Source organism: Ictidomys tridecemlineatus, chromosome 8 (assembly GCF_052094955.1).
Source record: "Ictidomys tridecemlineatus isolate mIctTri1 chromosome 8, mIctTri1.hap1, whole genome shotgun sequence".
NCBI classification, from domain to species: domain Eukaryota; kingdom Metazoa; phylum Chordata; class Mammalia; order Rodentia; family Sciuridae; genus Ictidomys; species Ictidomys tridecemlineatus.
Window position 1 is genome coordinate 77,009,047 of NC_135484.1, and position 144,179 is coordinate 77,153,225.

Consider the following 144,179-nt stretch of genomic DNA (forward strand, 5'->3'; position numbering starts at 1 on the left):
ATCCTCTGTGTTATTCTGGTTTTCTTTAGTTCTTGAAATTTCTAGTAACCTATAAGGCACAATTTTGTGTTGGTCTTAAAGAAGAATAATGAGACCTAATGGTGAGATAGGAGAGTGGCCCAACTTAGAGGACCTTCCTCTTGAAATCTGTCTACAAATGTGTAGCATCTGCTCTTGGCACTAGTGTGCAGAGTGAATGGTACAGATATTGGGGACTGGGCTTTGTACCTTCACCTCACTTAAAAATAATAAAAAGATGGATGTCTGTCACATCCAAAAGAGTATCTAGATTTCTTATTTAACATTCCATGGATCTTTGTAGATGCAATTAAGAGGAAAAAGGACATGCATCTTATGAGACCAAGTATGGGTACTCTACAGTACCAATGATTTCTTGTATTACCATCCTCCTTATCCTCATGGGAATTTTTATACTTTGAATACTAAACAGAACATGATTGATAGGGATAAACATGAATAGATATTTATATCTTTAAGTTCCAGAATCCAGGTCTGTAGAAGTATTATAACTCTCTATTTTTTTTAAAAGGCAGACTGATTCCTGTGTATTAGGGTAAGAGGAAGCACGGGTATTATGAGCTCCATCAAAAAAGAGAGAGGAACCTACTTGGATGTCATGCCTCTTCGAAGAGAGACCTCAGTCGGAGAGAATTTGGAGTGTTACTGACTACATGGGCACTCAGATCATGCACTAGGAGTCTACTTGAAGTGTCTGGGGAGTAGTGGAGAGGGTATGAGTGCTACTAGGCAATCTTCTGAAGGAAGATCTATGTAAGTGTTGAGTAGAGACTGGACCAGAAGATTCTACAATCTCATGTGGTATCAATGGCAGAACAGCAGAGCATCAGCTCTGACAGATGGATTACATGAGGCCAAGCCATGGTGCAAGAGCTATTCCTGCAGACTATAAAATCAATGCTCAAGGTTCTGAAATGCAGAAGAAGTTTCCAAATGACATATAAAAGACTCATTCCCTAATGGGATGATTATAAATGAATAGGTAGATAAATACATGTTTATGTATATATACATATATACATACACACACATATATGTTTATCTTTATATTTGATATATAAAGATATTTATAAGTATTAAATACTTGTACTATATAAAAGATAAATATGAAATATTTATCTATTATATATATGATATATACTTTTTTTTTCCAAATAAAGACTTCATTTTCATTTAAAAACCAAAGACTAAAAACAGTCTCTATATTCAAAGCTTTAGTTGTAATCATTGTTGGTTTGAATATTAGGGAGGAAAGATTATGGAACCACAGGATCTTAATCTCACCTTTCATTTCCACCCTCAAATTCCCATATAGAACGTTCTACACAGCTTTGAGGTGTATTATATTGCTCAAAGAAAGAGAAAAATGAAAAGATATGTTAATAAATACTTGAGAATTATATGTTTATAAACATGTTTATATTAAAAAATAATATTTTAAATAGGATACAATCATGACCCTCATCCAAATGTAACATGGACATATGCCAAAAATTTTATGTAGTTCATTAATTAATTAATAAGGGCAGTAGTAAGATGCTAGAACTGATTCATAGGAGAATTATTCAAAATCTCTCTCTCCTCTTCTTTTTTATTATCTTAATCTTCCAACTTCCACCATGGGAGACATAGCAAAAAGCTCCTTTAGCAAGAAGCAGATGCTTTAATTCTGGGCTTCTCAGTCTCCAGAACTGTAAGGAATACATCTTTATTGCTTATAAATTATCTAGTCTCAGGTATTCTGTTTTAGCAACACAAAATAGATTAAGCTAATCAGCAAAAAATTAATTTATAAATAAATGCAAAACTTGCTTATTATATGAATGAAGGTAGGTAAATCAGTCATACTTCCATGTGATGAAATTAGTTTGCATGCCTGTGTGCCTGTGAACAGGAGTTACCTGAATTGCTATCACTTACCGACAATTTAATAGTTCAATAACAATGAGAGCCCCAGTGACCAAATAGAATCAGCTAAACCATATAGCTTTTCGTTGAAATCATGCAGTCATTTCTTTGATCCATTCCAATCTTCCACAATTCTTATCTATGTTGACCATCATGGAAATAACAGATCAATTTCAGATGCTCCACAAAATCCTATTCAGTCCTCAATTCTATCACAAAAAACTTTATTTAGAAGTTTTTCCTGATCCCCTCAACTGACTGCATTCTCTCTCATATGTAGTTCCACAATTCCATGGTCTAATCTTCTATGACAATATTTCTCTTTATCATTGGTGATACTTAAGAATCTATCTTATTTCCTATACTAGATTTTAAGTTGTTATGTTGTGGTTATTGTTTTGATCCTCTACAGTGGGGATCAGGGTGCCTATGTATGCAATATACTCAATAGATACATTTTATTGAATTCTATGTAATTCTTGGGTCCATTCAGCTAGTGCTGATTAGCTTTGCTTACCGGTAAAGATAACAGTTTCCTACAAAGTAAGATCTGAGGAACTGATGTTTATATAGTATTTTATTCTATGGCAATCATATAAATTAAAGAACTCTAGGCAATGTTTTTGTTAGATCCAATCTATAACCAAATCTATCCCTCTTAAATTACTGTCTCTGGAAACATTTCCACCACTGGATTTGCTAGTCAATTTAGTGAATTAAAGTTTTATCTCTGAAAGGGTATTTCAGTGCCTTATTAACCACTAGCTACATTAATATCAGTATGGAACAATTTCCCAGTTTGATAGATCCCAAAAGAATGGTAGAAAAGGAAGTAGGCTTTTTTCCCCTTTCTTCTTTTAAACAGGATGAAGAACTAGAACACTTGGAGTTCAGGATGTGCTGTCTATAGTTAATAAAAATGAATGAAGTCCCTCAAGGTTATTCTTATGAGATGACTATTTCTGATATTTTTCTAGTAAAATTAGAAACCTAGAAAAATATTCATTGTAAAGCACTAATAAAAGTTTTAAAAACTTTTTTTTAAAAAAAGGATACCTCTTATTTTTTGAAATGCAGTTCAGATCATGGCAATTAGCCAAAAGTTATGGGTTGGTATTACATTGACATCTTCTTTATGTCATTGGGTATATAAATAGAGGAAATTTAAAATAATGCCATCATAATTAGAAATGATTGCATTGGGACCTAGAAACAGTTGGTATCCTTGCATGAAAGACAATTGGTGTCAATTATTTATGAAGTAAATGGGTCTGAAATTTCAGATTAAATTATCCACAGTTTTGATTCAATTAGCTTTTGATTCAATGCCTATGTCTTAATGACAAAGTTATTCCAGGAAAAGTTGAGTTCTGGAAAAGTTTTACCTAGCTAAGATTCCCCTGAAGGGAGGATGTGAGTCACACTGTACTTACACTGGCAAATAAAACCACAGTGCATGTCTGCTCCCTGTGGATTTTAATTTGCAGCAACAATAAACTGAAAGTAATGGGCCTTAGGTTAAATGGTTGAATATGAGGTTCAAGTCAGAACTAAGAGGTCTTGCTTTGAAAAAAGATAAGGCAAATGTCACAGACCATGTGGTGTGAGAAGCCTATAGAAATGCCCTCCACCCCTTCACATCTAAATAGCCTGATTTTGTCCACCCCCTCCCATCCCTGTTGCTTTCATGTTTTAAAAAATATTCAATTGGTTCTTTCAACTCAGGTTGTGCCTTGTACCCTCAGCTGTAGGGGAAAAGAGCAGAAAATATGATCAGGGCAAAATTTTAAGTTGTTAAAGCATGAGTTTCCTGTTGGTGCCTCCTGTTAGGGGGTAGACTTATATCTCCAAATACAGCATTCGAACTGTTTTTCCTCCTTTGTATATTCATTAATTTCTTCTTCCTTTGTTTTTATTTTTTCTTATTCATGTACATTAATATATTCATCCCTAAACAAAAACCTTTGGAGAACCTATGGTATTTCTTAATGCACATGCTATTGTCATTTTAAAAATCTCCTTTATTGTTTTACTAGCTATAATAATTGGCATTTTGGGTATGATAATTCTTTGAAATGAATCTCTGTGGCAGAATGTACATATATTTCATTTTATTTATTTTATGTGGTGTTGAGGATCAAACTCAGGGCCTCGAATGTGCTAGGCGAGCGCTCTACCGCTGAGCCACAAACCCAGCCCTATATTTGTATTTCAAAGTATTATCATCTCTGGGCCTCACACACAAAGCAGTCCTCAGTCCTTGAGCACACCAACACCCTGCCCTAATTTCATTCCCAGACATTGTCAAAGAAGAACTCTTCAATCTACAATCTCCCTTTTTGAACATTGCAGGATAACCTTGGGTAAGGTCCACTGCTGGGGGATAGCAGGATGAATAAGAAAATATTCTGGACCTCAAAAAGTTGTTACATCCCAGGGGAAACATATAAGTAAATATAATGCAGGTTAATACATATTATGAAAAAAAGAAAAGCAAATCAGTGACTCTGGAATTTTCATGATGGCTTCTCCGAGGAAAACATGTTTGAGCTAAGTCTTTTAAAAACATGTATAAGTTCAATGAAGGTTTTCATAATCAGAAGAGGTCCAAAGGACATACCAGACTTCAGAGATATTGTTCAGAAGTTGCAAGCAAATTCATCAAGAATGGTGCATGGAACTGGAGTGAGGAAGATGATTATTGATAAGACAGAATTTGTGGATGGGAAATCAATAAAGAAGGGTGTCACAGACCAGGCTGATATGCCTGGAATTTATTCTTAGAAATATGGGGGGATGGGGTGACACAATCAGATCTTTCAGGAAGATGACTCCAGCGAGAATTCTGTTATTGATTGGAAGAAATAAGACAAGAAGCAGGGAACACCATTTTGACGATATTGAAATAATTCGGAAGATAAATTAAAAACACTTCAATATATTTCAATGGGTACTTCAATCAATACAGTAAGGACTACCAATACTCTCTAGCCAAATCCACCAGGAGCATGCCTTTAGTTGAATAAGTTGATATTCTTACTAATGGCAATAAGGAAGAATGTTCATCATAAAGGAACAGGGTGTTTTAATAAGAAGGTGTTAGAAGGAACCTATTTATAGGATCTGAACTTCAGGTGGGTAATTTTGGAGCGAGTCTAAGGAAACAGGGTTTTACTATTATCAAAAAGTGAGGACAAAGGGCTGGGGTTGTGGTTCAGTGGTAGAGTGCTTGACTTTCACGCATGAAACCCTGGGTTTGATCCTCAGCACCACATAAAAATAAATAAATAAAAATAAAAATATTTTAAAAAGTGAGGGCAATTTTGCATTTGAATATCTCAATACGTCTCATCTAATCTACAGGGAAGGCAAGCTAGAAAGAAGATTTTTCCCCCTTAGGGGGGTCTCACTGAGTTGCTAAGCGCCTTGCCTTTGCTGAGGCTGGCTTATGAACTTGCCACCCTCCTGTCTCAGCCTTCCAAGCTGTTGGGATTACAGGCGTGCACTACCTAGCTCAGTCAGTGATTGTTTTTTCTTTTAATATATTTTTTTAAATTGTAGATGGACACAATACCTTTATTTTATTTGTTTTTATTTTTATGTGGTGCCGGAAATTGAACCCAGTGCCTCACGCATGCTAGGCAAGTGCTCCACCACTGAGCCATAACCCCAGCTGGTCCCCTAGTCAGAGATTGATAAAGAAGTAGCAGTCACTCATATTAGCTGGGGACGGAGATGGTCAATATTTGGGTATTGCCCAGTGATCTTATTCCTGACTCCCATTACCAGTGATTTACATTGTAGGCAGACTTCAAGTGATTGGCCGTGAGGGGAGAAAGATGAAGCTATAGTCAAAAGGCTTTGATTTAGGTGAGGTTTGTTTGTTTTTCAATTTCATGCAGAGAGATATTTTATCAAGATAATAAACTGGGGGAAAGCACTGCATAGAGAGTTTAAAGTGAGGGAGGAAAATATGTAATTCTGAAGACATTGGAGATTATGAATTTTGATTGGTGAATTTCACAATTTGATTTTTTTCTATTAACACCTATCAGCTAAGATCCATGTAAGTAGAGGATATGTATTAGTTATTTCTGGTATCTATTTCCCTCTTTCAAGTAACTGCTAATTTCTATTTGCATATCCATGTAATTATAGGGAAATTAATTCTCTTTTTCTATTCTAATGGGGAACATATGGATAAGTTTAAGCTTATTTTATTCTATTTCCCTGACTAGAAGGATGACTTTTCACAGTAGGCACAAGACAAAAAAGACTTTTATTGTGAATACTGGGACATATTTTTGCTTTTCCCTGCTGGATATGAATGCAGAAGGACTTGGTAACAGGCATCTTGAGATCATCAGAGCCTGTCCTGAGAATGAGACCAAACCTGAGAAAAAAAGGCAGAGTGAAAAGACAAAAAGTAAGTTGGTCTCATTCCCATCATTTTACCTGCAAGATCAAACTTTATTTGAATCCTGTTTTACCCTGGGACTTTTCAGTCTGACTACTCTACTATCTGAGCAAGTCTAAGATACTCTCACTGTTGTCTGTAACTTTCACTCACCTAACTAACATAAGAAATGAAGAAGGCTGACTTTCTGATTGATCCAAAGATATGGTTGAAGTGGGCATGTGCAACAAGAAAGATGGCTGAATTAAGATTGTTGGAAAATGTATGGCCAAAATGATGGTGATAGACTCAATAGGCAAAAAAGTACCTTGCCTACTTCCTCTAAAAATTTCCTTTCCTCTATCTTTTCTTGCTAGGGTCAAAGTCTGTACTTTCTATGTTATCATCTAATTTAATTAGATTCAAACAAAAATTAACACTTATCAGAATACTGTGCTAAATTTTGTGAGAATACAAGTCAAGACTCCTGTTTATAATATAATAGTCAGGCCACATAATTGGGGAATTAGCATGTGCTCACACACACATGCACACCACTCACCCATTTGCTTATTAAACACTTTAAGACAAGACAAGGCAAAATATGAGGAAAAGCTCAAGTGACTTTTACGATAGCAAGTGCAACGGGATTTGAGAAGTAGAAGGCAATCTGTTATTCAGCTAATGTGGGGTGATTAGAGGAAGTTCCCCAGGGCTCACTCATCTCTCAGCTAATGTGTTAGTATTAGAGAGGGCAGTGGGCCTACTCTGCCTGATTGAGGTGAGGAATTTTTTACTAGTTCCTGTGTCATTCACCAAGTCATTTAACCTCTTTGAACTTTTATCTTTTTCATTTAACAATATTTTAAAAATTAAAATGATTTAATTGACACATAATAATCATACATACTTACGGGATATAATGCCTTCATTTGATATATTTGTACAATGCATAATAATCAAATCAGGGGAATTAGTATTTCTGTCTCATTAAACAGTTAACCATTTCTCTGTGTTGAGAATCTTTTCCACAAAACTCCAGAACTTATTCTTCCTAATTGCACTTTGGTATCTATTAATGTCACTGTATTCCCCTCCTGCTTTCCATCCCTAGCCTCTAGAGACCTATATCCTAACGTCAACTTCCAAGAAATCAAGTATTTTAGCTTGCACATATGAGTGAGAACATGCAGTATTTATCTTTCTGTGCCTGCTTTATATCATTTTACATAATGTTCTTAAGTTTCTCCATGATGCCACAAGGTCCTTTTTTTATGATTGAATAGCATACCATTGTGCATATATACCACATTTCTTTTTAATTAATGGGCACTTTGCTTGATTCCACATCATGGCTATTGTGAATAGTGCTACAATAAACATGGAAGTTAATGTATCTCTTTCATATGTATTGATTTCATTTCCTTTAGGTATATGTCCAGTATTGGAGTGGTTGGATTATATAGTAGTTATATCTGTGGGTTTTTGTTTTTTTGAGGACCCTCCACACTGTTTTCCACAATGGTTATACTAAATTTATATTCCACTCCATATCAGAGTTCACCTTTCTCTACTCCTTGCCAGCATTTGTTAATTTTTGTCTGTTTTTTTTTAGACTGCCTGTATCTGTATGTGTATGTCTTAGTGTCTTCTGTTCTGTTTTATTGGTCTATGTGTTTTTATTTATGTGAAGTACCAAAAACCTTTTTTATAAAATTATAGCTCTGAAGCATAATTTGAAGTCAAGTATTGTGATGCCTCCAACATTGTTATTTTGGCTTAGAGTTGCTTTGAATGTTCTGGGTCTTTATTCTTCCAAATTAATTTTAGGACTCATTTTCTATTTCTGTGAAGAATATCATTGGTATTCTGACAGACATTTCATCAAATTTGTATATTGCTTTTGGTAATATGGCCATTTTTACTAATATTAATCTTCCTATCCATGAACATAGAAAGCCTTTTCCATCTTCTAATGACTTTTTCAATTTCTTTCTTCAGTCTTCTACACTTTTCAATATAGAAGTCTTTTTCCTTTTGGGGGAGATTTTTTTCCCCCAGATATTTTATTTTACTTTTTGAGGCTATAATGAATGGGATTTTCCCCCTGGTTTCTTTCTCAGCAGATGTATTATTGGTGTTTAGGAAAGCTACTGATTTATACATGTTGGTTTTGCAACTTGTTACTTTGCTGATTTTTTAAATTAGCTCTGTCTTCTGGTGGAGTTTTGTGGATCTTTTAAGTAAAGGTTTATATAATCTGGGAACAAGTGATATTTTAATTTCTTCCTTTACTATTTTTATTCCTTTCATTTTCTTCTCTTGCCTAATTACTCTAGCTAGAATTTCTAGTACTATATTAAATAGAAGAACAAGAGTAGAACTACTTTACCTGTTCTGGATTTTGAAGGGAATGCTTTCAGTTTTTTATCATTCACTATGATGATGGTTTTGGGCTTGTCATATATATAATTTATAGTGTTGAGACAAGTTCCTTCTATCTCTGGTTTCTTTGGTGTTTTTATGATGATTGAGTGCTGAATTTTGTTGAAGGCTTTCTCTGCAGTCTATTGAAATCATTATGTGATTTTTGTAGTTAATCTATTTATGTGATGAATGACATTTATTTCTGATTGTTTTAAAAAGTTGGTATATATCTTGCTGAGAGAGAGAGAGAGAGAGAGAGAGAGAGAGAGAGAGAGATATGTTAAAATATCCTATTGTGATTATGGTATTGTCTATTTATCCTTTTAGTTCAGTCAATTTTTGATTCATGTATTTTGAAGTTTAATTATCAGGCACATACATATTTATGATTAGGCATACCCACATTATTTCATCCTGAAGAATTGACACTTTTATCATGACACAATATACCTCTTTATCTCTGATGATACTTTGTCTTAAAGTCTTTTCGTTTTTGCTATTATAGTAACTAGTTCAGCTTTATAATGCTAATGATATATCTTTTAAAATATATTTACATTTTTTGGGTACTACAGATTGAATCCAGGAGTGCTTTACCACTGAGCTACTTGCCAGCCCTTTTTTTATTTTTTATTTTAAGACAGGGTTTCACTAAGTTACTGAGGCTGGCCTTGAACTTGCAATCCTCCTGCCTCAGCCTCCCAAGTTGCTGGAATCATCGGCATGCTCCACTGTGCTGGGCAATCTGTTTATTTTCTATATATTTTTATTGATTGATTGATTGATTGATTGATTGTGTACCAGGAATTGAACTCAGGGCACTCAACCACTAAGCCACATCCCCAGCCCTATTCTGTATTTTTTTAGAGACAGAGTCTCACTGAGTTGCTTAGTGCCTTGCTTTTTACTAAGGCTAGTTTTGAACTCTGGATTCTCCTGCCTCAGCCTCTGGAGCCGCTGTGATTGCAGGTGTGTGCCACCATGCCAAGCTCTCTATATTTAAAGTGAGTCTCTTTAGACAACATATACTTGGGTCTTTTATTCAAATTATCATTCATTATACCTAGGAGTATTCGAATTTCAGCACAAAAAGCACAAAAGTAGACCATGAAAAGATACTTGTTTATACTATGAGAGCTGAAAAAAAAAAAAAGGCAGAACATCACTCTGTTTACTTTGTGCTGGGAATGTGTTGGGCAGGGTTGCTTTGGGCAATTCAGATTTTTTGCTCTTTCGCACATGACCCTGAGTCATGGTGAAAGACCGTATTGATTTTTGGGTCACAAATATGTTTTAACAAGTAGAATTTGCAAATATGGAATTTGTGACTAGAGAACCTCCTGTAGTTCTTCAAATGTTTCCATTTCTCATGTTATTCCCTCTTTCCTGAAATTTCAAGTCTCTATTTGGGAACATTCCCTTCAGGCTAAAGAACTTTCTTCAGATCATTTCTTACCTGGCAGTTTTCATTGTAACTAATTTCTTTAGTTTTTGTTTCTGTGAAAATATCTTCATCATGGCTTCATTACTGAGGGATGTTTTCTCAGTTGAAGACAAGGTGACAATAAGTCCTCATAGTTCACAATGTACCTGTGATGGTTCAAGTTATTAATCCTTTTGTGTAACACTTCATTTTTGTTTCAATGCTTTCAGTTTCTATTTTTGGTTTTCAGCAATTTGGGTAAGATTTGTGTAGGCATAATTAACTTTGTATTTTTCCAAGCTAAGGTTTACTGAGCTTCTTTAGGTCTTTCAGGATTTGGGCTTTGCTTGGTGATTCTTGTTTTTTTTTTTTTTTTTTTTTGCTCATCTGTGTTTTTTTTATATTTAGAAAAAAAATAGTTTATAGAGAAGGTTGTGTCTATTGCCATGTTCTCCTTGAGGGCAGGAAAAAGATCTGCTGCTGCTTTCTGAATATGTGTCTTCCTTCAGGAATATGAATATGGGATGGAACATACAGACAAAAGGAAGAGCTAGTACCTATTGTTCTTGATATAAGTGTTTCCTGATTATTTCAAGTTTTACCAGTCACATGGGCGCTTGTCCTATTTGTTAAACTCAAGAGCCTATATTCTAAATAGAGACAGAAACCACTGGTGCTATTGTGGGATGAGGAATGAGGAAGCTTAATTGTCTTACCTGCTCCTGCTGTGATCCCTTATAGTTTGGACTCTTTCTTTCTACCTCTGGATGTAAAAGATTCTTTGTGCTTTACTATTTATTTATTTTTTGGTAACACCCTTTTCTTCTGTTGTTTGGGGCTTTTACTCCTTTCTTGATATCTAGCCTCTTATTTTTCAAGGACTCCTCATAGGTTTTGGATGATAAGTGCCTTATCTTCTTGTTTACCAATGCATTTATGGGATTAACTATTTAAAGTATTTCTTTTCTGCCAGTTCTTCAGATTTGTGCCATGAAGAAGACTCCAGTGTATATCGAACATTTTTCTTCTCTTTTCTCCTCCTCCTCCTTCCTCTCTCTTTCTTCCAACTGGTATTATATTGTATTCGATTACTTAGCTAAGTAGACAGAGTAGACAAGCAACACTACATAAGATGGTGTGGCAAAAGAACACTACACATTGTCAGTCAGTAAAGAGGAGAGTTTTGGGAATTCAAAGTGATTTGATTATAATAGAATGAAGCATACTTAGTTGATAGGACTGATTTCTCACAAACTTTTACTTGTTTCATGCAGGCTCCGAATTTGCCTTGAATTTCTCCAGTATTAGCCTTGAATTTCTTAAATTTCTTAGTGAACTATGCTTTTAAGAACATGCAGTTCTAAAATTATATTCAAACACTGCCACCTTGTGGGTCATCCCTGGTGTCTCCCCATCACACGGTTCAAACACTTGGAAATGGTCCATTCAGAAAATTTTGGGTTATGTTAAACAAATGTTAAGAGTTTTACATGTATTCTATCATTTAAACTTTTAAAGAACTTAATCAAAGAAGTAATATTAATCCCCTTTCAGAGTTGAGCACATTAGGCCTAAAATAGTTATGTAACTTGCCAGAGTGAGTTATAATAGGAGTAAAAGTTTGTAATCAGGCAATTTGTCTCCAGAGTCTTTGTTTTTACTGGACCCATATAAAAAACTAATAATTTTTTTAAAAGTGTGGCACATAAGTTATAGAAGTAGAATAATGTAAAGGGAATGTTGTTAGGAAAAGCCATTACAGAAGGCTCACAGATTTGTGAGGAGGTGGCCTTTTTGGAGGGAGGATTTGAAGGATAGTCACTATATAGGAAGAATGTAGCTGAAACCATATCCTCCAGTTCCAAGAATACAAAAATAGCCTATTGCTTAATTTCTATCTTTAGCGTTCTGTAGTTTTCATTGCAGATGTCTTTCACCTCTTTCGTTAGGTTGATTCTCAAGTATTTTATTTTATTTTATTTTTTGAGGCTATTGTAAATGGGGTAGTTTTCCTCATTTCCCTTTCAGATGATTTGTCACTGATATACAGAAATGCCTTTGATATATGGGTGTTGATTTTGTATCCTGCTACTTTGATGAATTCATTTTCTAGTTCTAGAAGTTTTCTGGTAGAATTTTTTGGGTCTTCTAGGTATAGAATCATGTTGTTGGCAAATAGTGCTAATTTGAGTTCTTCTTTTCTTATCCATATTCCTTTCATTTCTTTCCTTTAATTGCTCTGGGCAGTGTTTCAAGAACTAAGTTAAATAGAAGTGGTGAAAGAGGGCATCCCTGCCTTGTTCCAGTTTTTAGAGGGAATGCTTTCAATTTCTCTCCATTTAGAATGATATTGGCCTGGGGCTTAGCATAGATAACTTTTATAATGTTGAGATATGTTCCTGTTGTCCCTAGTTTTTCTAGTGTTTTGAACATGAAGCGGTGCTCTATTTCATTGAATGCTTTTTCTGTACCTATTGAGATGATCATATAGTTCTTATCTTTAAGTTTATTGATGTGATGAATTACATTTATTGATTTCTGTATGTCGAACTAAACTTGCATCCCTAGGATGAACCCCACTTATGGAAAGATCTCCCTTGTTCTTGGATAGGCAGAATTAATATTGTCAAAATAACCATACTACCAAAAGCACTATACAGATTTAATGCAATTCCAATCAAAATCTCAATGACATTTCTCATAGAAATAGAAAAAGCAGTCATGAAATTCATTTGGAAAAATAAGAGACCTAGAATAGCTACAGCAATCCTTAGCAAGAAGAGTGAAACAGGTGGCATTACTATGCCAGATCTTAAACTATACTCCAGAGCAATAGCAACAAAAACAGCATGGCATTGGCACCAAAAGACTGGTAGACCAATAATAAAGAATAGAGTACATAAAAACTTACCCACATAATTACACAGAAACTAACCCACATAATTGCAATTATCTTATATTAGACAAAGGTGCCAAAAACACACATTGGAGAAAAGACAGCCTCTTCAACAAATGGTGCTGGGAAAACTGGAAATCCATACGCAACAAAATGAAATTAAACTTCTATCTCTCACCACGCACAAAACTCAACTCAAAATGTATCAAGAACCTAGGAATTAAACCGGAGACACTGCACCTATTAGAAGAAAAAGTAGGCCCAAATCTGCATTCTGTTGGATTAGGCCCCTACTTCCTTAATAAGATGCCTATAACACAAGAATTAAAATCAAGAATCAGTAAATGGATGGATTAAAAATAAAAACTTCTCAGAAAAAGAAACAATCAGTGAGGCGAATAGAGAGCCTACATCTTGGGAGCAATTTTTTACCATTCACACATCAGAGAGAGCTTTAATCTCTAGGGCATATAAAGGACTCAATAAGCTAAATACAAAAAAACCCCACAAATAGCCCAATCAATAAATGGGCCAAGAAACTGAACAGACACCTCTCTGACATGAAATACAATCAATCAACAAATATATAAAAAAATGTTCAACATCTCTAGCAATTAGAAATGCAAATCAAAACTACTCTAAGATTTCATCTCTTCCAGTCAGAATGACAGCTATTATGAAGACAAACAACAATAAGTGTTGGTGAAGATATGGGGGAAAAGGCACACTCATACATTGCTGGTGGGACTGCAAATTGGTGCAGCCATCATGGAAAACAGTATAGGGGATTCCTTGGAAAGTTGGGAATGGAACAACCGTTTGACCCAGCTTCCCACTCCTTGGTCTATACACAAAGGACTTAAAAACAGTATACTACAGGGACATAGCCACACCAATGTCTGTAGCAGCACAATTCACAATAGCTAAATTGTGGAACCAATCTAGATGTCCTTCAGTAGATGAATGGATAAAAAAAAATGTGGTATATAAACATAGTGGAATATTAGTCAGCAATAAAAAGAATAAAATCATGGCATTTGCAGGTAAATGGATGGAGTTAGAGAATATAATGCTAAGTAAAGTTAGTCAATTCCCTAAAACCAAGTGCTGAATGTTTTCTCTGATATAAGGAGGCTGATTCATAGTGGGGTTGGGAGGGTGATCAGGGAGGATTAGATGAACTCTAGATAGGGCAAAGGGGTGAAAGGGGAAGGCAGAGGGCATGGGGGTAAAAAAGATGGTGGAATGAGATGGATATCATTACCCTAAATACATGTATAAAAACATAAATTGTGTGAACATACTTTACAACCAGAGGTATGAAAAATTGTGCTCTATATGTGTAATGTGAATTGTAATGCATTCTGCTGTCATATATAACAAATTAGAATAAAAAATGTTTAACAAAAAAATAGAATAGCCTATTGTTAAAACTATCTTTGTCTGTCTGCGTGCCATACCCTGTCTTCTTTGGGGGAATTACTCCTTATTCTGTTTTATTCATATGAATTCAGAGATTGTTATTCATGATATACTTGACTCTTCATTTAATCCAAGCCAATAGGAATACACTAGGCTTTTGGAATTTTTGTGCTTGAGTCAGATGCCTCAATGCTACTTTCTCTGATGGCCAAAGCTAAGATGTCCTTCAGGAAGTCATAGCCAGCAAGTATTCTCTTGTGAAAGACCATCTGAAGAAGAAATTAAACAATAAGCTCTCAGGCATTTCTAAGAGGTCAGTTATACTGCTGACCCCATTCTTGTAGAAGCTAATCAGGTTTGGGTTTCTATCTATTGGGGCAGCTGTGTAATTCCTTACCCATGCAACTTGAAAGACAGCCCAATCATATAATGAGGAAGTAGCATTTTTGATTATGAAGAGTAGTGTTTGAAAAAATATGGCATCTATGGAGTTTATTGTAGATGCTGTGTGATTTAATTTTCTGTTCCACTCCCAATGCCTAGATTATTCTTATAATTGTCTTCTCTCAATCACCACAATCTTACAAAGCCATCTCTAATTTTATTTCTTCTGTTAAGTCTAATCTATAAATTCTAGTCAATTATTTTTCCAAACTTTGACTTTTCAATCAGCCAAGTAACATTTATTGCAGTGAAAATTACAAAACAGAAAATGACAGAAATTAAAAATTACCCATTCTTACACTACACAGAATTAATCATGGTTGTGGTTATATTTTAACCCATTCAATCCCTTATGTGTAAACACATTAAAAAAAAACAAAATGACCAATTTTTATTTCTTCTAACCACATTTTTTATTCAGCTGTATTTCATTTGTAGTTTCCTTATTATTTCAATACTCTGCACTGCAAATAACAATACCTTTGAAAAGTATTGAAAAGCTACCTTATTTTACAGGGAAAATAGGAGCAATTCCACATTTCTTGGCCTCAGATGTTCTTTATTTCCTCATTTACCTAGTTATCTCCTGATCATTCTTCTGATGTTAATTCATGTGATATTTCTTTGGAACGTCAGATAAAATCTATCATGGTATATTCTTTGGCATACTTGTAAAAGTTGCAATTTATTTTTATGTTTAGGATTATCTGAGTCTATTTGATCATTATTGGATCCTCAGTGCTTATAAGTGTCTGAAACTTCGCAATTTTTAAGTGAAGAATGCTTGGAATCATTAAGCTGCTAAGAAAATATTTATAAAAGTAGCAATGTTTAGGAAGTGTTATTGTGTGCTAGGCACTCTGCTAAGTGCTATATATTTCTATAATTGCATTTTTACTATCTCAAAATGCATCAATGTTCTCACTCTGCAAATGAGGAAATTGAGATTTCAGAAAAATCAATTAACTTGCTCAGATACAAATAAGAGACAGATAAACGTTTTGAACTCAGATCAGTGCTTTTATTTACATCTTTAGCTTTGTTCGCCACTACTGGCTTCTTTATTCGTGAGTATGAAGTCAGCATATACAGCTTACTTTCAAAATCACTGTTTTTACATTACAGATTGGTTTTTGTTATATGCCAAAGTAGTAAGTAGGGGAGCAAAGAAACGACAGACTTTGTACTTGGAGAAGCAGGAGAGCTGGATCCCAATTAGTCTCCCTTCCTTCTTTACTAACTAGCTTGTGTAGGTTTGGGCTAGTAACTTGGCCTCCCACAAAGGTTACAAAGTAGGAAGTAAGAAGACATCTAGTCCAACTGCTTTTAATAGATGAGATTAAGAGGCTTATACAATACACAACGTGGCAGAGGTTCAGCTAACTGCTGACTTCTATTGTTTGTTTTGAGTCATACTACCCCTCCTTGAACAAATATTTACTGAGTGCCTACTGTATTAGGCACTAGGCAGAAGTATTTTTACCATTCGATATTGATTATTGGCTGTCTTTCCTAATACTTCTAAGCAACTTTAAAAACGGCCCTTAGATTCAGAGTTATATGGGGAAAAACTTCCTGTAAGCCTGGCGTTAGGCACAGGGTGGCATGACCCAAGTCAGCAGCTGGTCGTGCTAGTGGCGATCTAGGAAGGGAGTGACGCCTTCTGACTCTGGGATAATCCGGGTGTACCAGAGGGTCAGCGTGGTTAGGCTGTCTTCGGGAGACGACGCCTTTGGTTTTCCAGTGACCCACCCACACTGCTAATGTTACAAGAGGAAACTCCACTTTGCGTGCGATCAGATGCCCAAGGCACGCGGCCGTATCTTCGCTACCCCGGGTTTGTCTTCCGTATTGAGCTGCCGGGAAAGCGACGTTTCTATATGAGCAACAGCTGACCTCGAGAGGAACACTTCCTCAACGTTGCTGGCCTAGAATCCACCCCGACGGACTTTCGCCACTCTCAGCCAGCCCGCAACCCCAAGGCCGGCAGGGTCAAGCAACTCCGGGATGCCAGGCAAAGGCCACAGTTGGGTGCTGCCACGCTAGGCCTTCTGGGCAGGCACCAGCCAATGGCCGTAAGGCATACATGAGCCCCAGCCAATCAACACCCATCTTGTTCCCGGGTCCCGCCCGCTCCGGCTCTTTCTCCCAGCCCTCCTCCCGGTGCCCGTAGTCGCGGCTGTAGCTGCAGCCGCCTCCAGAGCCGACCGGGGTCTGGGGACCGGCACCTCCTGGCGCCGTTCAGTTTCTCCTACTGCCTTCACTGAGGATGAGTTCCTGTGTTGCTGTGCGTCCACCCCACGGACACCACCGGCGCAGTTTCATCTAGCGACTGGTGAGGGAGGGCTCCGCGCGGCCCGACGCTGTTCAGCGGGCTGAGGTGACGGCGTCCCGCCAGTCACCCGGCCGTGGGAGAGCTCTCGCCTCTCCGAGGGTGCGGGTGACCGCGGACGCTGGTGGCGCGAGTCGACCACGGGGAGGGGACTCCGCGCCCCAGAGGCCGCTGAGGTTCTTGTGAACTAGCCGCGGGCCGACCCAGTGGCCCTCTGCCGTCGCCTCTCCACCGCCCCCCTCAGCTAATGAATGGCCTGTTCAGGCCACTTGCTACGTTGCATTTCTGCCTGACACGCCCTCCAACATTGTTGCATTCCCAGTGTCACTTCTCTTTAAACCATTCCTGGTGGCGCTCTTGGCCCCTTTACCCCCTTCGTGGAGTTCCAAAGTTTGAGTCCACTCTGGGGACTGTCGGAGAGCAGGTCGTGAAGTTAGGTGGGAATTGACAACTATGTTAAAAAAGGAACAGCGGCTTGTTTGAGAAGTGCGGAAGTCAGTGCTCTTATTAGCTTTCAGGTTCTAGAAGCGGTGTTGTTCTGATAGAAAATAGAGAACGCCCGTCACAGGCCATCCTTGTCGCTTGTTTTCCAACATAGTTCTAGAACTTAAGTTATGTTATCCCGACGCTGTGTTTTTCAGGAAGCCGAGGTTGAGTAGCACCTTCTTTCGTATGCTTCGAAGTGGGGCATTTGAAATTGAAAATTCATCAGAAGTAATGAAAGGATGTTACTTTTATGAGTGGGTAGTGTTTCTCTGCTTATATTGTGCAAGCATTGGCTTTGGTTTTTTTTTTTATCATTTCCCTTTTTTACTATTTTGGATTCCTTGATTTTTGTTTTAAAATCTGGAGTAAGGTAGGTGAGGACAGAAAGAATGTTTTCTAAAAATAAAAAAAAAATCATAAAACAGATTCAAAAAAACCTAGTCAACATATAGTTCAAAAAAAGATGAAAAATGGCTGTGTTCTATTAAAAAATTGACAAACATTAGAGACTTTCAGTATGCTAAGTTCTGTGTAAGGCACTTACTACATTTTTAACTTAAAATGCTTCTGGACTATAAATTCAGCACTCTACATGTGAATGTATCTTTAAACTAAAGAAACTCAGTTTACTTGATTAACTATTATAAATGATACAAAACTAATTTGCCATCATCAAGAGGGGAATAATTCTTTGCCACATTTAGAGATGTGCTTGCCCCCTAATATTTGGGCGATTTCTGTATTGCAAAACTAGATAATGCACTGATGAAGTATTGAACTGAAGTTTCTAGATCTTGTACCCAGAGAATATTTGAGAAAACTGTAGAATAAAATAAAATTTTAAAAATCTAAATTGCTAATTTGCTAAATTGGGTCTGTATTTTAAAAGCTAATTTTAGGGTCAACAGAAAATGTTTTAAATTCTTTGATTATGAGTCAGTAATCAGCAGCTTATAACATTTATATGTATACAAATTTATTGGGAGAATATTTTGGTTTTAAAGAGCACTTTAAAGCAGTAAGCCTGCTTATTGAACGTATTTTGTGAGAAATAAGTATAGCATTTCTCCCCTCCTTTCCCTTAAGATAAGCTTAAAATCTTTATGTACATATGGATTTGTCATTAAACAGATATGCATTTGAATTCCAACTCCCTAATTATTGGTAGTATGATTTTAGTTTATTCAACATCTCTGATACATAATTTCTACACTTAGCAGACAGTTTATTATTATCATTTCACAAATGAAGAAATTGAGGGTTAGGGAGCTTAACATACTTGCCCAGAGTTTTGCATGTAGCAACCCAATACATACAACCCAAAATTGGGATAGTTTTTTCGTACTGCACTATACTACTTTTTATTGAAGAATTTTCTTTCACTGCATTTTGATAGAGCAGCTTGATAGGGTGAAATAGGCAGTATGTAGAGTGTTCGTTTTCTTTCGGTGTGATTTTTGGATAGGCTGCTTATTTCCTCCTTGTAAAATGAAGGTAGTTATATTTATAGGGGCAATGATGAGGCTGAAATGAGGATCATTTAATATAAATAAAGCTGTGAACGTGTTCATATGAAAGCTCGAAGTATTATGTTTGTAATAAACCTTATAAAGATTTGGGTGAAAAGCATTCCAATCAAAAAGAACTTTCATATAGTTACGGCATTTTGTCATCTTGCTTACCAGATGCGTGATTTGTCACATTTAGTTTTTAAAACCAAGTTAGAAGTTAAATAGTTGTTTTCTCCTTACAAATGAACTGAAGTTTCAAGAAATTAAGTTATGTGCCCATGGTTTCTTATCTAGTTAGTGTTGAACCTAGTTGCTAGCTTAGGTATTCTGAATTTGATATGCTGTATGATCCCCAGATCTAACTGAAATTTCTTGAGGTCCTGAGGCTATTTTTAACACATGAGATATGAGTATTGGTTCATTTTGGTCTTGGATATGTTAGGGAATAGCATGATCTGACTAATGTTTTAGGAAGTTAACTGAGCTGTTAAACAAGGATAAGAAACTTTGTGAGCCATTGTTCAGGGCTCACTTTCAACTGGCTAAAACCTTTGTGGTAGACCAGTATTCAAGGTTCAACAATTGCCTCCTAACTCAATTTTCCTTCAACACTTGATCATGTGATAATAAATTTTTACCTTTAATGTTATTTGTTCTTTGCTTAGGTTTGTTTTATTTTTCTGATTTCCAAAGTATTTGCCTGTAACTCCTCCTCTTAGTTGGCCTATCATCCAAGCCAGAAACCTGGGTGTTATCACCACACCTTGTCAACTCAAGATTCTATTTATATCTTTGAATTGCCTGCTTTCTTTATCCCCATGGAAAAACACATGAAGCTGTTCAAAATCTGACCCATCCTTGTATATATTAGGACTCAGTCTTTTCTGACTTTTGAATTATTTGGAGTTTTTAGAATGGACTAAGATGATTCTAGTCTTTTATGTGTACCATTCTGCTTTGAGAAATAATCCCTCCTAAAGTTTATCAGGCAAACACATACTCATCTTTTAAGATTTATTTATATACCTATAGGAAATCTTTTCTGTGTTCCTCTTCTCCATTCTTCATTCATATGTCACTTATTTTATTTGACCACAGGTTTATAATATGTTTTTTACTTGTTTAAATAGAAAGGGTCTCCTCTATCAAACTATGACCCATTGATTGTAGGAATTGTGTAATAGATAATGAATTTTGTTCACTCAATAGTAAAATAGCTATATACTCATCTAAATATTATCCCTTAAACTTTTTTTATATAAAATATGTATGCCTTGCTTATTTTTTTATTTCTAATGTTACCTGTGGAAACACTGGATAAAGTAGTGGATTGTAACAGAAATAGATTGTCATTAAACAGATATGCATTGAATTCCAACTCCATAATTATTGATAGTATGATTTGGGTTACTTATTCACCATCTCTATACATAATTTCTAGCATGTATTAGGTATTTAATAAGTATTTATCTGCTTCCTTACTCTTCAAAAAGCATTTTTTTATAACACATAGATAAGATTTACAACAGGTATTAGGAATATGGGCCTGGAATTCTGGAGAAATGTGTGAGCAGAAGAAATTCAGAGATTAGAAGCATGCTGGGTAGAATTAAAAAGAGAACTAAGGATTAAACATTGAGAGAAGCTGAGGTTTTGAAGGTCAGGGTAGAGGACAGTATCCTAGGAAGAAGTGGGTGGGAGAGATTCCATGCTTATTTGTTTGGCTCACTTCCTCCCCTTTTAGGATCCTTTTCTAGACTCCTGAAGAGAATGACCAATGTGATTCTGCAACCTGTACACTCAGAAAAATAAGAAATTATACCTCATTTGATTCAAATGTATGATATGTCAAGATCATTGTACTGTCATGTGTAACTAATAAAAATAAATAAATTTTAAAAAAGACTTAAAAGCAGAGAAAGCAAATAAGATGAAAACTGAAACTATCTAAAAGTATTTGGCTATTTGGAGGTTATTAGTAACTTTTTATGAGGTATGATTTCATTGGGGAATTTTGCAGGTAGCAGTGATATTGAAACTCAAACATGAATTTTTACCTTTTTGTTACTGAAGTATTTATAATAGTGAAAGTCACCATTTGTTGAAGACATGTTTAGTGCCAGGCATTATGATAGGCAGTTTACTTATTTTTCAGATGGAGAATAAAGAATTGGGAGAGATTATGTAATTTTTAGTGTTACATAACTGGTAACAGCCCACTTTCTTATATTTAAATTCAAATATGTGAGACTCTAGGACACCCTAACCTCTGATTATTTTTGTTTTTATATTCATAGTATTGTCTATATACTTCTCTCTACATAAGGATATATAGATATGATAGCGTGGTATGATTATTTTAATATTCCTTTTTTCCCTTTTTAAATGTTGAAAGTATAAAAAGTAACAAATGAGAGAACAGTCTTCTGTTCTATCCTAATTCTTTTGGGGTTTGAGGGATTCATCAATCAATATATCCTTTCAGGTGTTATGTGTACACTGAAAGTATAAAGATGGTGGGGTTTTAGAGCCTCAAAAGAGTGAAATTAACTACATATGACTTTTGCCATATGTCATTCTTTTCTGTTTTAACATGCTAAACTACTTGAGGCTTTGGTTCCTTTTTCTTTGTGTCATTTTTGGTCCAATCAACATTTAAGGGGGGGATGATTTTTATAAGGACTATATTGAGTTTAAAAACATAGAAAAAGACCTGGAATTAGAGTTCAGTACTTTCATTTCCAGATGAGGAATCAGAATAGTTAAGAACAGAACACTAGTTAAATATCAGACTTCTGACTCTTCATGTGATTTGAAGTGAGAGTGGAAAACATAGATTTGGAATGTTTCATATTTGTATCTGATGCATAGAAATTTCCCCTTTACATATATAAATTCATGTATGTATCTCTGAGTAGTCTTATATATCTTTTTTCCTGCTCCCAAAGACTATATATTAAGGATTTTCTCCTAGTTGTCTTTGAACTTTTTTATGTAGTTTTTAAACTATTGAATTTATTCATTTTTGTTTTATGACTTTGGACTTCATATCATACTTAGGCCTTTGTACTTTGCAGTTATAAAAAATACAGTCTCATGTTTTCACCTAGTGCTTTTATGATTCATTTTTTTTCTCTTTATGGCATCTAGAATTTATATTGGCATAAGGCAAAAAGTGTCTTAAATATTTTTTTTCCCAGATAGCTATCTCATTGTCCTAATATTCTTATTTATCTTCTGTAGTGTAGGACCTTTAAAGAAGAGAAAATAATGTTATCAATGTGCATAATGCCTGCCACTTGGTAAAAACTGAATAACTGATAGTACTGGTTGTTGTTGTGATGTGGTGATGATGATAATGATGCAACTTTGGAGGTAAAGGTTTTGGAGGAGATTACCATAAAGGTGGTAGATTTAAATGTGTTTATAGATTCTGGGGAACATAACTTGTAAGAACATAAAAATATTGGAGAGAAAGAATTAAGGTTCTTGAAGGCGAGATCAACTCCAGATACAGACATAGAGGTTAACCTTAACTATGAGAGTGGAAAAAAAGGAGGTAAGTATATAGATATGAAAAGTCTTTTTTAAAAATATAAATTAAGGGAATTTAAATGTGGAGGTAGTTGTAAAGTACTTCAAGAGAATGACCAAGAGATTCTGTATTTTTACCTTTCCTTTTTCCTTCTCTTATAGGTCACCCTCGCAATTATGGATATTTAAAAGGATCAGACAGTGTGGAGGGGGAGTTCCCCTCCTCACTCCCCCTTGGTGCTTGACTCTAGGAATAATTTATAAACTGGAATTTTTTTTTAAATGAAGAACTTGTATTTGATATGAACTTTATAGTTATTTATAACTTTTTCTGATTTAAGTGCCAAAAAGATTATACAAAGATACATATAGTTTTATACTGTTGCCACGAGGATTTAAACTATAATCCTAAAGGGGTCATTTATTTTCTTTTTTCTTGGAAATCATCTTCGTGTCCTGGCTTTTTCATTTTTAATAATTAGTCTTCAGTGACTATTCTGAAGGAGTAAACAGTGTAAAAACAATTAGGATGAATTCTTCCATTCCTGACTGCACGTCAAAATGTCAGTCTCTGAAGCATGCTTTGGATGTCCTTTCTGTTGTAACAAAGGGGAGTGAAAAGCAGATTAAGGCTTTTCTCTCCAGTCATTGTTACAATGCAACAACTATCAAAGATGCCTTTGGCAGGAATGCTCTCCACCTTGTTTCTTCCTGTGGAAAGAAAGGAGTATTAGATTGGCTTATTGAGAAAGGAGTGGATCCACTGGTAAAAGACAAAGAGTCTGGCTGGACAGCATTGCACAGAAGCATTTTTTATGGACATATTGATTGTGTTTGGTCTCTCTTGAAGGTAAGTGCCATTTGTTTATTTAAAACCATTATTAGTCAAGGTATATGTTTTTTCATGCATCCCACTTTCTAAGAAATATTTTTCATTTGTTTTTACCACTTGTTTATCTCTGATACAATTCCTCTCTGAAATTAAAATCCCATATATCTTTTTTAAAAATTTACACTTCTTACAGATATTAAAATTTTATGGATTATTTTACATAAAATTTTAAACATCAAAATTTATGAGATATAAGGAATTATTGGCCAATTTGTGTATTTCAAGTATTGTTTTGAAGTAATTCCCACTTTGTGATTTAGTCAATACTCTTGTTGTTAAAAGAAAAACTATAGAAAAAACAAATTTAATAGTGTTTATTTGAGCAAAAAAATGAATCAAAATGAATCAGACAGCACTTAGAACTAGAGAAATCTAGAGTGCTCTGATGCAGTAGCATTGCCAGTGAGTTTTATAGGCTAATGCAGAAGATAGAGAAACTACATTTTTTTAAAAAATATTTATTTTTTATTTTTTGGTGGACACAACATCTTTGTTTTATTTTTATTGGTGCTGAGGATTGAACCCAGCGCCCTGCACATGCCAGGCGAGCACGCTACCGCTTGAGCCACATCCCCAGCCCTTTACATTTTATTGGTCATAATGGAAAGACTCTGATTAGAAGTTAGTTGGTAGTTTCTGATTGATAATGTATCCAGTTTCATTTTACTGTTTTTATTGACTTTGACTTGCTTACATCGGAACTTATATTAGAGCTACCCCAGTCCAATGGCATCCCAAGTAAATTATTTTTAATGATATCTTCTGGTATCTAAAAAAATATGGTTTACTCTTAAGTAATTAAGGGCATTGGTTGTGAACATCACTTAGGGACTGTGTTTTTGAGTAATATGTTCATTTCTTGTTTAACTGAGATAAAATGTTTATATTTCTTAAAAATATGGATAGTTAAAATCATTTTAATTTTATGAAATTTCCCAGTTTTGTAGATGAAGTCTAGGTTTGTTGTGTAAATTAACAAATAATAAAGTATTTTGAGGCACACCCCAATGTTATTTCCCTGACCAAAACTCACAATTAGAAGTCATGAATTACAAATTTAACAATTTTGTTTTATGTAGACATTTTGTCATGTTTTCACAGGCCCTAGAAAAGAATAGCTCCTGTCCTTAAGCAACTTGTAGTCAGATTAGGAAACTTTAGTCTCTTCATCTCATTTTGAGTTTTAAAAATTATTTACATGGTAGCTTTTATGTGGTAATATTTTCTGGTCAAAATGTTTTTAATATATATTAATAGTAAAGTATTCCTTCTTTGGAGCTAAATTGGCTAGGCCTACTACTTAACTGAATCTCATTAGCTAATTTCCTGAACCTTGGACCTCAGTTTTATTTATAAAAAAGAGAATAAGTAATAGTAAATAGTAATAGTACCTTCCTTGTTTTTTCCCTAGGGAGCATCAGTAAAGAAAAACTTAATTCTTAAGTTTATTGATAATATAGTAAATTCCTCTTATATCTAAAATCTTTGACTGTTGGCTTAATTATCTTATTATAATCTCTTTTTACAGGAAAAACTAGGTTAGTAAGAGTTAAAAAGCATAAACAGCTTTGTTCTTTTTCTTACCTGTAAAACCTTGACTTTTTTCCTATTCTTTGCTGCAATATTGGATAGCTTTCCTTGGATTTTCTATTATCCAAGGGTTTGCCATTCATGTGTCAGGATTTGAAGCTTTAGTTTGAAATGGTTGTGGACTGGCCAAAAAATTGTGCCTTCCCTGCTTGCCCTTAGTTTTACTCTCTTATATTATCATTAAAGCCTTACCAAGCTGTGATAAATATCCAACTGTAGGTGAATTCCACTGATAAAACATTTTCACAAAAGCTCCTTTAAGCCATTTAGTATTCTCATATTGGAAGCTATCTGCATTTTTTTTTTTTTCAGCACATCTTTCTTTCTTTTGGCCTCGCAACACTCCTGTAATTGCAAGTAATAGTGCTTCATCCAAGGGGCCTTCATGTCTGTTCCACTTCTGATGCCAACTATATAGCACTTCAGCTGTTGTGAATTGGCAGGAAGAAATTATACACACATAGGCATTTCAAGTGAATTTGCGTTTGATAAAACTTCATAGCTACAAAATTTTTAAGTTAAGTGCCAAAATAAATTGTATAAATATAGACCCATACTGTAAGTTCCTGATTGCCAAAGATACAAAGCCTTATCAGAAACTTGTTGCGTATAAAAAACTACAGTAGGGATAGCATATCTTATGCAGCTTTTCTTTGGCTCCCTCATTCTATTATGAGATGCATGCTGGCAAAGACTTAATGCTTACAGTGTTCTGCTTTATTTGTTGTCTGTTGTCATTTACCATTGTTTTCCCCCACCCCCACCCCAAGCCTTGGTGTTTTTCTTACTATTCTGAAAGAACTTGCTATGATTTTTTTCCCCCATTGGTAAATTGGAGTCATTAGAATTGCAAGGTTTTATGGAAACAAATGCTTTACAATATGAAAATATATGGAGCAAATTATTTTGAATATCTGATAACATTCTAGACAATAATCTAGGCACTAGGGATATTGCAGTAAATAAGCCAGAGTCCTTTCTTGGAGTTTTCATAGTAATAGGAGGAATAGACCACAATCAAGCAATTAAATGAACAAATAAGAAAGTATAATAAATGCTGGTATATTAGAGTTCTTTTTGCATGCAATGGGAGCTAACTCTGGTAACATAAGCAAAAAGATTTAAAAGGATACTAGAAGGACATAGGATACTTCTCAGAATAGAGGTTCAGGTCATGAACCAAAACACCCAATTAACTGTTAAATTATAAATAAATCAAGACTTCTCAAACTAAAATAGAATAATTATAAACTAATTAGAGTAATTAATCTGAAATTTTGTCCTCTCCACCTCCAGGTATAAATTAAATAGCAGAACCTGTTCCTAGTTTGTGATATTAAAGCCATGTCATTGGAATATCAGAGACTGCTTACTTTTCTGTTTCTGTAGTAGGAGGGCATCTAGCCAGTTTTCCAAAAGTACTATCAAAGTATTGAAGATTAGCTTTGAAAGAAGCAGAGGAGAATACCATCCCCATTTTACCATCTAGAAATTACATATTCTCAGACTATTTCTTTCAGTTTTGACTTTCTTGGCAGTATATGGACAGGCATAGCCAGAGAGCTATATTAAACTCATTCAACTTGGCTTGTAATCAGTTAAAAAGATCAGTGCATTAGATACTCTTGAGGAACTACTTCATGTCATTATTGGCTTTAATTCCACCACAGCTTTAGTGACCAGTTTTGAATAGGTTTCTAGCAGCTTTGGGTGGGTATAATCTTCATCTTGTTTCTGATACTACTGCATACCTCTTATTTTATGTCCCAGAGTTTGGCACACATATATGACTAACAGAAAGTATGAGAGTTATAAGTTTTTGTAGAACAATTCTTGGGTAATGGACAATGGAGCCCAGTGGTAAATATTCCCTTCTTTTATCCCTTGATTGGATAACTGATTATTTTGACATTGTCTAAGACTTCCAAACATCTTGACAGAGATCTCCTTAGTAGCAACTTGATAACACATTCTTGTACTGATCTTTTCTCCTTTCTTGATTTTTTTCTCACTGGTTTATCAGTACTGCTTTCTAGAACTTCTCAAGGAAATTACCAGCATTCGGATTGTGCAAGTCTTTATCGTATGTTCTGCTTTGGGGTAATACAGTTGAAACAAACAGTTTTCTGTTATTTCCTGACAATCGCCTATAGTAGTGTTACCAGTGTTTTGTAGTAAAATAGTTGTGTTTAAAGTCCATGTGCTGCTTGTGAGTATTGTCATGAAATGCTCAGGCTTATAACTATTATAAACTCAGATGTTACTTATTAAATGAATTGGCCACCATTTTGGGCATATATAAAAAAATGATTTTTAAGTGGAAAAGACTACACCTAGGCTCTTCTACCTTTAGAGTTTAAAATAAACATTTTAGAAAGTATCAGCGTTCACTAAGGAGCTAAAAACAAAAGTCTCTAGTCCTTTGTGCAGTTGGGGCTGCTTAGGATGTTGCATCTGTCTTTAGTTTTAATAGGGTTCAGTTGGTATATGTAAAATTCAGGGCAAGTTTATAAAACTGGCCAAAAAAAACAAAAACAAAAACAAAAAACCTTCCAGGGATCTAAGTTATTAACTTCTCACTTGTCAGAGTCATAATTTGTAACACTTTGCCTCAGAATCTACCCTTCTTACCCTTATGAAGGTCAACCTTAAGTCTTCTCACAAGGACTTATCTTTTTTTAACAATTGTGGGCAATGTACAATTTTAAATTTATTAAGATATTAGACAGTCACTTCTGCATGGTTCATTTTAGCTTATGACTATCCAGATAAACTGTGTAAACAGGCAGTGGTGACATGTACCATGTAAAATAGATAAGTCTGAATATTGTTGAAAATCCTATAAAACTGTCAGCAAATAAGTTATTCTTGGCAAGGAATACATTTTCTATTTAAAACATTGAAATGAAGTGACAATAATCTGAATTTAATTGCTCTCTATCTTGTTTCCCACCCCAATTAAAAGGTGCTGACTGGGCTTGGGTGTGCTGTTAAGTGATACACAAAGTATTCTGTTTAAGAATTATAGATCACTTTATTTCTCCTTAAGAAAACATACACACATTTTGAATATATATAAAATTTGTAATCTATATGTGATTTACAAAAGACTGCAATTAATGCTCTAAAAATTTAAGACACAAAATATTGTACAAATGGATATAGAAGGATATAGTCTCTTATGTCAGTAATAGTTATAATTGAGTTCTAGGCAAAAAGAAATGAGACATGGATGATCACATTATAAACACTAAATTCAAAGGTAAGTATTGTGCTGCTACAGCCTTGGAATCTTTGCAGTCCTTACCTGTAAAAGAAATGGAATATGACTCTTTTACACTTTGACATGTTTGTGTAAACATGTATACTCATACAGATACAGTCACAGCAGTACGGCGTGACTGTATCTGTATGAGTATCTAGGCAATCAGACCTGCCTTACTGTTAGTCTTTTCTATTACAATTACAAAATATCTGATATAACTCAATTTACAAAGAGGAAAGGTTGTTTGACTCACATTTTTGGAGATTTTATACCATGACTGATATAGCACAATATATAATGGCAGGGAGAATGTGGTGGATCCTGAGGTAGCACGGTGTATAATTGTCAGGGAGCATGTGATAGAGCAGACTGCTCGCCTCATAGTTATCAGAAAGCACAAGAGGAAGAAACCCATATCCTATAATCCCCTTTGAGGTCATGCCCCCAATGACCCAAGGCTTCCCACCAGTCTCCAGTTAGAGGATCCAGCACCTCCCAGTAATGCCACAGGATGAGGACCATGCCTTTGGGCCTTTAGTGAACATTACAGATCCAAATTTTAGCATTTACCTTATAAAACTGTCATATCTAGTTCATCTTAATTAAAGTGTTACTTATTTTATTTCTTCACATTTTCTGGTGAAGAAAAATTGGTGATTTTTCTCTTCTGTGTAAGAAATGTGTATGAATATGAGATTATTACTAAATGTTTAATTTTATTTTTTCATTGTATTAATGGGATTGATTATCTTTTTGATTCTTTAGAATAGAAAATTATAAGCAAACAGATAAAATGTGTTTGTTTCTTTTTATAGCATGGTGTTAGTCTGTATATTCAAGATAAAGAAGGCTTGTCAGCTTTGGATCTTCTAATGAAGGATAGACCAACTCATGTAGTATTCAAGAATACTGGTAAGAAAATTATGTAAATATATTCCATTAAGGTACAGCTTAGAAAATTTCCTATTATCATAATGGGAAAGATTTATTTGTGTGTGGATATCTGCAGAGAACTATTGCTTAGGTATATGTTAGATTTTATATATTATATTTTTTGTTTTATTTTCAGAACACTTTGTTTTATTGTGAATTTTCAATTTTAATTTATACTTATGCCTATGAGAATAAAAATGCAACCTAAAATGTTAAGGCATTTAGAATTGTAGCTATTATAAAGTAATTAATGTACACCTGGAAAACAATATCAACTTGAGGAGAGGTAAAATGAATGCTCTGTGGGATTTAGAAATAAGAATTAATAAAAAAGGAGAAGAGATTTAAATGGTATATTCTGTAGTTTTCATCTAAGCTAAGTAAGGATGCACTCTTCATTGAAAACTACATTTTAGGTAATAGTTATAATTCCATCAGGGACTTCATCAGGCTTCTAAAATGAAAGTGAGGATTTATGTCATAAACTTGTGTCATAAACTTAGCTATTAAGCTTTATCCCGCTTCACTGGGATCTTATCCTAGTCACAAGTGCAATCTTACCCCTATTAAGAGCAAACTATTCAAAGTTAAAGTTTCAGTAGATATGTCAATATCACATTTGCTTCATTTAGAGCCTTTATATGCAAGATTAATAACATCTTGCACTTAAAATAATATGTTATTTTCATGGAAACTAAGTAGATATGATAGGTGATGGTTTGCTCATTTGCATTTAAACTTCAGCTGCTAAGAAAACAAGAAAAAGGCATTTGATTACTTATACTGAGACAGATTTGTACTGCAATTTGGGTTTTTTGATTTCTGCAGTTTTCTAGAATTATATAATATATTAGAAGATTCATAATTTTAAAATATTGGTTGTTATATTCTTGTCAGAACTCATGTTTTAGATAAATTGATTAGTACAGTATGTATTTTAAAATAAAAAGTATAAAAACTAATTTTCATTTTAGATCCTACAGATGTCTACACTTGGGGTGATAATACAAATTTTACTCTGGGTCATGGAAGCCAGAATAGCAAATATCATCCAGAGTTGGTGGATCTGTTTTCTAGGAGTGGTATTTACATCAAGCAGGTATTTTGAAATACAATTTGTATACTTTTGGAGATTAAAAATAACTTGTTTTGTATTTAATAATTTGCCTATGGGTTTGTTGATTTTGTTGAAGGTATAGTAACAATTTAATGAAGAAAGTCTATCCATGGAACTTTACTAATTATGTTTTTAATTTTGTTAGCATTAATCTTACTTAAACTGTGAAAAATGATTCCCAAGTATGAGGTGTTTGTGCAAGGAGTGTTAGAAATTAGAAGCTGCTAATGAGTTTAATTTTAAGAAAGTAGAACTTCTATTGATTTTCTAGTGTTCACATTTAACAAAAATTTGAATTTTTCAAGTTACTTTTTAAGTGACTTTGTTGACGTTTAGTGTTATTTTTGATAACAGATAAGTTTCTATATGAGTAATGGTACAAGTTTAGTTGATATAATTGTAAAGTTTTGTTTTTGGTCTTATGTCCTTCTGCTGGATGATACATTCTACTTTCATAGATTCTGCTACTGTTAGCATACTCTCTTTCTCTATAACATTGTACATGTATTTGTGTGTGTGTATGTATAATTTATACCTTTAGCCTCAGCCTTTTTCTTGGGCTTCATTTTAATTGTACTTTGGGCAGCAATTTAAGGTGTTTAAATTTAATGTCTGAAATCTTATTTTGGCCATCCTTAAAACTTTCTCTATTTAATTTGCTTTAATATTTATTTTTTAGCTGTAGATGGACACAATATCTTTGTTTTATTTTTTTATATGGTGCTAAGGATTGAACCCAGTGCCTCATGCATGCAAGGCAAGCACTCTACCTATCACTGCACTACAACCCCAGCCCCTCTACTTAATTTTTAATGGTGTAAATTTCAGTTTTTAAATTCTACAGATTTTATCTCAGAACATATCTATACAGTTCATCTCTGTCTTATGCACTGGTTGTGTCAGCTTTGTTATTTTAACAAACTACCTGAGATGATCAACTTAAAAAGAGAAAAAATTTATTTTGATTCATAATTATAGAGGTTCCAGTTTATGGCCACTTGGCCCTGTTGTGTTTGGGCCTATGATGAGGTAGCATAGCATGGTGGGGACTGTGTGGTGGAGAAAGCAGCTTACCTCACAGTGGCTGGGAAGCAAAGAGAAAAGAGAGAAAGCTAAAGAGAGGACCTATAGTCCCCTTTGAAGACATGCCCTCAGTGACCTAAAACCTCCCACTATGCCCTAGCTGTTAAAGGTTTCTGCTACCTTCCAGTAGCACCTAGCTGAGGACCAATTCTTTAAATACATGAACTGAGCTGCCAGGCTTTTTCTAAGCTCATTCTTGGATAGTGACAACAATGTCCCGACTTGACTCTTTAACTTCATTCATTTTCATCTTCTGTTAATATCTTTTTTAGAATTATTATCTTTAAGAAACAGAGCTAATTATGTTTTTATCTGCTAATTCATCTTTGAATAAAATCTAAACTCTGTGGCTTGGAATGTAAGGCCTTTTAAAATCTTTTTTTAAATTCTAATTTGTTATATATGACAGTAGCCTTGTTTAATTTTCCTAAACTATCATGTTAGCTCATTCCCACAACTTTCTAGTTGTTTTTTATGCATTTTGATATTCTTAAAATGACTTGTCTCAAATTAGGAGCTTGTTTTTTTATTAATATGTTACTGACACATTTGAACTTTTACCTGATGTTCATGTCTCATACAAATATTTAATTCATGGTTTGAGATTGAACTCTGTTTTTAAAACTACTTTGAGCTGGGTGCAATGGCACAGGCCTATAATCCCAGTTAAGGCAGAAGGATTACAAATTTGAGGCTAGCCTCAATAATTTAGTGAGGCTCTCAGCAACTTAGTGACACTGTCTCAAAATAAAAAATATAAAGGGATGTGGCTCAGTGATAAGCACCCCATGTTCAATCCCCAGTACCCCATCCCCTAAAAAAAATTGTGTGTGTGTATGTGTGTGTATGTGTATGTGTGTGTGTGTGTGTGGGGGGGGGGAGAGAGAGAGAGAGAGAGGGAGAGAGAGAGAGAGAGAGAGAGAGAGAGAGAGAGAGAGAGAGAGAGAGGGAGGGAGGGAGGGAGGGAGAGAGGGAGGAACTACATTTTCTTTTTAGTACTAGGGATTGAACCCAGAGTTGCTTTACCACTAAGCCATATTCCAGCCCTTTTTTAAATTTTATTTTTTATTTTGAGACAAGATCTTCCTAAGTTGCTTGCTAAGTTTTTGCAGCTGGCTTCAAACTTGTGATCCTCCTATCTCAGCCTCCTGAGACCCTGGGACTACATATCTGTACCTCTACTTTAGTCGAACTGCTGTGACTGTTATTTGCCTGATTTGCCTAGGAAAGATTTGGTTTTTGATTGTTTTCCTAGTGTAATTTGTTAATATCATTCCCTTTCATTCTTAAAAATATTTGGATGACAAATTATATGAATTATATCTTTAGGGCTCTGTAGAACACTATAGAGTTTACAGTTTACAGTTACAGCAGGAGTTTCTACCTTAATGCAGAAATATATATGTATATATATATGTGTGTATATATATATATATATATACACACACACACTATAAATGTATATGTATGTATATATAATATGTTTGTATTTTAGAAATTAAAGTGAAAAGCCATGCTTAGTAGTTTTCTTTAAAAATTACGATGTTTTAAAGTTGGAGGACTTAAATTTTCTGGTATCAATGGTGGTTTAATAGAAGTCAGAAGTTGTATAATGGCCTTCTAGTATAAATTTAAATAAAATATTTTATTTTCTTGACTCAAAATGATCTTTCCTCTACAAATTTTAACTTAAAAAAAATACAGGTTTGTATTTTAGACTCTTTTTTAAAGATATTTGTGGTACAGCTAGATGAGATAATGACCTGTATATCACCTTTAATTGACAGGCATGTTATGTTTATGTAACTCTGTGAATGGCCTAAGGATATGAAAATACAGTTCAGCTTATAATTTTCTTATTTTCCAAAGGACTTTGACTTTCTGGAAAATTATGTTGAACTTTCTTTATTTCTTACTCATTTTTTTAATATCTGAAGAAGTATAAATACAAATATTTTTAAAAAGAGTAATAAAAGATATTTAAAGTAACATATTAAGGTAGAATGAATACAATAAAAATAGAATTAGAAAAACATAGCCTGGAAGTTAGGTATGGAATTATACACACATTTGCTCTTGGTTTCCTATTATTGCTTTCTGATGATATATAGTTCAGTCATTTCAGTGTCCTTGACTTCTGGAATATGTGAATGAGTAAGTGTGTTTTAGGAACAGGAAGGATATTGGGAATCAGGCAGATAAGGAAAAAGAAGGTGGGAAAGAGAGAAAAACTTAAAAGTAAATATAAATTATTTTAAGCCACAAAATATTAAAGATACATTAGATAATATTAGAAATACGAAAAGGATGTACTTAGCCCATTGTTATTTAAAAAATACTCTTTAGACATTTCTACTACTTTTATTAATAATGTATATGATTATTTGTTAATCTTTATGCTTTGTATTGCACTCTGTTCATTTCTTGCTATTTGGTATTTCATGAAATTAGAAAACAAAGAGCCATTATGTTTTGTAATCGAAGACTTAAAAGTTAACATTTTTCTTCTGTAGATAATTCATAACTGAATTGTCTTCTTTGTTCTTTTTTCAGTGTCAGATAATTTAAAGTAAAGCATATTTTTTATTTATTATAGAAAATTTTAAGTGGAATTCATGACTCCCCCATATCCATCATCCAGCTTAAACAATAGCAATATTCTATGTGTTTTGTAAAATAGAGGATATTTTATTCATAGAAGATTAATAATGTTCTTTTGTTTTTCCTTAGGTGGTGCTTTGTAAATTTCATTCAGTGTTTCTGTCTCAGAAAGGGCAGGTTTATACCTGTGGTCATGGTCCTGGAGGGCGTTTAGGCCATGGAGATGAACAGACTTGCTTGGTAATTGAAATGTCATTATACAGTTCAGGTAGCTTCAGTAAAACTTTGACAAATTGGAAGTTTCAGTTAACTCAATTTCCCCGCCCCCCCAACCGCACTGGGAAAATAATATACCAATTGATAATAAGTTCTAAATAAATCAGTATTATCATCTTACATAAAATGAAAATAATAATTCCTGTATTCATGGAGCTATTGTGAAACTTAAAAAAATACTAATGGATGAAAAAATAATAATGATTAGAAGCAATAAATTATCTCCTCCCAAACAGAAGTTATCATTAATCTTTCTCTCCTTCTTAAAGCATCCTTTGATAGATAATAAATATACTAATAGTCCTCTTAAAAAAATTCCTAAAAATAACTGAGTGAGCTAATTTTTTGATAGGTAGTAAGTTTCTTCCAATTAGCACCAAGTTTCAGTAGCAAAAAATAAAATTTTGTGATTATAAAATGAAAACTTTTCAACTGTCAGTATTTCATTAGAAATATAAAATAAATAAAACCTGTTCTGTTCCAGATAGTGTTTTACATTAGTCTGCCTTCATAGTTCAACCCTGATAATAATCATAAAGCTTATTTAGATACTCTTCTGATTCAATATTTGCTATATTTCCTTTGATACTTTTGTTTTATATCTAAATACTTAAGTTAAACATTGTATACTAGGAACTAACTGATTAAAAATTTGATTAAGATCAAATAGCTAGTGAGTGGCAGAAGATTTGAACCCAGTGCAGATAACTCTGAAGGAGCATGATACTGTATGGTTGGTTACTCACTGAAGGGAAGCATTGATTCTTTTATTTTGTTTTTTTCTTTATATAATTCCATTGATTACTTCCCTTTATTCATACGAAACAAATCTGTACTTTGTATTTGGTAAGAACTTAGAAATAATTTATTGAATTGAATTATTTTTTTGAAATTTCTTGTTCAGCTTATGTATTTTACTCATAAACAAATGACCATATAATTTTAAATTAAACTGCCCGTTGCTGAAATTTAAAGTTTACTTATGTTAGATACAGTCATGTCAGTTATAACATTTTGGATAAAGTATCATCAGATTCTTTTGTATTTTCATATAAATGATTTAAATAATAAAATTTATTTTATAGGTTCCCAGGCTTGTGGAAGGACTGAGTGGTCATAATTGTTCCCAAGTGGCAGCTGCTAATGATCACACTGTTGTATTAACTGAAGATGGATGTGTTTATACATTTGGTCTAAATATTTTTCATCAATTAGGAATTGTTCCTCCACCTTCCAGTTGTAATGTACCCAGACAGGTAAACTTCTCTTTTTTAAACAATAAGGTGACATTTGCTTTTTTGTTACAAAACCTACATGGACATTAAGGTGTAATGTATTGACAGAGCAACTTTTTTTTTTTTTTAAATTTTACTTATTTAACTTCATCTTCAGTGTTATATGTGTATCCTGTTAAGGAGAAATTGAGTAAGTGCTGGTATGTGTATGTTTGTGCATGTGTGTGTGTGTATATATTCTCCCATCAAAAAGAAATTAAGCATTATGCAAACCTGCATTTGTTTGGAGCAAGAAAGAAAGCACTAGGAAAATCAAGCACTTGATAGATTAGCTACCAAACTATAGATTCAATCTTTAAGTATTCATAAGCAGAGGATGAACTAGATTTTGGGCTTATTTGTTCGTTTTTGTTCCTTGTGAGGTTTTTTTTTTTTTTTGGTGTGTGTGTTAGTATTGGGAATTGAACCCAGCCTCTCACATATTAGGCATGTGCTCTGCCCAGTGAGCTACACCCTCATCCCTAGATTCTTTAGGTTTGAAACTTCAAACCATTTTAGGTCTTCTTTAAGAAGAGGAAATTTATCAGTACAACTTGGGCTTGTGCAAGTGAGGCACTAAATAACCTAATTTACCAGCTATATTAAATCTGATCACATATGTGACAACTGGTAAGTTGATGTTATGAAACGTGGGTCCATAACCCACCATGTTTTGTTCCACTTTTCCAATTCTGTCTGAACAACCATTGCCAGAAGATGCCCTTTCCTCACTTTTAGCAACCTGGCATATAGAATTGGGACTAGTGCTCTAAATTAATATTAGAATCATCACCTATAACAAGTGTGTTTTCAGCTCATACAATTTTGTATTTTAATGTTAAAATTCTTCAGCAATTTTCTTGATTTAAAATTCTTACTACACATACATGTTTTATTAAGTATTTGAATCCAACACCTTCCTATTCTGGATGACTAGTGAATTAATAAGAACTATTTCAAAATATTTGGGAGTAGTCTTCAATTTTTCTCTAACTGGGATCTGTGGATATTTAATCATTTCATAGACTTCTCTAGGAATGGCAAATAAATTTTACTCCCATTTTTTGTATTGTATATGACTTGGAGCTGTGAGTTGATGCACATGTGGAGTATTCTCAACTGGGAGCAGTTTTGATTCCTGAGGCTGTTTGGCAGTGTCTGGAGACTTTTAGTTATTAGAACAAGAGTGTGGCTGGGTGGTGGTGCATGCCTGTAATCCCAGCAGTTGGGGAGACTGAGGCAGGAGGATCAAGAGTTCAAAGCCAGCCCCAGCAAAAGCAAGGTCCTATGCAACTCAGTGAGATCTTGTCTCTTAAAAAAAAAGGGAGGGGGCTTGGTTGACCACTTGAGTGCTCCAGAGTTTAATCCCTGGTCCCCCCACCAAAAAACAAAAAGGATTGTATGTAGATCAACTATACACACTAGTGAGTGGAGTCTGGGGATGCTTCTAACCATCTTATAGTACACTAGATGATTCCTCTTAACAAGGAATCATCTGGCCCAAAACATCAGTAGTGCCACTGTTGAAAAAGACTCTGTAAATGTCAAATTAAAAAGTACCATTCTTTTTGCTAATGCTTATTTGCACATTGCTTATTAGAAAAAAATAAATAGGCAAAAGTTTAATGATTTGGTTTTTATACCATGTCAATTTTTTGTGTTAAATCTGCTTAGTGAAAGTACTGCATGAGAATATCTTGTGTTCTGAGAAGGGTTTGGGTCTCAGTACAAGTGTTAAGATCTATTAGCAGTAATTGCCATTAGCATTTGTGAGGGTGATAGCAGCAAGTATGCCATGTATATTTGCTACCCTGGTCTACTGGGTCTTTGAAAAAATTGTAGTAGATCATAGATATATATAATGCAGTCTCATTTGTCTTTTTTGAACAGATGCAGGCAAAATATCTTAAGGGAAGGACTATCATTGGTGTAGCAGCAGGCAGATTTCATACAGTGCTGTGGACTAGAGAAGCTGTTTATACCATGGGACTAAATGGTGGACAACTGGGTAAGAAATATTTCTTGACAATTACTAAAAAATCAGTGGGGGCTTAAAACAGATAATTTATGATTTGTTTATTTCTATAATTTTTTTAGGATGTTTACTAGATCCCAATGGAGAAAAGTATGTAACTGTTCCTCGTCAAGTCTCTGCCCTTCATCATAAGGATATCACTCTGTCTTTGGTTGCTGCAAGTGATGGAGCCACAGTCTGTGTTACTACCAGGGGAGATATTTACCTACTTGCAGACTATCAGTGCAAAAAGATGGCATCTAAGTATGTGTAGATGAAACAGATCTTTAAGTTTCATATTAACTGTTCCAGCAAGTATGGAATGTCCACTTTATATTGTGCTCTGTAAATGTTAAGTGAAAAATTGAGAGGAAAGTCAGGAAGTTTTGCCTTTGATGATCTTTGTATTTTGACAAGGATCCAGTGACTATATGTAAAATATAAGTTATATTTAACATGTTTAAATATGACTTATAATTTTTTTCTTTTTTAATGCATCTGGTGCACAGAACTAGATTAATTATAATTCTTGGCTTGTGCTACTATTATCATTGGTTTATCTGTAGCCTTTTATATCTTATTAATTTATATATTTTTAAAAAATAATGTGTACCATAAATCTTTTATTCATGCTCAGTGTTTTATCTAATTGATATATATTTTATTATTTGTATTTGTAACTTGTTATGTTTTAGTAACATGCAGTAAACTAACAGTCGGTTAAAAAACAAAAAGTTAAAATAGAGAATCACAATGTGTTTAGCAAGGATACTTTTTCCAGTTGGAGTTTTCTTTAGTTTATAAACCACACTCCTAATGTTTTACCTGTGATTTTTTTTTTTTCATTTTGAATGATGGAAGGAACAACTGCTTAAAAATAACTGTGAAGTTATATAAATGCAGAATCCTGTACTTACATATTTCAGTCTCTTGTAGTTGATTAATGCATATCTGATTTGGTAGCATTGTGCTGCTGCTTGTATTCATTGTGTCATTCCAAAGTATACAACTCTTATGGAAAATATTTTTCAGACTAATATTTTATTAATTTAGATAATATTTTATTATATTGTACAATTATAGAAATAAATACAAGTACAGAATTAATTTTTGCACAAATGCAACAGATTCGTGGGAAAATATAGTTCAACTAATGGAAGCAGTTGTGGGCAAGAATTCTAGAGAACAGCCATCTAACTTTTAAGGCAATTAGGGACTTAAATTTAAATGCAACAAAATATACTTTGTTCATGTAAAGAGGTGGTAACTTAAACAGATACCATACTTGAAATTAACTCATGATCAGAAAATGCCAAGCATCAATTTGTCATAATTTATCTTCTCTGTATAATAATTAGAAAGTTACTTTTGACATTAATTGTAGGTCATAGTTCATTAATAGAAACATGAAAATATGAACAAATGTGTTTCTTTAAATTGACTAGGTTGTTTTATTCCTGCCATGAGGTGATATTAGTTAGTATTTTTAGTTAACATTTATAAAATTGCCCTTGTACCATTAAATAACATACATATATCCGAGTTTTCACTAGGACAGTTCCTTTGTTGTAGATTATTAGGACATAGTAATTTTGAAATAATTTTTTAATGCAGGTAAACTATTTGAAAGGGAAAATAGTCATTGGGGTAGCAGAAGGTAGTTTTCACAATGATGCTGTGCACATCAGATATACAGATATAGTGAAGTGTGTGACAAATGTATAAATTTTTAATTAGCAATAGTGATGAGTTCCTATTTTAAGATTGACCATATTTAAAATTAATCATGTCTCATTTTGAACTTTTTTGTTTTTTGCAGAGCTGGGGATTAAATTTAGAGCCTTGAACATGCTAGACAAGTACTGTACCACTGAACCATATCCCCAAACACTAATTTTGAATTTTACATATTTTTCTATTCAAATGGTTATACATATAGGAGATTGTAGCCTTACTTAAACTCTAAATGAATGTATGCATTAGCAAGTGGGGTTTAGGTATTGAATGTGTATGTGAGTAGAGGCTTTGAGAGGGAAGAACTTGCCTTACGAAAGTCAACCACCAACTTAAAGAAAGGGGAGACTGGTGATTCCAGAGACCAGAACATTTTACTTCATCTTTCATAATAATTGCCTATTTATTATTATCTGATTAGTTATATCTTTAAAGTTAATCATGTTTACTTTAGAGAATATATTAATTGAGGAATTTTTTTCTTTTCCATCCAGACAACTAAACTTGAAAAAGGTTCTTGTGTCTGGGGGTTGTATGGAATATAAGGTTGATCCTGAACATTTGAAAGAAAATGGGGGTCAAAAAATCTGCATTCTTGCAATGGATGGAGCTGGAAGGGTGAGTGTATTTATGTAAAAGCTCATTTGACAGGCATAGGAGATCTAACAGTGTGAGAATGTTTTACCATTTCTGTGATGATTTCTGTTGACTTTCTTACTTATTTTTGACATCTGATACTATTTAATATAAGCTAGTATTTCAGAGGAAGTATGACAACATTTAATCTAATGTTCACAGTATTGCAGTGTCAAACTATAAATTAAAATTCCATTTATTGTTCTTAAAATGAACATAAAGAATTTTGATGAATTATTAGGTATGCACACTGAGTATTGATAAATGGTGTCGGATTGCATAGCTAAGGGATAGTCATGTCACTACTCTTAAAAAGTAAAGACTCAGCAGCCAGTATTGCAAATTTGGTGCATAATTTGAAAATTTTCCTTCAGATTTAGTGTTATACAAATGTTCACATTATATAAATGCACAGATTATAACTATTCACATTATGTATGTAAAAGCTAGTATATTTTCAGATCATTTTATGTAAAGAATCTCACCCCTTAGTTTTAATTTTACTTCCCTGTACAAATATAGCTGTACATTTATCTAATAAGATGGTTAATTTGAAATATATTTTCAATTTGTATGTTTAAATGTATACTTAAATATGCATTGATATTTGTATACCATATATAATATTTTAAATTTATAATAAAACTTAGAAGTGTCTATATTAAAAATTACATTTAAAAAGAAATGCATTGGTAACACTGAAAAAATTATAGACTTTGGCCAAAAAATTCATAGTTTTCTGTCTTTTGCTTATGAAGTAAAAAATAGGAATGTTTTCTGTCTAAAAAGCGCTGTAAAATTAGACATTTTGGAAATTGAAGAATTAATCATAAATCTCTACGTCTGGTTCATTATTGGTATAAATTACTGTCATTGATAATTCTATAGATTTTTCATGAGAGTAACATGTATGATCTTGGTGGTTACTGTTTGTGCTTTAGTTTTTAAAATTTGATGATGAGGGAATTAGTTTCAAAAATCAGCAGTTTTAATTTTTCAAATGAAAGCATACATGGAATGCCAGTATAGAAACAGATACAAGAGTTGCTTCCCTGCATAAAGCTGGATTAGGAAACCTATTAAACTACCTTTTCTTGTTCTCTCTGTCTCTTAGCGATTGTCCCAGATCCACTTCTCAGGACCACTGGGTTTTGCCAGGACCATTTGAAATCATTGAACTCTTTGATGATTTTTCTCTCTCTCAAGATTATGTTTGAAAGTTACTTGTCTGAGTTAAGCACACATCTATTTGTTTTTTTTTTTTTTTGAGAGTTTACTTTGGATTTTCATAGAGTGATTTTCAATCTTGCAAATAGATAGCTATAGTAAACCTAAAATTCAGGTTTTAAGATTTTGTTTTTCTATAGCATTGTAGCAAATCTATTTGTCCCCAATAAGTAATACTGAAAATCATTTCTTTTTTTTTTTTTTTGTTGGTTCTGAGGATTGAACCCAGAGCCTTGTACATGTGAGGCAAGTACTCTACCAATTGAGCTATATCCTCAGCCCCAAATTATTTCTTATTAAGAGGAGTGTCTTTGAAGTAATTTTTAATGCTTCATGTTTGCTTAATGTATTTTCCTGAAAGTTCTTTCAAATCAGCTTGATTTTTATAGTATTTATTCTGTAGAAAAATGAGCATTAAAACATACTATTTAGAGCTTTTATTTTGACAATATTGTTCCTTGACTTCAGATTTTACTTGTTCAGCTGCTGTGTTGCTTTATATCCTATTGTATTTGGTTTTATTTTAGGTATTTTGCTGGAGATCAGTCAATAGTTCTCTGAAGCAGTGTCGATGGGCCTATCCACGCCAGGTCTTCATTTCTGATATTGCTTTAAATAGAAATGAAATTCTGTTTGTCACACAGGATGGGGAAGGATTTAGAGGGAAATGGTTTGAAGAAAAAAGAAAGAGTTCTGAAAAGAAAGGTTAGTTCACATATGTGGACAGCACATTAAAGTCCCTTTCAGTTAACTTAACAATATTATTAGGTTTTACCTTTAGTCATTTATGCAATATCTTTGTGATTTGTTTCTTAATGCTTGTCTCCTATTGGACTGTAAGTTCAGTGATGACAAGGGGGCACATTCCACTGTACCTTTAGCATTTGTCCTATTTCCTGGAACATTGTAGTTCCTCATTAAGTCATCTGTTGAATGAATAATTTAGTTGTTAAATGCTAAAAATATATGTAATAAACATTTTAATTTTGGATAATTTATTATTTTTTGTATTTTATTTATTTATAGATTATTCAAATCTGGTAACATTTAAAGTATATTTACTGTGTGCTAGAGACAGGGAGAAATTTTTTTGTAGTTGTTATCAGGGATTGTACCCAGTGGACTTAAACACTGAGCCACATCCCCAGCCCTTTTTGTATTTCATTTTGAGACAAGGCCTCACTAAGTTGCTTAGGGCCTCGCTAAGTTGCTGAGACTGACTTTGAACTTGCAATGCTCCTGGCTTCAGCCTCCTGAGCAACTGGGATTACAGGTGTGTGGTACTGCTCCTGGCCAGAGAATTTTTCATAATGTGAAAATATGAATCCCTGTTCTCAGGGACTCCTAAGTTTGTGTATACATGGTTATATATAAATAGGCATGTAAGTTTCTTAAGAACCTAGAAATTGGTGGTGGGGGAACAAGTGTTTGAGAAAGACTAGTAGAGCTTCCCTAAGATAGAAATAGAGGGAATTTGAGAGAGTAACTAGAACACAGGTTTCACTTGTAAATACTGAAAATTCTTAGAATTGTGTCTTAGGCAATGTTTAGTAATTGAATTCATGGTCTCATGATCCCATGTCTGGTTTTAGTTTTAGTAAATGGTTATTTTCACCCCATATTCTCTCTCTGGCACATCTAATGAGTTACTGAGTTTTGTTTCTTCTATCTCAAATGCTTTTGAAATCTTTTTACTTTTCTGTACATCAGACAACTCAGTCTATATCATTTATTCATTTTTTGGAATGTAAAGTAATACAGATTCTTTATTCTTTGTGTACTTTAAAAATTCTTCACATTTTAGCTAGAGTCATTTCTTTATATGCAGATTTTATGACTCTGTGGAAGCACTATATAATTTGCTTTCATAGTTCTGATTTGACCTGTAATGGTACATTCTTGTTTAATATCTTTCTAGATTGTGTACTTACTGAGGGTAGGGATGTTTCTTTCTTGATCACTGAAGTATCCCTACAGGTCAACACATGATCACTGTACAGTATAGTCATTTAGGTATTTGCTGAATAAATGCAAGAAAAAGAAAAAAGAAAGGGAATAAGTAGGCAGATTATGAAGATAGTAAGTTTATATAGTTTAAATGTAGTTTGAAGAGTTTTAAAAACTAAAATATTACATTAGTCTTTTAGAAAGAATTTTGGTTACAATATGTTTTTTCTCAAAGAAATGAAATCATGACCAATTAAGAATTCAATCACTAAAAATTCTCTGTAATACAACAAATATTTGATGTAAAATGTTGTGTTGAAGAGGGTATGTAATGCTTCAAAATAATAAATATAAAAGATATTCCATATTTTTTCCAATTGTTTTTCTATTCCTTTTACTCCTAAATCATTTTAATAATTCCTGTAAAGCTTTGATTAATTGTAGCATATTATTTTTTTTGGCAGATGTTTTATCAAACCTACATAATCCCTCATCAGATGGGTCTTATGCTTCTGATACAAATAGTGTGTATGAAAGAATTCGACTTGAGAAACTTTCTTTTGCTCATAGAGCTGTTAGTGTCAGCACAGACCCAAGTGGATGCAACTTTGCAATCCTGCAGTCAGATCCTAAAACAAGGTATACTTGTAATTATTAAATTTCATTTTTAGAAGGAATATTGACTGGGTTTTCTGTTGTTTTCAGTAGTTCCTAGTACACATTTGAGTGCTGTTGCCAAGTCCTGTAGAGACCTTAAGACAAACATGTTACCAGGATAATCCAAAGGTGGAATTTGTTCATACTAGATAGGAATGATTAGTGTTCTCTTTAGTTTGTAACCTAATGCCTATTGAAAATATTGAAGATATATATACATGCACATGTATAATTTGTTTTTAGTACTTTATGCTGTGTTCTTGAATTCTCAAATTCTGAGAAATGTATTATAAATATTTCTTAGCAGTTTGTGAAAATCTCTGACCCTTGCATATGATGGGAATTGACAAAAAGAAGAGGTGGAGTAGAATCATCTATAGCATAGAATCCCACTGCAAATTTCCTACATCACTTTAGTAGACATATAGGTTAAGATAAGCACCAAGGGTGTTGTTGAACAAAGAAGTAGTCTTGGCAGTAGGGTGACCATCCATTCTGGTTTGCTCAGGTCTGTCCTAGTTTTAGCAGTGAAAGTCTCATCCCCTAGGAAACCCTTCAGTCAAATCAGGAAGGTTAAAGGGTAAATTGGGAATGTGTGATTACATTGATGTAGTTCTGAAAGAACCAGTATTACAAATTGTTTGTGTATCTTAATATTTATTTTGACTTGAGTGTGTAACATTTTTTGATTTGGGACTTGAAGTGTTCACTCAGTCCTTGGTTTGTGTTTCTTCACTTGTAAAATAAGATATTTGAAAGAGGAAAAATTGAGAAAATACTCTTTACTCATTTTTGAATGTTTTTAGTTATGTTCAGTATTTAAAAACTTTATGTGAAACATCCATTTGAATTTACATTGTTTAGCATTTCATTGTAGCAATAGGGAATATTGCTTTCAAAGGAAAACTTAATTCTTGTTGTTTCAATATGAGAGAAAAATACAAATAGAAAAAGGAACAGAAAGAATTAAGGTTGATACAATTTCTGAGTCTTTGTGATATTTTTATATTTGAGGACTACCAAATTTAAAATTTTCTAAGTTTAATAAATAACATGTCATTTGATTTTCAAAGGAATCAACCAGGGATGCTTTTTTCTCCCAATTTTCTTTAAAGTAAAAATTATTTTTGTTCTACTTCTAGCCTTTATGAAATTCCAGCTGTGTGTTCATCATCCTTTTCTGAAGAATTTGGCAAACTGTTGAGGGAAGCAGATGAAATGGACAACATTCACGATGTAACATTTCAAGTTGGGAACAGAATCTTTCCTGCACATAAATATATTTTGGCAGTGCGTTCTGACTTTTTTCAGAAATTGTTTCTTTCAGATGGTACCACTTCAGAATTTTCAGATATTTACCAGAAAGATGAAGATTCTGCAGGATGCCCTCTCTTTGTGATAGAGAAAGTTCATCCTGAGTTGTTTGAGTACCTTTTACAATTTATATATACAGAAACTTGTGACTTTTTAACTCATGGCTTCAAACCAAGAATACCCTTAAACAGAAAACCAGAAGAATATCAGGGTACTCTGAATTCTCATATGAATAAAATGAATTGCCATGAAGATGATAATCAGAAGACAGCATTTGAAGTTTACAAAAGTAATCAAGCTCATAGAATTAGTGAAAGGCAGAAGAGCAAACCTAAATCTAAAAAAGGAAAAAGTGCCGGGGAAGATGATCCTGTAAGAATGTTGCAAAATGTTGCAAAGAAATTTGGCCTCAGCAATCTGAGTAGTAGGTATGACTCCTTAATATCTGTCTTGGACCTGAATTCTCCTGTTTAAATATTTGTACCTTTTCTTTTTTGTTTTCTTATCCCCACTGCTCCCACTCCTTTTTTGGGAGAGGTTCATTGATGTGTTCTGTTTTCTGGTAGAGACATCTCTGTGGGACTCCCTGGTTTGGACATTAAAGGGTAGGAAGGCTATTAGAGGATTTCTGCCCATTGTGGTACGGCTCTCTAATAGGGATCTACAGTGACAAGCAATGTGGTGTGCTAGAAAGATCTTGGGAATTAGAAAGACTCATGAAATTATGCTCCTTAGTCTACTATTACTGGATTGCTGGCTGGGGCATATTTAATAGTTTGCTTGTATGTAGTATATTGTATATAGTAGGGATATTGTATATTGTATAATATTCACCTCATGTTTTTGGCAAAGTTTTGTTGTATAGCATATGTAAAGTGCCTGAAACAGTATGTGTCACATTATAAATCAGATTCTTTGTTATTCTCTATTTTAAGACCTTTTTGTTACTTGCAAAAGAATAACATTAATTGAGGATTGTGAGAAGGGGAGGAGTGTATATAATATTTCTATTTAATAATGCTGAAGGATTTCGTGTTATATCTTTGATTTGCTATTTTCAATAAATATATTTAATATATTTTTAATTCTAATTAAAATCAAAGAAAAATTAATTATTCTTAAATATTATAATGGGGTTTGTTGAGATACTTTTCTAAATGATGATATGATTATGTTCAGATATGGACTAAATTGTTTGATTTTTGTATGTTTGTGTATTAATCTTGGTAGTGGAGTGTATCCACTTGTTGATTTTTTTATTTTCTTGATAGGTTAGATGAAGTCAGATTTGAAAATGAAAAAATTAATGTTATTGCTAAGAAAACTGGTAATAAACTGAAACTGAATCAGAAAAAATGGTAAGTTAGATAATGAAGATAAACTTTCATGTCTGGATTTTGGTGTACAAATGTAGAAATCAAAGATCTTAGGTAGATATCCTCTTACCTTTTCTAGTGTTCATTTTTGGAAATTTTAGAGAGCTATTAAGTTAATGGATAAAACATTAACTGCTCAATAAGACATTGAAGGAGTTCACTCTTTCTGATGTGAATTTAAAAATTTTTTTTCTTGCTTGAATTTTCTTATTGTTAATAGTATTTGATGTAGTCCTAAAAACCAAATTGTATATTTCCATCATTATGATGACTGTTTCCTTTAGTATACTTTTTTCTATGAATAAATATGCTACTCTAAGTATATTTATTATCAAAAGTTTCATTTTAAGTATTTGTAGGTGAAAAGTTTTGGAGAAAAAGAAACTGTGTAGGTGTCCAGACTCTGCTTGGCACAAAATAGGTACAAGTAATTGAATTAAAGAACTTTAAACATGGAGTTGCTTTAACTCTTGTTAATACTTTACATGGAAATAAAAAAGTAAAACCAGGAGAAAATCTTTTTTGAATATTTATTTGTGCTCAGTTTTCTTTTCAAATGTTATCTTTTTATTAAGACTTAATTGTTTTCCCTGAGGTGGAGGGAGATGAAGTACGTTATTTATATGTATATCCACAAGATGTTTATTCTCTGCCACCTTTATCTAAAACAAAATATAAAGTTAAGCCAAATCCTTTGATATATTTTATTTGCTTAATAATGTAAAGAAATCACTCTTGCTTCAATAAACATTTTTCTTTTTTCTTTTGGTACCAGGATTTGAACTTTGGGGCACTCAACTACTGAGCCACATCCCCAGCCCTATTTTGTATTTTATTAGAGACAGAGTCTCACTGAGTTGTTTTGTGCCTTTCTTTTTGCTGAGGCTGGCTTTAACTCGAAATTCTCCTATCTCCGCCTCCCGAGCTGCTGGGATTATAGGTGTGTGCCACACCCAGCTTCAATAAACATTTTTATTTTTATTTTGCAGTTCATTTCTGTGTGATGTGACCATGAAATCAGTAGATGGAAAGGAATTTCCTTGTCATAAATGTGTTCTTTGTGCTAGACTTGGTAGGTATATTTTTTGTTAACTGCTGATTTATTTGTTTTAGTCTTGTTTCACTATTCTTATTAACATCAAACTTTTTCCCTTTCAGAATATTTTCATAGTATGCTGAGCAGCTCGTGGATTGAGGTAAGACTTAAATAGAAAGCACCTAGGCAAATAACTAAAATTCTTTACACTTAGAAGTTAGAATTGATGATAAAAGGCTTTTGAAATCAAAATAGTCTTATTTTTATCTAGAAATGTGTTAGGAATGCTAGTGTGTTCCTTGTTTTCTGAAATTTTCTTTGTTCATTTTTTGTTATTTTAATATTGAATGTAATTTTAGCTTTGTGTTTTATAGATTTATTTTTTGCTTTTAATGTGATTTCTTATCCAGAGTTTTTTATATCAAATAACTCAAGTTAGAATATAGTCGTACTTTATTTTAAACTGCACAATAATGTTTAAAATTAATTGTTTTCCTTTATTTTATCTTAATTTACCTAGGCTTCCAGTTGTGCAGCTCTGGAAATGCCAATACATTCTGACATACTGAAGATTATTTTGGACTACCTCTATACTGATGAAGCTGTGGTGATAAAAGGTACTTTTAGAAAATTTTAGATTGTGTATAATAAAATAATGATAAAATAAACATGAGACTTAATTTTGACACTACTTTAAATAAGCTGTCATTAGAGGCTTAATTTAAAATAAGCAGTAAGATGATTACTAACAGTGAAAGAACAGAAAGAGTTTTCAATATCCCTTGAACTCTTTGAAACTTGTCTGTAATATTGAATGGTGTATGGATTGAGGTCAAGACTTAAATAGAAAACACCTAGGCTTTCTATTATATTTAGCAGTTCCATTTTCAATTACTCTACAATTGAGATGAATGGAGAACAGGGAATATAGTTTTGTCAAATTCCTTACTTAAGTTGTTTCATGCCTATTTCCCCCCATGTAATAACACACCAGAAGTGAAAGAAGTAGATGAAGAATTGAGCCACAATTTATGAAGAGACTACATTTATATGCTTTGTCAGGCAAGACACCATATTTTAGTTGTACAACATCAGGTTTCTTTAGTTGTTGGAGTGGTATTGAGTGTTCTGTGATATTATTTTACCATTGTTTTTTAGCCTTCGCTGTATATTAAGGATAAAAAATTTAAAGTTCCTGCCTTTATTTTTAAGAAACCTACAATCTAATGTAAAAAAAACAACTACATAAGAAAACAAGTATAACTAAACAGAGTAACCCTCTAAAAAATGGGTACATTTTTGAGAAATTAACATCTAAATATATGTGGGGAAATCTGAACAGTGTTTGTAAAGGATGTAGTATTTAACTGAGAACAAATTTTCTAAAGATTTGTGTACTTTAAGAGGATAGTGGAAACATTGGTACTTTTCCTCTACTTCTGTCATTTTTAAAAAAAATTATTATTATATACCATAAAGTTTATTCTTCGAAAGTGTATGATTAAATGGTTTTTAGTATATTTCAAAATGGTATAGCTCAGCATTTTCTAATTCTAGTGCATTTTCCTTACTCTAGTAAAGAAACCTTTTACCCAGTAAGCAAATACTTTCCACTCATCCACATCCTGGCCCCTGATAATGACTAATATACTTTTTTTCTTTCTCTTTGCCTTTTCTGCACATTGCATAAAAATAAAATGAAACATTATGTGCCCTTTTGTGTTTAACTTCTCTTACTTAGCATAATGTTTTCAATTATTATGTTATAGCATATACTAGCACATCATATTTTCTATTGCCAAATAATATCCTTTTTGTAGATATACCACATTTTATTTATTCATTCATCAGTTGATGGACATTTGAGATATTTTCACTTTTTAGCTATAAGGAATTATTTTTGTGGACTTGTGTTTTTGTTTTTTTAAGCCATGTACCTAGAAGTTGAAGCGCTGAGTCATATAGTAACTCTGAAGTTAGTTTTTAGGAACTGCTGAACTTTAAAAAGGGGCTATTTTAACTTTCTTACTGGCAGTGCACATCAAAGTTCCATTTTCTCCACATCCTTCCGATACTCTTTAATGTTTGTTTTCTTGTAACTTCTAGTGGGTGTAAAGTAGTATAACATTGTGATTTTGTTTTGCATTTCTCCAGTGATGTTGAACATCTTTTCATGTGTTTTATGACCAAATGTGTATCGTTTTTGAAAAATGTTTAAAAATTTGGGCCATTTTTATTTCAATTAGTTGGGTTTTTTTTTTTTTTTTTGTGCCAGGGATTAAACCCAGGGGCACTTAACCACTGAGTCACATCCCAACCCTTTTTACTTTTTATTTGGAGACAGGCTCTCACTTAGATGCCTAGGGACTCACTAAGTTGCTGAGGCTGGTTTTGAACTTGTGATCCTACTGCCTTAGCCTCCCGAGTTGCTGGGATTACAGGCTTGCGCCAAGGTGCCTTGCTTGTTTTTTATTATGTTGTAAAAGTTCTTTATATACCCTGGGTACAAGTCGATTATCATATGTATATATTTTTCTTGTTCTCTGGGTTATATTTTCATTTTCTTTATAGAGTCTTTTAAAATATAAAAAGTTTTAATTTTGTTGAAGTCCAGATTACCTATTTTTACTTGCTGCTCATGCTTTTGTTGTCATATTGAGAATCCATTGTCAAAGCTGAGGTCATGACAATTACTTCCTGTATTTTCCTCTTAAGAGGAAATCATGGGCTGGAGATGTGGCTCAAGCGGTAGCCGCTTGCCTGGCATGCGTGCGGCCCGGGTTCGATCCTCAACACCACATACAAACAGCGATATGTCCGCCGGGAACTAAGGAAAAATAAATAAATGTTAAAATTCTCTCTCTCTCTCTCTCTCTCTGTCCCCCCTCTCTCTCACTAAAAAAAAAAAAAAAAAAAAAAAGAGGAAATCATGTCGCTCACATTAGAGTCTTTGATTAATTTTGCTTAATTATTACCCCAGCTGTATTGAGGTATAATTCACAAATATGAAATTGTGTATATTCAGATATACAAGGTAATGTTTTGACATATATATTACTTGTGAAATGATTATCATAATTAAACTAATTAATATATGTATCACCTTAAATATTTAATTGTTTTTTTTTGGTGGGGGCAAGAATGCTTAAGATCTCTCTTGGCAAATTTCAAGTATACAACACATTATTATTAACAAACTTGTCACCTAGCAGACCAATAAGTCTCTAGAACTTACTTGTTTGTAGTATAATTTACAATGTTCTGCATTTCTCCCATCCCTGGCCCTAGGTAACTACCACTTTTGTAATTGAGTTAGTTATTTTTTTTTGTGTTGTGGGTTAAGGGTCCAACTTCCTTCTTTTACATGTGTTTATCTAGTTGCTATAGTATCATCTGTTAAACAGGTTTTTATTTCCCCATTAAAGTGTTTTGTCACTTTCCTCAAAAATCAGTTGATTGTAAATGTAAGATTTTATTTTTTGTTTCTCAGCTCTGTTCCATTGATATATTTGTGTCTTTTGGCCAGTACCACACTGTCTAAATAACCATTGCTGTGTAATAAGTTTTGAAGGTGAGAAATGTGAGTCCTCCTCCTTTATTCTGTTTCAAAATTGTTTTGGATCCTGACATTTCCATATGAATTTTAGAATTAGTTTGTCAATTTCTGCAAAAGAGGTAGCTGTGGTTTTAATGGTGATGGTAATGAATGTGTAAATCCGTTTGAAGATTCTTACCATCAACCATGGTTGTCTTTCCATTTTTTGTCTTTAATTTTTGTCTGTGATTTTTAAGATAGCTTTCAATGTACAAGCCTTGTTTTTCCTTTATTAAAATTATTCCCAAGTATTCTTTTTCCTGCTACTTTTAAATTGAAATGATTTCAAATTTTCATTTTGGGATTGTTCTTTGCTACTGCTTAAGATTGCAATTGGATTCTTTTACTAGTTCTGAATGTGTTAAGTGGATTTCTTAGGATTTCCTTTATAAAATATCATGTTATCTGCAAATAGAGATGATTTTACTTCTTCCTTTATAATCTGGATGCCTTTTTCCTGCCTAGCAACTCTGACTATAAGAACCTCTTTTACAGTGTTGTGTGGAGTCTATCCTTGTGTTGTTCCTAATCTTAGGAGGAAAGAGTCACTATTAGTTAGTTAGTTGTAGGATTTTTTTATTTTTATTTTTATTTTTTTTGGTAATTGTTTATCAAGTTGGGGAAGATTTTTCTATTCCTGGTTTGAGTGTTTTTATCATGAAAGGGAATCAGTCTTCATTAAATGCTTTTCTGTATCTCTTGAGATGATTAAATCACTTTTTCTGTTCCATTTTTGTTCATTATATTGGTTGATTTTTATATGTAGAATCATTCTGGGAATATTCTACTTAATCATGTGTAATTCTTTTTTATGTTACTGGATTCAGTTTAGTATTTTTTGTATCTATAATCATAAAATGGATATTAGTCTTAGTTTTCCTGTAATGTTCCTGTTTGGCTTTAGTGTCAGGACATTGTTGGCATCATTGAATGAGATGGAATTTGTTCTAACATACTTTTGAAGAATTTGGGGACAATTGGTGTTAAACATTTGGCCGAATTTGTCAATGAAGCAATCTGATCCTGCACTTTTCATTGGACAAAGATTTTTAATTACTAATTTAATCCCTTTATTTATTGTAGATCTGCTCAGTTTTATATTGAATCAATTTAAGTAATGTGTGTTCTACAGATTTGTTCATTTTATCTGGATTTTTGCTTTGTTAGCATACAAATCTGTTCATAGTTTGTAGTGTCTGTTAACCTTTTTTATTTCTGGTTGGTTTTATCAAGTTACTTTTTTCTTTCTTGATTTTGGTAATTAAAGTCTTTTCTCTAGTTTTTTATTGATCATTTTCCTAAAGATTTGTCAATTTTATGATTTTTTTCCATAAAACAACTTTGAGTTTTGTTTGTTTACCTTGTTTTTTTGTTCTTGTTTTGTTGATTTCAGCCTAATTTTTATCATTGTTTTCTTTCTGCTTGCTCTGTGTTGGCTTATTCTTCTTTTCTGTAGTTTCTTAAAATGGAAGCAGACTATTGGTTGGAGATCTTTCTTCTTCTTTATTACTGCCCCCTTTTGTATCAAATGGATATTTTCTCCTTTGCTTTTGAAATGCTCTTGTAGAAGTAATTTTTTAATAGTTACTCTGGGCACTGTAATTAATATCATATAAGTTAAAACAATCCTGTTCGTATTAATGCTAACTTAATTTCAGTATCATTTAAAAAATGTTGTTTCTTTATAGCACCCTTTCCTTCCTACTCCTTTGTGCTATTTGTCATTCATATTACACCTTTGTATATTACATGCCCATCAACATGGATTTGTTATTGTTTTATGCAATTGTAAATAAAAAAGGTTACGAAGAAGAATACATTTATATTTTTATACTATCTTTTTTACTTATTTGTGTAGTTAGGTTTACAGATGTTCTTGATGGATTTGAATTATCTTTGAAGTGCCCTTTTAGTTCAGTTTGAAGTTCTACTTTTAGCATTTCTTGTTAGAGCAGATTAACTAGAGACAAATTCTCCTTTTTTATTATTAATCTGTGAACATCTCAATTTCTTCATTCTTGAAGGATAGTTTTGCTAGATAATAGAATTCTTGGTGATGGTCTTTTTGTTTTACTATTATTAATATGCCATCCCATTGCTTTCTCTTGTCTTCATGGTTTCTGATGAAAAAATCAGATCTTAATCTCATTGAGGATCCCTTACACATGATTAGTTGTTTCTCTCCTGCTGATCTCAAGATTTTCTTTAGTTTTCAACAGTTTATTGTATCTAGATGTGAATACCTTTGAATTTACCTTACTTGGAGTTTGTGTGCTTTTTGGATATGCAGATATATTTTTTAAAGAAATCAAATTTGAAAAGTTTTTGGTCATTATTACTTAATATTCTTTTTTTCCTTTCTCTCATTTTTTCCTTCTGGGACTTTCATTTGTATCTTGGTATGCATAGTGGTTCTCTATAAGGACTTTTGGGTTTTGCTCATTTTTCTTTCTGTTCCTTACATTACATTAGGTAATCTCAACTGACCTTTAACTTCTCTTTAATGATATTCTAGTTTTATAAGACATTGTCTTCATTCTTTAATTTTTTAAGCAGGGTTTCTTTTAGTTCTTCAGACATATTTAAAATAGGTGATTTAAAGTCTTATCTAGTAAATCTGAAGTCTTTCTCAGCAACAGTTTCTTCTGCCTACTTTTTTTTGTTTGTGTGCATAGGTTATACTTGAATTTTTTTCATCTTTCATAAAGTTTTGTTGTTGAAAATTGGACTTTAAATAATATAGTGTAGCAGCTGTGGAGATCCAGATTCTTTCCTCATCCACAAGGTTTCTTTTTTTGTTTTTTGTTTTTTTTTTCCGACAACTTTCCTGAACTAATTCTGTAATTTCTTTATTCATCCTTTGTGAACACTGAAATGACTGCTTGGTTAGGTTAGTGATCAGCTAATTATTTGAGAGACATTTCTGTAAATGCCTGGAAATAATAAATCTTCTCGCTTTTGTGTGTTGGGGACTTGTTGTCATTGTTCTGGCAGTCAGTTTACAACTCAATTTATTTCCTTTTGTGCACAGTCTCAGTGTAAGCCAGAGGTAAGAGGTATGGCCTTTAAAAGTCTTTGCTGGGTATGTTTTTAGCCCTCTACTTGTGTATAGCTAGATTCACAGGAATATTTTGGAAGCTTTCAAAACCTCCTATAGACATCTGTATTGGTTTGCTTAGGCTGCCAAACCAAACCAAACAAACTGAGTGACTTAAGTTACATATAGTAATTTTCTCATGGTTTTGGAAGCTAGATATTCTAGAGCATGTTCTGGCAACATTGGTTTCTGATAAGAACTTCTTTCTAGATTTGCACATATTGCCTCTTGCTATGTCTTCACAAGGCCATTCCTTAATGCATATGTGTGGAAAGAGAGTAAGCAAGGTCTCTGTGATCTCCTCTCAGAGGTATACTAATCCTGTTGAGTTAGGGCTCCAACCTTATAGCCTCATTTAATCTTAATTACTTCCATAGAATTCCTATTTTCAAATACAACACTGGGGATTAGGACGTCAACATATGAATTTTGAGGGGCATTATATGCATTTTGTCTAACAACATTCTATTCTCTAGGATTTCTTTTTAAGGTTTTTTCTATCTGCTGCTTGTTTGCTCCAACTGTCATCTCAGGCAGACTCAGTGTTAAAATGATTACTGCTAATTATTTTCTTTTTGTATTTTTTTTAAAGAGAGAGAGAAGGAGAGAAAGAGACAGAATTTTTAGTATTTATTTTTTAGTTTTCGGCGGACACAACATCTTTGTTTTTATATGTGGTGCTGAGGATTGGCCCCGGGCCGCACGCATGCCAGGCAAGCACGCTACCGCTTGAGCCACATCGCCAGCCCCACTGCTAATTATTTTCAATAAAGGAAAATGTTGGTCTCATTAGGGAAGCTTTGAGTTAGGTCAAATAAAGACAAGTTATTCTAGTTGAATTTCAAGGGAAGAGCTGACAGGTCAAAATATTGATAGTTCTTTGATAATATTGCTTCATAACCAATTTTGTTTTCTCCAGCAGCTACTAGGCTGCTCATTTTCACTGTAATTGTGGATCTATTGGTTTTCAGTCCAGGTTGAGTATCATTTATCCAAAATGTTTGAGACTGTATGTGCTCTTTATAGTCTCAAAATTTTTGGAATATTTTTGTATTGTAATGAGTTATCTTTTGAGATGGGACCAAAATCTAAACCTAAAATTCACTTATGTTTCATACATACCTATTACAGATAGCCTGAAGATAACTTTACACAATGTTTTTAGTCTGTTTCTGTTTTGACTGTGACCTGTCTCATGAGGTCACGTGTGGAATTTTCAACTTTTGGTCCCTTATAAGTACTCAAAAAGATTTGGATTTTGGATTTTGAATAGGGATGCTTAACCTGTTATACCATGTAGAAAAGGAGAGGAGGAATTTAATAGGAAAAGCTACAATATCCCAAATGTCACTGTTCTTGGAAAAAATTCAGTCACTTTTCTTGAGTAAACATACCCCCAAATTACTGCAAGCCTTTGATTTCTAAATAAAGTTGATTTAGATAATTATTGGGAGTCTTCTCATTGCTTTTATGGAAGAAAGGATTTCTAAAAGTTGTTAGATTATCATTCATAATGACCTTCCCTCTTCCATTTTTAAAATCCATTCGCTATTCCTTCCTAATCCTTTTTTTCCCTTTTTTTTCCTCCTATGTCATTAGAGATTATTTTTTTCTTTTTCTTCCTTCCCCTTTTCTCCCTGTTTCTGTTGTTACTTGGCTGTCGCCTAGGAGCATTTTATAGACTATTGGTAGTATTTAGACAGGGTCTTGCTAAGTTGCTGAGGGTCTTGATTCATTGTTGAGGCTAGCCTTGAACTTGGAATCTTCCTTGCCTCAGCCTCCTGAGTTTCTGGTATTATAGGCGTGCATCACTGCACCTGGCAGGTGTTTTTTAAAATGTTGTTAAATGATAAATTTATTTTAAATATGAGCAGAGATTTGACTTTCTCTAAAAACATAGGAGATTGTAAACAAGTCAGCTATTTCGTAGCCTTCTAGTAGTAGTTGAACATTTTATGGTCTCATGTGAGCCAAGGCATTTTAGTGTATTTTTTCAGCTTTCAACCTAAAACTTTGAAATATTTCAATCTATTTATTTTTTATTTTAATTCTTATTCCAACATGTGGAAAGTAGTCATGTTTCTCTTTCCTAATGTCTTATTTACATCACTTTTTCCCCTAGGAAGGTATAATTGTTATAGCTTAACAGAGTAATGCTTGTTTTCTTTTTCTTTTTAGAATGTCAAAATGTGGATTTTATTTGTAGTGTTCTTGTGGTAGCTGATCAGCTTCTTATAACTCGATTGAAAGAGATTTGTGAAGTAGCATTAACTGAAAAACGTGAGTAATTTTAAATTAGAATATTAATGTTTTCAGATTGACGAATAACTATGACTCTTTATGTTTACAGTAAAATACATCATTTTTTTGTACCTTGAAAAGTGTCAAAACTTTATTACATGTATAAGTATATTCTTATCTCAGAAATATGTGATAATATGCATCTTTGAATTGAAATATGATGTTAATTTTTATTGCAATGTCATAAAATCATGAATAATAATGTCATTTATTTTGCAATTTCAGGAATAAGAATTTGAAAGCTAAATTTTTTTTTCTTTTTTTTTTGCTACTTTGCTGGTCTTGGGTATAGTTTTTAGCTATTCATTTTCTACTGAAGGTGGAAGTTTTACATGATTCTTCCATTAATGTATCTCAACCTGGTTCATCTCTCAAACTATTTTCTCTCCATTATTTCAGTTAATTTCATGACTTTTCCTGAATACTCCAACTTTGAAATTCCAAATTATTTGTAATTTGTCCTTTATGCCCAGATTCTTTAGCTATCAAAGCTGATTACATTTTCCTCACCTTTTGATTCTCACTGTCACTATGCTAGTTGAGGTCACTGTTAATCATCCCTTCTGTGTAGTATTCTAGTAGTCTTTAAAATTCTTCTCTCCCTTCTACTTTCTTTAATCTTTGTATAGAAAGTAACAATGTTTTTTCTTTGTTTAGATATTTTTAATTGCTTTCTCTAGAATGCAGATTGAATTTTCTTAGCCTGATATGCAAGATTTTATTACTTTCTAAAATCTTCTATTTGTTTTGTTTTATTGATGCTTTGGTAGTATGGAGGTAGTTAAATTTTTCTACTTTGTACTTGCTAGGAGTTTTCTTAGCCTTGTTGTTCTTATTTGCTCACTTTCCTTGAGCACCGTGGATCATCTTCTCCTTGGTTATAAAAAAGAGAACAATAGCCTTGATCTTTTTTTAATAGTAAGAAAAGAAAATATGTTAAAATAAAGAACACAACATATAGTAGGTATAAAATATACACGTAGGTGATATTTTCACTTGTTCAGTTGACTTTCCTTGGCTATTCTGCATAGTTTCCTTTATTAATTCTTTAATACTCCTAGAACCTAGCAAAAGAAGTGTTCCATAGAAGTTTGGTCTTTGATTATTGGTCAATCTTTGTTCCCAAATAAATAATTTTAGAGAAGTTTTTATATGATCCAATTTTATTATTTATGAGAGGTGTGAGATGTTTTTATCATTAGCTGAAAGGTTAGTCCGGTAAGGTAGAGACCTTTATTGACTGCTGTTTCAATTTTTGAGACTATAACAGAGAAAGAATTAAAAAAGCATGGAAGAGGCCATGTGTAAAAAGCACTTGTATTCATCTGTTGGCTGCAGATCAGAGTAACTAAGAAAAAGAATAGAGAAGTTCAAGAAGTTACATAGGTAGAATATCTAGGCAAAATAGGGTTCTTCATACATCAAGTTCCTATATTATAACTATCTAGAGTCTTTCACAGAATATATTAGATTCAGCACTAGCATGAATAAGGTAAGATTTAGATGCATTTTCTAAATATATACATATATTCTAATAGATTAATCAACTTAGTGCATTTTACAGAATTATTTCGTCAGTTCCTCTTAGTCTTAATATCATTTTTACTTTTATAGAAGACAGAATGACTACTCTGCTATGCAAATGAAAAGGAAAGTTGTTCATTAATGAAAGTTAATAATAAAAAATTATTTGGTGGAAGATTGTCAATTCTTATATATTTGCTTTTAGGTGGCACTCAGTGTTTCTTTTATATTTTGTTTTGCTTAAAATTTTCATTTGTGTGTGTTTTTCCTTATAACCAATCTTTTGAAATTACTTTTGCATATTTGGGTGGAAGTTAAATTCTGTATTTTGCTCCAGAAAAAAATTTTGTATTTTTGGTAAAACAAAATAACTATTGTTTTCATTGTTTTGAATGTTGAAAGCTTACAAACTTAAGTGTATTTGTTTGTTTGTAGTAGCATGTAATTTTGTAAATCTTTTCTTTCTTTGTAGTTACCCTTAAGAATGCTGCTATGCTTCTGGAATTTGCGGCATTGTATAATGCTGAACAATTGAAACTGTCTTGTTTACAGTTCATAGGACTGAATATGGCAGCTTTACTAGAAGCAAGGTTAGTTCTGTGTACATATTCTATGACTTTTGCAAAAATGAGTGTTTATATAAAATAGTAGATATGTTAGTAATTTAAAAGTGAATAATAATAATATTTACTTGGAAATTTGAAGTAAACAAATTTGAAAATGCTAATGAGTTAGGAGTCAACATTTTTGAATTAGGGGGATTTGGAAATTTGTCAACTTTTTAGCAATATTTTATTGAAAAAATTAATATTTTTTAAAAAATATAAGGTCAAAATATTTTTTTTCTTATTATAAAAATCAGTAATGGGGAAAATGAAGCTTTTCCTGGTGAACATAGTTACTTAGATTAGAAGCCATATTTTTAGTTTTAGTTTAAAGCTTTATCATCTAGTTTCAATAGTACTTATAATAAAAACTAATACTTAGTTTCTCCTGTGTACTAGGAAGTTTTCCATAGATTACATAGATTAATTCATTTTATTTTTACAAAAATCTTATAAGTAGATTTTGTTAATATCCTTAAGTTGCAAAAGCAAAAACAAAGGCAATATTTTTTCTTTTATTTTTGGGAAAGAATTGAAAATTTAGATGTATATACTTGTTATAAATGATTTCAACTTTTTAATGACTTAGTTTTCAAAGTCAGAATGATCTTAAATTAATTCAAAATCATGATTAATGAAACATTCTAAAACATGATTGAAATACAGTGTTTTGGTTTATGGAAGTAAATCACAAAGAGATTATTAACAGTTGCCAGGTAGGGTTCAGTTTAGAGAAAATTCTTTTGCTATTTCAGTTTTTTTTTTTTTTAAAAAAAAGAGAAAGTGAGAGAGGAGAGAGAGAGTTAGAGAGAGAGAGAATTTTTAATATTTATTTTTTAGTTCTCGTCGGACACAACATCTTTGTTGGTATGTGGTGCTGAGGATCGAACCCAGGCCACACGCATGCCAGGCGAGCGCGCTACCGCTTGAGCCACATCCCCAGCCCTCTATTTCAGTTTTTATTATTTTTTGGAAAATTCTTTTGAATGCACATTAATGTTTTGAGATACTAGACAATGTCATTTTAAAATGCATTTGATATCCGAGTGTCAGAACCCAGCTAGAATTTCAAGCTAAATATAATTCCATTGCTGACATTACATTAGTAGTTCTCTTCATAGCAGTTTATTAATCTGTATCTCCAAATTAAGCTCATTCTGTTTGTCAACCAAAAAAAATATATAACATACATCAACTCCATCTAAATTATTGTATTGGAAAATGGTGTCAATATCTTTCAGCTACTAGGTTGAGACAGATGTGTCATCTGAGCCACTTAAGGACAATACCTGCTATGGTGATATCTCTACTTACATAACTTAACATGAGGAGATGCACACCTTGCATTAAAACAAAGATTTGTGCAAAATTAACTGTTCTTTGTCAAACATGTATTTGCTAGAAATATAAATAGTATGTGAAGAGATTTAGGAAACTGAGGGCTGCACCAGAATTGATTTAGCACCACAGATTAATGCATTGTATATCTCCAAAGTGTTGACAACTGATAGGGTATATACAAGTTATTTATTTCTGATTGTAGAAAAAAATTTTTTAAAAGAGTGTTTGTATCAAAATGTAAACTTTGATTTAAATTTTCACTGCTATCTTAAAATACCTGTTTGAAACTTGAGAGGTCCTTGAGATTTGTCTTAAGCAAAAGTGAGTTGCTCAGATTATACAGTTAATTGGTATAAGTGATAATTCTTGATAGAATCTAGATACTTAACCCACTATTCTATCAATATAGCACTCCTTTTGTAGTTAATTATAATTTCTGGAAAATGAAGGTAATAAAATGAGTATTTGCTATTTTGTAGTGATAGAAATGATTCTTTGTACATTTATTCATAACAGTTGCTTGAGATTTATTGATATTTGTATAATATGTTTGTTGTTTACTTAAGATATATAATACATAACTGCACCCATTTCCAAAAAGAATCTGTAGAGGCTAGTACATATAAAGCTTGAAAAATAACTTTATTACTTATTTGGCAATATGTAGATGTACTTGATAAGTATTAAGTCATTTGAGTCTTAAGATAGAATTATACTTCCTATCTTTTAGGTCTCTTGATGTTTTAAGTGATGATGTTTTGAAGGATCTTTCTGTATTTTACAGAAAAATGGTAAGATTTATGTTTTTCCATCGAAGATTTTAGTGGCTATAATATTACCATCTAAAACAGTATATTAGGTTACACTTCTTAATGAAATAATTTTCTAAGTAATTCTCTTTAGGACCTTTTAGAAATATTGAAAAGAAACCAGTCAGAACTTCTGGAAGTAAAAGACGTAGTCAATCAAATTAAAAATTTTCTTCAAAGCATCACCAACAGTTTAGATTGCATAGAAAATAGAACTTCAGCGCTTGAAGATAGAACCTCAAGCCTGAAGAAAAGATACTTGAATTTGAGTAGAATATCATAAAGGGAAAAAAAAAAAATAGAACACGATCCGAACACACAGGAGATTTGGGACACCATCAAGAGACCAAACTTGAGAATCACTGGGTTAATGGAGAACATGGAGATACAAGCTAAAGGCTTTAAGAACATTATTAATCAGGTAGTCACAGAAGACTTTCCCAATATCCAAAAGGAGATAGACATCCACATACAAGAAACAAACAGAACCCCCAAAAGACCTGATGAGACGTTCTCCAAGATACATCATAATTAGAATGCCTACCATAATATTAAAAGCTGCAAGAGAGAAACATCAGTTCACATTTAGAGGCAAACTAATAAGGCTCACTTCTGACTTCTCATCTCATTCCAGGAGGGTTTGGAATGAGATATTCCAAACTCTAAAAACAATTATCAACTGAGGTTGCTATACTCTGAATAATTCCCTTTCACATTCAGTGGGTAAATAAAATTTTCCATTACAAGGATAAACTAAAAGAATTCATGACAACCAAGCCAGCACTACATAGAATTCTCCAAGGTAAACTGCTCATAGAGAAAGCCAAAACAAATCCTAAAACTCCCAAATAGATGATGGTCAATAGAAGACTAGTCATCTAAATGAGAATGAAGATAGAATTAAACATAAGAAGTAAAAATGGCAGTAAACCACATATCCATAATAAGAGTGAATGTAAATGGTTTCTACACCTCAATTAAAATATATAGGTTAGCAGAATGAGTCAGAAAGCAAGAGTCAACTATATACTGTCTACAACAGACTTACAGGTAAAAGGATGAAAAAGATATTATATGTGAATGGAGTTTGTAAACAAGCTAGAGTAGCTAGGCTCCATTTAAAAAGATGCAAAAATTAATCAAAGGAGATACAGGGGCTGATGATGGGAATAAGCCAGTAAGAAGATATAACAATAATATGTATATGTACGCCAAATGTCAATACACTCAATTATATTAAAAAATGCTTGATATTCTTGATAGACCCTAATATAATAATATTGGTTGTTTCATTATATTCCTGTTACCAATAGACAGGTCATCAAAGCATAAAATCAATAAAGATATATCCAACCTAAGTACTACTATAAATCAAATGGACCTAGTAGATATCTACAGAATATTTCACTCCCAAACAGCTGAATTTGCCTTCTCAGCAGCTCATGGAATATTTTCCCAAATAGACCATATTCTAGTTTACAATATAAGTCTTAGCAAATACAAAGAAATTGATTTAATCTTATGTATCCTGCCAGAACCTAATGGAATGAAACTAGAGATCAACAGCAAGAAAAATAATAGAAACCACATAAACACATGGATATTAAACAATACTATTTTAAGTGAAGAATGGATAGAAGAAGAAATAAGAGGAGAAATTCTTAGAAACAAATAAAAACAAAAATACAACATGTCAAAATATCTGGGACAATATGAAACTGGTACCAAGAGGAAAATTTATTGCATTGAATGCCTACATCATAAAAATTAGAGTCCAATAATAAGCATATGTACTACCTTAAGAAAAAACAAACCTCCAAATCAATAAAAGATAAGAAGCAATACAAATCAGAGCAGAAATTAATGAAATCAGGCATAAAAGAATAATACACAGGATCAATGCAAACAATGGTTGCTTCTTCAAAAAGATAAATAAGATTGATAAACTCCTAGCCAAACTAACCTAAAGAAAGAAAATACTCAAATCAACAAAATTAGAGATGAAAAAGATATCACCACAAGCACATCTGAAATTCAAAGGATCATTGGAAACTTTTGAAAATTTATACTCCAATAAACTGAAAAATCTAGAAGACATTGACAAATTTCTAGGCACTTATGACCTACCCAGATTGAATCAAGTAATGAAATTGAAACTGCAATTAAAGCCTATCAAAAAAGAAAAGCACAGGACCAGTTGCATTCTCAGCAGAGTTCCACCAGATCTTTAAAGAGGAGCTAACACTGGAGTTTCTCAAATTGTTCCATGAAATTGAAAGAGAAGGAACATTGCTGATTACATTCTGTGATAGTAATACAACCCTCATACTAAAATTAAAGACACATTTAGGAAAGAACCACAGATCTATCTCCCTGATGAACACAAATGCAAAAATCTTTAATTAAATATCAGGAAACTGCATTCAAAAACATATTAATAGGATAATATACCATGACTAAATGGGCTTCATTCCAAGGTTGCAAGTTTACTTCAACACACGCAAATTAACAAATATAATTCACTGTATAAATAGAATTTAGGACAAGAACCATACTATCATCTTAATAGACACAGGAAAGGTCTTTGATAAAATACAGCTACCATTCATGTAAAAAATACTGGAGAAACTAAGGATAGAAGGAAGGTACTTACCTAACATTATAAAGGCCATATATGATAAACCCAAAGCCAACAGTATACCGAATGGAGAAGAACTAAAGGTTTTCCTCTAAAATCAGGAATAAGACCAAGATGTCCACTCTCACCATTTCTATTTAATATAATACTTGAACCTCTAGGCAGAGCAATTGGTCAAGGGAAGGATATTAAAGATAAAAAATAGGAAAAGAGGAAGTCAAACTGTCACTGTTTGCTGATAACATGATAGTATACATAGAAGATCCAAAAAAGTCCACAAGAAGACTCCTAGAGCTGATAAATGAATTTAGCAGAGAACAAGGATACCAGATCGGCACTGAAATCAGTAGCTTTTCTATACTCCCAGCAGTGACTCAGTGGAGAAAGAAATCAGGAAAATTCCCCTTAACATTATCCTAAAAAATACAAACGCAAAAATCTAGGAATTAATAAAAACTATAGAACACTGAAGAAAGAAATTGAAGACCTCAGAAGGTGTTATCAGATAGGCAGAATTAATATTGTCAAGATGGTCATACTTCCAAAAGTAATATGTAGATTCAATGTCAGTCCCACAAAATACCAGTGACATTCCTCACAGAACTAGAAAAAAATAATCCTGAAATTTATTTGGAAGAATAAGAGACTGAGAATAGCTAAAGGAATTGTGAATAAGAAAAGTGGTATAGGAGGCATCACAATACCCCATCTCAAATTATAGCTGTAGTAGCAAAAAACGGCATAGTATTGCCATTGAGGTAGATATGAAGTCCAGTGGAATAGAAGACTCAGAAACAAATCCACATATAGCCATCTGATACTTGATGAAAAACATACGTTGGAGAAAAGATAGCCTTTTAGACAAATGATACTGTGAAAACTGAATATTTATATGTAGAAAAATGAAATTAAATATCTTTCTTTCTTTTTGCTTAATGATTCTTAATACACACATATACCATAATTTTTCATATATCTGTTTGTATATAAAGTATGTTGACACTAAATTCCTATCTTTCCTTCAGCACAAATCAAAATATTTCCAAGACTAAGGAATTAGATCAGAAACTGTGGAACTGCCAGAAGAAAACATAGGGTCTAAGCACTCTATCATATAGATGCAGGCACTGATTTCCCCAACAAGACCCCTAAAGCTTAATGAATAAAACCAAGAATTAATAAGTGGGATGTCATCTAATTAAAAGCTTCTGGGCAGCAAAAATCTTTGCCAGCTACTAACTCTGTCAGGGGATTAATATCTAGAATATATAAAGAACTCAAACAGCCCAGTGCTAATAAAAGCAAATAACCCAGTCAATAAATAATCAAAAGAACAAAACAGAAATTTCTCAAAAGAAGAAACACAAATGGCCAACAAATACATGTAAAAAATGTTCTTATTTAACAATCAAGGAGATGCAAATCAAACCTACACTAAGGTTTCATCTTACTGTAGGCAGAATGGCAATTATCAAGAACATGAATGATAATAAATGTTGGTAAGGTTGTGGGGGGGAAAGGTACACTCATACATTATTGGTGAGACTGCACATTAGTATAATTTGGAAAGTATTATGGATATTCCTCAAAAAATTGGGAATGGAACCACTATATTACCCAGCTATCCCAATCCTCAGTATTTATCCAAATGCACAAAAAGCAACTACTGTGGTGATATGGATACTAAATGTTTATAGCAACAGGCAATTTATGGAATCAACCCAGATGCCTGTTAATACATGAATGGTTGAAGAAAATATGGCATATTTACACAGTGGAATTCTATTCACCCAAAATGAAGAATGAAATAGCATTACTAGCATTTGCTAGTAAGTGGATGGAAATGAAGAAAACCATGCTAAGCGAAATAAGCTAGACTCAGAAAATCAAGGGTTTAATATTTTCTCTCGTGGACACTAAAGCAAAATGAGGAAAAGAAGGCAGTGGAGTAGGAAGATCAGATATCATAAAGATGCAAGGAAGATCAGTGGAGTAGAAATGGAGAATGAGAAGGAGGAAGCAGGGAAGGAAAACAGAAATATGGAATGAATCTAACAAAATGATAATAAATATATATATGGGGAAAGAACTAATTAAAAATAAATAATGGAGTGAAAGGAAGGTCAGTAGAGTGGAGGAGGGAGAAAAGGGAGTGGGAAGAGAGAATGGGGATTGAAATCTAATTCTTTGTATGTTGATTAACTCCTTGTATGTTAATAATTTTGTCAAAAGGGATCCAAATACTATGTATAATTATATTGCATTAATAAAATTAAAAATATATTTTAAGAAATACTCAATAGACACACAAAGATGTTCACAAAAAAAAAAAAAGAAATGGAATATTTAATAATAAAAGTAGAGCTTTTTTTCCAAGGACAAGAACCATACTATCATCTTAATAGACACACGAAAGGCCTTTGAGAAAATATAGCTACCATTCATGTAAAAAATGCTGGAGAAACTTGGGATAGGAGGAAGGTACTTACCTTAACATTATAAAGGCCATATATGATAAACCCAAAGGCAACAGTATACTTACTGAATAGAGAAAAACTAAGAGTTTTCCTCTAAAATCAGGAAATAGCAGTTTTGTGAATTATACTTTTTAATGAAGCTAGTCACATTTTTCTTTGTTGTAAATTTAGGAGATCAGTAGGCATTCTGAACTTTTTCTAGTTAATATTAGCATAAGTATATATATTTTTTAAATTTTAAAAAACAACTTGGTACTTAAAAATAACATGGTTAATTCTACAGATTCCCGCAATGGATAGACGAATCATTACACCTTATCAAGATGGACCAGATATAAGCTATTTGGAAATAGAAGATGGAGATATCTTTTTGAATGAAGAAATAAATATGGAACAAAATTACTCGTAAGCTGTTTTTGTCTTATTTTCTGTCCTTTTCTTCCTTCCTTCCTTTTTTCTCCCCCAGTCTTGGATACTTGACATTTTATTTTGATATTTTGGAAGAAGTAGTTGAAAAATTTATATTCTTTCTTAGTCTTGTTATAATATAGAATAAATGTATAATTAATCCTTGCAAATCTAATAAATATATCAAGTATAAGTATAAAAGGAATATAGGCTTTAGTTTAAACATATTTGATCAAATAAGTACAATAATCTTAACTATTTCCCAATGTGCTGAGATTACAGTAAAGAAATTTGAAAGGTCATATTGTACTACAGCAGAGAGAAGAAGAAAGGAGCAAACAGTCCTCAGGATATGTTAAGAGTTTTGGGATCTGGAAAGTAGTTCTGAAGAGTAATGACTTAAAAAAAAAATAAAGCAGTTCTGGAAATGCTTAAGAATTAGTGGTATCAGATTTATGAAGACTAGGGTGAGTACTTGAATTTAATGGATCCCTGGTCCATTCCTAAGCCCCATTCAGCCAAGGGATTGCCTCTCTGCCATCTTGGTAGAAGAGTAGAGATTTACCTTTGGAGAGATTGAATTTAAGAGGTTCCAAAGAGGAGTGCACCAGCCAGAAATGATGTGCTATTTTCAAATGATTCCTCTCTAAGGAACTTATTTCAATAGATTATAAGCCTACAGTGACTGACAAAATATCCCAGATTCTATATAATCCCTTAGAGTGAGCTGACTTGACCAGCCCTGAATAGAATTTGTAATCACTGTTGTAGGTTAACTTATCGACTTGTTAGAATTACTCTCATTCTGTTTAGTAAAATAACCTGTTAAAATGAAATCTTTGGGTGTTCAGGTCATTTATAGAGCCACTGTGTACCTCACTGAAAAACTACTCTTGGGTTCCAGAGATACTTTTTTCACTTACTTCTTAAATTCTGTCTTCCTAGTGTTTGGTAGCATTTGGGGTACTATAAGTTGGGACTTAGATATATTATATTATATTAAAAGTTATAATAAATTTATTAATATTGATATAAATAACTCATTATTTTCTACAAAATAACACTTCATTGCTGACCCTTGTAAGTGGATAAAATATATAATGAGATCTATAATTTTTTGGTTAAAATAGGATAGTTATTTCCCTAATAGTACTTAATTTAGGGACTTAATAAGCATTTTCTGAAATTTTTAACAAATTGTCACCAGATATTTCTAGGTTAAGATCTTGGCTAATAAAACAGTATGTATAAATGTGAACAGTGTTTTACTTTTTTTTTCTTTGTAAAGGTTTTATTATGCTTAAGGGTCTTAGTCCTTGACAACAGTTTTCTTCATGGTGGGTAGGGTATTTTCAGCTCTTCTTGCTACCTCTTGGCACATATGTGTTTTCTTGGTGAACTTGAAGATTTGTTGTCCTTGGAGACCTTGGAGCGCTGCTCATAGTCAGGAAAGCTATATACCTCTTGGATCATATCTGATGTGAACTTGGTGTATTTGGTGAGGTCATGGTAGTGGCTGTGCCTTGTCCTGCTTCTGTTCATAGTCTCTTTGTAGCACTTTTTGAGGCCTATGACTAGAGTTTTACTTTTCCACATATTTTCCTTTTTACCATCTTGTTTTTAATTTTTCACAGAAGTGCCAGGATGGGAATAATAATATCACAGTAAGACCCAGTGAAATTAAGTAATTTACTCAGATCTACATTGGTGAATGCAGCTAGAGCTTGCCTGTGCTTTCATAGTTTCTGTTTGACCAAAATATACTATATTCTGTTGGTTAAAATGCATAGTTTTTCCACTGTTTCATCTCTAATTCATTTTCACTTTTGTGTGTGCTTTTTTCTAGGGAAATCATGTTTAAAAAGGCAAAAACAAAAGCTAAAAAGAAGCCACGTAAGCGTTCAGATAGTTCTGGAGGTTATAACCTCTCAGATATTATTCAGAGTCCACCATCTACAGGTCAGTGAAAGTGTTTTAGCATATATTTCCAATTTTAGTCTTTGATGTCTTGTTACCTTATTCTATGTGCTACGTGCTATCTGCTGGAGCACATAGAATATAGTCCTTTCAGAAGCTACAAAATTACAGTTTATATTGTGGTATCTACTCTGAAGTTTGCTCTGGCAGCACAAAAGAGACATTCCAATGAGTTTGAAATCAAGGAATACCTGTTAGAGGAAAGTGTTGTCCCAGCCGGAGCTTTAAGATGAAGAGAAATTAACCAAGAAAATGAGGCAGATGGACATACTTAGCAAAGGGGACAATATATTCCCAAGCGGACTTAGCCATGTAGTGATGTAGTGTGTGTGCAGATAGGAAATACGTTGGATAGGGCAGATTTTGGAGGCTATTGTTTGCCAAACTAAGGAATTTGGAGTTTTATTTTAATGGCTGTGGATGATGAATTTTTAAAACAGGGTATGATTGAATAAAATTTATGTTTTTAGAAAGACTATTCTGTCCAGTGGCATAGAGGTTTAGTATGGGCAACATATGACAGATTATATTATTACGTTGATTTAATTCAAATATGTTAATGCTCCAACTGAGATGCAATTTATGTGCATAAAGAGGTTATAATCTAATCAAATGTAGCACATTTTAAATTTAGGAATTATGTGGTTTGAAAATAAAAGGCAATGTTTTTCTAAATTCCTTTTCTCAGTTTTTTCTTTGGAAGTCTTTTACTGAAAAGATGAAAGAAAAATACCATTAACACCTATATACTCAAGTTTGTACGTATTGTATAATAATATATACTTTTTAGTACTGATCCACTTGGAATAAGTTTTAGACATGACATGTTTCCTTAAATATTTTAATATGAATCGCCTAAGAATAAAACCACAATACTATTGTGGTTTTCTATAAAACCACAATACTATTATCACAACAAGACAATTAACATTAATTCACTAGTATTATTTAGTTTTACATTCTATATCCATATTTCCCTGATTATTCAAAATTGTTTTATAGCCTTTTTAGTTTTAATCTTTAAAATAATCCAGTGTTCTCTCAAATTAAACCCTGCTTTTGCTTATTTATCTCTTTAGTCTTAATTAGAACAGTATCCCTGGTATCTTTTTGTTTTGTATTTTTTCTCCCAGAATTTTAGGCTGGTAATATTATTGACTGTTGCACATTCTAGGTTTATATGATCTAGATTTATCTAAATTTTTAACAGTTTCTCTAGATAAAATGTGAAATATGACAATAAAATAATGAGACTATAGTATGGCTTTTGTAAATGGTAGGTGTGTCTGTCTATAGCACTAAGACATACCTTGTATAGTTTCTATCAGTGAACTCCATATTAGTGACTTTGAAAAGTAAAAGATAAGCATCGTTTCACATCCCTTAGGAAAAGATAGCTGTTATGCAGGGCAAAAAGAGGGTGTTTATTTTTATTTAATTAGCTATTACAAATGGGGTACTTAAAATGTTAATAAAGCTCACAGGGAATAATATCAAGAGTAATAGTTTTAGATCAACAAAAGATATAAAAAGCATAGATAATATGCCTAAGTTGGTTTATGAAGTACTGAAAATATTAATCAGGAGACATAGTAAATGGAAAACATGTCTGAAGACCTTTGCAGACTTAAAACTGCAGTTTTCTATTTTCTGTTATGAGTTATATCTAGCCCTTAGGAAAAGCTGTTGGTAGATGGATGGAAGGATAAATAGACAGTCATCAACTTAGTGATATCCTAGTCACCTAAATGACATAAAAAAGGCAGATATTTGATTTGCCTTTATGTTATTTTTAGTACATGTGTTAAAATCTTAGCATGTCAGAACTCAAAGAGACCATAGTAATGAAATAATTTATATTCCTTACATTAAACCTCAGAAAACTTAAGCGATTTGAGGTAGTGACAAAAAGAAATAGAATTTACTTTCTTGATTCCAATACTATATTTTTTCCTGCTGTACCATTCTTTCTGTAGCCAAAGTTGATAATGGTTAGAAGACTAAATTTAAACAAAAGACCTAATTATGGAAATAAATTAAGAGTATGTGGCAAATTTCACTGAAGACTGTTGTGTGAAGGTTTATCGTATGTGTTGATGCTTAAAGTTATATGATTGACTTTCTGTGAAAGTGTTTTTGACCAAAAATAATTGTTGGCCATTTCAGATATCCAGTTGATTGTCTAGGTTTATTTCTAATTGACTTGAATGTACTGTGTTAGATGAGAAATCTTGAAAAATATTCAAATGATAGTTGGGGAAAAAGAATCTATTTTCAAACCATCTTAGCAGTGATAACATTTTTAAAAAAAGCATATAGCTTGTCAAAGTGATTTACTTTCAGTGGAAAGCACTCAATAATGTGTAAGAGATAGTATGTCTTACTTATTTTTAAATCAATTGTATAGCTTAACAACTGAGATAATCTTTATTTTAAAATTTATTTTGATACTTCATCCAGATTTTAAATAATTTGAAATGTTTTAATGGTCACTGAAATTAAGCAAAAGTTTAATTTATTGTTTATATTTGGAATGAGTATTGTGTTAATATGCAGAATACCAAGTGTGAAACAAAGGCAGGCATTTAGGTTTCCTCAGTTATCTAAGAAGTGGTATATACATTTCATAACACTTTACTTCAGGAGATAAACTAATTTAAAATACTCCCAATAGAAGACATTTTTTACAGGGGGAAAAAAAGAACACCAACTCTCAAACAGATTATAATCTAGACTTCTCTAGGAATCTCTGCTACTAGGCTAGTCTGCTGGATAAAGGAGAGGCAAAAAGGCCATGTGTTTCCTCTGACACAGATGATATTAGTCCTTTTCTGCATGAATGTAGAGATTTCTGTACAAGGAGAGAAAGACAAAGGAGATGAGTCTGGAGTTCCTTTATTTCTTCTTCTTTTCTTTCTTTTATGGTGGTAAAAGGTCCTCAATCATTGCTTCAAAGCAGATCCCAAAAACTATCTTCCTCAGTTTCATTGCATAATTGGCATGTAATCATGATGAATAACACTATTGTTTTACAACCTCTTTCATCTTATTTTTTTCATTTAATCTAATATCTTTCTCCAGTTAGCTTGAATGATAAGATTTTGGTGTGGTGAATATAATTTAAATTTTATAAAATCTGGTTAAGTGGAAGCTTTTAGCTCTCTATTTGGCTCATTGACTGTATTGCATATATGTTTAATTTTTATGTGTTTAAATTTTTTTGTTTTTTTTTTTAACTTCTTACTTTAGGATTATTGAAGTCTGGTAAGACCAATTCTGTGGAATCTCTTCCAGAACTATTGACATCAGACTCTGAAGGAAGCTATGCAGGTGTGGGTAGTCCTAGAGATTTACAGTCCCCTGATTTCACAACAGGATTTCATTCAGATAAGATTGAGGTTAGTTTTATAAAGCACTGTTTCCTTACCTTTTGTTTTTAGATCTGTATACAGTTTATCTTTAGTTTTTCATTATTTTTACTCAAACTTTCAAACACTGTCCTGGCTGGTTTATAAGATAAAATTAGTACAATATGTGTAGTGTTAGTTTCTCAAATTTGTATAACCTTCCTAATTTTATTCAATAGCTCTTTCAAACCCTTTATGAATGTTATGTCTAATCTTTCTACAAGTAAAATAGAGTGTTGATGTGTAAAATATAATGATGTAAAATATAGTAACACTATGTAGATAGTGAAAACTATATTTGTAGATGAATTACTGAATTGTCTTTTGTGAAATGTCAGTTAACAGAAGATAAAAATTATCAAAGGTAAAGTAATTTTGAAAATAAGTCTAAATTCAGATTCTACCAGTCCCTTTCATAGTATTAACTAGAGCAAAACAAGCTGGAATGATTTGGGTTCTTCTAGTGTAGCATAATTGACATTAAGCTGCAGAATTCCTAGTCTGGGTATCTCTAAGGAATGCATTTTTTAGACATCCTGACATTTTATTCGATAGTTTATAATCTATGGGGAAGGGAAATATCTACTTTATTTGAGATAGACTTATTTTTCTCTAATTCCTGTACATCCCTAAAGCATATTCTAGGGCTGGGGATGGAGCTCAGTGGTAGAGCACTTGCCTGCACATGCAAGACCCTGAGTTCAATCCCTAGTATTGCCTTTAAAAAAAAAAAAAAATCCTAACTTTTAGGAATTCCTAAGACAATAGAACTTATGCTTTCTACCCTGTCTTGTTCTAGGCCTCAAGGATTGATTTCTTTATTTTAATGTAGGGTAAACATTATTTGGGGTCAATTATTATTTAGATAAGATTGGTCTGGAATATAGAAGGCATATTGTGAATGTCTTATAATAATAGAAGAATTCATCCTGGCAATAGAAATACTATTTTAATAACTTACTTGACCTATTATAATAGCAGTAGTTTCCAGGTCCCTTTTGAAATATCAGTATTATTTGACTTCAATTTTATTCAGAGTCCTTTAATTATGTTCAGAGTGACTTTCTATGACATTTATACCAAATTTTCATTTTGTTTCATATCTGAAGTTGTGGACATTAATTTAAAATTGCTGCTTCATATCTTACTGTATAGCTTCTATATATTAACATTCTTGTTTACTCTTTGTATAAGTTTAATAGGCAAACATTATCCCTAAAAATTATTCTCCAAGCTCACAATCATCTGATTGTTTGAGAATTGGTTAAAGCATTAACCTGTAGAAGAATATGAATTAAAAATGTTAGATGGTTTATTATAAGAAGATTTTCCATAATATAACTAGTATTTGTTAAGAATCAACTACATATTAGCTACTGAGCTAGGTATCTGCTCTTATTAACTTTAATATTTTTTTCCCCTTCCCTTAGGTGAAAGTTAAACCTTATGTTAATGGTACAACTAATACATCTTCTAGGGAAGATTTCAAACCATGGGAAAAATCATCAATACTTAAAGTATCTACTCCACAGCCCATTCCCAGTAACAGAATTGATGTAACAAGTTCTTCCAGCTGGGTTGCTGGCTCTTTCAGGTAGAATTTTCATTTTGTTCTGTATCTGAGAAATATCATTAATTTTAATCAAATGAAAAAATTTTTAAAAATATTAATATACTCTACTATACATAAAATTACCTATATGCATACAAATTGCTAATCAATATAATAGGCTTATCCCCACCCAGGGAAAATATAGTTGTCTTTGTATTATTGTCAGTATATTATAGCATATTTTTGTTTGTTAATGTATATTAATTAAAACTCCCACTCAAGGGGAAGGTAATGATGGAGAAAGACTGATGCATATGTAAGGTACTAATTCATAGAAGAAAGAAGTTCTGCTGTTCTGTTGCACAGTAGGATAACTATAGATAATAATATGCTGCTTATTAAAAAAAAAAACTGAAAGAAAAGATTTTGAATATTTTCACCATAAAGACATGATAAATGTTTGAGGGGAAAGTTTTACCTTGATTGGAATATTTCATAATATATATGTATATTGAAAGATCACATGGTATTCCATAAATAGGTATACTTTTTATGTGTCAGTTAAAAACTTAAAAACCAAGACAAAAACAGAATTAGAAAAATACCCCATCTTTCTTTTAGGAAAACCATTTTTTTTTTTTTTTTTTTAATTTGTAAGCTTTATGCTTTCTGAGCTACCTTTAGGCCATGAAGTAGTATTAACTGGAACATCATAATCTTTGTTCCATATATGCATAATAGAGTACCTTATTATCTCACAAAATATATTATTATACAGTTAAATGTTTGCACCTTTGTGGATATTTAAAATCTCATAAAATGTACTGTTCATTGTTAGTATATCTGAGGATATTTATTGAATGTTATACTATCTTTTTACTTATATTTTATGCATATTTTTCTTTTATTTAGAAGTCAAATGAAGGAGTATTTGTAAATAGAATGCATAGGTTGCTCTTTTGTAGGGCTATTGAGCTTGTGCTTCATTTTTATGTAACTACTTTGGTTGATTATAGGCCAACACTTATTGATTATATTATCACTCTGACCATTTGTGCAATTTTTTTGGAATGTGTTCTGTTATGTATTGGAATAAAGTATATGATGTTTCAGTTTATGTTGCTTCATGGTCTAATGGTAGCTCAGAAATTAGTCTGAAATGTTTTGGCATTCTAAGTAACATAACAATTTCTGGGGACATCTGGAAACATATTCTGAGTATTGATGTTAGAATATTTTCTCAAGATGTCTTAAAAATAGTGCCTAGCTATATATATTGGTCAATATTTTACATATTAATGGATACATAAACATTTCTACATCATTCTGAAGTATCATCTAGTGGGAATAAATACAGAAATATAGTAATATTTTTCTTTTTGAAAGAAAAAACAGCAGGTTATCCTTCAATATATAGTAACATGACTTATTTTTAGCTGTATCATAGATTTCATTTAGGTTAGAAACTGTAACAATCATAGAGTATCTTTTTTTATGGTATAACTAGCTACTTTTGGTGGGTTTCCAATATTGTTGAATATCGTAAGGTTTTCTAGAAAATGTCTGTTTTTGTTAATACTAATAAGAATTTTGTTATCAGCAAAACAATTCTAAATTATACTTTCATTATTAATCTACATATAATTTATAGTTTCATTGAAATTTGAGGTTGGGCTTTAAAGGTAATTGAAGGCTTTTGTAAAGTAATTCTTTAATTTCTTTTAGTCCTGTCAGCCCTCCTGTCGTGGATCTCAGAACCATCATGGAAATAGAAGAAAGTAGACAAAAATGTGGAGCTACACCTAAGTCAAATTTAGGGTTGGTTAAAAAAATCATAAAAAAATTATATTCCTGTCCTAAAAAATTGGAAAGATCCGTTGGATCGTTCCCATTGTTTCTCTGCCTTATTATTTCTCTAATAGATTTAAGCCTTTTTCTAGGTAATTTAACCTTTATAATATTTCTTAAATCTGTGTAAAGATTGAGTTAAGTTGATAGACTAGCTTTTATACAAAACAGTATCACATGCTAGAAACCATGTGATCTGTTCTTGAAGAAAAATCAAAGATTTAAGCTTTGTAATGTAAATTATCCTTGAAAAGTATATGAAGGAGGAATCAATCATAGCTATTACTTAATGATTGATAGTATAAATTGATATCACCACTGTTGATACTTTGTGAACATCTTGATCAAATAGTAAAGTCACACCAAATAAACAGGAAATATTATCCTTACCTCTAACTTTCATTAAAGAAATTCATGCTAATTGGTTTAATTTCTAGCAAAATTATTTCTCATGATATTAAACTTTCTCAGGAGCAGTGAAACTAATTGATTTAATTTAATTTAATCTTCAGCAAAATGGTTTCTCCTGGAGTTAAACTTTCTCAGAAGCAACGAAAAATGATCGCATTGACTACCAAAGAAAATAATTCAGGAATGAGTAGCATGGAAACAGTTTTAACCACTCCTTCCAAAGTCCCCAAACCAGTCAATGCATGGTATGTATCACTTTTATTAAAATTAGCTTAGATCGGTTTATTAATATTATAAAGTGATTCTTTACTCCTGAGGTTTTCCCTGCCTATATTAGCAAATATTTTATTCCTTCCTTTGCTTTTAAGTCAAAAATGGGATTTTTTTGTTTTGTTTTAATTTTTAATGTATTGACATTATATCATGATTTTCAAATGTTTTCATTGTGAATATAATTTCTTCTTGTTATTCTGCTAAACTTCTCTTGTTAAAGTGACTTAAAATAAGTTTACTTTTTCATTTTATAATAAATAAAATACACCACAGGACATTTTCATAGAAGCAAACTTTATTTTTAGTACCCTTATTTCTTTGTCCTTTTGTATGCATCATAAATGTCTTTACATAGTTATACAAAGCTTGTTGTCACTTTTTTAAACAGTGCTGTTAACATTACATTATTTATGTTTTCTCTATTATAATTTACCCAAAGTGGCATAATTATAGGAGTAATCTTCGAAGAGGTCAGATGACAATTTTGAGATATGTAAAATAAGCTGTATTCTGCTACCCTTCATCTTCCCTTTTCTTTGTTATTCACATCAGAATATCTGGAAACCAGTTCTAGAGAAGCACATACAGGAAGAAGTAGAACCCACTTTCTTTCATAGGAACTGAGGGTGATCTTGGTAGCCACCCTTAGTTTGGGAAAATCCTTCAGTTTTTCTAATGCTAAATTATTCTGTTGGTAAAAGGAAATATTTTTCCTACTAAGGGGGAATGACACTCAGTTTTGAGTGTTGCCAGTGGAATTAACATAATGCTAGTCAGAGCTGCTAATAGGTCTAAAGTACAGTTTCTGACCAAAGAAAGTAAACACAAGAAATTGGAATACTGAAGTAGAAGAAAACTGAGGATGACACTTGAGAAACTGGTCTTAGCAGAAATTTTTTTAATTCTTCAGTATTTCTTAAACATCTTCCACATGCAAGACATTCTTCTAATTTCTGGTGATATGACAATAAAGCAAGACCAATTTGCTTATTGCCTTTGTAGGTTTTTGATGTAACTGTTAACAACATTGAGTTGTGTTTTCCCTGGTGTAGAAAATAGCAAGAGGGAAAAAAGTATTATTGAAATAATCATTAAGATACTAAAATTATTGTAATTTGAAAGCATTAAGTAACTATGTTTGGAAGCATTTGGCTTAGTAATGTTGTTTTAGATGTGCCATCAATTGGTTTCCTTATTTAAACAAAAAAATAAATGAAGAAAAAAAATTACATTTGTTTTCTTAGAGGCTTCTGCCTTAGAACCTTGTGTTTTTCTTTGGTCTGAGCTGGGTCTTTTCTAGGCCTGTGGATTATCTGCCATCTTAGATTTTCCTTAATTGTCATCTTAGAAATGTCCTTGCTTTCCTCCAGTATTTAATCTTGTTTTCTATGTTTTGTGTTTGTTTTTTGATTTACTCCCTGTTTTGATGTAGTACAACTCCAGTAGTTTGCTGACAAAGAATATGAACTGCTTACGTTTTTGGAGTTTTTTATACAAGAACATTTTGTTGTTTACTTTTTTATTATTGATTGCTAGTTAGATTGGAACAAGATTCTAAGTTGGGATCCTTTGGAGAATTTGTTCCTTTTTGTTATTCCTGTGGCTTTTGGGAAGTCAATTATCATTTGATTTCCATTTCTTTTTATGTTACCCCCATTATTCTTCTTTCACCTTTGTTTTCCCCCTAGAAATTTATAGTTTTCTTTATTCCTAGTGTTCAGAAATTTCAAAATTATGTACTTTCATGGGGTTTGTTTTGACAGTATTTTGAGAATTTGGGTTAATTGAGAACAGCATGCCCTTAGGTTTAGAAAAATTGTATGAACTATTCCTTTGATAACTTTTCCTTTTGTTTTCTCTAGAATTTATACTAATCAGATATTGGTCCTCCTGGATTTCTGTAATTAATTTTTCTACTGTCCATATATTTGTCTTCTCATTTCATATTCTCAAATATTTCCTTGATTATTTTCAACTATTAAAATCTTTAATCACCAAAAAAAAGGCAACATATATAAGAATGTTTGTAACAACATTATCTGTAATAACTAAAGTTGGAAATAGCCTAAATATCTATCAGCAATAAATGGATGCATTTTTAAAGTAATAGAACACTACCCAGTGATTAAAAAATGAATTATGACTAAATACTATGTGGATGAATCTCACTGATATAATATTGTGGAAAAAAAGCCAGTCAGAAAAAAGAAATATGGTTCCATATATGAAAAGTTAAAAATAGCCATTGACTTATATTCCTGTTTTATTCGCTCTTTTCTGTATATTTCTTGGTTCATTTTAATATTTTATTCTTTAGATTTATTGATTGTTTTAAGTTCTGATTAGAAGCACCATGTGCCTGTGTGGAATAGGTATGACTTTAGGATGATTTGCAATATCCTTAGGGTATCCTTAGGAAGCACCACCCTAATATTGGTTACCTCCTTGGTATTTTTTTTCCTTGGTCTCCATAGGATGTTGATGATTTTTTCCCCCCTCTCTTTTGGTACAGGGGATTGAACCCAAGGGACACTTAACCATTAAGCCACATTCTAGCCCTTTTTATTTTTTATTTTGAAACAGGGTCTTGCTAAGTTGATTAGGGCCTTGAAAAATTGCTGAGGGTGGCTTTTGAACTTTGAATTCTCCTGCTTCAAACTCCCAAGTCACTAGGATTACAGACCTTTGCCACCATGCTTGGGGGCATGTCAATTTTTTTAAAGAACAGATTTAATTATTTGTTGTGAAGGTCTATAAATTTGGTTGCCAGCATTTTGGAAGCTGATCAGGGTAAATAGTTTAGGGCAGAAACTGAAGTTCTCATTGAATATAGATTTTCACTCACTTTACCATTTATTGTATAAACTTGTGCAGAAGCAAATAGTTTGCTTCTGCCTTTCTATTTTACTAGTAGTGTCTTTGAATCAGATTTTCCTTTTGATAAGGTATAGGAGGTGGAGTCATGTGACCTCATGAAATTAGGACGTTTACTATTCTCAATTATGCCAACAAATAAACTTCAAAAACCAGTTTTCACATTTTTAGCCATGTTCTTAATTCAGTATTTGATACAGTATATGAGCTTTTCAAGGCTTTTGATCTTTCCACAGTAGTACCACCTAATTGATGACAGGCTTTTTTTTAAAATTCCCACTCTACCAGCTATCACTCTGCCTCTTCATTCTCCAAAAACATGTTGCTATTTTTAGTCTGTCATCTCTTAATATCTTATTCTTTTTTTGTGTGAGGTGAGCTTACGCTCTTCTGGTTGCTTTTCTATTCACTTTAGGTGAAATTTCAGGAAAAAAGTATTAAAGGGAAGAGAAGTTATTTATCTGACACTTCAGACTTTAATGTTCAAATTTAAGCAAAATGTTTCTCCAGTAATTATTAGCAACATGAGCTCAGAGAGTCCTACTTTGAAGGCACTTTCTAAATTTTAAAAGTAGTCTATTATGAAAATATTCAGGAGAAGTCTAGAAAGATAGGAAGAAAATGCCATGAAATTTGGCCCAAAACATAAATCAGTGTACTTTTCATTGAGAGGTATTTGGCAACTATTAAATCTAAATGATGTTTATTTTAAATTTATTTTATGAAAACCTACTTGGAAAATTTAAATACAAACAAATGAGTAATGAATTTTGTGGCAAATTACAATTTTATTTTGAATTATTATAAAGGTTAGAAGTGTCTTGAGTTGTCATAAAATTAATAATTATGCATTTTATAATAATACATTTTTGTTAAATCTTAAGGATCTTTTAAAGTTGATTTCTACAAAATTATTTTGAATATATGCATTGTTTTTATTTATACTTATTAAAGAGTGAATTGAAGCAACTTTGTAAAGTATATATGTAGAAATGTATATATAAGTATATTTTTAGAATAAATATATACATATATTTTTATTAGATTATGAGAATTTTATTCTAAGCTAATGGCACAAATCAAAACATTATAAATTTTAAGAACACATTCACATTAAATAGTTAATATTTGGTATATAGGAACTTTGAGGCATGTTTAGTATAAATTGAAATAAAATTATTAGGTTGTTCATTTTCTTTCTTTATGCTATATTTTGTAGTGCCGGGAATTCATAATTTTCTTTCTGAGATTTCTATAAAATTGCAAGGAATTCTAAATTGAACTGTGATTATTGAGTAGATACAATGTGGTGTGCTGGTTTGTATGATTAAAAGTTATTTTAATTTTATATTATGTATAGAATTATCTTTGGAATTATGAAGCAACCACAGTATTATTTATATAATAACACTTGGTTTTTATTTTGGTACACAGAGTACCTGAGTAGCACATATGCAATATATGCTAGAAATTCCTGAGAACATCCCTTAAACGCCTTGGTTTAAAAACTCACTGAAAGAATTTAAACATTTTTCTACTTTAATAAAATAAAAAATTGATCTGAAATTAGCATTTTTAATCTAATTTGTGGATTGTGTTTCAGAGTCTTTTCATGATTATAGTATTTTAAATATTTCTCAAATATACATTATCATCTAATGTATCATCTATTCAGAATTTATTTCTTTACAAGATGTTTTTATACTATATCTTAATATAGTTTTATTCTTGTTACCTGCAATTAGATGTGGCAAAGTAAAGTATTAAAGACAATTGTTTTTTTGCACAGGAATGGAGTTCTAACCATTTGAATTTTAAATCTAATGTAAAAACATTAAGTATATACGAGATTTGGCCACTTTTCATCTTCAAGTGTTTTACTTGGAGAAGTAATACATTTCTCATCAGTCATCTTGAGTGGAAGAATACACAGTCTTCATGGCCTGGCTTGATATATGAATGCAAATTTTTCCAAATTCCATCGAGAACTAGCTAACATATATAGAGTAGTTTCCAATTATTCAACTTTGTTGAGCTAGAAATGTATTCATTAAAGTTTCAGGGGTAGTTTAGCTGAGGAATAGAATTTTTTGTTAATTTTCATGTGGATATAAATGTCTACAAATATTTTTCCATGAAGTTTCTGTGGCTACTCAAATGGAAAATAACCAGAGCCTATGAGGAAAGTAAAATTGTGGGAAATTAGACACTTTATCAAATCATGGCATAATCAGTGGAAAGAACCTTGGAATTTCTTTGAAGAATTCTTCATACCACATTTTATAATTGATCACTGTGTGTAACTAATAAATATGTGAGTTAAAACATTTTATAAGCAGTCTTACTTATATTTATTCTTGGAGAGCTTTTACCCTAAGTAACTTCTTAAAAAATAACCTGTGGGATACAAATCATGCATTAATTAATTAATTCAGATTAACCACTAGAATGAATTTGACAACTTGTACGTTTCAATAGTGATAGTTCCAGGTTTCTGTATTTAGAAAAATAATTTACAGGAGACACTCAGGGAATTTGCTAGTAAGAATATTTGCGAACAGTGTTCCCAACAATTAATGATACACACTGTATTTTGTATCATAGTTAACTTATATCATAGTGAACTTTTGAGGGGAGAAAGGATTTGGAAAGGAAATTTGAACTGTATGTGTGTTTGACTTTTGTGTTCTGTATATGTGTATGTTTTGGGGAAAATTTTTGTGATAAGGCCAAAGACTAGTTCTCTTGAAGGAATATTGTTAACATGAAAGCTTAGTAGTTCATCTTCTGATGCAAATCTATAAAGAAAATTTCTTTATATTGTTTCAGGTTTTATGTAGGGTAAATGACTTCTAATATGGAATCAGCATAACAAATTATCCCTACAAAGCAGCTTAAAAGAATCAACAATTATTTCTCACAAAACCTGTGAGTCTAGAATGTTAGCTGTGTTCCTCTTCAAGCTTCCCAATGCTGCCCTTAGGGTTCATCCAGAACTATAATAATTTTAAGGATTGACTTGCAGAGGGCCCTCTTCCAAGCTTACTCACATGGATATAAGTTGGATTGACATTTTTCCTCCTTTCATCACATTAAAGATGTCTTCCCACTTCCAGTGAAGTCTTTTGGACTTCATTGTTTCCATAACAAGCTAGCCATTTTCATATTGTGTTATACTTCTATGATTGCTTCAATAAAATTTTTTTATCTTTAGTTTTAAGTTGTTTGCCTATGATGTCCCTAAGTGTGATTATCTTTTCATTTATCTTGTTTGATGTTTGTTAAAACTTAGATTTTCAAATTTTTTATTCCACCAAATTTGGAAAATTTTCAGCTGTTGTTTAAATATTTTGGTCTGCCGTCTGACTCACTCTTCTGCTTACAGTACTTTTCATATCCTGTAATTCCTCAAGGCTGACTTTTTCTCACTCCCAAGATTTCTATTGTTTATATGATGCCTATTGACTTCTTAGTCTACAAAGTTTATCCAAGTGCTAATTTTGTCTTTTCAACATCATTTTGTTCTTTTTTGTTTCTGTTCCTGTACTGAGTTTACCAGGTTTTTTTAAATTTATTTTTATTTTTATTATTTTAAAGAGAGAGGGAAGGGGGGGGGGAGAGAGAGAGAGAGAGAGAGAGAGAATTTTAATATTTTTTAGTTATCGGTAGACACAACATCTTTGTTTATATGTGCTGCTGAAGATTGAACCCAGGCCGCACACATGCCAGGCGAGTGCGCTACTGCTTGAGCCCCATCCCCAGCCCAACCAGTTTTTATTCCTTCTGAGTATATCTTTGCTATTGTTGTTGTCTGAGACATAGTTACAATAGCTATTTCAGTATCCTTGCTATTTTCAACATCTAGATTTATCCTTAGTGGTATTGTCCACTGATTTCTTTTTCTTACTCATAGTTTTGATTGGTTAACATTTGATAGCAAGGATTGACCATTATATTGGAAACTATATTGTTAAATTTTTCATATATATATTCTATGTATGTCCTTTAATTTCCAGGAATGCCATTTTGCAAAATGGATGTTCTAACATGATCTTTGCTTTCTTTTGCAGGGCATCTTCTCTACATTCAGCTTCATCCAAGTCATTCCGGGATTTCTTACTAGAAGAAAAAAAATCTGTTACTGGTCATAGTTCAGGAGATCATGTCAAAAAAGTTTGTTTTAAAGGAACTGAAAATTCTCAGGCTCCAAAAGTTGTAAGGTAATGAAGCAAAACCAATATATTTTTTACCTTAAACTATTCTATGGTTGTTATATGGTTTGAAATGTTAAAAAATTTATGAGGCATAAATTTTATATTTTGAATGTAAAAATATTTTTTATATTCAAAATTAAAAGTAGTATTTCTATTCCCTTTCTCCTTATCATTTTTTTCCCCATAAAACAGTATTGAGGTATTTGCCTTACAATAAACTGCATGTATTTAAAGTATATAATTTGAGGTTTTAATATATGTGCATATTTGTCAAATCCTCACCACTTTTGAGATAATGAACATAATCATTCTCAGAATTTTTCTTATTTCCCTTCCCCTGATTACCAGTTTACTTTTTTCAGTAGAGACTAGCTTGTATTTGTTCAACTTTTTCATCAATGGAACTATATAGTATATACCTTTTTTTATAATCTGTCATATTTTATTCAGCACGATTATTTCAAGACTCATCCATGTTTTTTTTTCTTTGCTAAATAATATTTTTCTGTATGGATATACCAGAATCTACTCATCCCCTGTTGATTGTACCTTTAATAGTTTTAGATTTTTTCTCTAGCTGTTTTTGATATTCAGTGTATACATATAAAACAGCTTATAGCCTTTTTTTTTAAAGAGAGAGAATTTATTTTTTAGTTTTCGGTGGACACAACATCTTTGTTTTTGTATGTGGTGCTGAGGATCGAACCCAGGCCGCACACATGCCAGGCGAGCGCACTACTGCTTGAGCCACATCCCCTGCCCCAGATTATAGCTTTTTTACATAAAAATTTATAGGTAAAAATTTTTTATGATAGGCTTATAAATAAAAGTTGGGTGCTATGTAAAATATACAAGTGTTAAAATTGGCAAAAATTTATAACATGTTTTTGTATCAGACATTATGCTAACTACTTAAATTACATATTGGTGAAAAAAAAATCAATATAGCCCCTACTCATAGAACTGACAGTCTAAAGAAAATAAAAGCTTAAGCAAATAAATAGTTCCATAAAACATTATGAAGAGGAAGTATTAGACTCATCATTCAGTTTCTACATTTTGTTTTAATTATCAAATATTAAGAAATCTGGTTTTAAATAAATAGTTTAAAAATGTTTTAAATCTGCTCTTGGTAAGTTTAAGAGCATTCTTCATTTAGAAAGATAGTAGAAGAAGCTATATTCCTGAATTTATATTAAAGCAAAGTAACTTGGCAATAGGAGTGAACATGCTGATGATCTTTGGTGTATTAAAAATATTAGTTTCTGGGGCTGGGGTTGTGGCTTAGTGATAGAGCTCTTGCCTCACACTTGTGTGAGGTACTTAGTTTGATCCTCAGCACCACATAAAAATAAACAAAATAAAGGTATTGTGTCCATTTACAACTAAAAAATATATTAGTTTAAAAAATGTATTTAAGGAAAAGTAAATACCAACAAATCGTCTGTAGTGACCTTGGGTCTCATTTTTCACCTTTATTGTAATATTAAAAAAAAATAGAATCTGAAATAGTCAGGGTCTCCCTAAGGGCTTCGAACTTAGGATCCTGCTGTTTCAACCTCCTGAGCTATTGGGATTACAGGTGTGCACCACTGTGCTTGGCACCATTTTTTTATTAGTGTAATTCTTTAATTATTATTAGTGTGATTCTTCCCATCTGAGTTTAAATATGCTCAGGTTCCTCCCATGTGGTCTGGGTGGGATAATTAATCCCTCACTCAGTTTCCATATTTAATTCTAATAATTGTCCTTTAAGTACCAATTCCACACTTCCTTCATCACCAGATTTCTCAAAAGAACTGCCCGTTCCCACTCATTTTGTAACTAATTCTGGCTTCTACCCTCACTGTTAAACTGAAAGCAGTTTAGGCTGAGTTCAATAATAACCTTCATATTGCCAACACCATGGACTTTTTATGTGATTCATCTTACTAGAAGTTTAATTACAGGTCAATGATCATGTACTTTCTACACTATTTGTTTAATGAGCCTGTGTTCAGTTTATCATGTATATTCTAAAGATTCAAAATAATTATGTCTCCTGCCCCTATCTATCTGAGCTTCAGATTTAGTTATCCAAGTATCTTGACCTTTTCATCCTATCTGGATGTCCAGAATCAAACTTAACTTCAAAAATGTTGACAAAACATAAAACAACCTATTCTTCCTGATTTTTAATCCTCAGTAAATAACATTTGGAAATCTCTTAAAACCTCTGTGTTCCTCACCAATATTTAGTCTTTTATCAAGACATGATAGTTTCACTCTGAAATATTTATAGACTAAACTTTATATCTAGAACCATTACACTTTTATTCAAACTACTATGTTTTTTTACCTGGACTACCATAATGGCCTTCCTAACTGGTCTTGCATGCATAGTCCTTTTCCCTTTCTTCCAATATATTAAACTAGTGTGTTCTTTTGAAAATATGGAGCTTCCTGCTTTTAGGACAAAGGCCAGAATTTGTATTATGGCCTTTAAGACCTACATAGTTGGCTCTTGCCAACCTCTTTAGCTTTCTCTTATAACAAGATCTCTAAATTCTAACCTTCTTGGCCTTTTCTTTGTTCTCAAATACACTTTCTTTTTTTTCTTCCTTCTTATCCTTTGACTAATTGACTCTTTACTCTTCATGCAGACTCTGTTCCGTCAGCTACTTTAGAGAAGTCTGACTTCATTTACTGGCTGAAGTTCCTGTTATATATTTCCGTATCATTCCTTCATTGTACCTTCCACAATTATTATTAGTGTGATTCTTTAATGTTTGTTTACTATAAATATTTTTATGTCTGTACACTTAATTATATGTTCCATGAGAGCAAGGAAGATGTCTTTCTTTGCTAGACATTGTATCACTAATACTTACAATGGTTCCTATCATGTAGGACCCAGTGAACATTTGGTGAATGACTGAATGAATAAATAAAAACTAGCTATTTCAAATAACATTTGTTTCTAATTTAGTGAGTTATAGTGTTTGCTTTAGATGTATAAATTTTAAAGTATGAAAATTAAGTTTGTTTTTGTAATATTTTACATTTTAAATGTTAAAGATATATGTTGAAATATAAAATTTTTATTTGGATGAATATTTGTCATGGGACTCACAAAATATTAAAAATCTGTGGTTTTGTAGTTGATCACTAGAGTGTGCTATAACATCAAGACTCTTAGTTGTGAAAAATGTGCCATTATAGATATATTGCTTTGGAAATTTGAATTGGAGTGTGTGGCTTAGTCACGTATCCATATGTGTTTAGTATGAGAGTTAATGTTTTAAATAGCTACAGTGATCATGAATAATAATTTTCAAAAAGAAAACATAGCTTATGTTTCAGTTTTTATTTCTTTATAGAAGGTTTGTGAATCATAATCAAAATAAATCTGTTTCTTTGCAGTGTTTTATATTTCCTTATAGATAAATTAAAATATATAATCACCAAATTATGGAGCACTTGATAGAAGCACATGTTTTACTGGCTTCATATAAATATAAAACACAGGTCCAGCCTTTAATGTGTTTGAAGTCTAGTTGATAAATCTAAATATATACACAGAAAAGTTAAATGACAGATAAGAATGAAATTATAATACAACTTAGCAATATTAAAGAGGTCACAAATGATATGGATTAATGCCAAATGAGTGGTTCAGAGAAGGAAAAGTGACCATCATGGATTAGAGTTGTTAGGAATGATTTCATTGAAGAAGGTTTTTTTTTTTTTTACTCACGTAGTCATAAATATAATTATCACATATTTGGAACTGAATAAAAATATTATAAATATTATATTATAAATTAAATATAATTATATTTATATATCTTATATATGATTATATTATAAATCAAATATTATAAATATTTTTATTCAGTTCGAAATATGTGATGATTATATTTATGCCCATGTGAGTAAAAAAGAAAAAGATCGGTGAGAAAAAAAATTACTTAATTATTGATCCCTTTTATTGTCACAATCTTTTGAACTTGGGATGAGATTTTTTAAAAAGAGAGAAGAAAGGACAGTATAAACAGAGGAAATAGTGGAAGTTAAAGTAAGACGATAGGAATGCTTATGATCCTTTGTGGAGTTGGGGTGGTAGGGGTGGGAGGCCCATCTAAAGAAATTCTACAAATTTTACATTCTTATTTTAATTGTAGAAAATGTGACTTTTCCAAGGCTAAGGCAAAAAAGGCAATGTTGTATGAGATGTCAAAATTTAGAAGAGGGAAATTTGTACAGTTTCTATGTGTTCATTATTTTTTATTTTATGTGTTTTTTTTTAGTTTTTGTTTCACTTAAGATAACTTCTTATGTAGTTCTGGGCAAGAAAATGTGAGCTTGTGTTTTTAATTAGTAAGAAAAGCTATTTATGAAACAAAATTAGTGTACAATTATATCAGCTCTAATATTACATAAAAACTATTGTAATCAAACTAGTATACAATTTTATTTTAAAAATGGAGCAAAAAATAATGTAGTTGTTCTCATCAGGTCTAAATTTGACAATGTTAATTTTCTTCAGTTTGAACAAAAATCTTTTATTTATTTGATGGGTTTTTTTGTTTGTTTTTTGTTTCTTTTGCAGTACTGGGGGTTGAATCTGGGGCCTAACATATGCTGGGCAAGTGCTCTACCAGTGAGTTGTATCCCAGTCATTTTTAATTTTATTTTTTAGACAAGGTCTTGCTAAGTTGCTCAAACTGGCCTAAAACTTGTGATCTCCTGCCTCAGCTCATAAGAAGTTGGAATTACAGAAGTGTGCCATTGCACCTGGTTGGAACAAAAATCTTTCAAAAAAGATTTTAGCTAACCTTTTTTATATTGCTTTTTTTTTTCAGAAGGCTAAATATTATAGAGATTGTCTATAGGAATGTCTGTTTCTTTGTTGTTACTATTAAAAACTTATTAATAATACTATTAAGTATTTGTTTGATTTTTAAAAACTGTCAATTTTATTTAATTAATTTGCTTCAATTTTAAGATGAAATTTTGAGACCCCTAAGTTGTTTTGAATAAATTTATAATTAATGAGATTATTCATTGAAAAAATTATCAGTGGAAAGAGTTCTGGGATTATAATCTTAAGAAACAGATTTGATATTTAGTCTAACACTGTAACCCTTTCTGAACCTCATCATATATCATTTATGAGAATAGTAATACTGTCATACATGTTTACTCTAAGGCTATGTCAGATAGTGTATATCAAAGTTATAAAACATTACATTAATAAGTTGTACTTGAGCTTTGGTTGTTTCACTTTGAATTTATAAGATCTGTGTAAAATAATTTTAGTACTATTATTCAGTTTTATTAGCTAGTGACATAATATTTCAATTTTTTGCTTTTCTTCAGAAATGTCCCTAGAACAATGGGATGATTTTTTAGCATATAAGTCATTATCTATTTTGTTCTTTAATTCCCGAGAAAACCTCTGTTCTCTATTCTTAGATTGACTTTAAGACCTACCAAGGGAATTTACATTTAGTCTCTGAAGTAGTTCCCTTAGAATATAGATTTTTTCTCTATTTATTTTACATTCTTGTCCAGATTCTCATTATTGCATAACAAGTTTATCTCAACAGCTTTCTTATTCGTCTTTTTTACTTCATTTTTTCCCTGGACTGAAATTGTCCTCTACTATGTCCTGGGGGATTTTTCTTTTAGGTATGAGGTAAATTAGTAGGTTTCTAGTTATAGAACTTGGTTAAAACTAAGAACCATATAGCTAGAGATATTCTCACTTTGTTTTATATTTTATATCTATACCTGGAAGAAAAAGTTATGAGTAATTCAAAGCAATAAGGAACTTAAAATCAAAACAAAATTCTCCTTTTGTTTTATCCCATATCAAATAAACGGAAGAACTCTGAGTTGCTGTTTCATTCTACTTCGTTTCTCATAAATGGCTGTGTACTAGGTATTCTGCTGGACATAGAGGTAGAGAGAACAACAAAACAATCCTATGCTCAGAAAGACCAGTCTAGCAGTTAGGACAAACATGTAAGCAGTAATGAGAGTATGTAGAGCTTTATGATAGTGATTGGAGTTTTATAGCAGGACAAAGAAGATGATCTTGAGCCAGTCACTAAGGAAGCATTCTAGATATTTGAAGTAGAATGCATTCCAGACTAAGAGGAATCATGACTATAAAGGCAGCTGTGTGGTAATGGAAAACTCACTGTACTCTGAGTAAAAAAGACTTTGGTTTGAAATATGTCTTTGCTCCCTGATCCAATTTGAATCAGGGAGCTTATACCAGATTCTTTGAGTCTTTGTTTCCTAATCTGTTTGATGTAAATAATACACACTTTCTTCACAAAGAATCACAAGGATTAAATGTGATTTAATAATACACATGAAATAATACACATGAAAATACTTAGGGTCTCAATAAATTTGTTTGTACATATATCAGGTCTAAATATTTTAGCTTTCAGTGTGCCTGGTCTTAACTGTTTTTTAAATTTTATTTTCATTTAAAAATCTCTTTTTATTTTCAATCCTGTCATTTGTGTTTATTGAAGAGAGTAACCTGCCTTCGAAAATCTTTAATGGTTATTTAATGGTGTATTTGTGCAACCAAAGTAATATCTCAGAGCAGCTCTTTTCAACATTAATGTCATTTCTTTGATGAAGTCATTAGCATATACCCTCTTCCATATTATGTTAATCTTGCCTATGAATCCTCAGCACTTTGTACATATTAGTATAGATACCAGTTACATTACTCTCATACATTGTTTTATCATTGCTTAAATACAGCATTTTAAAATATCTCCCACTAGAATCTTTTGAGGGGAGGAGATTGAGTTTTAATCTGCTTGATTCTCAGTATCTACCGTAGTCCCAAGTCATGCCCAATAAATGTTTGTAAATGAATCAGAAAGTCAATATTTTAGTCCTTATTTGTTTACTCTGCTCATCTAGGCCTCAATTTTCTCATTGATGAAAGGGCATTTGATTCATCTAGATAATGTCTAGAGACCTGTCTAGCTCTAACATCCACAATTTGGTCAGTCTATAATATCTTTTTAAAGTGTTTTCTTCTTACTTGAATGCTTCCTGCCCCCTCATCATATGCCTCTTTATTATAATCTTCTCAAATTCTTTCTTCTCCCTGAGGCCCTATCAAGTTACTAAAATATTTGGTTTTTTATTCCATGGAGTCAGTTGAACTTAATTTGTTATATACTACTTAAATTCTTTTTCATTCTTTTATATGCCATTTTATATGTTGGTTTTCTTATCCAGCTTATGAACTTTTAGAGTTGTGTCTTGTATTCCTGTTCTATATATGATCCCTAGCTTATCACAGTATACTAGCCATTTACAAGATTTGACTGATAATTATTTGGTTTCATGTGTTTTGAAAATTAGTACTAATTTGTAATTTTAATTCATAAAATTTTATTAATGTGAAACACATTTCACAAAGTTCTCTGTACTTCCTAATGTGTTTGATTACTATAAATAGTTATGTGACTATTAGAAAAAGTAGATCATTTTTTGCAGTCTTTTCTTTGTTACTGTATATGCAGCACTTTTAAAATATCTATAAATTATTTTGTGTACTTGTAGTTTTCAAGGTAAGCCTGCTTGCATACATTAATTTCTCTCCTAAATTAGGAGCTTATAGTTCTTCATGTCTGTTAATAAGCAGCTTTCAGCTCCAGTTTTTGCATTTCTTTTGCAGATGCTCTGTTCATGGTACTGCAGGACCAGAAAGCAACCATATTTCAGATTTACCTCTTTTAGACAGTCCCAAGTAAGGTTAATTGATTACTTTTGGGTCTCTAAAGCTGAACTGCTGCTTAAAGAATGTTAATATTAGTGTTTCTTAGAGAATGTTAAGACATTGGGAATAATATGGTATTAATGGGATGTATTATTTTTTGAACACTCTGTGCTTCACAATTTCTTCTTTAGTTATATTGTTTCTCCTTCACCCCCACTTTCTGTAATTTTCCAGAATTTCACATAACACTGATCCAAAATAATAATCATCTTTTTTTCTGTTTCTTAATAGTCATCATTCTATAATCTCTGCAAAAGCTTCCAGATTCCCTTATCTAGTAGTCACTGGAAAACAAAAACAAAAAGTGGCATTGCTAAAGAGTATTACAGAAGAAGTTTTGTTGGGCAAAACTTGGGAAGATGAATGAAATTCATTATTATTGTTCTTACAGTCCCTGGCTATCTTCTTCATTGACTACTTCTTCCATGGTAGCTCCAGTCACTTTTGCATCTATTGTAGAAGAAGAGCTACAACAGGAAGCAGCTCTTATCAGAAGTCGAGAGAAACCCTTGGCTTTGATTCAGGTATATAACATCCTTATTAGAGTTTAACTTGGGAAGAACTACACTGCATTTTATCCTTGAGTCTTAAGAAAATTATATTTGGGCTGGGGATATAAGTTGGTAGAGTGCTTGTCTTGCATGCACAAGGCCCTGGGTTCAATCCCCAGCACCACAAAAAAAAAAAAAGAAAGAAAGAAAAAAGAAAATTATATTTGTTTTAACATATATATATATCTACCAATAAAATGTAAATGCCGGGCTTGGGATGTGGCTCAAGCAGTAATGCGCTCCCCTGGCATGTGCGGGGCGCTGGGTTCAATCCTCAGCACCACATAAAATAAAATAAAGATGTTGTGTCTACCGAAAACTGAAAAATAAATATTAAAAATTCTCTCTCTCTTTAAAAAAAAAAATAAAATGTAAATGCCAGGTATAACTACACTGAGGCATTTAATAATTTAAATATTAATTGATGGTATTCAGGATAATTAATTTAGAACCAGTAAATTATGATAAAGCATACAGTTTTGGCTTTGGTAGTGTTTGAGACTGTTTGAGGATTTAAAAGTGACCAATAATGCTCTGGGGATGTGGCTCAAGCGGTAGCATGCTCTCCTGGTATGCGCGCAGCACTGGGTTCGATCCTCAGCACCAAATAAAAAATTTAAAAAAGATGTTGTGTCCACCGAAAACTAAAAAATAAATATTAAAAAAATTCTCTCTCTCTCTAAAAAAAAAAAAAAAAAAAAAAAAGTGACCAATAAGAGAATTTCACAGTATCTATTGATATTCTCAGAGCTTCTGTATCAGTAAGAGTTCTTAGATTGTAAGTAACAGATACCATCTCTGGTTAACTTAAGGAAAGTAATTTATTTTGAGGGATATTAAGATTCTATAGACTCATTGAAAGACCAGAGAGTTAGGCTTAGAAACAAACAAGACCCATATTTATATAGAAACAGACAAGACCCATATTTGCATTGAAGAGCTCAGAAGCAAGATGTAAAGGACTTGTACAATACCAGAAGGTATCTTACAGGATAAAACAGAATGAGTATATTACAACAATTATTTTCAGTTTCTTTTTCCTTCTGCTTAAGAGTTAAATTTCAAGTGGAGTGAGTATCTGATTACTTTAAAAGTGATAACAAGATACCTGATTTAATTCTCCTGTATTTCATTATAGTGCCTTAAAAGGAAATTGGAAAACTAATGTATCCGGCTTAATTTATGCTTAAAAGAGTAAAACAAGTCATTTTTCCTTCTCTCTTCTTTCAGATTGAGGAGCGTGCAATACAAGATTTGCTAGTTTTCTATGAGGCATTTGGCAACCCTGATGAGTTTGTCATTGTTGAAAGGACACCGCAGGGACCACTGGCAGTACCTATGTGGAATAAGCATGGATGCTAATTCACTGTGGTGTTGAGATGCATTTTTCATAATTGTGATTGCTATTAACAACATAAAGATATGCTATGGAAAAGAGGTCTTAAAGATTTGGTAGCCAATCATTCTAGACAGAATAAGCAATGATCTAATTTCTTCACTGATAACAGTTTATAATGTTTGTATGATTTAAAAGAAATTCACCGTAATTTTGATCCTAGAAAATCTTGTGAGAATATTTCAGAGTAAAAACTTACTAAGTAAAGGTTAAATAGGATTGTTTCTGAATAATCTTATAAATGAAACTGTGAGTGAAGTGTAAAATTTAAGAGTGATTCATTAAAATAAATTTTTCATTTGAGATAAATAATTTTTTGCCACATATCTGTTGTTACTTCGCTTTTATAATATGACATTGATGAGCTTAAAATAGGAGCATCAGTTGTTACTTCTGATCCATAAATGGCCAGAATTTTGTGTTTGCTATAAAAATTAAGTCTCTATTCTTATTGCTTTTCCATCAGGCTGTCAATGTTTTATGTGTGTTTAAAGCATGACCTGCTTAAATGACATATTTCTGTTTGGAGAGTACATTGTTTCTTTTGCTTTAAGTGATAGATTGCAGTGGAAAGAAAATAAGAACACTTAACTCTTCTGAACAATTTAGTCCAAGATAGTAGTTTCTTTGTAAAATTTGGAATCCTTGTAGATGAGGTTTTTTGTTTGTTTTGGGGGTGTGCAGAGAGAAGACATTATGGAAGCCTAATTGAAAGTCATCAGTTTCTCAAAATGTTAAAATTTTCTGAACCAAATCCCTGTTCATACACAGAAGAATTGAAGAGAGTTGGTTTACAGTTATCTTTTTACAATATTGTATAATCAGAAGTTCTGTGAGTCTGGATTATATGTATGGATGTAAAAATTGTTTTCTTTATAGTATGCTATCTGATTTGCTTTTGAGTGTTTAATTTTTCTTAAAGTTAACTCTGTGTTCCATTATGTAAACAAATTGGGAAGGTTCATGTTCTTGTTTCTGGAAAATAAACCTGGGGGAACATATAGGCAATTAACTGCTATAATTCAGTTGATGGAAAAAGGGCAGAAGCTTACTCAGTATTTCAAGTTTAGCTCTCCTAGAAAGCAGCAGACATGTAAGCAAATGTGCAATAAAAAAAGAAAAAAATCTTTCTTCATTGACTACTCATGTATGCTTGATACCTTGTACTATGTTAACATCAGTTATGGGAAGAATTACTAATTATTCTCTTGATATTCTATATTAATGTACAGTATATGTTAAGTTGATGTTGTATCCATTCTTAGACTGCTTTAAAAAGGACAGTTCCAATATGAACCTTTGAAAAGTTTTATGTTTGAGAAAAAATGAATTTTATAATGTTTTATTTATGTTGCAGTAAAAAAGCCTTCTGAAGTAATTGATTTTATTTTATTTGGAGTTTTGATATTCCATGCATATTGGTATCTGATTTAATATTTAAAGATGGTATAAGATGATGATTTTCTTGATGTATTTTATGCTGCCTGGAAGTACCCTCAAGGGTCTTTGTTGGATGGGATGTAAAGAGGAACAAAGGCTGACCAAGTCTGTGAGGCTTTAGTCCTTTACAAACTAATCAGAGCAGTTGCACTTTATGGTCTGATTAAACAGTGAGCTATTATATAAAATTTCATTTGGAAAAAGAAGATTTTTGCTGGTAAAGTGAAAATCAAGCATAGTTTAAAATGATGTGTCTTCATAAATGATTCTGTGAAGATAACAGCCTATAACATTACCACACAAAGCCCAGGAAAGTGATGATTTTTTTTTCTAACAGTAATATTCTTCTTGCAGTAATTTGTCCATATTTGATTTCATAACCTCAAGAAAGAAGAAAATTGAAAAAAAAATCTAGCAATGGCAAATTTAAATGATCATTGGAATGAAGCAGTCTTTAAGATGGACCAAAATGATTATATAACTTAAGCCTGAAAGGTGATGATGGGGTGTAATTTCAAGGTGAAGGGATATTAGAAACATAATATGCTTAAAATTTGCAAAATCAAGAAGACTACCAGTTAGGTAAAGTAAAAATTGATAAAATTCTGGGATTCGGAGCTCTGTAAATTCTAAATAGATGACTTAAAATTTTAAGAAAATCCTGCTTCATATAGGAGCAAGAGTCAATTGAGAAAGGTATTACTGGTTATGGGTGGATTGGTTATAACTCTTTTAAAGGGCAGGTGATATGTATTTTTTTTCCTGGTAAAGGGTTTGACAACTATTTTATAAAATGTTAAATCTGAAGAAGGCTTATTGGTTAACTGCAGGCATATTCTCTTACTTCAATAAATTAAAGAAAGTAAACTCCTCCAATAAAGAAAGTAGAGAAAGGGACTACTTAGAATGAAGTCTTCTTTTTTAAGTATGGTTCCCCTACAACTATTGCCAGCTACCTCTTTAAAAGTGCCAGTTGTCTAAAGCAATTTAACCAAGACTAAAGAAAAAATGTAACCCAGAAACTTCCAAGTTTGGCAGTGTAAGAGATGTTTTCAGAAAAACAAAACTACAACAACCTTCAACTGAGGAATTGGAGACAAATGATTCAGGATCTTCATGCTAATGCCTATCTTTTGCTTGAGATGATGCTTCAGTTATGTGGAAATATCAAAACATATTAATTGTTCCTGTACATACATATAAGCTATCAAACTGTATCTCCGCTGTAAGTACAGGTATTTCATTTTCTTTCTTATTTGCCCTTTCCCCTGTTCCTTTACCTATCCCTGCCTTTATTGACTGTCCAGTCTCTTAATTCTGACTTTTTCATATCTTTATTTCCTTTTTTCTTTCTTAGTATTACTACTGTATTTTATGTCCTTTTTTTTTTTTTTTTTGGCAATTCTCAGTTTTTGGCTTAGGATCCCTTTACAATCTTAAAAATTATTGAGGAACCCAAAGAGCTTTTGTTTATATAGATTATATCTATTAATGTTGAATGTATTCATAATTAAAATTGACTTTTACAATTTAATTCATTTAAAAATAAATCAACATGCTAACATGAATAGTATTTGTAACAAATAATTTTATGGAACAAAATCAGTAAGGAGAAGGGGATTTGTTTTACAAGTAAAAATATATCTTTCAGATTTAGGTGGTTACTGTTTGGTTTGAAAGAAGACCTCTGGATTCTCATTTTCCTTTTGTATATTCAGTCTATTGCAATATATGTTGTAACCTCTGGAAATTTTAAGAGATTGAGATTGAAAAGGCAAGTAACATTATGAATCAGTTTTTATCCTCCATCTCCTTAAAGATTGAGAAAGTGATTGAGAATCATTGTATTAATCCATTTGCTGCTATACCTTCCTTCATCTCTCTCCTAGGTCCAGTCTTTCTACTTCTTTGTTGTTGATTACTAACTCAATTTTTTTAAATTTGGAGAACATATTTTATATTATTTCAATTCTTTTAAATAAATTTGAGACGTGTTTTATAGTCCAGTGCATATCTGTCCTGGAGAATTTTCCATAGGTACATGAGAAAAACATGAAAAGAATATTGACATCTACCTCTCATAAATACTTTATAGGACGTAGTTTCCTGTGTTGAGGATATAAATTTATTACTTAAATATAAGAATAGATGTTGAAGAACCAAAAGGGTGAGCTGTTGCATATTATCCTATTTGCCCCTCAGATCTGTTCTCCAATTTTTTTCATACTGTTGTGGAGTTAAACCCTAGATCTTTATCAACTATTTCATTTCCCTCGTTATTTGAGTCATTTTTGAGCAATAGCAGAATGTTGGCATATTGACAGGACTAAAAGAATGAAAGAGTGTGTGTGTGTGTGTGTGTGTGTGTGTGTGTGTGTGTGTGTGTGTGTGTATTTGCCTGCTTCATACCTCCACGATGTTGCTGTGAATCACACACATGGGAAGATCACAGCTTCTATCAGACAGCTCTCTTCACATAATACTTTCTCTTATCAGGTTCTGGTAATTATTGCTTCTCCTCACCCTTTCAAACTCAGAAATGACAATGATTCTCCTGTTGTTTCTACCCCAGCTTACTACTATATTGTTTCTTTATGTCCTTCCTACATTATTCTAGAGTGTTAAATTTACTCTACTTGCAAATGCATCTGCTTCAATTGATTGAGCTGAATGATGGAGGGAAAAAAAAGATAACAGAGGTTTTGGTTAAAGAGTGTTTTACCTAGAAATTTGGTAGTGTGCAAATGCATGAGAGTCATATTATGGTAGCTAGATGGGACACTTGTTTTATGCTTTTAAAAAGTGGAGGTTTGTACTTCCAGAAGGCAGAAAGAAAAAAATCAAGGCATATATAAAGAGATTGGAAATGCTGGAATATAGGAAATGATGGCACAATGGAGATGTAGATGAAACAGACTAAGTAAAACTTGTTGGAAAGGAGAGATATGGTATCTTTCTTTCTGAGGGGAAGAAATTGAGGATAATTATATCAGTGGTCCCCAGATTAACATTAACCTAACCGGAAATGTGGAAAAAATACATTCTTGGGCTCCACACCAGTTCTAACGAATCAGAAACTGAGTGGAGCCCACAATCTGTTATAACAAGTCCCTCCCTGTAGAGTCTGATATGTGTGGAAGTACAGGCTTTGAAGTGAAAGAAAAGGGAAGATTGGTATGGACAGGCTTTCTAGTGTGCAAAAGAGTTTGAAAAGCTTAGCATTTGTTGGTAATGAAGAGAGTAGAAAACAAGATATGCAAATTTAAAACCCTCAAATTTATCTTACCTAATAGGAAATTTCATTAATTGATAGCAAAAGGAGAATATTTGTAAATTGCTTACATTTTAGATTTCAAACATTTGGCAAAGCTAAAACGGGTTTTGAGAGTCTTTGAGTACACAAAAATTCAGTAATCTTAATTATTTATAACTTCCATTAAGAAAATAAGTTTTCCCAGCTACATTATCTGTTTGAAAATAAAAATTAAGTGGTTCAAACTAAGAAGGTGTTTTATAATCTCTTTATTTATCCATGTCTTATACATTTAATTATATGTGTGTACTTAGTAGATTCCATACCTACTATAATTTCTTTTGAGCTTAATTTGCATAGAAAAATGAACAGAAAGCATTTTTGAATTCTAATCTTGCATATGAATTTATAATGCAAATATTTTTCAAAATACTATACTTTAGCTATGGAGCTCAATTTGTAATGCATTTGGAACTCCTAAAGGATAAAATTTGATAAATATACCCCTTTTAAAATAGATGGTATTAGTTATCTCATATTAGACAAAGGCGCCAAAAACATATTGGAGAAAGAATAGCCTCTTCAACAAATGGTGCTGGGAAAACTGGAAATCCATATGTCACAAAAATTAATCCCCTATCTCTCACCATGCACAAAACTCAAGACGATCAAGGACCTAGGAAATAAACCAGAGACCCTGTGTCTAATAGAAGAAAAAGTAGGTCCAAATCTCCATCATTGTCAAATTAGGACCTAAGTTCCTTAATAAGACTCCTATAGTGCAAGAATTAAAACCAAGAATCAATAAACTAAAAAGCTTCTTAGCAAAAGAAGCCATCAGTGAGAGCCTACAGAATGTAGCAAAATTTTTACCACATGCACATCAGATAGAGTACTAACCTTTAGGTAGGATATAAAAAGATTAAAAATCTTAACACCCAAAAATCCTAATCAATAAATGGGCCAAGAAACTGAACAGACACTTCTCAGAAGATGACAATTAATCGATAAATATATGAAGAAGTGTTGAACATCTCTAGCAATTAGAGAAATGCAAATCAAAACTAAGATTTCATCTCACTCCAGTCAGAATGGCAGCTATTAAGAATACAAACAAGGGGCTGGGGATGTGGCTCAAGTGGTAGCGCGCTTGCCTGGCGTGCGTGCGGCCCGGGTTCAATCCTCAGCACCACATACAAACGAAGATGTTGTGTCTGCCAAGAACTAAGAATAAATAAATGTTAAAAAAAAAATTACTCTCTCTCTCTGTCCCCCCCCTCACTCTCTCTTTAAAAAAAAAAAAAAGAATACAAACAATAAGTGTTGGCAAGGATGTGGGGGAAAAGTCACACTTCTACTTTGTTGGTGCCACTGCAAATTTATGCAGCCAATATGGAGATTCCTTTGAAAACTGGGAATGGAACCATTTAATCCAGCTATCCCACTCCTCGGTTTGTACCCAAAGGAATTAAAAACAGCATACTACAGGGATGCAGCCACATCAACTTTTATAGCAGCACAATTCACAATAGCTAAATTGTGGAACTGACCTAGATGCCCTTCAGTAGATGAATGAATTAAAAAGTGTGGTATATAAACACAATGTAATATTATTCAGCATTAAAGAATAAAATCATGGCATTTGCAGGTAAATGGATGGAGTTAAAGAATATAATGCTAAGTGAAGTAAGTTAATCCCCCCAAAACAAATGCCAAATGTTTTCTCTGATACAAGGATGCTGATTCATAATGGAGATAAGGGGAGCATGGAAGGAATATACAAACTTTAGATAGGGCAAAGAGGAGGGGGCATGGATGTAGGAAAGATAGTTGAATGAGATGGACATCATTACCCTAAGTGCATGTATGAAGACTTGAATGATGTGACTCTACATTGTGTGCAACCATAGACATGAAAAATTCTGCTCTATATGTATAATATGAATTGAATTGCATTCTGCCGTCTTATATACCAAATTAGAATAAATAAAATTTAAAATAAGATATTTAAAATAGATGGTAAATATACATAATATCTTTTAAAAGGTAGACTGAAAAAATTAAGAGAAACTTCAGTGACTTAATCTTCACATTGAAATTATTAAAGATTTGAAGATAGTGTAACTTTATTGTATTATTATTCAGTAGAGGCTTTGAGGGCACAATGTAGTGTGCAATAGGATTTTTAGTTTTAAGATAGCAAAGACATCTTCAGACTCAATCACCTGACAACAACACGAAAAAAAATAAGCAGCTTTACCTTTGATCATACTAAGATTTATAAGACTGATTTGCAGTATAAGAAGACAGAATGTGTGTGGCTTAATGATGAGTACTTGGTAAAGTCAAATCAAGTGTCTGGAGAGCATAAAGAAGCCTAGAGAAGTGAGCAGATCTGACCCCCAGAAAGACTCAAGAATCAGAACCACCAGGTGTCATGTAAGGCAAGATGTCAAAACCAGTGTTTTTATTTGATAATCTATGTAAGTAGTTACAAATCGTTGTCAGATGTGTACATAAAACATCTTGATTCCCATCAGCAAAGGAAGCATGAGACTTATTCTCTGTAGAAGCTGTTTCAGAGGTTTTAGTTCATGGGTACAGTTGTAGATGAACTATCAGTGACTGTGGACTCCCTACCCCACCCAGCTTCAGAAAGCTGACCAACTGTGACATGAGTTTGGGCTATCCTACAGAGAAACCAAGTACTGCAAAGAAGCACATTGACATTTTGATATTCCTAATAAAAATTTACTTGGTTTCTAGCCACTTTATAATCAGGTTCACTAGTTTAATGGCATTTGTGTTCCCTTCTCCTTATCTGAAATTTCAACTTTGTGGTGCTTAACTTGTAAATATGAGTAGACAGCCAAGGATCACTAAATGTTTGAGGGAAACCTTCAGTGTAAAAAGAAATTCTTCTTAAAAAAATTATTTGGAAACTAATATATAAAGAGCAGAATTAAACTTCAAAAAATCTTTGATTAATATCTTTAAATGAATATGGGAAAATGTTGCATCTATAAACTGAGAAATGTATGTTCTGAAAAAAAAACAGAATAAATTTTGGAGGAATCAAATGTGATAACTGAAGTTTTTTAAATGAATACAAAGTTAAATGATAAAATTGAACTAATCTAACAGTAAAAGGAAAAGAACCTAATGGATAATCTGAGCAAAACATAAGAGCCTTAACTTATCAATCCAAGTGTTACAGTATTTTATTCTCTTTAGAAAAAAGAATAGAAAAAATCAATAGATAAGAAATTATTAAAGAAATAATTTAAAATATTTCTAGAACTGATGGATATAAGTATTTGGCATTTCAGAAAGGCTTGGTGGTGGTCCAGTGAATAAGAGAAAGAAGACCCCACCAAGGCCCAACATGGGAATTTTCAGAACACTGGAGATTAAACAACAACAAAAGAAATCAGGTTTCATAATTATGTCAGACTTTTTAACAGCAGTATTGGAAATTAGAGAATTACCATCATGATTTGGAGGAAAAATAATTTTCAATTTATAATTTTATGTCCTACTGTGCTCTCTCCATTATGTACAAAGGTAGATTTTTTTTCAAAAGCAGAATCTCAAATAAACTTACCTTAAAGCCTTTCTTAAGCAATTGGAGATATATTCCTAAATGATGAAATAAGTGAAGAGAAAAGGCATGATATTTACAAAACAAGGTATCCAACATTTATCAGAGAAAGGCACAGGGAATTCCCAGGTTAATAGCAAGGGGGAAGTTTGTTTGTTTGTTTGTTTGTTTGTTTATTAGTTAAATCAGTTATAATGGCAGTAGAAAGTTCTTTGATTCATTGTACACAAATGCAGCAGAATTTTTCACTTGTCTGGTTGTGCACAAAGAGTCACACCATTCATGCATCACACATGTACCTGAGGTAATGATGTCCATTTAATTCCACTGTCCTACCCCATTGCCCCCTGACTTTGCCCCATCCAAAGTTCCTCCACTTATCCCATGTCCCCACACCCACAATATGGATTAGCATCCATGTGTCAGAGAAAACCTTCACCCCCTAGTTTTATGAGATTGGCCTATTTTGTTTAGCATGATATTTTCCAACCCAATCCATTTACCTGCAAATGCCATGATTTTATTCTCTTTTAATGCTGAGTAATAGTCTATTGTGTATATATACCACAGTTTCTTTATCCATTTGTCTATTGAAAGACATCTAGATTTGTTCCACAGTTTAGAAATTGTGAATTGTGCTGCTATAAACATTGAAGTGTATGCGTTTTTATCATATCCAGAGAGCAACCTGTCCTGGTGAACTGGGGATGATGACAGGCTCCAGGAAGACAATTTAAAGGCAACACTTGGTTTATCTGATCAGCTTAACAGGTGAAAAGTGTTGAGGAGAGAGTTCCCACAGAGCTGTCAGAGGTTGGTTAAATCTTTAGTCCAAAGAATTAACAACAAAAAATAACCTTCCAAAAAAATCATCTAAACGAAAAACAAACAAAAAACAGCAGAGAAAGAAATAGTTTAAAAGAGTTTAAAGAGTTTGGCTATGAGCTGAAGTCAGGAGACAGTGATTTGGGCATAATTCTTTTTTTCAGTGAAGTTTGACTTACAAGCCCTGCAAATGTATTTTATAATGATTTAAAATTTTACATTAACTATAAACCAAAAAATGTGGTAAGTAGATAAGCTGACTTTATAGAACCAGGTGTCCTTGTTCAATATAAATTTTGACTTTGTAAAGCAAATACCCCAAATGTAGTTAAAATGAAAGCTCTAATTATTAAAACACATTTCTTTCACAAAATGAGCCTCTACTTCAGAAAATGCATCTATCTTCACCCTGTCTTCTAATAACCATGGATTGTAAGGCAAAGTCCATGGTGGAATATATTATAAGCATTTATAGTGTTTATATATATTAAATCTTATTTCATAGCTCCAAGTGGTTTTTAGACTTTATAAAGGTAAACATTTTGAATTTTATTTGGATACATTAATGATATGAAGAAACAAGTAAATTGCATATTCTGACAAATGACCAAAATATACCATATAGTTACAGCATTTGGAAAAACTCATTTCTATTAAACATATTAATTGCTGAATCTTATATGGACTAACAGGCAGTAAAGAAATTGACCCAAAGCAGAATTTTAACAAAATCAGTTAAGAGTTATGAATGCCTGTGCTGATTTCTACTAAACACTTTCAAAATTGATTTAATTTTGTGTTTCATTTGAGCATCAAATTCTCTGAAATCATACAAACATGAATCCATGAAGACTTCTGAAATTAGAAATTAGAGGTCTTTTACAGGTTATAGAATATTCTAAAGTTCAACTTCTCATGCTTTAGTAAAAGTTTTAAAAGAGGCAATATCTTTTAGATTCATAGCAACAGATGGCATATTAATTTAGAATTTGAAATCGTGAATTGTATCAGAATTTTTAGCTTAAGAAATAGGAAGGTAACAGTTTTTGTATTCTGTATGAAAATGTCTAAAGTTGCTAGGTGAATAAGTGTTTAAACAGTGCTGTAGTTTGGATGTCGAATGTTTCCTAAAAGCTTATGTGTTCAATGCTTGATCCCCAGGATGCCACTTTTGAGGTGGGGGAATCTTAAGACATTGGTGCCTAGTGGGAGGTACTTGGGTTATGGAAGGGAGATGTCCTCAAAGGGAATAGTGGGATCCCAACCCCTTTCTCTTGTTTGCTTCCTGGTCATTAGGTGAAAAATTTGCTCTGCCACTCTCTCTCAGCCATTGCCATTCATTAACCACCTTAGAGGTCTAAAAGCAATGGGTATGCTTGCTGGACCATGAACTGGAACCTCCAAAACCATGAGCCAAAACAAACATTTTCTAAGTTAATTATCTCGGATATCTTCTTTCAGTGAAAGATAGCTTATTAACACAATAAATTTATAGACTGTGGATTTATCATTTATTTTGTGTTTGTGACCACTGAATTGTGACCCAAATAAGCTAAAAACAAGTTAGAAGTCAAAATACAATTTTTCACTTTTAAACAAAATCATGAACTTCAAATTAAGCTAAGTGTTGCTCCACTCCAGTGTGTTAAAGTTCTGGGAAGTGGTAAGTTCCGGTATATTATAAAAGTATACTGTATGTATTTTATGTTGTGGTATATTATAAAAATGTATTTTGTGTACTTTAAGTACTTTAGGACAAAGAAGAAATAAAAATATTTACTTTCACTGAAGAAAAATCTTTAATAATAAAATAAGAACATAAGAGAATATTAAGTTCAATTTATAACAGTTTATGCCTGATGCCATTACATGTCTCAGTTCAGACTCTTTTAATGTATTTTATATGTAGAAATTACAGAAGGTTCTATTTAAAATGTCAAAGAATCGTCTTAGTTATTCTAACTCAATTGGGCATTTCTTTATACATTAAGTGTTAGAGAAAATGAAGAATTTGTAATTATTGTATTTCTAAAGTGCTATTTGCTACATATATTCTTGACCTTAGGTAAGTCAATATGGGCTTTAAAAATATCTTTCAAACCAATTATTAATTGCACTTATCAATAGAAAGAGAAAAACATTCAAATGTTATAACTCTGGTATTCCTTTTATTTCCAGTCCAGTGAAATGAAAATTCCAGGAAGCTGGAATGAAAAGGTGAATTTTCCTTTTCCTTCTAAGAATAATAGCAGTGACCAGCCTAAGTTTTCTCATTACTAAGATGTGATTACTACAAAATAGAATAATGTATTTGACTCATTTGGCAAATCATATGAACAATGGAAAACTTTTAAGGGGAAAAAATCATTTATGATGAATGAAATCATCATTAGATTTTTGTCCATAGTAATATATTTTCTAGTTGATTATCATCACACTTATTACCAAGCATTTGTTTAAATGGCTATTCTATAGAAGGTAGGATTCAAGGATGGGGGAAAGAAGGTATGGAACTGACATTTGAGCTGAAAGTGGTAGAAAATAATGTTTTTAGAGCCATGTAGAGACACAAGAACATAAAGGTACTCTTTGGTGTATGTAAAACATTTATTTTGCATTAGTTAAATGGAACCCTCAAATGACTTTATTATCTATTTTTTTCAGGACAGTTTACAATTCAAAGTGAAAATCAAGATTAATAAGGGGAGTTATATTCTCTTTACTACCTCTTGTCCTGTGACTGGTGGGTGTAAACTTAGAGCTCCTCTAGGGTTATCTTCAGAGATTAAAGGAATATATACAGTTTTAATTTAACCAAGTTTACTTAGGGCTTATTATTTTCATTGGTAACATGCTCCAATGCCATATAAGCTATTTGTAGAGTTTTTGTGAACTCTACTTTGGTACTACTCATATCAGGGTTAGATGGTTTGCAGAAACATCAAGCATTTTAAAATAGATCAGAGAGTATTCTCAGTGCAAGATTCCTTAAAATGTATTCAATGGAATGATAATTATGAGGAGTACTGATTGTGTTATAGTTTTCTAAAAAACCCTATGGTTAAGTTAATTTGAGAAATACTAGGTTAAACAAAGACTTCTCCTTGCAGAACTTCTTGGAACCTTTAATATGCTAATGTGCATTGCAACCTCTAAAGAAGGGATGTTTGCAACCTGCTTTATTTTAGAATTTATATTAGATTAATTTAACCAATGAAGCCTGTGTTTGAGCAATATCTCTAGTAATGGAGTTCTATAGGAGATTATTCGGGATCACAGTGGAAATTAGAGTTAGATATAAAAGCTCTGGATTAGACAAAATAGCAAGTCATCCTACCTCTTTAAGTTCTGGGGTTCTTACCTGTATATTAGGAATAGTAATTCCTACCTAATCAGAGTACTAAATATTGCTAATTCACGTAAAGAACTTAGCAAGTCATAAATGAAAAACAATGCTTATGAAAACAGGATTGATTGATGAGACAAATCACAATGTTGCCAATATAATTTTTCTATAGAACAAGTCTAGAAAAACTGAGATGTATGTCACCAAAGACAACTATAATGTAACTGAAGAAAATTTGATCTATTTTATATTAAAATACATATTTTTCCCCTTGGTTCCTGATTCATAATTTGATCTAAAATTGATTTACTGTTTGCCAAACTGGATATTTTCATATACATTATCTCATTTATCTTCATACAAATATTACTGAGGTCTTACATTTGTTTTTACGTTTAATTTTACAGATGAGAAATGTTTTTGCTTTTAATTATTTTTTTATTTGTTTTAATTAGTTACACATGACAGTACAATGACCTTGACATATTATACATTTGAATCAGATGGGATATAATTTCTCATTTTTCTGAGTGTACAGGTTGCAGAATCATATTGGTCATGCAGTCACATATATACACACAGTAATAATAATGTCTGTTTCATTCTACTATCCTTCCTATCCTCCCTTCCCCACCTCTCCCGTCCCATCATTTCTCTCTACCTAATCTAAGGTAACACTATTCTTTTTTTTTCTCACATCTTCATACATGTATTTTGTATAACTGTGAGGGTTTAACTTTCGCAAGCTCCAACAACTAACTTATGGAGCTTATACTGAAACTGATCTGACTCCAAAGCCCATATTATTTTCAAAATTAATATTTTCCTGTAGTTTAAAAATCAAGTAATATAAAAAGATGAAAATCCACACCTTCTATCCCTGTCCAAATCCTCATATTCCCAACACATGTTCCCCACAATTTCATTTTATTAAGTTTTCTTCTAATTTCTTTATGCAGATTTAAGAACATTCAAATATACTCTTCTGTAAGTGAAGAGCTAGACATGACATCAAAAACATTCTCTATAAATTTAAAAAACCAATAAATTTAAAAATGTTTGTGCTACAAAATGCCCTGTTATTAGAAAGACAAACTTTTAGAGATTATATCTAAATATGTAAAGAACAACATGACAAAACAATAAGATTACAATATAGGGGAAAGACAACAGATTTCACCATAAGAAAAGATAACAGATGACAATAATTTCATGAGACAATGTTCAATAATAACTGTAGAAAAAATGCAAAATAAAACTACAATGAGTTATCATTATACACTTCCTAGAATGGCTAAAATGAAAAATAGTGAAAATATCAAATGTTGGTGAGGATGTGAAAAAGCTGAGTCTTCCATTTGCTGGTGAAAAAGTAAAATGGTGCAGCTACTCTGGAAAATACTTGGGCAGTTTCTTATAAAACTGATCATGCTACTTACCATATGACCCAGGAATTGTACTCTTGAGTATTTATGCTAGAAAAATTAAAGCTTTATATTCACATAAAACCTGTATACAAATGTTTATAATATATTTAATTTTAATAAAAAATACTGAAAGTAACTTAAATATTCTTCAACCTAAATTTCTTACATTATGGGTGAATAATTCTCAGTCTCTGCTACTCTTCATTTACTTAGATGGAGGATTGTGTAACTTGTTTCCCTGATTGTGGCAATAATCCTTCCATTCCCACACTTAACAAACTCTCATATATCTGTACAAGGGAATATTCACCATGAAAACAGATGAACTATTGATACATGACAACTATAGACCTCAAGGATCTTAACCTTGCTGGAAAAAGTCAATGTCAAAAAATTATGTGCTGTATGATTCTATTTACATAATATTCTCAAAATAAACAAAAAGTTTAGAGATGGAGAACATATTAGTGGTTACCAGGGTAGAAACAGGGAGTAGGGAGGAGACCAGTGGGAAAAGGGAACAGAAATACAAAGAAGTAGCACAAAGGAGTTCTTGATGATGATGGAATGGTTTGGTATCCTGATTGTAATGGTTATTATCTGAAAATATACATGGTGTAAAATTGCATAGATATATATGCACACACATGCCGAAAGGAATATGGGGTCAAAAGCAAAAACAGTAAAGTACATATTCAAGTTATCAGTAATATATTGGTATGAATTTCCTGGTTTTGATATTATACTATATTTCTATTACTTCATATTGTGGTATATTTGTAATATTGAACTATAGATATCCTTTTTGTTGGTGCATTATGATTATACAAAATAGTGAGATTTGTTGTGATGAATTCATATATGCACATAATTTGGTTAATTTCGTTTCCCATTTCCTCCCATTCTCTCCCTTCTTTCCTCCCTCTAATCCCATTCTTATACTCTACTAATCTCATCTCCCTTCAGGAGTTTTGTTTTGTTTTGTTTTGTTTTTTAATCTTTTTACACTCTAGCTTTTACATAAGAGAAAAAAGAACTCTTGACTTTCTGAGTCTGGCTTATTTCACTTAACATGATGCTCTCCAGTCTCACCCATTTTCCTGTAAATGCCATAATTTCATTCTCCTTTATGGTTGATTAAAACTCCATTGTGTAGATACACCACATTTTCTTTATCCACTCATCTGTTGATGGACACCTAAATTGGTTCTATAATTTGGCTATGAATTGTGCTACTATATGTAAACATGGGTATGCAGGTATTACTATAATTATACTTTTGACATTGCCATTTGGGGAAGTAGCTTGAAAGCCACATAGGACTCTATACTATTATTTTGCATCTTCCATGAGGCTTTAATTATTTCAAAATAAAAAGTTGTGTTCCTTTTGTCTTAATGAGAGCATATAAGATGATAAGGCTTATTGCCACCAGTTTGGAGACAAGTTACACAGTCCTTCAGCCAAGTGAGTAGATAGTGAAACAAAGATTGAGAACTTGTAATCCTGGAGTCAGAAAATAAGAGTCCTGATTCCAAATAATGTATCCATATTTTGTGGAGAGTCAGGGGATGGAGCCAGCTCTAGATGTTGGTTGGCAAGAACAATCAAGACCCATCTCCATTAACTTCATTAGCACCTGTCTTTGAGTGTGAAAAGTCTACTGGGCAGAACAACTATAGGCCAAAAAATTAAAGGACACCTAGGCAGAAACACAATCCTGGAAACAAGGCCAATTTGAGAAAGGAATGGGCAACTGCAGACTCAAGGTGTTTGGACAGAGAATAATCTGAGCAGGGGCAATCTGAGTCACTGGATCTCATATTGGTCAGTGTGATTTATCCCAAACCCTGTAGGTTTGTGCTTCTGAGGCAGATAAAATGCACACTCTCAAAAGATCTGTGGGGTTGGGAAAGACCCTAGCTCACAGAAGACATGATAATGAACTAGAGAATGCAGACAATGGAAATCAAGCAGAGGTCAAAGTAGTTATAAAAAATAGTGATTTTCTTTTTCCTTAGGAATCCTAAATCTTACCTCTTTTTCTTTACTGTTGCTCTCTTGCACATGTTTTCAATTAAGCAATGACAGCAAAGTACTATACTTAAAAAAAATAGAACAAAGATACATATTTACTAAGAAATGTAAGTTTATACTTAGATGGAATCAAACCACATATGAAGACTGAAATAATTCTAATTCTTTGGGGAAGAATGGCAATGTTCTTTATAGTCACTGTCCTTGCCTTTTAAAAAAAATTTATTAGTTGCTCAAAACATTACAATAATCTTGACATATCATACATTGGATTCAAATGGGGTATGAATTCTTATTTTTCCACGAGTGCAGTATCATATTGGTTTTACAGCCACATTTATACATACTGCCATACTAGTGTCTATTGTATTCTGCTACCCTTCCTATCCCCCCCGTCCCCTCCCCGCCGGTCCCATCACCTCTCTCTACCCACTCTACTATGACACTTTTCTCTCTCTTTTTTTTCTTCCCCTTCATACCATCTTATATGTAATTTTGCATAACAATGAGGGTCTCCTTCCATCTTCCATTCGATTCTCCTTCTCTCTCCCAATCCCATGCATCTCTCATCCCTATTTAAAGGTAATCTTCTCATGCTCTTCCTCCCTGCTCTGCTTTGAGTCGTCCCCCTTATATCAAAGAAGATATTCAGCATTTGCTCCTTAGGGATTGGCTAGCTTCACTCAGCATAATCTGCTCTAATGCCATCCCTTTCTCTGCAAATGCCATGATTTTGTTATTTTTTAGTGCTGAGTAATATTCCATTGTGTATAAATTCCACATTTTTTTATCCATCTATTGAAGGGCATCTGGGTTGGTTCCACAGTCTAGCTATTGTGAATTGTGCTGCTATGAACATTGATGTAGCTGTGTCCCTGTAATATGCTCTTTTAAGGTCTGTTGGGAATAGTCCGAGAAGGGGAATAGCTGGTTCCATTACCAGCTTTCCAAGGAATCTACATACTGCTTTTCAAATTGGCTGCACCAATTTTCAATCCCATCAGCAATGTACAAGTGTACCCTTTTCCCCACATCCTCGCCAGCACTTATTATTGTTTGACTTCATAATGGCTGCCATTCTTACTGGAGTGAGATGGTATCTTAGAGTGGTTTTGATTTGCATTTCTCTGATTGCTAGAGATGGTGAGCATTTTTTCATGTATTTGTTGATTGATTGTATATCCTCCTCTGAGAAGTGTCTGTTCAGGTCCTTGGCCCATTTGTTGATTGGGTTATTTGTTATCTTATTGTTTAATTTTTTGAGTTCTTTGCATACTCTGGAGATTAGAGCTCTATCTGAAGTGTGAGGGGTAAATATTTGTTCCCAGGATGTAGGCTTCCTATTTACCTCTCTCATTGTTTCTCTTGCTGAGAAAAAAACTTTTTGGTTTGAATATGTCCCATTTGTTGATTCTTGATTTTAACTCTTGTGCTATAGGTGTCCTATTAAGAAATTTAGAGCCCGACCCCATGAGATGGAGATTAGAGCCAACTTTTTTTTCTATCAGATGCAGAGTTTCTGGTTTGATCCCTAGCTCCTTGATCCACTTTTGTGCATGGCGAGAGAAAGGGATTCAGTTTAATTTTGTTGCATATGGATTTCCAGTTTTCCCAGCACCATTTGTTGAAGATGCTATTCTTTCTCCATTTAGCACTTTTGTCTAATATAAGGTAGTTGTAATTTTGTGGATTGGTCTCTGTGTCCTCTATTCTGTACTATTGGTCTACTGGCCTATTTTGATACCAATACCATGCTGTTTTTGTTACTATTGCTCTGTAGTATAGTTTAAAATCTGGTATCACTATACCACCAGTTGCCTTTTCTTTAAAGAAGAAAGATGAGTTTTTGAAATAATTTCCATGTAATCCTCCAACAAGGTAATGCCAATATATTTAAGTTTGGGGACTTAAAATTTTCCTGACCAAGTAACCCTCTTATTCCCTTTTCAAGATAGTAAAAATGGTGAATTGCGCTTCTTTTCAGTCCCTTCCTGCACCCCAGGGTACTGGGAGTGGACAGGTAAGTTGAATTAGTGTTTTCAGTAATTGTGAATGTTCATGCCTAATTGTGAATGATCATGTGCTTAAATGTTGTTTTATTCACAGTCCCTTCCCTTTACCCCTTCTTTCAGAAGACTATTTCATGTAGAGCTAACTTCACAGCACTTCAGTTGTTCAATTCCATGTTCTTTAGGCCCCACATAGCTCTGACTCAAACCTCTATTCTTGTTTCAGTGTTAGAAATGTTAGGTCCTGGACTTACACTCTTTGTGTTAAAGAAATGTCAGTAAGAAGCATGTCTTCAGAAGGGAGTGTGTCCAAAAACTTACCACGCACATTATCCTGTCTTTATTTTCTGCAAAGGAGGAAGGAAGAGAGAATTTATAAGTAGAATCAGGAGGATGGGAATGACACAGCTGTCAGAGACACTAAAATACTTAAGATCATTTGTTCTGTTCTTCACAGCCATCCTGATGAAGTCCTATAATTCTCATGCTATTTCTTCCCCCTACTTGGAAATGAAATATATAAAAGAACCTTCACCTCACACATAGAAATTTTAATTCCTGTTGCTGGGGAGTTCCAACAAAAAAATACCTATTGGGAGAGCATGCATATGCATGCAGAGCAGTCCAGTCCAAACACCTTTGTGTTATCTAATTTTATTTATTTATAGAGATAAAAATAAATTTGATAAGAAAATTTTCATTGAGTAAATAGTACTTCAAAATCTTGAATTAATATAGGATACTATTTAAATGCATGCTTTTCAATAAACTTATAGGGAAAACAAAATGTAAGGCAAGTGTGAATGATGGCTTTAGTGAGACATTCACTTGCCTAAATGACCTTATGATTTTTAAATTTGGAAATTATTTCTGACAGATTATTTCAGTAAGAATATAATAATATGATATCAAACATCACAATATTAACAATGACAATAGTGACTAGAAAGATCAGGGTTTTAGTTAGCAGATTAAATTACATATTAATTAAAGAGGAAGGTGATTCCAAATTTAGTTTTCCTATAACAAAATACTTGAAACTGGGTAATTTATAAAAAAAATAGTGGTTTATTTAGCTTATGGTGACAGGTTGGGAAGTCCAAAAACATGATGCTGGCATGTGGTGAGGACTTCTTGCCGTTTCCTAACCTGAAGGAGAACATCACATGGTAAGACAGAGAAAATGGAATGGAAGAGAGAGAGAGAGAGAGAGAGAGAGAGAGAGAGAGAGAGAGAGAACTTTTATAACAAAGTCATTTCTGTAATAGCACATTAATCTGTGAATAGATTAGTGTATTCATGAGGGTAGAAACCTCGAGATCCAGTCACCTCCTGACGTTCCCACCTTTTGCTGCATTGAGGTTCAAGTTGCCAACATATAAATTTGAGGCATACACGTTCAACACACAGTAATCTGCATGTTGCAAGAAAGCAGGAAGTGATGTTTCCCCAGGAGTGCAGCTTTGGACACATGGACTAGAAATTAGGACCAAGGTATAACCCAACTTTTCAGTTGTGCTGCAGTATCCCTGCCTCGTGTTGTAATCTTCCAATAAGAATCTTGTAAACACCTGTTCCTTATCTTAGTGGATTGCTATCAAAGTTAGTTTTAAAATAAATACAAGCTCTTTGGATATCTCTGGCACAAGTGGGAATTATTTTCATGTTACATTCTAAAGCAAGCATTCTTAGGAAAAGAGAATCAGGACTGGACACAGGGCACAGGGAATAGCTGATTGTCCCCCTCATACATCATTGGCAGATATTAGGTTCCTCTGATTTCTTTGTAGAAAGCATAGCCCAGGCCTGAAACCCCCCAACATGTGAAGCCCTTAGACATAGCCAGTATTATACATTGCTCTCAGAAGAACAAAAACTACTTCCTACCTCAATAAAAGAGATTTGGAAATGTTAGAGAAATAAGCTCAAGAGTTGTGCCTTAAGCAAATATGTTAGAACTCTAGGAAGACTAACGCTATTGGTTTGGGTAGTGAGAACTACAAGTCGTTTTTTGTGTTAATTAAGGTCAGAGCATTGAACATGTGGCTTAAGAAGAGGGTATTCAGATACTGAAGTGATATATGATATAAAACATCAGGTCTTCTTATGAATAATCAGTTTCTTCCCCTGTGACTTCATGCTACTTTCTGTAAAATGTTGAATGGCAGCTTTTAGCAACATTAAGTATTTGAGCACTGTGATCTCACAGTTCATGGTGGCTGCCATGGTTTTCACAAAAGATGGTGATAGAGAATGCTGGAAACTTAAGAACCCAAGAAATTCAAACAGTTTGGAGTCTCTAAAGAAGTATTCAGTGGGTCTTCTACTTTGGGCATTGAGCAAAGATTTCTCAATTCTCATTGAAACTTCGTAAGTGATCTTGGCTCACCTTAAGAGATGAATATGGAAGCCTCCATTTAGATTTTTCTGAGCCATACTGTGCGGAGAAGGGAGGTGACTCAGACATTACATTGCCTGCTAACCCTTTCTTGCATTTATGGACATTTGTGAACATTCTGACTAATGGGGTAGAATCTTAGGCATCTTTCCTAGCAACCTAGAAATAGCATCCGATTCTTAGGCTAACTAATCCCAGGTGAGGTGAAGATCTGTGGTAAGCCATGGCATTGTCACCATGCAAAACCAAGACATATGGGAAATGTTTAAATGTGATATTCTTGTGACTGCGGATTATAATTCATGCAAGCAAGACCCTTATTTGCCAAATGAGAGTGTTAATGTTTGGACTTCAAACTGGAACTCTTCCTGGGTTTTGCTTATACTTGGTTTTTCATTTCTTAAAGTAGTTCTAGAATCTGTGGTTGATATAAGAATAGTAATATCATGGTATTGATTTTGCTTTTAAATTGCATCAAGGAGGACTGGGGATGTGGCTCAAGCAGTAGCGCGCTCGTCTGGCATGCGTGCGGCCCGGGGTTCGATCCTCAGCACCACATACAAACAAAGATGTTGTGTCTGCCGAAAACTAAAAAAATAAATATTAAAAAAAATTGCATCAAGGAATATCCGAAGGTTTTAAAACTGAAAAGTCAATCATAGAGCAGAATAGATTCTATCAGACTCTTGCTACTTTCCCATTGGATCTTGAATCTTGCATCTTGTTTGCATGCATGCACACTGAATATCCTCTGCTCAATTTTTAGCTACCTAGGGCATACCAACTTATCTGCACTTTAGCCTGGTGAGCAGAAGGGTAAGCCTGTGTTTACCTTGAATCCAGAAAAAGCTGTGATTCTGTGGGAGCATTTATAATATCATGTTTTCTGCTCCTCTTCTCCTCAAGGGCAAATGAGGGAATGATCCCCCTGAGGCTTTGGCATGAGTCAGTTAGCATCAGGCTGCTCCTTGTGGGCTTTTGGCAGGCAGTGGGCCTCCTTCCCTTCCCCATCCAGGAAGCACATCTTCATCACTGCAGTGCATTCCTACTTCTGTCCTAAATTTGTTTCTTAAAAGGGAGGGGTGTGTGTGTATGGTGTGTAGTATGTGTGTGTGTGTGTGTGTGTGTGTGTGTGTGTGTGTGGTGTGTGGTGTGTGTAGGGAGAGGGAGTTAGAAGAATAGGTGATTCACATGTTTCGAATTCCCTTCCATTTGTAGGAGGATCACATACTATTTCCAAGACAGAGACTTCCTGTGAGAAACAGATTTCATTAGAGAGTCTGAAATGACAGGAATGGTTTAAATTTAGCACTGGGGAGGGAATGCTGCCTCTAGGTAACATACAACTAAAATGATTCCAAATGTTTTATCTGATGCCAGCTGTGCAGCCTTCTGGATAAATCATTTCACGTCACACACTTCAGAGCAGTTGCTGCAGATGTCTCCCTCTGCCGCAGAGGTCTTTAATGGAAAACAAGCAGCCATGACAGTGCTGCCCCCCAGAAAGGAGCTGCTCCTTCCACCCCATCCAGACCGCATTTCCTGCACCATCACCTCATCCCATCAGCTCAGTGACAGGGTTCAATGTGATGCAGACCCATAAACTCTGTCCATCGGGACTGAGTTTCCCTGGGTAGGCGAACCACTCACTCCCAGTTATTTTCCTTGGGACCTGGTGAATCATCTTTTGTGCTCTTACGTTGTGTGACTCATTTCAGGCTATTTTCTGCCCAGTCTCAGCCTGGTGGCTCATTTCTGAAGAAGGCCCTGCCTCGTCTGTTAAATGTCATGGTTCAGAGCACCGCACCTCGTAAGAGCCTCCTGCTCACTTCACTGGAGATTAGTGTAGTTAAACAGTAAGAAGATGACAAAGAAGAAATTGCTTTTGTGTGGGTGAAACTACCCAGGCCTCTGAGAGGCTTATTTTAAGACCATAATTTGCATATTGCATTACGGTGATGACAATGTTGGCCTTCATAATTTTGTTCCCTTTGCTTTTATCAGGAGACATATGTGTATCAAATGCAGAATGTGAAATCAACATCTGCTTAAAGAAGTTTTCAGAACAGACGTGATTAGTGGTTGTTCCCATTTTCTAATGGCTTCCCTTCCCCTTCCCACTTCCGTTTTCCTTTTCTGCATGTACATTTTGGAGAAAAAAAAATTATTTTTCCTTGCATGCCCTTTCTAATTTTTTAAAAAAAATTGTTTTTCTAGAAGAAGCATTACTAGTTAAATCAGAAAAATAAGACTTTATGCACTATACCTAGAAATTGATAAACTTTACCTTCTCTAGAGATTTGAGGACATTTTTTAGTCTCCTAGATACTAATGAAGCTAGTAACAATTACTGCTTTGACTGAAGAGCCAGAAAGAGCTCAGAAAGGTCTGCTTCAGGTGTGCAGGGTGAGTGTGGCCATCCCATGGCTGTGATTCCAAATGGCTGGGCTGGCTGTGGCCCTCAGTCAAATGTTGAATTTTCTCAGTAGAACAAAGGAAATATTTCCCCAATTGTTTGATTTAATTATCTTTCTCCTTTGGGAAAAAATTTAGGTTTTTACAAGGGTCAGAATAAGCTTTTCCTAGATTAGGAAGCAAGTTGTGAAATATTTTTCTGGGTCAGGATAAAAAAGTCCATTACTCAGAGGTATTCTCAGGATCTTGCTCAAGGCCAAAATGCCTCGAAAGTTTAGGTTTGGTCTGATGAAAATGTGACAGGAGACACTTGCATCCCTGAGCTGGAGAGTTACCTAATGAACTGAAAGTTCCAGTGGAGTCTATGCAATGGTCCTGATGAGAATTGCTTTTAATAGAGTGTTCCTGACCAGCCATCGTCAGCTTAAAGACTTGCGGCCCCTCCCACAGCTGCAGCACGGAGAATGTAGGGCATGGCATGCTCTTGCTGTATGTTTTAAATTAGCTTAGTCAAGCTATAAATATTTTTAGTAATTTCTAAAAAATGAAATGTTTCTGTCTAAACCAGAAGACTGGGTTGTGCAATACAAATTAACATCTTATGGAGGTGAGGTCTGGAGAACAGAATGGGGAGAGTGTTTCTGACTCTGGATGGCCTAATAGACTTAGTTATAATTGGTCATATTTGCTCTGAGGATTTCTTAGTTACCTCAGGCATGAAATTCAAATCCCTGCCCATAGACTCTAATGACTTCCATCGGCTGACTTCCTCAGATTATTCTCAATATTTACCTTCTCAGGAGCTGCTTCTGATTGATTTCGCCTCAACTTAAGGCACTTTTATAACCCGTGTAATTTCTATCTTCCTTTAGGTCCTTCTTTGTGTTTCTCCCCACCACCCGGCCCCACCCATAATTGATACCAAAGGAAACCCTCTCATCTCAAGAACATTTTCTGAAGAAATCGAAACAATTTCTAATCACTTACCCTCACCTCCTTTCTTTTCATTCTGTAAGCAACATTAATCTTATATACAGTGCACCCTTGGCATTCACTGGAGATCCATTTTGAGTGTCTTCAGAACAGGAAACTGCTCTAAACACCATACTGCATTAGAATGGTGATAGTGTTCAAGTAGGTAGAAATGAAATGTCATATACATAACCTTCTTCTCTTTCTACTTCTACTACCTCAGAGAATGAAAAATTAAAAAAAAATGATGAAGGAAATACTAGGCAAAGATGGATTTCTTGAACTGAAAAACCTAGAAGGATTGGGATGAACTAGATGATGCCAAAATATTTTCAGACTTTGGAACTAGCAATGGTAGTTTAATTGAAGTTCTGGTTAACCAGATCCCTGCTATGTCCTTGGCAACAATTACCTATTGTCACCCCTCATTTTCACAGTTAAAAGGAACCAAATATGACAAGGCAGATATAATCTAATAATTATTATAGTTTGTTGACAATAATGATGGTACTAGAATTCGTTGTAAGGATACAAAAAGGAAAGAGTTAAAAGAAAATTTTTAAATTCCGCTCCTCCCAAGATCATCTGTTGGATTGAACCTTGTGCTAAGATGTGGATGCAGATACACAATCATACTCTTTGATCCTAATGATTACAGAGGCCATGGGGCAGTGGGAACTGGAATAAAAAAGGGAATTGGATTTGAGAATTCATATACAAGTACAGGGAAGTGAAATGGAGAAAGCTTGACCTGATTGGAGGAAAAGGCTGCCAGGAAAGGGAAAGCCTGGTCTGGGATGGTATTGAGACTTCCATTGGGAGACTAGGTGAATGGTGGTGTTGTTCCACTGAGAAGAGGCATGTCATCCCAGGAGCAGTGCTGGAACATCTAAGGTCTGCACTCACTGAAACTACTAAAGATACTGCAACGCTAACATGGCCCAAACCAGTACTCTTAATTTCTATTCTCCACCCCCACCCTCTTTTCTTGATTATTTTGCTGTTTTTTCAGTCAATGGCATCCACTCAAAGAAACTCAGTTACTCAAAGGAGAAAAAAGAGACTAAGGATAATTCTTAGTTCTTTTACTATTTGCTATTCCTCCAACCATAGTGTATGTCAATGTATTTCCAAAATATATCCCAAAGACATCTCTTTATATCTCCACTGCTACCTCTGTTCCAACACCAATAGAAGTTTAAGCCAATGAGTGTTTTCAATGGCATGATTTTAATTCTGTCTTCTCTTTCAAAACAAAAATAAGAAACTACCATCAGAATATGCAGCTCTTGGGTGTTGGGGCTCCAGGCACATCACAACATCTAGTGGCCTCTTCTTTTCCAGCTCTGCACCCTTGAACAATACTCGTTATGTGAGATCTCTTCTTGATAGAGATGAAAGAAGACACAAGAAGATAGTGTGTGACTTTGGGCAAGACACAGTTTCCCCCCATCTATTGTGGTAGGGCTCATGGGGTTATATTTGTAGTGTTTGAGCTACTAGGGGGGTGCCCTCCTTTTCTCTCCTCCATTCTCTCCTTTCCCATTTCCCTTTAGCCCATATTCTTCCAAGGAGTCCCTCTTCTGCCATCTTAAAGGGAACCTCAGAGCACACATCCTGTGGTGCCTCCATTTTCAGAGCAGGATATCCATCTGGGAATAATTAGCAGAGAAAGAAAAGAGAAGATTGTACAATAACTCTTTCTCAATCTCAGGAATTCGGGTTAAAGACAATATATTGGACTCTAATCAAATTTTATTATAATTTCATTGATTTCAAGCTATGTAATTTTAAAAACTCGATAAAATCTCAAAACACATTTCATCTATTTAATTATAATTTTACCTCCAGTAGACTTAAATATTATTTTTAAGATCAACCTAAGGTGAAGCACATCAAAATGGTAAATAGTTATGCTATTAACTTTTAATAAAGCAAAATAGCAATTGAGGATTTTTAAATAATATGGCTCTACAACCCCATTTCTGAAAAATCTAAGGTATTTCACAGAATTCCTAGATATAGTTTTCAAAAGGTTAAAAATATAAAGTATAAAAACAATTGATGCTGCTTTATAAAATTAACCTAGCTTCCACAAAGACTTCCTGGAGTCAATATTTATTCTTTGCTAATCCCATTAATACCTGCATAATTCCAGTCTTTCTAAGTTCAAAATGATCTGAACACACTTTCTCTTTCTTTAGTTGTGGCTGAATTTAATAACTATGATTTTTGATGTGTACTTTTTGAGAAAAATCATATTAAAAGTCTATTCATCACTTTCTAGACACTTATCTTTTTGTATCACCTTTAATCTTTATTTTCAAAATGATTCTGATTACAGTTAGAAAACTGAGCCTGAAATTGTTTTTAGGATCCAAGGAAAGAGAGAAAATAATATACATGATAGAAATACCTAGGAAATTATAGTGGAAGCAGGCAGAGAAATAAATAGCTTTAGTATACATTTGGGAGATGGAATTAATGGAACTCATTGACAGATTAGATGAAAGGGTAAGGAAAATCAAAAAGTCAATGATCATCCCTAAATTCTGGTCTTTAGCAAGGTGATGGTGATGCCAACTACAGATAAGGAAATGTTGGAGGAGAAATCAGAGTTAGTGGGGCAGGTGGGAATTAGAGAGTTCTTGTTTTGTCATGTCCCATGGAGGTATCAAATATATAATTTTGGAAGCTCTATGTGGGGATAGTGGCTAACTCCCACGGGTGCTCCTTTCTTTTCCATCACCATTGTGTGGCACCCATATTATCTGGAGGGAATTGGCTCCTCGGTTGGAGACTAAAATTGATATTGATTGTTTTATCTCAATCACGATAATTCTTCCTGTCTCACTGAGTAGTCACTGGTTCAGTAAATCTAGATTTAAGCTACTCTGCACATCGCAGTGCCTTATCCAAAGGAATTAGATTAAGAGTCTGTAAAAACTTTGGACACATGAAACATTCAGAGCACTGAGAAAGCTATCAGAAATCAATCTTCTTTCACATTTTCAATGGCATGATTTGTGGTTGTGAAGTGTGGGACTATCCTGTCACTTTGTCAACAAGGGGACACTGGCTTGAGGATGAAGCGAATAACATGAAAGGTAGGACAGAGAGGTAGAAAGAAACTGATCCCCTGATAACATCATTGAACCACAAGAACCATCTTGTCTCTGGACTTTTTGGTTGTGTTAGCCAATAACTTTCCTGTAATATTTAAGACAGAGCTTGATTTTTTTATTTGTTTGCAGTATGAGAGACCTAACTGATAACTCCTGCATGAGTCATTAGCATGTAAATAGTGTTTAAATCTTGAGACTGGATAAAATAATCTGCAGACAGAATGTAGAGAAGGAAGATTGAATTCTGTCATTGTAACCTTAGAATTTGACTAGGAGGAGGAGGAGGAGCATGCAAAGAAAGAGAGAAGAAACTGGAAGAAACCATGAAGTCCTATAGAGAAAATTCTTCAAGAAGAAAAGAGTGGTCATCCTTTTGAGATTTATTGGGAATCTGGGTAACGTAAGGTCAGACACCATCCTTGGAAATGCAACATACAGATTGTTAATGTGATTGCAAAAGCAGTCAATGGAGAGTATTGATGAAAGACTGATAGGAGATACTGGCTGAAAGGCAAAAGAGGGTTAGGCAGTGAAGACTATTAGTGGATACAAATTTTGAGAAAATTTTCGATGAGGAGAGGAGCAGTAAGCCAGGTATAGAGGCTGATATGAGATTTAGAGGAGCTTGCTTCCCTAGCTCTCTCTCTCTCTCTCTCTCTCTCTCTCTCTCTCTCTCTCTCTCTATATATATATATATATATATATATATATATATATATATATATATATTTGAGAAAGGATAATATAAACATGACCATGTGCTTATGGAATGATCCATGGGAGAATAGAGGAAATTGTAGAAGTGATGTCCTTGTCATAGGCATAGAGACACTTGACTTATCAAAGAATGGAATAGAGAACATGGGTATGGATAAAAGTAGATTTGTGGATTTGTGGCAAGAAGATAGAACAATTTGTTTTATTTTCTTGTTCAAGGATGAATAAGCTTTATCAGCTAAGTTGTAGGGAAAGAATGTGATTAAAACATTAGTCCTTTAAATCATACTCCTTTATAGGAAGAAATTGTATTAGGCTCTTGGGAAATTGTCTTTTATGTTCTTGATGTTCTAAAACCCTTTATAGTAAATTTCTTATTGAGAAAGTGTTCTTTATTATTTTATAAAAATGTTTGCTGGGCATAAATAGAGGTAAAGGAGTATTGGAGGGTGGCTGTTTCTTTTGCTATCAGTTTTCTCTTAAAGCTAATTTTAGTGAGAAGGGAATTTGAATTTTTTCTGCCCAAAATATTCATAAGCTAATGACATTCATTATTTTCATTCCAACATCAAGAATCTATTTGCTACAACTAAGTTAGCTCATATCTGTGCTCCTCATTGACATAGCCCCCACCTTTTCTTTTTTCATTAAATGTCTTCCAGTTCTTTGATTGGGAGGACTTTGTCAAAACTTGAGAAAATAGTTTCTAACCCTTGTCCAAAACTGTAACAAAAATATAGTCTCAAAAGACTAGATGATGAATAAAATATATTCCCTTTCTCTGGACAGTTTTGTAATAAGCATCAAGTTGAAAACTACATAATGTTTCAAGATGATTAGCTATGACTTCTAGTTATATGTTAATGGGAGGTTCTTATTACATCTCAATTATAGCTTTTAGATAACAAAATAATTTGAGTTAATTATGAAAACCATGTGGGGGAGGAAAGTGTGTGGGTTATTGTTTTATGAACACTATTAGGTTTGTGCTCATTTGGGGCAGTGTAAAAACAACTTGTTTTTTATATAAAGCCTCTTGGGGACTTGTAATACAACTTCTTTTGTATGCAGCTTCTCTCGTTGCACAATTCTGAAGGGTCAACACAGCCATCAGACCTACCTACAGAAATAGTTTCCAATCCTGATGACACATGGCTAAAAACAAACACTAGTTTCATTTGAGTACAGTCAAATCTAGGTCAAACCATCTTCTATGAACCAAAGAAGTTTTGGGCCTAGATGAAAATATAAGAATTTTTAGTTAGTTTGTTTAATACACATGGATCAGAAAAAGAATAAAACATACATTCATAAAACATAGTCACTGGGCCAGTTCCTGGTTTTTTCAAAGGGCATGAGTTAAAACTACCTTGAAGATGTTTAGGTAAAATAGAAAATTTCCACCAATATGTAGTTATTTAGATCTAAAGTTATACATATAACAGATTATGCACAATATATAATAAAAACATAATTTGTACATGAAATAATGTGTTGGGCTGGGGTTGTGGCTCAGTGGTAGAGCACTTGCCTAGCATGTGTGAGGCACTGGGTTCGATTCTCAGAACTGCATAAAAACAAATAAATAAATAAATAAAGGTCCATCAATAACTAATAAAAATATTTTTAAAAATATTGTGTTATATATAAAATTTACAAATATATGTATAATTAAAAATTAAATATATATGAGGTTCAACTTATATAATTTTGTATGTTATATATATGTTTTTATATGTTTATTATATATGTATATATAATGTAGTATTCAATTTTAATGGCAGGGCAGTGGTAGGTGACAGAGTTCAAATAGCTGTTGTTAAATATTTAAAGCTGATTCTGAAAGTGGTTCTCTTATTGCATTGAATGGGTCAGCAGCCTCATGTTGTAAGTGTAAATGAATTTTTCAAAAAATGGAGCTCATTTGAGTGATTCTTATTCTGAAAATATTAGATATGGGTTCATTTGGATGAAATTGTTTGTGGGATTATCAGTAAAATATTCAATGTACTTTCAGTTTGCCCCTATGAGAGAGTGAAGTTTAGGGTCAGTACTAGTCAATCGGTAATCTGCCTACTAATTTTATTTTATTTTTCTTTATTGAGACAGTTACCTGTCCAAAATGCAGAAATGAAAGAGGTGAGGTTAAGAAATGAGAAAGAAAAATAAAGCCCCAATCATTAGCCATGGCTTTGTGTCTTTTCTCCTGCCTCTTCCCTTTCTTCCAAGTAAGGGATGCCATATATACTCTATCATTGGGACTTGGTAGCCTTTTGCCAACTTTGTGATTTGTTCAGATACAGCCAGAGTCAAGCAGTTATTTGAACAAAACTCTTGGCTTTTCATCAAGTCATCCAGACCAATCTGCCCTGACACATTGGTAGGGCCAAGGAGAGACACGTACATAGTCCTATCAAAAGAGATGAGTCCAGTGTTGGGAGACAGCAGGGCATAGGTGGCCTGCACAAACTTACCACCATGGAACTTGATCCCAATAACAGCATAAGGAAGAAAATCAAACAAACTCTGCTCCCTTCCAAGAGAAGCAGATGGTTTTCTGTTTTCCCTTGGATATGTCTAACATTCAGAATGTTCAGACAGAACATAATGCAAGATTTAAGGGGCTGTAAATATTTTTTTTTTCAAGTTTTTCTTTTAGAAATGAAATGAAATTTTGGACAATTATATCATCTTTATTTTATTTACTGTTTTTTCAAATTTAAAGAAAAGCATAAACTGCAAGTTTAACAAATATGTGAATGAAATCTAATATTTCATAGTGACTTAATTTTGAATTGCCTCACAGTCCTGATTCCTTCCTTTGCCACACAGAACATAGGGTAACCAAAACCCAGAGAGATTTTCATTTTCTGTCCATAATATGGGGTGTCTCAAAGTGCATTCTCAGAACTAGTTCTGCTAACTGCTCCTTGTTGAGGATTCTAGGTCATTACTCTAAGTCCTCACCCTAAGTTCTCAATTGACAATAGGCATAACCACGTGACTTGCCTCAGCCAATGAAATGGCACACAGGTACAAGGTATCACTTCCAGCAAAAACGTTAAGAACATCACATGGTTCTACTACTTTACTTTCTTCCCCGACAAGACTGGCAACAGTCTTAATTCAAGAGTGAAGAAAATGGTGAGTAGAACCACAGTCAAGTTCAGCTTCCATGCAAAATAAATAGGAAATAAAGCATTGTTATTAGAAACCATTGAGTTGCTTTCCTTTTAAAATTTTGTTACTTTAGCACCTAACTTACACTTACTGATACATTCTTAGAAACAAGTAGATATTGTGTCAAATAAATGTTGGAAAGTTTGAATATGATATCCTACTTAGAGAATAATAAAGTATATTGATATTTTAAAGCCTGTAAAATAATTCTACAAGAAAGAAAACTGCTTACCACTGTGAACCCAGCATTTCCCCAATTATCTTGGCTTAATAGTTATTTTTATCTAATATTTAATTACTTGTTCACTGAACATATTTTTTAAAGAGCTGTCCTAAAACATTTTTTTTTCTTTCATCTGATAGAAAGATTGATTTAAAAAGCTGGTAGCTTTTGTGAAGTTTGCCAATCATTAACTACTAGTTTCATTCTTTTTTATTTTATTTATTTATTCATTTATTCTTTCATTCACTTACTAATGAATAGCTATGCCAGGTGTTGGAAATACTAAAGTTTCCCACTGTTAATCTTGTTGGATGTTCAAAAAATATTACTGTCATTGACATGTATAACTTGATTTAATTTCTGGCTACATTTTTAAGCTTTGACATAGTACCAAGTTTTGGGAGTATGATTACTGCTGGTTATGGCTTGTATGTCCAAACTGGTCACTGCTCCGGTGTCTATTTCCTAGTTTTACATGTTAGGTTCAGGAATGTGGATCTTGATATTATTATTCTAGTTTCTTGCCAAAATTGGGGCAGGAGAGAATCTTTGTGCATGGTTTAGATATGCTTTGAGTGTGTCCTCTAAGAGTTCATACGCTGGGCTAGGTGGGGTGGTGCATGCCTGTTATCCCAGCGACTCAGGAGATTGAGGCAAGAGTATTGTGAGTTAAGAGACAAACCTCAGCAACTTAGGCCCTACAGACTTAGTGAGACCCTGTTTCAAAATAAAGCTTTTAAAAAAGGGGCTGGGGATGTAGCTTAGTAGTTAAGTACCCCTGGGTTCAAACCCTGTACCAAAAAAAAAATAAAAATAAAAAGAGTTCATATTCTGTAAGACTAATTCTTAGTGGGCAATGTTGGGCATTGTGGGACATTTAGAAAGTGGGCTTAGGGCAAAATACTTTGGTCAGTGAAGGCATTGCCCTCTGAAGGGATTAATGTAGTTCTCATGGAATCCTGTTTAGTTCCTGTGAAAGTGAGTTTTCATGAAAAGAGCAAGCTTGATCTTTGAATTGTTTTGCCTTCCTGTCTCACCATGCAATGTCTCCCTCTCACATATGTTCCTACCATGATGCCCTCTACCATGTTGTGATATAGCCAAAGAGGTATCACCAGAGACCAAACAGATGAAACCATCCAAAGGCCAACAATCAGATTTAACTCAACAAAGTGTATCCCTAGATGTATTATAATTAAGCTCTCAAAGAAAAACAAAGAAGATTCTTAGTACAGTTAGAAAATGAAAAGGGGTGTCCTAATATACCTTACAGCAGACTGTTGAACAGAAACCTTACAGATAAGGAAAGAGTGGCATGCAATTTTTACAGTAATGAAAGAAAAAAGAAAGAAAGAAGAAAGGAAAGGAAGGAAGGAAGAAAGAAAGGAAGGAAGAAAGAAAAAAGAAAGAAAGAAAGAAGGAAAGAAAGAAAAGGAAACCCAGGAAAGCCATACTTTAAAAATGAAGGAAGATAAAGACATTCTTAGACAAAAAAATCTGGAAGCATTTATCATCTCCTAATCTATAAGAAATACTAAAAAATAATTCTTCAAATTGAAAAAAGAGAGATGCACATTAACAAGAAAGAGGAAAACATCGGATAGTATAAAACTCACAGGTAAGAGCAACTATGAAGATGAATTCAGAATGCTCTGTATTGTAAACATGGTACATGAACTATTCAAATCTTTAGTATGAAAATGAACAGCAAAATAATTAAAATAATAATGATACTTAATCTTCTTTGTGGTCAAAGAGGATACTGAATATGATTTAAGTTTCTTTATATTTTTAGGCTTGTTTTGTGGCTTCTTTCTATCCTGGAGAATGTTCCACGTATCTCAGGGATGTAAGAATGGCTCAACATATACAAGTCAATAAATATGGTACACCACATCTACAGAATGAATTGCAAAAGCCATACGATCATCTCAAGAAAGGCAAAAGAAAAAAAAGGCATTTGATAAAATTCAACATCAAATGATGAACTAATTAGGTATAGAGGGAATGTTACATAACACAATAAATGTCATACGTAATAAGCAAATGGATAACATTATATTGAATCTTTCTAAGCCTAGTATTTGGAAGTTAGCCAGATTAAATTAGTCAAGAAAAATAAGTATATAGCATTCAAACTGGAAGAGACAAAGTAAAATTGTTACTGTTTGCAAACAGCATGAGCTAGTATTTAGAAAACTCCAAGGCTCTACCAAAAATTATTAGAACCAAAGAATTAATTCACCAAAGTTACAGTATAGAAAAATCAACCTACAAAAAAAAGGAGCATTGCTACATATCAATAGTGAATTATCTGAAATAGAAATCAAGGAAGCAATCTCACTTAAACAATTACTTTGAAAAGAATATGTAGGAATAAATTTAACCTAAGAAGTGGAAGTTTTCTACATTGAAAACTATAAACATTGATGAAAGAAACTGAAGAATATGCACACACATGCACACACACAAGGGAAAGACATTATATATTGATGGATAGGAAGAATCAATACTGCTAAAATATTCATACTACCCAGAGTAATCTACTGATTCAATGCAATCCCTATAAAAGGGATAATGATACCCTTCACAGATCTAGAAAAAACAATTCAAAAATTTGTATGGAGTGACAAAACAACCAAGAATATCCAAAACAATCTTAGGCAAACTAACAAAGTAAAGGAGGCATTACACTACCTGACTCTAAAATCTGCTACAAAGTTATAATAGTCAAAATAGCATGGTATTGGCATACAAACAGATACAGACAAATGGAACAGAATTGAGAGACTAGAGCTAATCCCACACATTCATAGCCAACTTATTTTTGAAAAGGTGTTTACATGCATTGGTGAAAGAATAGACTTTTTAATAGATGGTTCTGGGAAAATTGGTTCTTCACATGCAGAAGAATGGAATTAGAATTCCATCTCTCACTATTAACAAAAATCAACTCAGAATGGACTAAAACTTAAATGCATGACTAGAGAAAAATGAAATTACTAGAAGAAAACATCTAGATATTGGAATAGGCAAGGGATATTGTGGACAAACCTCAAAAGCACAGGAAACAAAAGTAAACATAGACAAATGAAATTATAAAAAAACCCCAAAACATAAACCTTCTGCACAGCAAAGGAAACAATCACCAGAGTGAAGTGACAACATATAGGATGGAAAAATATATTTGCAAACTATACATCTGACAAGAAGTTAATATCAAAAAACTCAACAGTAAAAACACAAATAACTCACTTGTTCAGGGCAGTAGTCTGAAATAGACAATTCTCAAAAATAAAATAAAACAAAAACAACAACAGAAAAACCACACACACATATACAAATAGCCAAGAAATACATGAAAAAGTACTCAACATCACTAATCATGAGGGAAATGCAAGTCAAAACCACAATGATATATACTACCACATTTTAGTAAGTACATCTATAAAAAAAAGACAAAAGATAACAAGTGCTGGCAACAATTTGGACAGAAGCAAATCCTTGCATACTGTTGATGTGAATGTAAATTTGCACAGTTATTATGGAAAGCAGTATGGAAATTCCTCAAACAAATTAAGAATAATATTATCATATAATCTAGCAATCCATTCCTGAGTATAGATCCAAAGCAAGTTCGATCAGTACGTTGAAGTGTCATCTGCATTCACAGGTTTATTGCAACACTATGCACATAGACAAGACATGGAAACAACCTGATTTTCCATCAACTGATGAATGGATAAAGAAAATGTGGTACCTACCACGCAGTGAAATACGGTTTAACCATAAAAAGAAATACATTCTTGCCACTGACAACAATATAGATGGAACTAGAAATCAATAAATGAAATAAGTCAGGCAGAGAAATACAAATACCTCATGATCTCACTCATATGGAGAATATAAAATGGTTGATCTCATAGAAATTGAGAGAAAAATGATGGTTACCAGAGGCTGGGAGGATGGGGGAAAGGGAGGAATGGGAAAGGTTGGTCAATGGATAATGTAGTTAGGTAAGAGTCAGAAGTTCTGTTGTACACAGTAGGGTGACATAGATGGTGAATGTGGACTGTATATCTCAAGAAATGAGAAGAAAGTCTTTTGAATGTCTTCCCTAAAAAGAAGTGGTAAACTTTTGTGAAGATAGATACTATAGATTTGTTTAACCTGATTACACAGTGTATACATGTATTGAAATACCACATTGTACTTGAATAATCTGTATATTATTATTATTACAGTACTAGGGATTGAACCCAGGAGTGTTTAGCACTGAGCCATGCTCCCCACCCCTTTTAGTTTTTTTTTTTTTTATTAGAGACAGGGTCCCAATAAGTTGCTGAATCTGGCCTAGAACTTGCAATCCTCCCAACTCAGCCTCCCAAGTCACTAGGATTTACAGTTATGTGCCACCTTGTTTTGCTGATATGTACATTTTTTAATGAATTTTAGAAGCCAACAAACAATAAACTAGGTACAGCTGTGAAGGGATTTTTGCAGATGCAATTGAAATCCAAAATCAGTAGACTTTTAATTAGGGAAATTATTCAGATGGGTCTGACCTGATTACTTAAGTCTTGTAAAAGCAGAAAGACTTTTCCTTTTAGTTTCAGAAGAGTAAGTAAGAAATTTGAAACATGAGAAGGATTTAACACATTGTTACTGACTCGAAGATGGAATGGGACCTATGGCAGGGAATGTGATTGGCCTCTTGGAGCTCAGAGCAGCTCTGATAGCCAGGAGGAAATGTGGGTCTGAGCCCTATAATCTCCAGAAGTGAGCTCTGCCAATTATAAGCAGGTTTCTCCCCAGTGTCTCTAGACAAGAACAGCCTGGCTAATACCTTGATAATACTCTGCAGAGAACTGAGCTATACCAACCTGGCCCTATTGAACTGGATCTGTAGAACTGTAAACTATAGAAATAGAGAACTTGCTGAAACCATACTACTATGAGCTCATAAATGATATTTTAGGCTGCTAATTTGTGTTAATTAGTCATGCAGCAATAGAAAATGAATATAGGCACCAAAGACTTTTTTCCTCTCTTTTGTTCTGGCTGGGGTTTCTATTTCCAGTTTGGAGAAGTCGGAGGGGGAGAGGGAAACCTGTCCATCCTTTGTTTCTCCAAGGCTTTCTATTTATACCTCTTTCTTTCATTTCCTTCAAAGCCCTCATATGATGTCTTAAAGGTTTAGACTTTTAGAAAGCAAAATCCAGAGAGTCTTACAAGCCACTTCTGACACAAGCTTTCCCTTCTTCCATCCTCAAAAACACACAGTGCCCTTCAGGAATAAGATCAGAGCCTACTAACTGTTTGAAAGTGGGGAGAGAAAAGGAAAAACTACAAGGAGGGGAAAGTGCTTTGCAGAATGTTATCTTCACATATTGTTCCATCTCCACAGCTTCATCCCACTTCTGCAAGGATTGAGGCATGGCCAAGAAATATTTTCCAGGAGAGACCTGGTGGTGGCACCTGATCATGAGTCAGCCTGGCTTTATGCACAACTATTCAGGCCCACCCCTTACTACAGTGATTAAGTGGCACAGGATAAAAGACCACCTCTGCCGAAAGCCATACTCTGGGCTCTGGCCAGTGGGGTGACACTTCAAGGGGCAAAGCTCTGAGATGACAGCATGAGGTGACAAAGGAATTGCAGAGAGGTTACTAATTCCAGAGACTTCCAGTCAAAGGGAGAAATCATTTGGTAAAATTTCCTGCGATCAGACTCTCAACACCTGTGGACCAAATCCCAATTGGCAATTTCACAAATACACATCTCTCTTGGGTCCCAAGAGTTCCTGGAAAATAGGTGGTTGAGAGATTGTTTCTGATAATTATAGGTGAAACAACTCACATCTTTCTTTCTCCAGGAGAAAGAAAATAGAATTAGCAAGCAAATAGAATTAGCAGTTTCCATTTACTCAGTGCCCATCTTTTGCCAGGAAATATGCAATACATTATATAGTTCAGCCCTCACACACCTCCTAAGTGATAGAATCAGGGTCAATCAGAAAAGAAGGATCAGGGCGGGGCTGACCAGGCTCAATCTAACAGAGCTTGCCTCTCACTGCTCCTGCTCTCCACTGTGTAGAGCAGGCTTCCTCTCCCATGAGAACTTACAACAAAGTTCTCTTGAGTATTAGAGATGGGCAGGAACCCCACGTTGCTCAGGGGCAGTGAGAAAAGGCATGTGGGTGACTCTTGTTTAAACTGATTGGCAAAGAATACAAATTGGATGGGAAGTTGTGATTATTTTGAGTGTCTGCAGTATTACAGGACATACTCCCAATGTACTCCAAAATGTGGTTTTATTTGTTTGCACTCAATATGACTGTCTGGGGAGCTTCATCAGCTCAGCACTGTTTTAGGTCTTATTGTATGTGAATGGGAAGAATCATTCACTCCTCCTCTCTCCATCCAAAAAAAAAATATTTCATTCAAACTGCTTTATTACATTTATCACATTATATTAAAGTGTGTTGTTACCATTTTGCCCCCACCATTAGTACTTATTCTTCTTTCCCAAGATAATTGTAAGTCTAGTGTATTACATATTAGTGGGACTTCAGCAATTAGGGGGGAAAATCAAGAAATTCTTGCATTGTCCTGGCCACAGAGACACAAGGGTTTGTCTTCTAGAATATTCTTAAAAATTTGCCAGGGTTTTCTCCAAAAGCAGAAACTTTTCTGACCTCCTCTCTGGTGCTTGAGCCAAGGGGTAAATGCCAACAGGATATCTGAGACAAGATATCCTACTTAAGGTGGAGGTCAAGGAAACAGTCATCAGAGCAGGGTCTAAGGTGATACCTGGGGCTCAGATGTGTGTTGCTGGTCTGAAGTGCAGATGAGTAAAGTTCATTTTAAGTAAAAAAAAAATTTAAACTTTAAAAAGTTCAATTTTAAAATAAAAACAATAACAAAAAATTTTTGATTGCTACTATTCTCCTGTGCTTCCAAAGAAGTCCCTGCTGAAAAATAATTACAAGGAAGTAACTGGCCTTGAAACCTCTTCTTCACTATCTAACTCTCCTTCTTCTCATCTGATCTTTCTGTCTCTCTGCCTATGTTCTCCTCCTGCTTTCCCTAGACTATTCCTGTGAACTCCCAGGTGCTGCCCATCTGTGGAGTTTGTGTTTATAAGTCTTGCCTCAGTAGAGTTTCACCTACTTCTTTCTTGGAGGCTTCCCCTTGGCCAATCCCACCCTGCAGATACTGTGTGCCTCGCAGAAGCCAACCCCTTCAATATCCTCTGAACCAGCTTTCACTGGGACAGGTTTGCTGCACACTGGGAGGAAGGAGTCTTCCTGTTGTTCAGTGGGATTGGAGTTGGCAGGTGCGGGAAGCTTTTGCCACTGAACTGAAGAAAGCAAGAGGATTGATTCATCTGGCAAACCCTGTTTGAACCATGTGATGTGTTTTCTCAGGCTCCATGATTAAGCTTTTGTGCTCCTATAGGCTGTGGTAGCCTGGTGGACATCTTTCTATTGAGTTCCAAAGGATATCTTAACAATGAATTCAAATCTGAAACTGTTTGGAAACGGTCTGTTTCTCAAGTTTATCCCAAGGAGTTGATTGTTTTTCTGTGTCTTGATTGTGAGCTAAGTTCTGGTTTTATGATCAGTATAAATAAGAGTCAAATTGCAGGCTGTTGGAAATGAGTAATACCAAGAAAAGAAAAGATTTTTCATGAAAACACTTTTCCCAGAAGCAACGAAGCTGGACTCCTTATTCTCAATAGAAACTCAGATTATTCTGACCTTAGATTTGATTCTTATTTTGAATATCTAGAGGAGGGAAGTAAAGCATGTTGTGGGGCAGCCCAACTGCATTGGCTGTGCACTGCATTCCGGTTTCAGCAAAGTTACTTCCTCCTCTGATACCGTGTTCTTCCAAAGATATTGTGATTAGAACACATGTCCAATGTAGTCTGAGTAGCAAAGATTTTTAAAATATGTCCATATTGAAGCATTTGTCCTTATTCTTCCTGCCTGATGCTAAATGAAAGAGATGCAACCATTTTTTTAAATTGACTCAATCCTGGCAAACTTGGTTGCAGATGTTGAGTGAGTTCTGAGGAATGGTTAAACTCAGTTCATATTTTCTTGTGTCTTGCTTCCCATTCTTTCCCACATCACCCTTTGGTTTGTCATTAAGTCTGTAGCAATAATACTCCTTCTTCCCTTTTTCTTTTCTGACTCTTTGGTTTCCTTTAGCTTGTTGACATTGAAACTGGCTGGAGCAATTCTTCTGTTTGCAGCATGCCGAAGGGGATCAGCTCTGAATTTGGAAAGATTGAGCAGGAGTAGTACCATACTATTATTTTATTAACAAGGCAGTTGTGTTTCTCCTGTACTCTTGAAAGGTAAAGTGAGCTTTTCATCATCTGAGATGAGAAAATTCACAAATAGCAATGTCTTTTCCTTTCATTTTTGCACTATGGTTCCTACCTAAATCTTATCTTGGAGTACTGAACCTAGAACGTACAGGAAATAAAAAGCAAAACAAACAAAAAAGCCAAAACAAAACGACCCCCAAGGCTGTCTTGTGCTTTCTGCTAAATTCTGTTCTATACATAACCTCCTATTGGGAGAATGGAGGTGTGGGTCAGAAAACTGTTCAGTGAAAATCAGAAGTTGAAACCCCAAGCTTCTATTAAAAGACAGGCCTCTCTTTTTTTTTTTTTTTCATTTTGCTTCAGAGACCTTTCACAACATCTCTCATTGTGAAAATGGCCCTGAATAATAGCCTCAAATTACCACAGTGGGTAGTTAATATTTATCATGTTAAGTTTTAAAGGACCATTAATCATCTTTAATCACGAAGCATATTAAGAATCCTAACAAATTCATGAGGAACCATTTCCTTGGGTGATTTATAAAACCACAGAGACCATCAAATTTCAGCAAATCATTCCATGTAGTGAAAATAATTTAAAATGAATGTAAATCTAAACAAAGTTGGTGTCTGAGCCTTAAGTGGAATATTAATGCAAGTATATTTGGTGATACTGTTAAACATAGAAAAATATCTTTAGGTTTTTATTACTAACAATAAAGGAATTTTACTTAAATATTCATGATTCAGAAAGGCGAACAGAGTCTTAATGATATTATAATGTGTAATAGCAAAGTGAGGGCATGGCCTGTGGATGGAAAAAATTTGTTTTGCTTTATAATTGGCCACTTACAAAGTAGGACAGTGACTAAATTTAAAGAAAAGGTATTTGAATCAAGTGGAAACACAAGATTCAATGGATTGTATGTTAGAAAATTTGAACTTGTACTTTTTCTAATTTGTATGCTTTAATGATTAAAAACAAAATATTGCGATTGAACTTCACTTTTCATGGCATCCCTGCCTCCCCTCTGCATCCCACTGCAGTACTTTCCTTTGCAGGTATGTTCCCTGATGGATAAGTATATATATATATTTCTTACCAAGAGTAAAGTTCTTATTTATTCATTTATTATTTGAGCTTTATGGTTATACATAGTAATTGGGTTCATTCCAACAAACTCAAACATGCATGGAACTCAACTTTGGTTCATGATCCCCCTTTTCCGTCCCATCCTCCTCCCTTCCTCTATTTTCCTTCCTCTACTAGCCTTCCTTTCACCCATCTATTTATTTTTTTTGGTTGGTTCTTTTTACTTATACGTAAAGATGGAATTCCCCATATTTATATATGCCCATAACCTGATTTTTAAATAATTCATTCTGCATTGCCTCCCCTGTCCTGTCCTTCCATTTTTCCTCTCCATCTACTTCTACATTACTGATCTTTCCCATATCTTTTTGACATTCTATCTTTCTTTCTTTCCTCCTTTCCTTTATTTTACTCTAACTTCACCTTATGAAAGAAAACATTCAACCTTTGAGGTTCAGAGTCTGGCTTATTTCACATAACATGGTGTCCTCCATTTCTGTCCATTGGCCAACAAGTGCCATAATTTCATTTTCTTTATGGCTCAGTAGAACTCCATTGTGTGTGTGTGTGTGTGTGTGTGTATTGTGTGCGTGTGTGTGTATGTGTGTGTGTGTATCATGATTTCTTAATCCATTCATCTACTGATGGGTATCTGGGTTGATTTCATAATTTAACTATTTTGAATTGTGGGGCTACAAACATTGAAGTGGCTGTATTGCTGTAGTATGCCCATTTTAGTTCTTTTTTTATTAGTTGTTCAAAACATTACAAAGCTCTTGACATATCATATTTCATACATTTGATTCAAATGGATTATGAACTCCCATTTTTACCCCGTATACATATTGCAGATTCACATCAGTTACATATCCACTTTTTTACATACTGCCATACTAGTGTATGTTGTATTCTGCTGCCTTTCCTATCCTCTACTCTCCTCCCTCCCCTCCCTTCCCCTCCACTCCCATCTTCTCTCTTTACCCCATCTACTGTAATTCATTTCCATTCCCATTTTAGTTCTTTTGGGAAAACACCAAGGAGTGGGATAATTGTGTCATATGATGGTTCCATTACTAGTTTTTAGAGGAATCCCCATACTGCTTTCTAGAGTAGTTGTACTAGTCTGCAGTCTCAAAACACAAATGATATATATATATATATATATTTCAACATCTCTAGCAATCAGGAAAATGCAAATCATAGATTTCATCTTACTCTAATCAGAATGGCAATTATCAAGAATACAAACAATAATAAATGCTGGCAAGGATGCAGGGGGAAAAAGTACACTTGTGTATTGTTGATGGGACTGAGAGTAAAGTTCTTTTGCATCTTGAATTTCTGTTAAATCACACAGCAGAACTCCAGCTTGTATGAAGAAGAATATTTCTCTCTTGTTGTGTTTGCTCTTCAGGCTTGAATTGAAAGGGTAACCAGACAGTTGTGAACATTCCTTTAAAATGTCATTTGTATAAGGCACAGCCTATTATTAAACTGTCGAACTGTTTTTGTTCATCTGCTGGCCAACCTCAAGGTCATGTCTAATTAAAGAGTTGTTTTTTTTTCCCCCTGTCTGGGCAGGGATTCAGAAGAAGAATACTTCTGTGGATGGGACTCTTCTGCTCTTAATACCTGGTCAAGATCAGGAGTAACCTTCTCCCATTCCAGCGGCAGAATAAATTGTTGAAGAGAAGACAATCAAAGTCTCAGTTCATGTCCCGAAGGAACTCATCTGGTGAAGAAAACACACAAGAAGAAATTACAATGTAAAAAGGTTATGGAATAGGGGATGGATGCGTTTGTTTGGTATGTTGGGAATAGTGTGAGATGATTTTCTGGAAGGGATATTATTTTAAACTGTGTCTTGAAGATCTGTAAGAGTAAACTAAATAGTAATGGTATTCCAGGAACAGCACTGACAACACAGAGATGGAGAGATGGTTGCACATTTGGGGACGACAGGTCAACAGGTCATTGGATTTTGAAGAAAGAGGAGATAATTGTAGAAAAGGGGAGATAAGTGAAAAGACTCTGAGGAGGAGGACTTTGGTTTGATACTGAGAATCATAACAAACCATTGAAGAATTTTAGGAGAGTGTCATAATTGATGTCTAAAAGATATTGTATGCAAGAGCAATTATAAAAGACTAGAGAAGGGATAAACAAAAGGAAGAAGAATAACAGAAGCAAGAAATACACTAAGGCAGTATAATGGGGGTAGATCAAATACTATCCACTACAATAAAATTTAGGAGTAAATTTAGGAGAACAACTCCCGCATTTCTGGGTTGTGACTTTTGATGGATGGTGATATGATTCATTATGAAAGAAGACAGGATAAGGGACTGACTTTGAATTACATTTTTGGCATTTTTATTTTGAGGCTTATGAAATATTCAGATGAGGCCTTAAGCTTAAATGGGAGATCAGCTAGATTTATAGGTTTGGGAATCAGCAGTATTTAAATATTATATTGACCCTGGGGCCTATTTTGTAGTGTTTAGAAATCTCTGTAATAGGCTGGAACAGATCTCAATAGATTATTTTATATATATTATATAATGTTTTCTAGATATTTATTTTATAGATATTTAAATTTATTTATATTTTTAAACTTTTTTTATTTTTAATATTGCATGGTTATCACAATTCTAAAAGATGGTAAAGGCATCATTAGTCTTATTTCATAGGGTGGAAACTGAGGTTCAATCTCAATGACTTTTCTGATATCATACAGTTATGCTGGTCTTCTGACTTCAAACCCAGGACTGTTTCCTATATACCATGGGACTTCTTATATTACAGTGAACAATTGCATAACTAACCACATTCTCCTTCTTGTAGCAGGCAGATGTAGATCCCTTAAGAGTTTTAAAACCCAAAGGTACAATAACAACATGAAGATTATACCACAGCACCCCAGCATGCATAACACCATGATAGACATCTCCTTATTTTATTGCTAAATGCATTCTGCATGCATGCTTGTTATCTGGAACATACTATAAAAAAAGTTTGGTTACATAAATAACTCCAGTTTATAGGTGCCATGGATAACACCTTTCTTTCAGTGTATGGAAAACAGATCCCTGAATGGGTACAATTCTGAGATAGGTTTATGCCCTGTTCAGCACATGCCTGTCCTGCAGCTCTGCTAGTGTAACTAGCCTATGTGAGGAGTATCACAAACGCACATGGGTATCTAGTGAGTTCCCTATTCCGCTTTTTAGCTGAGGAAACTGGTTGTTGAGAATACTTATGATCCTTTAATTTTCCTTCATCCTACCTATGGATGAGGCCTGGGACCCTTTGTGCAAGCCCCTCAGGATCTCTCTTCAGGGTTGCTCTCCCACTTCCTCTGAGCTCAGCTGTTGTGATGTCCTCAGGCCCTGCCTCCCTCCATACCTGGCCTTTCTGGAGAGGCACTTTGGGCTGCGTGTCCTGGGTCAGCCTTTCAGATCACTTGTGGCCTGCCCTATCCTGCAATGGACAAATAATGCCTCACCTTCAGTTGCTTCCTGAATTCTTGGAAACTGGGCCTGGCCAGCAACTGTGACTGCAACAATGATAGAGAGGAGGGGACAGTCAAGTGAACTCAGAAAGGGAGGGCCCTGAGGGTCTGTGACATGAATTTTGTTTTCCAAATTTCAGGCATGACTGAATATTATTATTTTTTTCTCACCATAGGAGAGAAATGTTCAATGAGCATTTTCCTGTCATTGAGCATTTTGGTTATTTATGAATTCTGCTTATAGATAATAGTACAAATGTATTTGTCCATTAAATTGTTTTACTCTGTTGAATTTTAATAATTTATTGCTCTTAGCATAGGTTTCAGAGTCCTATATGTTCTTAGGAATCCCTCTCCCCTAAGATTCTTTCTGATGACAAATCCACAGACATCTCTATCTTATCTTTCTCACCCTTGTTTCTTACCCTGAATCAATTCCTTTATTATTTTCTTTTGAACTTTTGTAATCACCCTGTATGTGATCTCTACAGCTCAGATTTTATAAGAAAACACTGTTACAAGTGTTTTCCTAACAGTAGGAGAGTTTTCATATGATTAAATAGTATATTATCATACTTGGCTATTTCTCTTAGTGGAGATACTTAATGCCCCAAAAGACTGAGAGTCTCCACATAAACAATTACCAGTCTTGGTAATGGATGAGATCCCATCAACTAAACCACCAAGGATTCTTGGAACTAAAGATCATGGCCTCTAATGAATAAAATCCCTGTATAACTGGCTGTTTCTCCTGAGTAGCAAATAGGTGGGGTTACCTCAGAGACTGCCATCCTGGACAGTGTTGCAGGCTTGAACCCAACACTACCAACAGCTTGTGATTCCTTATTTCAGTTTTTGAGGCTGACCTTGGACACAATTGATTAAAAATACTCTTCTTTTATCACTATGGGATTAAGAATGCCCCCTTTGTGTGATAATGAAAAAAACAACACTCAATTTTTGCCTATGGCTATGTGAATCCTTAGAAGGATTTTAAAACTATTGCCTCTGTACAAAAAGATTCTCTTCTTCTGTGACATTCCTAGCATCATTTACAATCCAGGAACTGAATAGAACCTCATATTATCTGGGAATACACAAATACAGAAGAATGTATTCCAGAAGTTTTTTAGGTTCAGTGACATAACTGTTAATTCCTAGCCTCAAAACTTTTAGTTTACCCTTGCCATGTACTGAGGCTCAGAACTTTGGAAAACCATTTGAATTGTACTCAGGTATTTGAACTTGTGCCATAGCTAGAGGACAAATCATGTCCTCTGATTTTTATTCCAAAATGTGAACCTTAATTTCTATAAGCCTAGGATCTTTAGCATATAGAAAGAAAAACTTTAAGTCATCTCTAGAACACATTCTTCTGTCTCTTCCTGGTAATTCTGATTTTAGTTCTCTCCCTTTGCATATTCTGAAAAATATACATACTCAACAGAGAAAATTGATACAGATTCTAGAACATGATAGTCATGCATTTAGTTTTATTCCATACTTTGTAAGATGATATGACTTCAGCTTTCTACATAAATGTTTTTCAGATATCTACTGTCTAGCAGCATTTCCCTGGCTTTTATGAATATCAGCCAAAGAGTGGCCATGTGAAGGAGAAAGAATCCACACTGTTGATTAAATTGGTGCTGAGGAATAAGCCATCATGTTACCTAGCATCATTTCTGTGGAGACCTGTTTGTCATTACCTCATCTTCCAGAGACAGGGAAGTCTGAGTCTGGAGAGAGATATCCTGGCCCCCAAACTATGGGGTTGAACATTCCCAGAGCCACTGAGCTGGGATCTTCTGACACTCATGGAAAGGCCTTAGGAGAAGAAACCAGGAGGATGGGAGTGTGATCCACTCCAGTCAGTCAGAGTAGCTTTGCTATCATGTTTTGTACATTGAACCTCTTCAGATGATTTTGTTTAAAGAAGGGGTTCAGTTGCTACTTTTACATTTGGAGACTGCGGGGGCATCAGTTGAAAGAAAAGGAGTTATGATATCAAGGGAGATTAAATTTCAACTCCATTGCTTACTAACCTTCTGTCATTGGCTAGGCAATCAATCCTCTCAACATCTTAGTTTTCTTATCTGTAAAAGGAGACTATTGATAACACCTACTCTTGAGGAGACATAGGATTTAGTAAGATTTAATAAAATAAAAAAGCCCATCACTATCATTTACAGATGACAGTTTCTTCATTGCCCTCCTCCAGGGTTAGAAATTCATAGAAGGCAGTTTCTGAGTCTTTATTTCTTCTTTTGTCTTCACTTCCTTGTACAGTAGTTCTTGAATTTTGGTGTCTATTTAGTATCACTCACTAGTAGAGTGCAGCGTCCACCTACACTGAACTAAACAGGCCTATAACTCTGCAAATAGCTTAAAAATAACCTAATACGTAATCTGTAATCCACAAATGCTTCAAAGTGAACTCTTGGGAAATTTGCTTCCATTCATTAATAGTGAACACAATATAATATGTTATGTTCTTGTTTTTGCTTTTGCTATCAAAAAGTTCAAATTCAGTTTTACAGTTAAATTGTAGAGGACTTGCTTAGTTTAGGTGGTCTGATATTAGTCTCACCTACCAGCTTTATTATTTGACACTTCAAAAACATTTTTTTGTTTAGTTTTATGGTTTTCACTATATGCCAACTAAAAAAATTAGCTTGGAAATGTTTAGTGCATAAATAATTGTAAAATGTAAATATAGCCCTTCACATATACTTCACTTCTGCCAAAATGGAGTTGGCCCTCTTTATGCTTCTGTCCAAAGGGTCCTCTGTTTGAAAAGCCTTTTCTTCCATGGCTTCAGTCCTTGAAATCTGACACCCTCACTCCTCAAGTCCCAGGCCTTCTTTAGGGAGCTGGTCCTGCACTGCCAGAGATGAATGGCATAATACCTGTGGACTCACTTTGGGCATGAAAATGTCAGAAGGGAGATTGGTCTGTTGTAAAATGACAGTGTGAAGGGATTCATCTTTAGGAACATCTACCAGAAGTTCTACGCTATAGGAAAGCACTCCAGTTTTAGTTCTCCTATGAGGAAGCAGAGACAAAGAGCAGAGATCAAAATGTAGAAAGACAGTGGCTCCTTGGAAACAGATGTAGGTTTGAATCATGACTCCACCAATATCTGTCAGCTATGTGACTTTGATCAGTGAAGCCTTGGCTTCTCAGATTGCTTACTCCTGATGCCTATGTCAGCTAGAGGCTCAAATAATTAGAATGTCACTGACTGAAACGTATCAGGCCCCCCTTTTTTTTCCTCAGGAAAAAATAAGTCCAGAGGAAGAAGTCTGGGGCTGGAACAAGGGCTTCATCTTTCTACCCAGCCACCCTTAGCTCAGCTTCTCTTTCTCATGATGGTAAGATGGTTTCTCTACCTTCAAACATGGTAAGAAAGAAGGGGAAAGGTGAAAGGGGTCAAGGCCAGCTAAATTTTATTCATTTAAAAAAGTGTCCCAGGAACCCATCTGTCAATGACCACTTCCATCTCGTTGATCACAACAGTGTCATCTGGAGTTACAAGGGAAGCCAGAAAGGAGAGAGAGCCACTGCTTCTCTGAGACATATTAAGCTTCCATGAGTAAGAAAGGAGGAGAGCGCATAGGCGTGCCTGCACAGGAGTGTCTCTCAGGGAGGGAAATGTGCTCCCTTCAGGACATGGAAGCAAGACAGCACAGCACAGAGCCCTGGGGCCTCTAACTTCTTTTCCTCGGCCTTCTGGATTATGCAGTAACTCAATTTTCTTCTGTACGTCACCATTTCTTTTTATATCATGATTTATAAACAGAATGACCAGGCAATATCATCATTTTGAATTATGGCCCCTTTCACATACAGGATGATTATTCAATTCATGCTTGATATTCTCAAAGTGAAGTGTTATGGAGCAGCATGGAGCACTCTTCCGTAGTCTTACTGTTTTAAAAAAAAAATTTGCCTTTCTTTTTGGTAAAATATGATTGTGTTGAGCAGGAAGGAAAACAGCTGATTCCCCGAGCACTGCTCATTTGGAAGACTGAAGTCCCCAGCTAGCACAGGCTGGCACGAAATCTGATCAGTAACTGCAGAGCTTTCACACTGACAGTAAATCCTGGAAGTGAAGAATCCCACCACCTCTTTGCTGTGAGCTACTGCAGGTGGCACCTGAGCCAGGTGAGAAAGAAACTTAGGCACCATTTTAAGAGAAAATTGCATCCAATGCTCAACACTTTACTCCTTCCTCGTTTCTTGAAGAATTCCTCCTTCCACTGGAGTATCCTGACATTCCATATTTTACCTCCAGTGAAGAAGATGCCAGATCAAGTACCCCGGAAACAAGTGAATCAGAGAGAGTTTTAGGGAGATGGGAAATATAATGAGAGAAGAGGATCGGGTTCAGGAGCACTATGGACTGCAAAGCAGAAGAAGGCCTGTCCAAAGCATGATGGTAGCCGGAGTGGTGGTCCATGCCTATAATTCCAGCAGCTTGGGAGGATGAGACAGGAGGATCCTAAGTTCAAAGCCAGCATCAGCAACAGCAAGGCACTAAGCAACTCAGTGAGACCCTGTCTCTAAATAAAATACAAAATAGGGCTGGGGATGGGGCTCAGTGGTTGAGTGCCCCTGAGTTCAATCCCTGCTACTTCCCCCCACCAAAAAAAGGAAACCATGATGATTGACTCCCTAGTGACCTCTGCCTGTAAACCTACAATAAAGAAAAAACTGTCTGAACCGCAGTCATCCTCCCCTTTCCAATTGTATTCTGTTATTTTTAGTTTAACCATAGTCTTTGTGGTGATGGTTTCCCAAAGTTACTTCTAGCCTTTAACTGATAGTATATATGGTTAGAAAAATCAGACCTACTCTAGCCTCACTGATTTTCCTTCAGGTATCATTATAGGATTAACAGTAAACTCCTCTAAAAAGATTGTACCTACAAGAGGGAAGAGGAAAAAGGGAAAGCACAAATTACACCACATTTCTATTCTCAGTTCTCTCCTTTGGGAAATTTTAATTCTGATTTACAAATGCGATACTCTTGATTTCTGTGTTCTATGAAAAAAAAAGCAGTTATGTAATATGAAACTAATAAGAATTTGGAAACCGAGATTATAGTCCATTTTCAAACAAAGATGACTTTGACTAGATATTCATGCCAAATGAGCCATTAAGAAAAATGTCACTGAAGCCTGAGCAGAAGGAAAACAACAAAATCAGAGTGGAGGAGAGTTCTACTTGGGCATCTTTTCTGAGCATGTCATTTATTTATTCACTTACAATAATTCATTCTATGAACATTCTTAAGTGCCTGGCTCTTAGGGTGATACTACTCATTGGTTCCTCTACATGCTGAGTTGGAAGGTAGTGGGTGACAGGGGTGTGACACCCATTTCATGGACAAGGCAGCTGACCTGAGGTCTCAGTAGCCCCTAAGCAGATAGTAGCTCTCTTGATAAGTGATTTCACTGATTCATTTTCACATAGCTTGTTTTCAACAGAAAATTACAAGTGAATGTGATTTTAGGACTCTTTTTTGAAGGCTGCTGCTAGATTTTGTGAAACAGTTAGAAAATTATAGAAAACCACTCTTTACTGCAAATGCTCACATCTAATTGTTAATAATATTCTTTTCAAGAATATTTGGACCTCAAACTAACAAAGCAGTCTTCCTTTTATTTCAAGGAAAAAAAAAAAACCTCTGCACTGACAGCAGGAATGTTTTTGTCCATGTGAATGGTTTTGCTTAATGTTCTTCAGCTGAGGGCATTATTGATTTGCCTGCCAATGACTTAAATGCAATTTTAGCTTAAATGTTTTATCTTTGAAATAGGGCGTCATGTGAAATATCTCTCCTACTAAAACTTTCAGGCCCGTCTTAGTTTAACCTACTCAGTTGGTATAGAACAAGGTTTGGCAAACTGAAGCCCATCAGTAAACTCTCCTCTCTGTGAAGCTTGCAGGTTAAGAATGGATTTTACTAAAAAAGAAGAAGGAGAAGGATAAAGAAAAGAGGAGGAGGAAGAAGAAGAGGAGGAGGAGGAGGAGGAGGAGGAGGAGGAGGAGGAGGAGGAGGAAAAGGAAGAGGAGAAAGGGCCTTGATCCAGGCAGCATCAACTGAGGATCTCTAGTAGGGGTGATGGGAGATAGAGAAAAACACAGAAACAAAGAAAAGAGACATTTTAAAGTAAAGCTGGAGCCAGGTAGGACACTGGATCAGCTGATAACCAGAGCTCATTCACTCTCCATGAAGAAGGAGAAAGAAGGAGAAGCAAGAGGTAGAGGTGGAGGTAGAGGTGGAGGTGGAGGTGGAGGTGGAAGAAAAATAGAAAAAGGAGGAGGAGAAGGAGGAGGAAGAGGAGGAGGAGGAGGAGGAGGAGGAAGAGGAGGAGGAGGAGAGAACACTCTGTGAATTGTCATTGGACTGTCATCAGGATGGGAAGGAAGCAGGACTGGATAGAGCAAGTTGATTTTCTGCCCTAAATCTCTCCTAGTAGGACAGAGATCTCATCTGTTGATAAGTTATTCCTTCCTACACAACCCACTTCAGCGTTCACCTTATCCAGCAAGTGGTCAAGATCAAGGTTATTTTCGCACTAATGCTGCACTGATGTCATTGCCTCTCACCCTCCTGGAGTTTGTGGGTATAAGTTTACAAAGGTAGAGAGAGAACAAATTCTGAGGTGGCTGTTATCTTGCCTTCAGGGATTGTGCTTTGTGTGTCATACACGTCCAGTAAATATTGACACAGCACAAGAAATATGATTCAGAGAGGATGAATGACTCACTTGACATTACACGTTGAGAATTAATAAAAATGGATTGTAGATCTTGGTTCTAAACCCTCCTCTACAGTACCTACTTATGAATTTTATTTATTATTGCTAGTTTTTATTTCTAAAATGGTCATTGAGAGCTGCCTCTTTTATTTATTTATTTATTTTTTGTACATGACAGTACAATGATCTTGACATATCATACATTTGAATCAGATGGGGTATAATTTCTCATTTTTATTGCTATTTTTTTGTTTCTTTTATTCTTCTATGCTTCTAAAGTCGGAAGCATCCCCTTTTGGAAACATAGACATTTATATTAATTTTATCTAGAGATCTTGTACAAATACTACTTGTTTCTCTTTATTCTTCAGAATTTCAAATCTAACATTCTACTGTTGTTTCTGATCAGTCAAATATGTTTTTGTGGGAGGAATTATTGTGTCTCCATGTGTAAGACTAAGTAGAGGGTTGAGATGAAGGACTTGATTTTCTTTTTTGCAATACGGAAGCAATAAGGTGGATGAAGTTTAGAATAAAATAATATACATGAAGATATTTTTTAAACTGTTAAGGAACTCAGCAAATATGTTACTACCATAGATTAA

At 33.6% G+C, this 144,179-nt stretch overlaps 1 protein-coding gene across 3 annotated transcripts; it reads left to right on the forward strand.

Moving 5' to 3' along the window:
• The first annotated feature begins 17,078 nt into the window (after window positions 1-17,078).
• Ibtk (inhibitor of Bruton tyrosine kinase) lies at window positions 17,079-95,229 on the forward strand. Of its 3 annotated transcripts, XM_078019693.1 has the most exons (29): window positions 17,079-17,290; window positions 22,981-23,668; window positions 29,381-29,477; window positions 30,473-30,597; window positions 34,429-34,539; window positions 35,661-35,831; window positions 37,740-37,857; window positions 37,947-38,127; window positions 40,092-40,215; window positions 41,988-42,165; window positions 43,872-44,046; window positions 45,207-45,806; window positions 46,650-46,736; window positions 47,744-47,826; window positions 47,913-47,950; window positions 48,311-48,407; window positions 56,661-56,762; window positions 58,780-58,897; window positions 60,984-61,044; window positions 66,461-66,582; window positions 68,432-68,544; window positions 71,812-71,960; window positions 73,400-73,563; window positions 75,247-75,339; window positions 75,882-76,025; window positions 82,998-83,147; window positions 90,844-90,915; window positions 91,337-91,469; window positions 92,727-95,229. In XM_078019693.1, the coding sequence occupies exons 2-29, from the start codon at window positions 23,348-23,350 to the stop codon at window positions 92,856-92,858; spliced, it is 4,059 nt and encodes a 1,352-aa protein (XP_077875819.1). In that variant the 5' UTR covers window positions 17,079-17,290; window positions 22,981-23,347; the 3' UTR covers window positions 92,859-95,229. The 3 variants fall into 3 exon arrangements, with proteins under 3 accessions (XP_077875819.1, XP_077875820.1, XP_077875821.1); XM_078019694.1 differs by lacking the exon at window positions 90,844-90,915; XM_078019695.1 differs by lacking the exon at window positions 46,650-46,736.
• Window positions 95,230-144,179: the final 48,950 nt, after the last annotated feature.

Coding starts and splice junctions, on each gene's coding strand:
- Ibtk (XM_078019693.1), top strand. CDS start 23,348: ATGAATTCTTCCATTCCTGACTGCACGTCAAAATGTCAGTCTCTGAAG. Junction 30,598..34,428: donor GTGGTATTTACATCAAGCAG/GTATTTTGAAAT, acceptor GTTTTTCCTTAG/GTGGTGCTTTGTAAATTTCA. Junction 42,166..43,871: donor AAAGAGTTCTGAAAAGAAAG/GTTAGTTCACAT, acceptor TTTTTTTGGCAG/ATGTTTTATCAAACCTACAT.